The sequence below is a fragment of the Hirsutella rhossiliensis genome (assembly GCF_020360975.1).
Source record: "Hirsutella rhossiliensis strain HR02 chromosome Unknown scaffold00011, whole genome shotgun sequence".
Lineage (NCBI taxonomy): Eukaryota > Fungi > Ascomycota > Sordariomycetes > Hypocreales > Ophiocordycipitaceae > Hirsutella > Hirsutella rhossiliensis.
This window is the reverse complement of record NW_025408677.1, coordinates 2,399,839-2,514,675: the sequence shown is the minus strand read 5'-3', so window position 1 is coordinate 2,514,675 and position 114,837 is coordinate 2,399,839. Positions and strand designations below refer to the sequence as shown.

At 51.7% G+C, this 114,837-nt stretch overlaps 26 protein-coding genes across 26 annotated transcripts; 15 read left to right on the top strand and 11 right to left on the bottom strand.

Moving 5' to 3' along the window:
• Positions 1–954: 954 nt before the first annotated feature.
• Positions 955–2,934, top strand: HRG_09119 (sprT-like family domain-containing protein; the record flags this gene model as incomplete). The annotated part of the gene is made up of 2 exons (XM_044867590.1): positions 955–1,423; positions 1,478–2,934. The coding sequence occupies 2 exons, from the start codon at positions 955–957 to the stop codon at positions 2,932–2,934; spliced, it is 1,926 nt and encodes a 641-aa protein (XP_044717611.1).
• A 368-nt stretch (positions 2,935–3,302) lies between these two features.
• Positions 3,303–4,030, bottom strand: HRG_09118 (ran-interacting mog1 protein; the record flags this gene model as incomplete). The annotated part of the gene is made up of 3 exons (XM_044867589.1): positions 3,303–3,603; positions 3,679–3,894; positions 3,954–4,030. 3 exons carry the CDS (start codon positions 4,028–4,030, stop codon positions 3,303–3,305), a joined length of 594 nt encoding a protein of 197 aa, XP_044717610.1.
• A 1,482-nt stretch (positions 4,031–5,512) lies between these two features.
• HRG_09117 (aconitase family (aconitate hydratase) domain-containing protein) lies at positions 5,513–9,751 on the bottom strand (the record flags this gene model as incomplete). The annotated part of the gene is made up of 6 exons (XM_044867588.1): positions 5,513–5,686; positions 5,760–6,197; positions 6,258–7,123; positions 8,745–8,813; positions 8,914–9,556; positions 9,638–9,751. The coding sequence occupies 6 exons, from the start codon at positions 9,749–9,751 to the stop codon at positions 5,513–5,515; spliced, it is 2,304 nt and encodes a 767-aa protein (XP_044717609.1).
• A 3,718-nt stretch (positions 9,752–13,469) lies between these two features.
• HRG_09116 (transposable element tc1 transposase) lies at positions 13,470–16,665 on the top strand (the record flags this gene model as incomplete). Its single annotated transcript, XM_044867587.1, has 12 exons — positions 13,470–13,706; positions 13,909–14,006; positions 14,081–14,247; positions 14,315–14,404; positions 14,661–14,710; positions 15,043–15,211; positions 15,260–15,280; positions 15,620–15,793; positions 15,851–15,937; positions 16,010–16,205; positions 16,251–16,261; positions 16,406–16,665. The coding sequence occupies 12 exons, from the start codon at positions 13,470–13,472 to the stop codon at positions 16,663–16,665; spliced, it is 1,560 nt and encodes a 519-aa protein (XP_044717608.1).
• A 3,157-nt stretch (positions 16,666–19,822) lies between these two features.
• On the top strand, positions 19,823–20,327 carry HRG_09115 (zinc-finger double-stranded RNA-binding domain-containing protein; the record flags this gene model as incomplete). Its single annotated transcript, XM_044867586.1, has 3 exons — positions 19,823–19,872; positions 19,943–20,122; positions 20,195–20,327. The coding sequence occupies 3 exons, from the start codon at positions 19,823–19,825 to the stop codon at positions 20,325–20,327; spliced, it is 363 nt and encodes a 120-aa protein (XP_044717607.1).
• Positions 20,328–20,481: 154 nt separating this feature from the next.
• HRG_09114 (DASH complex subunit dam1 domain-containing protein) lies at positions 20,482–21,236 on the bottom strand (the record flags this gene model as incomplete). The annotated part of the gene is made up of 3 exons (XM_044867585.1): positions 20,482–20,671; positions 20,733–20,830; positions 20,925–21,236. 3 exons carry the CDS (start codon positions 21,234–21,236, stop codon positions 20,482–20,484), a joined length of 600 nt encoding a protein of 199 aa, XP_044717606.1.
• Positions 21,237–23,124: 1,888 nt separating this feature from the next.
• Positions 23,125–24,660, top strand: HRG_09113 (CRAL/TRIO domain-containing protein; the record flags this gene model as incomplete). The annotated part of the gene is made up of 4 exons (XM_044867584.1): positions 23,125–23,242; positions 23,297–23,892; positions 23,953–24,094; positions 24,149–24,660. 4 exons carry the CDS (start codon positions 23,125–23,127, stop codon positions 24,658–24,660), a joined length of 1,368 nt encoding a protein of 455 aa, XP_044717605.1.
• Positions 24,661–24,866: 206 nt separating this feature from the next.
• Positions 24,867–25,652, bottom strand: HRG_09112 (HIT domain-containing protein; the record flags this gene model as incomplete). Its single annotated transcript, XM_044867583.1, has 6 exons — positions 24,867–24,974; positions 25,036–25,050; positions 25,139–25,231; positions 25,313–25,381; positions 25,460–25,542; positions 25,619–25,652. The coding sequence occupies 6 exons, from the start codon at positions 25,650–25,652 to the stop codon at positions 24,867–24,869; spliced, it is 402 nt and encodes a 133-aa protein (XP_044717604.1).
• A 1,015-nt stretch (positions 25,653–26,667) lies between these two features.
• Positions 26,668–27,728, top strand: HRG_09111 (rhomboid family domain-containing protein; the record flags this gene model as incomplete). The annotated part of the gene is made up of 5 exons (XM_044867582.1): positions 26,668–26,845; positions 26,913–27,050; positions 27,109–27,190; positions 27,258–27,445; positions 27,520–27,728. 5 exons carry the CDS (start codon positions 26,668–26,670, stop codon positions 27,726–27,728), a joined length of 795 nt encoding a protein of 264 aa, XP_044717603.1.
• A 655-nt stretch (positions 27,729–28,383) lies between these two features.
• On the top strand, positions 28,384–30,498 carry HRG_09110 (gaa1-like, GPI transamidase component domain-containing protein; the record flags this gene model as incomplete). The annotated part of the gene is made up of 6 exons (XM_044867581.1): positions 28,384–28,399; positions 28,468–28,717; positions 28,772–29,016; positions 29,086–29,739; positions 29,785–29,948; positions 30,037–30,498. The coding sequence occupies 6 exons, from the start codon at positions 28,384–28,386 to the stop codon at positions 30,496–30,498; spliced, it is 1,791 nt and encodes a 596-aa protein (XP_044717602.1).
• A 1,194-nt stretch (positions 30,499–31,692) lies between these two features.
• HRG_09109 (dioxygenase domain-containing protein) lies at positions 31,693–32,939 on the top strand (the record flags this gene model as incomplete). The annotated part of the gene is made up of 2 exons (XM_044867580.1): positions 31,693–32,065; positions 32,155–32,939. The coding sequence occupies 2 exons, from the start codon at positions 31,693–31,695 to the stop codon at positions 32,937–32,939; spliced, it is 1,158 nt and encodes a 385-aa protein (XP_044717601.1).
• An 894-nt stretch (positions 32,940–33,833) lies between these two features.
• Positions 33,834–35,112, bottom strand: HRG_09108 (PCI domain-containing protein; the record flags this gene model as incomplete). The annotated part of the gene is made up of 3 exons (XM_044867579.1): positions 33,834–34,478; positions 34,546–34,781; positions 34,842–35,112. The coding sequence occupies 3 exons, from the start codon at positions 35,110–35,112 to the stop codon at positions 33,834–33,836; spliced, it is 1,152 nt and encodes a 383-aa protein (XP_044717600.1).
• A 575-nt stretch (positions 35,113–35,687) lies between these two features.
• HRG_09107 (nmrA-like family domain-containing protein) lies at positions 35,688–37,257 on the top strand (the record flags this gene model as incomplete). Its single annotated transcript, XM_044867578.1, has 9 exons — positions 35,688–35,815; positions 35,874–35,887; positions 35,938–36,000; positions 36,057–36,151; positions 36,204–36,295; positions 36,349–36,490; positions 36,550–36,708; positions 36,767–37,102; positions 37,159–37,257. 9 exons carry the CDS (start codon positions 35,688–35,690, stop codon positions 37,255–37,257), a joined length of 1,128 nt encoding a protein of 375 aa, XP_044717599.1.
• A 447-nt stretch (positions 37,258–37,704) lies between these two features.
• HRG_09106 (putative N6-adenine methyltransferase domain-containing protein) lies at positions 37,705–38,909 on the top strand (the record flags this gene model as incomplete). Its single annotated transcript, XM_044867577.1, has 6 exons — positions 37,705–37,730; positions 37,791–37,947; positions 38,103–38,219; positions 38,299–38,413; positions 38,521–38,592; positions 38,677–38,909. The coding sequence occupies 6 exons, from the start codon at positions 37,705–37,707 to the stop codon at positions 38,907–38,909; spliced, it is 720 nt and encodes a 239-aa protein (XP_044717598.1).
• A 364-nt stretch (positions 38,910–39,273) lies between these two features.
• On the bottom strand, positions 39,274–41,174 carry HRG_09105 (ubiquitin carboxyl-terminal hydrolase domain-containing protein; the record flags this gene model as incomplete). Its single annotated transcript, XM_044867576.1, has 6 exons — positions 39,274–39,375; positions 39,457–39,690; positions 39,754–40,535; positions 40,596–40,706; positions 40,788–41,024; positions 41,090–41,174. 6 exons carry the CDS (start codon positions 41,172–41,174, stop codon positions 39,274–39,276), a joined length of 1,551 nt encoding a protein of 516 aa, XP_044717597.1.
• A 795-nt stretch (positions 41,175–41,969) lies between these two features.
• HRG_09104 (type III restriction enzyme, res subunit domain-containing protein) lies at positions 41,970–44,456 on the top strand (the record flags this gene model as incomplete). The annotated part of the gene is made up of 3 exons (XM_044867575.1): positions 41,970–41,980; positions 42,194–43,703; positions 43,767–44,456. 3 exons carry the CDS (start codon positions 41,970–41,972, stop codon positions 44,454–44,456), a joined length of 2,211 nt encoding a protein of 736 aa, XP_044717596.1.
• Positions 44,457–45,333: 877 nt separating this feature from the next.
• HRG_09103 (CFEM domain-containing protein) lies at positions 45,334–45,829 on the bottom strand (the record flags this gene model as incomplete). Its single annotated transcript, XM_044867574.1, has 2 exons — positions 45,334–45,577; positions 45,675–45,829. The coding sequence occupies 2 exons, from the start codon at positions 45,827–45,829 to the stop codon at positions 45,334–45,336; spliced, it is 399 nt and encodes a 132-aa protein (XP_044717595.1).
• A 2,130-nt stretch (positions 45,830–47,959) lies between these two features.
• HRG_09102 (ribosome-assembly protein 3 domain-containing protein) lies at positions 47,960–48,196 on the top strand (the record flags this gene model as incomplete). Its single annotated transcript, XM_044867573.1, has 1 exon — positions 47,960–48,196. The coding sequence occupies one exon, from the start codon at positions 47,960–47,962 to the stop codon at positions 48,194–48,196; it is 237 nt and encodes a 78-aa protein (XP_044717594.1).
• A 769-nt stretch (positions 48,197–48,965) lies between these two features.
• Positions 48,966–50,801, bottom strand: HRG_09101 (uncharacterized protein; the record flags this gene model as incomplete). Its single annotated transcript, XM_044867572.1, has 6 exons — positions 48,966–49,136; positions 49,206–49,589; positions 49,655–49,960; positions 50,045–50,267; positions 50,349–50,688; positions 50,768–50,801. 6 exons carry the CDS (start codon positions 50,799–50,801, stop codon positions 48,966–48,968), a joined length of 1,458 nt encoding a protein of 485 aa, XP_044717593.1.
• Positions 50,802–52,450: 1,649 nt separating this feature from the next.
• On the bottom strand, positions 52,451–53,311 carry HRG_09100 (metallo-beta-lactamase superfamily domain-containing protein; the record flags this gene model as incomplete). The annotated part of the gene is made up of 1 exon (XM_044867571.1): positions 52,451–53,311. One exon carries the CDS (start codon positions 53,309–53,311, stop codon positions 52,451–52,453), a length of 861 nt encoding a protein of 286 aa, XP_044717592.1.
• A 453-nt stretch (positions 53,312–53,764) lies between these two features.
• Positions 53,765–54,604, top strand: HRG_09099 (mitochondrial carrier protein; the record flags this gene model as incomplete). The annotated part of the gene is made up of 2 exons (XM_044867570.1): positions 53,765–53,864; positions 53,937–54,604. The coding sequence occupies 2 exons, from the start codon at positions 53,765–53,767 to the stop codon at positions 54,602–54,604; spliced, it is 768 nt and encodes a 255-aa protein (XP_044717591.1).
• Positions 54,605–55,431: 827 nt separating this feature from the next.
• On the top strand, positions 55,432–56,714 carry HRG_09098 (glycosyltransferase family 25; the record flags this gene model as incomplete). The annotated part of the gene is made up of 2 exons (XM_044867569.1): positions 55,432–55,916; positions 55,979–56,714. The coding sequence occupies 2 exons, from the start codon at positions 55,432–55,434 to the stop codon at positions 56,712–56,714; spliced, it is 1,221 nt and encodes a 406-aa protein (XP_044717590.1).
• A 422-nt stretch (positions 56,715–57,136) lies between these two features.
• On the bottom strand, positions 57,137–60,300 carry HRG_09097 (bromodomain-containing protein; the record flags this gene model as incomplete). Its single annotated transcript, XM_044867568.1, has 8 exons — positions 57,137–57,348; positions 57,439–57,921; positions 57,973–58,120; positions 58,328–58,887; positions 58,957–59,430; positions 59,488–59,863; positions 59,924–60,026; positions 60,083–60,300. 8 exons carry the CDS (start codon positions 60,298–60,300, stop codon positions 57,137–57,139), a joined length of 2,574 nt encoding a protein of 857 aa, XP_044717589.1.
• Positions 60,301–60,692: 392 nt separating this feature from the next.
• On the top strand, positions 60,693–61,926 carry HRG_09096 (OTU-like cysteine protease domain-containing protein; the record flags this gene model as incomplete). The annotated part of the gene is made up of 3 exons (XM_044867567.1): positions 60,693–61,069; positions 61,116–61,386; positions 61,447–61,926. The coding sequence occupies 3 exons, from the start codon at positions 60,693–60,695 to the stop codon at positions 61,924–61,926; spliced, it is 1,128 nt and encodes a 375-aa protein (XP_044717588.1).
• A 511-nt stretch (positions 61,927–62,437) lies between these two features.
• Positions 62,438–63,778, bottom strand: HRG_09095 (etoposide-induced protein 2.4 (EI24) domain-containing protein; the record flags this gene model as incomplete). Its single annotated transcript, XM_044867566.1, has 4 exons — positions 62,438–63,161; positions 63,216–63,388; positions 63,456–63,562; positions 63,625–63,778. The coding sequence occupies 4 exons, from the start codon at positions 63,776–63,778 to the stop codon at positions 62,438–62,440; spliced, it is 1,158 nt and encodes a 385-aa protein (XP_044717587.1).
• Positions 63,779–99,362: 35,584 nt separating this feature from the next.
• Positions 99,363–100,172, top strand: HRG_09094 (der1-like family domain-containing protein; the record flags this gene model as incomplete). Its single annotated transcript, XM_044867565.1, has 2 exons — positions 99,363–99,539; positions 99,600–100,172. The coding sequence occupies 2 exons, from the start codon at positions 99,363–99,365 to the stop codon at positions 100,170–100,172; spliced, it is 750 nt and encodes a 249-aa protein (XP_044717586.1).
• Positions 100,173–114,837: the final 14,665 nt, after the last annotated feature.

Below are 114,837 nucleotides of genomic sequence, written 5' to 3'. Positions count from 1 at the left end.
GATTGGAAACGCCGGGCCTTTGCAGCCAATATCCTCCCTGCCTGGCCTGGTGGGTACCCGCCCGTTGCGAGGTGCGGATCTCAGCTTGGCGGCCGCCCACCGCCCGGGCGCCTACGTGCATTAGTGCATTACTTGAAGCTGTGCAGGATAAATGTTTTCCCTGTCAGCCAGCCTGTGTAGGTAGGTACGTACTGCACTCACTCCGTACCCGTGTCGCCTACCGATATTGTCTCTCGAGCATCTCCCAGTGTGCAATGGCGGCTGCCTTGGAGTCAGTGGTCGTCTGGTTGGGTCCCAGACGGTTGAGTCCCAGATATCTTCAACAATCTGGCACATGTCTGAAATTGCGGGACAGTGAGATATGTATAATTACTGTATGTCCATCCAAGGATATCGCTGGGTCATAATCCACCGCCCTCTCGGCTGACTCGTCATCGCGACCCAGCTCCCTGATTGCGCTCTTCCATGCGTCTCCTAGCAGCCCGCTGGGCCATCACTCCCGGAGCACCTGCGTCCCATCTTCAATCATCCCCAGAGTCCGCTCGAAGCGAAGTCTTTGGATGGACATCAAATGTCTAATGGCAGACAGAAGCAAGCACTACAACCGGGCATTGCTGTGGTCGTTGGCTCGCACTCATCACGTGACCGTCTTCGGGTCAAATCATGACTGTTGCCGTGGAAACCATGGGCCGTTGTATACTCGCATGCCGCGACCGGGCTCCTTTACCTTGCCCGCGATGGACACACGTCGATGAGGAGAGCACGCCTCGTTCATAGCCTCCTCCCGCCGCCCGAGCATCCCTTGTGCAGATTGGGAAAGATCGTCCGTCCTACGTCGCCGTCGTCGACCCACGTCTTCGCCATTGCCTCGGTCTTAACCATCTGCCCTCTTGCTGGCCGCCAAACGACTCGAGGGCACCGCGGGCCACTACGTCGAACTACAACTCCATGGCCATGGCTCGGCTTGTGGACTGCTACCCTGCGAGCGACGACGACCTACCGCGACTTCAAGGTCCCCTTCAACTCGATACCAGCAGATCCAGGCGACCGGCGGCCGAAGCCGCTGACAAAAAAAACCTTGTTCCCAAATCCACAACCACTTCATCGACCCGCAAGGTTCGTCGACTGGGCAGAGGCACCCGGACTGCGACCAACCCTCTCTTCCGGCCATGGAATCCAGATGGCGAGAACAGCTCCCAAGCCTCCTCGCACGTCTTCCTCGGGGGGTCCCCGAAGAAGCGAGAAAAGTCTCAAGAAATGCCTCGGTGCCCTCAATATCCTCCGTCGCAATCCGATCAAGACTCGCCGCCGCCGCCTGCCCGTCCCGGCCGCGTCAGACGGCAGAGAGCCAACCCAGCATTCCACGACGAGTCCGCCGATGCTGGCCTGATCGAGAAACAGCTGAGTCTGCAGGGGAAGACACGTAATTTGGCAACTGCCGGTGGTGAAACTGCCCGTAAGCTCGTCATATTGCCAGTGGACGAGGACGGCAACCTGGCGGAGACACGAAAAGGGGCTCCGATTCGAGAAGCAGTCCCGCAAACTGAGGCAAAGGCACAGGACGCCGTTCTGATTTCCGACAATGAGGAGTCAAGTGTCTACCAAACTGCGGCCGAGGACACTTCTGAGGACAGCGATGGCTCTGCATCGGAATTTGAACTGGACCATTCGTCTGACGAATCATTCAACGGACTTTTACAGCCACGAATGGTCACGGGTAAAGGGCGAGTTGCGGCCCGTGGTTCCTCGGCGAAAATTCCGTCCCTCAGAGAATCCAGTCAGGATAGACAGACCCTGGCACGAGAAACTCTGCACAATTCCAAGCCTCCTAGCGAAGCGGTGGAGCTCAGCAAAGCCCTCGAGAAGCTCCAGATACACGGCGGAGACTTTTCAGGCAAGAACCTTGAGCTGTGCAAAGGAGACAACTTGGTCTTGCCGAGCACGCCGCCCAAAGCGCCTCGTCCGGGCAGCCTTGTGTCGCCCCGCAAGCTGGGCCGCATCCCGCAGACGCCTCACAGGCCAAGCATAGATGCGTTCTGGAGCCAGGACTTGATAGACGACTGGAACGATCGCCACTCTCCAACGAAGCCGATGCTGCTTCCGGTGGTGGAGAGCCCGGTCAAGCGAAGCATGGCCAAGGGCAGCCCGACCAAGGCTACAAAGAAATCGTTTGATGCCAGAAAGCGATTGCTCGCCGAGGAATTCCTTCGCGAACTCGATACCGAGATCACGCACGGCAAGATCGCGGAGCTGGTCGAATCGACGGGCGGCGTGAAGCTCGTCTGGACAAAGACGTTGAATACCACGGCCGGAAGGGCCAACTGGCGGCGCGAGACGACGCGGACCAAGTCGGCTTCGGGCACGCCCATCAGCGTGAGCCACAAGCATCACGCCTCCATCGAGCTTGCCGAGAAGATCATCGACACTGAGGACAGGCTGCTCAACGTAGTAGCCCACGAGTTCTGTCACCTGGCCAACTTTATGGTGAGCGGCATCACCAACAACCCGCACGGAAAGGAGTTCAAGGGTTGGGCGGCCAAGTGCTCTCGCGCCTTTGGCGATTCGCGGGGGATCCAGGTGACGACGAAGCACACGTACGAGATTGACTTCAAGTACGCATGGGCCTGCACGGCGTGCGGATCCGAATACAAACGGCATTCCAAGAGCATCGACCCGCAGCGTCACCGCTGTGGGAGCTGCAAGAGCACTCTCAAACAGACGAAGCCGGTACCCAGAAGCGCGGCCGGCGGAGGGGGCGGCAAGCCGAGCGACTGGCAGGTGTTTGTCAAGGAGCAGATGAAGACTGTGAGACGGGAGAACCCAGGAAGTCCGCAAAAGGAGGTGATGAAGATTGTTGCGGAAAGATGGGCCAAGACCAAAAAGGGACTTGTGGTTGCGGATGATGCACCGTCGAATGTCCCTGACGACGCCTAACGGGATAGAGAGGGAGAAAGATGTGGCGAACACATGTGTGTCTTTGTGGCCGGGAATCTGTATTACCAAGCGGGAAAACATTGTGCACTGAATAAATACATGGCCAGCTCGCGAGTCCCCGAGCCCATGTCATCATCATAATTAATGCACATGCAGGACAGCAGCGAACTCACCGGCTGCGGCTCTGCATGAAACCATAAAGGTGAATGGCCCATCCCTCGGTCGCATGCGGAACAAGCACTCGTCCATGAGTCACGCAAACACCATCGGGCGTCTCAGGATGCCTGCCAGCTTGCTTCGTCAAGCGTGGCCTCGGCGACGCTTGTTGGCTACCTGCATCGCCTTGGGCTCGCGCGCCTACGGGATGCTCAAGGCGCCCCGAAAAGCTCCCAATCCTTGACTTTCAGCGTCTCCCAGATACGGGCGGAATACTCTACGGCGTCGCCTATGAGCTTTCCCTGCTTGCCGAGTTCGAGGTCGACCTCGTCCTGGTCGTACTCGCCCTTGATGTGGGGCACGTTGATGGTGATGAGGATATCCGTCTTGTATCGCTCGAGACGCAGCAGGGTCATGATGATGGCAGTAAAGTCGGGAGCGGAGGTTTGGTCTCGCGACTGCCCGATCTTGGGCGTCTGGGTGGCGATGAGGGTGTAGGCCGGGGGCTTGGATCTGCGCACATTGGTCGTCAGTTGGCGTGTTGTCTGGGGCCGCGCGAAAGATACAAATGTGAAAATTGGGCTTTACTCGAGACGAGTGAACTCGGTCTCGGCCGTGTTCCAGATTCTGACCGTATCGATGTCGGTGCCGACCATGTCCTCAAGGTGCGTCGTCATGGCACGGCCGTCGATCTCGGGGCCATCGCCCGGGCCGCCGACGCGCTCGGTGATGTCGAATATGATGCTAGTGAAGCCGTCTGTGTCGATCCAGACCTCCTGGTTGTCGGGGACTTGCCGCAGCTTACTAGAGCGGCTCGGATTAGCTTTCTGAGGGCCGTGGAAGAGCCGAGACAGCCTCTTTACCTCACATCGGCAAACTTTTTCGGCAGGTCGCAGACGACTGCGCCGCCATAGAGAGGCGTGCTCATATAGTCGGCCATGGTCGCGAGCTTTTTCGAGCCGGAGGCGGCCTTGCTGTCTGATGACGAAGGGCGGGGGTCAGCGCAAGGTGTTGCGACCGGGAAGAAATCTCAAGTCTCGAGTTCTGGAAGATACAAAGGGAGCTCTTTCGTCTTACCACGTGCCACGCGAGGCAGGGCGTCGGGCGTCTCGTTGGTTCGGCTTGGATCGACTTCGGCCTGCCGTCTGAGGCGATGACGCGGGGGAGTGTGGGGTAGGGAGTGGTCTGGTACTTACGGCGTGGTCTGGTAACTCACGGCGTGGTCTGGTACGGCGCTATAACTGTTTCGGCTTCTTGCATGTCTAGTGAGGGCAAAATAATAGAGTACTCATAGAATAAGAGCGTTATAGTGGCATATAGGAGCTATTGGGCTAAAAGATTCATGTAGACGTACGTATACCCCCTATATAGATACCTTAAAAGAGTATACCTAGGTAACTACCTATCAGTTTACTGGGCGAAAAAGTGATTAGCTGGGTGCGGTACTCCGTACGTTGACGAGGCATGAGAAGTATGAAGGGGTTGGTCTATCCGGCCATCTACTCTGCCTTGCCACCTGTAAGTGGGCGGGCTATATAGCGCGCGCACCTAAAAGGAGAAAGGCAACGTGTAAGTTAGCTGGTACTCCGTACTTAACGTCCAAATTACCTAGGTAGGTAGCTACCTGCCTGCCTACCTGGGTACCAATTGAGCGCCTTTGAGTCCAGCACGACTGCATGCTCTAGCTACAGGCTGAAGCAGAGAGTATATGTTATTCCCTTCACTGGGAAGCAGTCTTTACCCTTGCAAATGTCGTCTGTTGTCTGCAAAGGCATTAGGGTGCCGCCGACTGAGACGACATCCAAAGGATAGGTAAAGCTTTTTGTAGCCAGGGCAGCTGGCAGGCTTACTGGAATCTTATTTTCGCCCTCTCCGGAGGGCGGGGGTTTAGCAGCGGCGGGCTCTGACCTGCGACGCTGCTGCTTCCTCTCTGTCTCTGCCTCTTGCGCATCGCAAACGGCTTCACTCGCCGAAGGAAATACATGTCTTGATTCTAATCATCAATTGCCAGACAGGATCCCCTCGACCTGCATTAGCGGCGCGGGTTCCTCCCGTATACATACCGGCCGATGCTGTAGAAGTAGGCACCAAGATAGAAGGAACCAAGACCAAAGGCACCATTTAAAAATTTCATATGCCCGCTACGGATACAACACGTACGCTACGGGCGACGGGAGTCTGTGAATTTAGAGCTTAATGCTATTCATTTGTACAGAGCTAGCAAGACACACAATTCATCGACTCCTACGCGGTAAAGGCGATACCTGGACAATGGCTGCGATCGCCGCCGACCAAACATCTAGGCTGTCGGCTCGCCACGTCTGCCTCCACCTGCAACACCACCCCGTCACAACTTCTGTTGCACACGGATTATACCACATTGTTTCCTATCATTTGCTGCGCGCTTTCTTCTTCCACTCGCTCATCGCTTCGCGGCCTTGGCCATGGTGTTCAACGCGCTTCCGTTCTTGAACCACTCCATCTGCGCCTCGTTGAATGTGTGTTGTAGCTGAACCTCATAAGGCTTGCCGTCCTTGGGGTGGACGACCATTGTGATGGGCTTGCCCACAGCGAGCTGGGTGCACAGAATGTCCACCTAAATATTCAGTCAGTGTCGGTTCACCGGAAAATCTCGCGCCATCGAGGCAGTAATTCGAGGGCACACATACCTTGTCGTCGGGCTTGATCTTGTCGTAGTCGGCAGGGTCAGCGAAAGTCAAGGGTAGCATGCCCTGTTTCTTCAAGTTGGTCTCGTGGATGCGGGCAAAGCTCCGAGTGATGATTGCTAGGCCGCCAAGGTGCCGGGGTTCGAGGGCCGCGTGCTCTCGCGAGCTTCCCTCGCCGTAGTTCCAGTCGCCGACAACCACCCACTTGATTCCCTTCTTCTTGTAGTCACGAGCGACGGCAGGAACGGCATCCCACTCGCCCGTGGTGGAGTTCTTGATCTTATTGGCCTCGCCATTGGCCTCGTTGATGGCGCCTATCAGCATGTTGTTGGAGATGTTGTCAAGATGGCCACGGTATTTGAGCCACGGTCCGGCCATGGAGATGTGGTCCGTCGTGGTCTTCCCATGCGCCTTGATCAGAATTGGGACGTCTTTGGCATCCTTACCGTCCCATGGCTGGAAAGGCTGCAAGATCTGAAGACGGTCCGAGGTGGGGGCAACCTGAACGCTGACGCTGGCGCGCTCCTTGGGGGGGGCTTGGTACGTGTCGTTGCCAGGGTCATAGCCCCTGGCGGGAAGACCATCGCCGGTTGGCGGCTTAAGCATGAACTCGTTTCCATTCTTGTCCTTGAGCTTGTCGGTGAGAGGGTTGAAGTGCAGGGTGCCAGCAACTGTGAGAGCAACGACCAAGTCGGGGGAGGTGACAAAGGCGTGGGTGGCGGGGTTTCCGTCATTCCGGCCCGTGAAATTCCGGTTGTACGACGAGACGATCGAGTTGGCCTCGCCCTTCTTCACGTCACGGCGATCCCACTGACCAATGCAGGGACCGCAGGCGTTGGCAAGGACAATGCCGCCAAACTCCTCAAATGTCTGTAGCTGACCGTCGCGCTCAATGGTGGCGCGGATTTGCTCGGAGCCAGGGGTGACGGTAAAGGTGGTCTGGGCCTTGACGCCGTGATTGAGGGCATCGCGGGCGATGGAGGCCGCGCGAGACATGTCCTCGTACGAAGAGTTGGTGCAGGAACCAATGAGGCCAACCTTGAGCTCATCTGGCCATCCGTTTTCTTTCACGGCCTGGCTGAACTTGGAGATTGGAGTCGCGAGGTCCGGAGTGAAGGGGCCGTTGATGTGAGGCTCGAGCTCAGACAGGTTAATTTCGATCAACTGGTCGTACTCCGCTCCTTCGTCTTCCCGGAGCTCACGGGCATAGAGGCGAGCAAAGTCACCAATGTCCTTACGCTTCGTGGCTGCCAGATAGTCGTACATGCGGTCGTTGAAGGGGAAAACCGAGGTCGTCGCGCCGATCTCTGCTCCCATGTTCGCGCAAGTTGCCATGCCAGTTGCTGAGATGCCATCCACGCCAGGTCCTAAAGTGGAGAAATGTTAGAGCAATAGTACTAATACTGCGTCAAAAAGAGGCTCCGTGGTGAATAGGCTCCTGGTCGCTACTAGCGACCTGAGCAGCAACCTTGGCGGCATGCCTGAGCGTGGCAAGATGTTTCTCCAAATCGCTCGATCATTGGAAGTCGAAGCCACAGACAGCCAAGTGTACTGCGGCTTCCCGGGGGAGCCGCAGTTTGTCGCGGCATAATGCAGCTCCAAATTCGCGTATCTTGCGAAGGTGCAGTTACAAATGGCACAGTAGCGCGGCTTCTCTCCAGGAACCGGAATGACTTTGCCAGCATGGATTGCTGACTTGAGGTGCCTCCGCAAAGTTGCCCAGCATGAAAGTATCCAATCGTAGACAAAACAGTAGTGCTGCTTTATTCCAGTGTCCTCGGTCACCGGAACAAGGTGACACACTGATTTCGATGTCTCGTCAAGGCAGGCGGAATTGGAAACACCTTGTCGCAGACTGAGCAAACGTACTTCTTCTCCTTTAGGGTCTCGTGGGATCGACAATTTGTGGTTCTCATCTGAACAGCCATGATGAGGGCATACTTCTTGGGGTTCTTCTCCCCGGTCTTCTTGGCCCAGTCCCTTGCGTACTGCTGGCGTTTTGCCTCCAGTTCGAGGGCGATGGCCTCCAGTTCTTCAGGATACAGGTCAAAGTTGCCATACGGACCCTTGGTCAAGAGGCTGTGGGAGCAAAGGCCGTCGTAGTCGAAGGATTCTCGAAACCACCAGCACAGGCCAGACATGCCCCAATCCTTGTCCATCTTGCAGCAGATAGCCCAGAAGAAAAGGGTAAACACGATCTCAAATGCAAGGAAGAGGATGCGGACAAATGGTTCCTGGCCCGGAGAAGGCATATCAGTCGAGCATAGGGTTCCTCTGTACCCTTCGTCCCAGGCTGCTTTGACATAGTGGGCCACACCTATGTTGATCTCGTACTGGCGAAGACGCTTTGACACACCCTCTCCCTGGTTTTGGTCCCAGAGCCTATGTAGATTCGAGGTCTATGTCCCGGTTCTTCAAGAACCGGGACGTATACCGCCCAAATCTTCACGCACTCGGTGCTGAGACTCTTGAAGAACTTGATCGGAGGGAGGGTGGGTTGTCGTTGAGAATTTCCAGGAGTCCATCGGCGAAGACCGGAGAAGAAGACCGGAGAAACAGACAAGAGAAGCTCTTCAACGACAGCGCTGGACGGGATGATTTTGAAGATCGGATGCTTTTTAAGGTCCATGGACAGGAAATCCCAGAGAAGGAGGGCAAACCAAGCCAGAATCGTTACCGTAGTGTCGGCTATCTTAACTGAGATGCAGTCTGAACGCGAAGATTTGGTGGCCGACCGAGACGAACATCGAGAAAAATGGCAGCAGACTTGAGCGCTTCCAGATACCCTTGAAGCGGAGAGACATTGGACTCCAGATGGACACGAGAATTCGGTGCGCATTCCAAGGAGGGACAGAAAAGAAGGAGTGGGCGCTTCCAGGTATTCCTAGGGCGGGTAGGGCTTGGACGCAGCGCGACTGCCATGTTTGCTCTCGAGTCTGGACGCGGAAGGAGGAGTCGCACTTGACACTTGAAAAAAAAGACACTCACCATGATACTCGACGATCGAGCCCGTTCCGCCCTTCACAGTTAAAATTCCGGCCAGACGCAGAATCAGGTCTTTAAAGGTGCATCGAGTTAGCAAGCGAGATCAATGAACAGTCCAAGTCCAAAAGATGAATGGACGGGCAGGGCAGACCAGCACGCAGGGAAAGCAGACCTTTGGGAGATGTCCAACCGGACATGGTTCCAGTGAGCTTGACGCCGATAATGTTGGGTGCCTTAAGCTCCCAAGGCAAGTTTGCCATGACATCGACAGCATCAGCCCCACCGACGCCAATGGCGCACATGCCCAGGCCACCGCCGTTGGGAGTGTGAGAGTCGGTACCAATCAAGAGGCCGCCAGGGAACGCGTAGTTTTCAAGGATGATCTGGTGGATGATGCCGGAGCCGGGGCGCCAGAAGCCAATGTTGTACTTGGCGCAGGCGGAGGACAGAAAGTCGTAGACCTCTTTGTTGATGCTGATGGCGCGGTCCAGGTCCTTGGCGCCGCCGACTTGAGCCTCGATCAAGTGGTCACAGTGAACGGTGGTGGGGTTGGCAACCGAGTCCATGCCGGCCGACATGAACTGGAGAATGGCCATCTGAGCGGTGGCATCTTGGCAGGCAACGCGGTCTGGGCGCAGCTTCAGGTAGGACTTGCCGCGCTCAATGTCCTGGCCATGAGGGTCGTCCAAGTGGGAGTAGAGGATCTTCTCGGCATAGGTAAGGGGGCGGTTGAGGCGGCTCCGAACGATGGCGAGGTTCTCGGACATTTTCTTGTAGTTGATGAAGTTTCTATCTTCCCAGTTGTTTTGACGAACCTGGCCGGCAGGGGTCGGTCAGTCCGCGCTCGCCAAGAGGTCCGACCATGCAAGCCCGACTGGACGGATGGTCAAGCTCACCTTGCGGTCGAGGGGGGAGTTAGAGACGGTGGCCAGGCGGCGAACGCCAGAGGCGGCGCAGCCAAGGCCGCGGCCCCGAGCAAGGTTGCCCAGAACCTGTCGGGAGGCGAGCATGGCGGGCGACAAGAGGCGGGCAATTGACGCCGAGGAGGGGAGAGGGTCTGAATGGGTCAAAGGCGGCTGTGCCACTCGCAGAGTTCGTTGCAGCCAGCTTGGTGAGAGAGGGTGTTGGTGATGGAGGATCAAATGGAAGAAGGGAGGGAGGAAGCTCGTGGAGGTGGAGAGGTATGTTTTTGGCCTTTTCCGGCTCGGCCAGCCAGCCCAGAGCCATATGTTACCGAGCACAGAGGAGCAAAAGTGGGGCCGGCGACGCAGCTTGCAGCTACTGGACCGTGGAGAGGTAGCGGATGTCTGGCATCGGTACCTCGGGCTTACTCCGTCCAGCTACTTTACCTGCCTCCCCAGGTACCTGCCTCGGGTGCCCTGGTGACTCGTGACCTGCCTCCCTGCAGCCCTGGCAGCTCTGGAGTTGCGATACGAGCAATGCGATGAAGGGTACTGCCGTCGCAGAGACTTCTACGTTCAGTACAATGCAGGAAGCTGAGGTGTATGTATGTACCCATGTACCTGGGCAGGAGGGGCTTCTGCGGGGAGAGGGAGTTGCGGCTGAGCCAATCAAGGACCGTGAGAAAATAATACACGACGTCGCCGTTTCGTCATGGTCCCGAACCATACACAACGCCGAGAAGCGCCCCTCCAATGCCCAGCCAACGAACCAGGGAGGGCGGGAAAGGAATGACCACCGCTCATATCAAGGGGCGCCGGGCGGGCGGACCGAATGTACACGCACAAGTACAGTCAGTACGCATCCACCAGACCCCTGGATGTTTTCGATGCTGGGTTTTGCCGTCTCTCGCGACTCGAGTTCCGTCCTTTCCGCTCGACTGCTGTGACATTCTTGCCGACAACCACAAGCTTGACCAGCGCCGGGCGGTCAACCCGATGTCGCTGAAGCCATTGCCGTATTCATGCCTGTTGCCCTCCGACTGCACCGACGGCCCCGGCTCGGCCCCGGTCGGCTGTAGGCGGTATGGAACCACAGTGCCGCACCGTGCGATTCTCTAGCAAAAGTCCGAGGCACCGTGCGAGCCTACTCACGGCGAATGCTGCTGGAAAAATCCATGACTCGGGCCCTCTCGGTTGCCGTTCGCTTTTGCGAGTTTTTCGGAGCTCCAAGTTCGGTCGCCGACCGGGGCCACTGGGGTTAGTGCAAGCTACAAGTTGAATGAATACGGCCCCATCGCATTGCCTCACACGCGTAATTTTACACGTCAAGTTCGGTTTTGATCTGGCTTTTGAGCAATACCCAAGCTGATTTCGTCCTAGCCAACACATTCGTATACCGTAGTCATGCGTATCAAAAATGGCATGTTGCGTGGAGCATGGTAAAGCTCCAGGCAACACGCGATCCCGTGAATCTACATACTTTGCCTTCTCGACAAGAGTCTTACTATTTACACAGACATATTTCTCTAGGTGTCTGATCATTTGTACGATAGAGCGCACATCGCAGGAGGGTATCACGTGCGTCAGCAGGGAACAACGTTTACCCGACACGCGCACAACCTATCAAACCTCACAGCATGGTCTAGATAGCGAAGAATAACAAGAACAACACGATCATCGATCAAAGACCCAACTGAGCCTCAGTTAACCTATCCACACTGATCAGTTGTTACCTTGGCTGGTAACCTCAGAGCAGCAAGATAGAAGAGACTTCCTCAACGCATCCTCACGATCTGTGGCGCTCTGCGAAGAAAGAAGTGCTACAACGCGAGACTGACTACGAAGACCCGACCGGCGCCCACTCTATTCAGTCAACCGTGCCTAGTTGTTTGCCTCAGCCGCTGACCTCTTAGGCGTGCCCTATCGCACATACAAATCTCTGGTATCCCGCTTGATTATCAGCTTCATTGATCACTCTCGATCAATTTGACCTCTCTTGACACCTTCTTGCCCTATTCCCTCGCAGATTTTCCTGTCAAGCCCCATCCGACATCATGAGCAGCAGCGCAAGCGGCACCAGCGCGAACGCGAACGCACCGGCGCTCGACATCAACGAATTCCTCGATATTGCTGAATTCAACCGTGGCCTCGCCACAATCTTCAACATGGACCTCTTCAACACCCCAGTCAACGAGACTTCCGATGAGATCCACTATAATACCTTCGTTCTCGCCCGCATCGTTGATTATAAAGTCTCCTCAACATGTCAAGGTCTCGAGCTGCTTGGATCATTCCAAGAAGACTTTGAGGATTGGGAGGAAGACGACTTCAAGAAGGTCGATCCAAGGGTCCGTAAGGTCCTACGGAATACCCTAAGGTTCAGAGGAATCTATACAGGAAAGCTGAACGCAAAGATCACGGCATTCCTAGTAAATCTGAAGAACCGTGACCGACTTCCTGAGTGGGATGAAGACGATCTTCGTGATGCCATCTTATACGAGAAAACGGCCGCCTACCGACGCCAACAAGAACTCCTCAGACGATCGCCATCGCTAGCAACAACCCCAGCACCAACCCCAGCACCAACCCCAGCACCAGTCACTCCCGATCTAAACCTCCCGCAAGACCCCCCCCCAATGACCAATCCCTACCCCTGTCACGATCGAATCAACAGCAGCAGGAACTTATGATCAGACCAGCTATCGACCGCGAAGCTTACCGGACCGTGCCCCCCAGTCCAGGTCCCCAATGAAGACCTCGATCCTGCCATCGCCAACCAGTTTTCTAAGCTATGGGATCGAAAGCTCAACTATTCAGGTGACGCCTACGATATCCTAGATGATAAGATCCGTTACTTTCTCGATGCCTGCCTCACAGCTAGCATCAAACCGTCACAATTCCACGCTTTGTTCTCAAATATCCTCACGAAGAGAGCAAAGAACTTCTTCGTGCATCAAGTCAGCCGCGATTCAACGTTCGCGGAGATGTATCAGAAGATGAAGCAGCACTTTGATACGGAAGTCAATAGGCAACAGTATCACACTGACTGGACCTCGATCAATTTCACACAGCTTCGGAAGGAATCTCGAGAAGCCTCTCTGTGAAATCCTCCAGGCTCTTCTTGACAAATTGCAGCTATGCCAGAGAGCTCTTGGGAATAGCTATGGCGGCGAAGACCAGCTAATTTCAACGACAATTCGAGCATGCCGTGGCGTGCCTGAATTAGAATTCGCCCTCTTCGTGCCGGCTAAGACCTTCGAGGGACTATCTTCACAGCTAAGATCGTCACTCACAACCGTCAGCCAAAGACAGCCCGGACAGCCCAGTCAATATCTTCAAGATCAAGACCAATTCTTTACTGACCGCCGCTATCAGCACCCCGCTGACAAAGGAAGAAGTGGACGAAGCGCTGCTACGTCTGCGGCAAAGAAGGCTGTTTTTCAACGAAGCATCCGGATGACGAGAGAAAGAGGGCCAAGGAAAGATATCTTCGAGAACGAGGATTTCACGGCCAGAAGTCATCTTCCCGTCCATTTACTACGTTCCTTGCCGATTACGAAGGGGACCCAGATGAAGATCAGACCTCTGATTCTGCTGACGATGACTCTGACGATCAAAGCGATAGCTTCTTTGCAGCTGCCTTCCTATCTAATAGAGCTTTTCGCCACCGCATTCACACCGTCGAGGAGAATCGATATGCGAGGAATCACAGCATTTCTTGCTCGATCGCTACAACCGGACCTCTTTCCAAGGGATCCTGCCTGACACGGGTGCAGCGAAGATATCTACAGCTGGGATCGACCAATTCCGCGCGCTCCAACGAGAGATGCCGACGGTCCAGCTACGGAAGAATGCGACGATCGCAACGGTCAGATTCGGTGGAAACGAGCCGACGAACACGATCGGGATCACAACAGTCATTACCCCGATTGGAGAAGTCGTTTTCCACGTTATCAATATGTCAACGCCCTTCTTGCTATGCCTCAAGGATATGGACCGTCTCGGTGCCTATCTCAACAACGTCACGAACGAATTGATCTGCGGCGATAAGAGGATTCCGATCGTACGCAAATGGGGTCATCCGTGGTTCTTCCTACGGAAGGATGAAGCCGCTATTGCCTTCCTATCCGAAGCCGAGCTTCGGCGCCTACACTCGCTTTGGCCACCCGTCAGTACACAAGCTACATAAGCTACTGACAAGCGCTGGGCATGATGTTGAATTCGAAGCAATCGCGATGATTCGAAAATTCTGTCATTTTCGCCAGATCAAGGCAGACGCACCGCGCAGGTTCAAATTCACGTTAAAGGATAACTGCGATTTCAACTACGAATTGATCGTCGATGTAATGCATCTTGACAGCCGGCCAGTCCTTCATGCCGTTGACCTAGCAACCTCTTTCCAAGCCGGACGATTTCTTCAGAATATATCGGCTAAAGAGACGTGGAAGCACTCAAATTGTGTTGGATTGACACATACCTAGGCCCTCCAGATGTTATCACGCACGACGCTGGTACGAATTTTGCCTCCTCTGAGTTCCAAGCAGAAGCGAAGCTGCTAGGAATAACCTGTCACCAAGTGCCCGTCGAAGCCCACTGGTCAATTGGCAAGGTGGAGATATCACGCCCCGATTCGAAGGGCATACGAGATCTTGAAAGCCGAGCTAAAAACAGCATCAGCTGAGTCGTTGCTTCAAATGGCCTTCAAATCCGTCAATGATACCGCCGGACCTGACGGTCTAGTGCCCACACTACTAGTCTTTGGTGCCTACCCTCGGATAACGATGGATTCGCCGCCTTCTGCTTCCGCGATCACGTGCGAAAGCCGTGACGAAAGCTATGGCAGAGCTACGCAAGCTTGTAGCTAAAAGGAAGGTCAATGACGCCCTCAATGCCCGTAATGGGCCCAACACGATTGAGAAGATGCCACTATCATTGCCGCTTGGTAGTGAAGTTCGAGTATTTCGTGAGAAAGGAGGATGGAAAGGCCCATACAAGGTCCTAGCTGTGACAGACACAGAGGTCACAGTTGAGCTAGACAACGGGCCAGCTAAATTTCGCAGCACGGCTGTCCAGCCCTACTTTCGCCACCCGGATTCGCAGCAGCAACGAAGTCACGATGTTCTACAGCAGCCACACGCTGACAATCAGACTGCTGACAATCAGGCTGATAGCATCAACGTTGAGACCGAAGTGCCTAAGCCATTCGAATATCCGAGCCGGAGAGACCACGCAGACGCGGCAGACCAAGAAAAGTCCTCGAGATCAGCAGCAATACGATACCTTCGTTCCTTCTAGTTATTTCCTTAGTCTTAGCCCTTTCGTTACCTCGATCTCAATTTTCACCCGCTAATATGTTTCTATCGCATAAGGAGTGCGCCGCCCTCGACCTTGCCGTAAAGTTACGTGCAGAGAAGAAAATCACTACCGCCGGACGACCGTTTGAAGCCTCTGATGACCTCGAAATCACGAACCTGCTAGGCGCAGGCGTCATCGTGCCCGAACGATACGATATGAATAAGCATGGAAAACACAGGCTATTCAAGTCACGAATGGTCCGGGAGGTCAAAGGCAAGAACACTGCTACACCGTACGAGAAGTCTCGTCTTGTGGTACAAGGATATGGTGACGACGAGAAGCGTGAGATCCTCACGCAGGCTCCAACAATCTCCCGTCCTGCCCAGCGGGTAGTACTCGCTCTTTCCCTTTCCTTTGCTCTTTGAAGATGTCTCTTGCTATCCGAGACATTACGATGGCCTATACGCAGGCATCGACCACTTTGAATCGCACTATCCTCATCTCTTTGCCACACGAATTAAAGAGAGATACCCAGGGGAACCATCCTTCGTGTGGTCAAGCCATTGTACGGAATCGCTGAAGCAGGCGCTCATTGGTTCAATACGTATCATGAGCATCACCGCATCAAGCTACAGATGGAGCCGTCAACGTTTGATCCATGTTTAATGATAACGACCGCAGAGATCAACGTCACGACCGCAGAGACCAACGCGGATACCGCACTTCAGGTTAATGCCTTCGGCGTTGCCGCGCTTCAGACTGATGATACGTTATTGGTAGGCACAACAACATTCCTGCAACGTGAAGACCGCGAGCTATGCTTCCAAGCCAAGCCAAAGAAGACCCTACGAGAAGGCGATACCTGTGATTTCAACGGCAGCCTCATTGCTCTAGAGAAGGGCTATCTTCTAGTCATGCAGAAAGGTCAGGTCAACAACCTCAAAATTATCGATCTATCCACGGAAGATCGGGCCCAACGATACGTGGAACAACGTGCCCGTGGCGCCTATATAGCCTCAATTTGTCAACCAGAGGCTAGCTTCGATTATTCAATCGCGGCACAATCACAAGATCCAACCGCGGAGGATTTTCAGGCGTTGAATAAACGGATCCAATGGCAGATCGACAATCCACAAAGAGGCCTTCGATTCGTCCCAATAGGTCTAGAAGCAGCAAAGGTCTTCGTCTTCACAGACGGATCATTCGCCAACAACAAGGACTTAAGCTCTCAGATCGGATTCGTTATAATCATTGCAACCGAGACTAAGTCAGATGAGTCATTCACGATCCACGGAAACCTGATCCATTGGAGCTCGACGAAGTGCAAGAGAGTCACCCGCAGCGTCTTGGCTTCTGAGATATATGGATTAGCTTCAGGCTTCGATTTGGCATATGTGGTTGCAGGGACGATCAACCAGATTACAAGCCGCCTTGGATTACCGCAAATCCCGCTCGTTGTGTGTACAGATTCGTACAGCCTGTACGAGTGCCTAGTGAAGCTTGGCACCACCACGGAGAAACGTCTGATGATCGATATCATGGCGTTGAGACAGGCCTACGAACAACGCGAAATCACCAACATCCGCTGGATCAACGGAGCGGATAACCCGGCCGATGCAATGACGAAGCTATCTCCAAACGGGGCCTTAACCCGATTCGTTAACGACAACGAGATCACGATCCGGCTCGAAGGCTGGGTTCAAAGGAAGGAAGATATGACCGCATGATTGACGATTTTGATTTAAGCTTGCTATCGATTGTTCCTTTGTGTTGAGATACCCGTTTTTACATGTTGTTTGGGTGTTACGTTTAGTGCGTTTTGTTCGATTCTTAAAGAGATGCCAGTGTCTGATCATTTGTACGATAGAGCGCACATCGCAGGAGGGTATCACGTGCGTCAGCAGGGAACAACGTTTACCCGACACGCGCACAACCTATCAAACCTCACAGCATGGTCTAGATAGCGAAGAATAACAAGAACAACACGATCATCGATCAAAGACCCAACTGAGCCTCAGTTAACCTATCCACACTAGGAGTATTACTATTTGCCCCGGAGCAAATCTCTATTCGGCCCGGATTCTCTAGAAATCCTCTTTTTTAATTGGATAATATATATCTTAGTCATCATTGCGATATCTTAAGTATTTTCAAGTCTCGTCTTGTACGTCGCGCTCACCTCGCGCGGGGGATAAACCCCCACAGTAGGGCCCTTCCCCAAGGGAGACCCCTCCTCCCCTACTGGCTCGGGCGTTCGAGTACGCTTTTCCGAAGTTAGAGCTCTCTAGAAATTTCTAAGGATTTTCTATTAAGAGATAGCCAATATAAAATACTAGCTAGTAACATCTAGGTACTTTCACTTTAGCGGGTTAGGCCGAATAGAGATTTGCTCCGGGGCAAATAGTAAGTCAGCACCCCTAGCTTCCGGCACCCCCTACTTCCGGCACCTCCCCACATCACCATCGCGTTGACTACCCACTACATCGTGACCGCGTTTTCTCGTGCATCTCTTATTCAATAATTATAAAATAAATATCATTCGAATCAGTGATGCCTCGTCTTTCTAAATATACCGAAAACCAGCTCTAAGAAGCGCTCGAAGCTATTAATAATAGCATACCTTAGCTCTAAGCTAGTCGTAAGTAGGGTATTCTAAGAACAACCCTTTAGACGCGTCTTAAAGGAGCCCTACCTATAAAGGAGGTAAAAGAGGCATCTTAAAGGCTTAGTCGAGAGCAGGAAAAACACCTCTATGAATGGGTTCTTGCCTAAGCGGCCCTTGGGCTGCCTCCAACGCATTATCAACTCAGGGAATTCGCCGGCCGCATCATCGTGGCAGTGGAGACCCCGCCCGCTTAGAAAACACTAGGTTTCGAGCTTTTGCGAAACCTAGAGATTAGCACGATTAAAGGTAAATCTCTTAATTCTACCCGTATTAACGGCGCCTCTATTAGCGGGATCAAGGAATAGTTCCAATTGCTTAAGCTGCCGGCTATATAGGCAATCCCACCGGAATCACGCTTTAATATAGACGAAACAGGCATCCTCGAGGGCCTTAGCTGTAACGGGCTAGTGCTAGGGAGCTTAGAGAAGAAGGAGGCTATTAAGAAGCGGCTTAGATCGCGTTATTAGACTATAATCGTCGAATGCGTCTCTACAACGGGCTAGGCCTTGACCCCCCTTGTGATCTTTAAGGGCTAGGACCTCTAATAGCAATGGTTCCCTAACGAACTCGATTTTCTAAAGGATTGGGACTTCGTCACTTCCCTAAAGGGCTAGACAAGCGATTCTATCGCCATTTAATGGCTTAAGCAGGTGTTTATCCCCTAAACAAGGCGCCACCTATAGGGGAACGTTCTCCTTATCGTTAATGGCCACGGGAGCTATTAGACCGACGATTTTATATATAAATGCTTTAAGAATCGCATTTATCTTCTTTTTCTACTAGCACACTCCTCCTACGTCCTCTAACCTCTTAATATCTCGGTTTTCTCGCCGATCAAGGCTACCTACCGACGTTAACTCGAAAAAATCGTATCTTTCGACGATATAGCGCCAATTAGCAAGGCTACCTTCCTCCAAGCATATTATCAGGCCCGGCAGGCCGGTCTAACCGAAAAGAATATCAAGGGCGGGTAGCGTGGGTCAGGACTATGGCCAGTTAATATGGCAAAGCCCTTGCTAAGCCGGTTCGTCTTACCGCAGCCGTTAACGCCGTTAACGCCGTTAAAAAGAAAGAATTCTGGTACCCTAGCTATTTACAATGCCCTTAAAACGCCTAAACGATCACAAGAAGTCCGTCGCCTTATTGTGGGGCTAGAAAACCGTGGTCAAGTTGACCGTACGATCCGACTACTCTGGCAAGGTTGGCGCTTGATGAGCAAAATTGGCAGCTTGCAGCCTCCCAACTTCGAATACAGCAGCTAGAGCATCAATTACATCGTCTACGGCCTTAAAAACAGAAAAAGGTCCCTTAGGACCCTAATAGGCGGTTCGTATAGATTGAATAAGTTATAAAGACGAAGAAATAGCTCGAGCGCACGCTTGAGCCGGCTGCCGCCGCCATAGCCAATTAGAACGCAGGATTTAAAGCTCTTTGCAATAGCTGGCAGCTAGAGTAGCCAGAAACACCAAATTTAATTATCGTGATGTTAAAATGCGGCTTCAATTGCGTTTAGAATGTGCCTGCCTTGGTGCTGCGAAGGGTGCCGGAAGTGGGGGGTGCCGGAAGCTAGGGGTGCTGACTTAATACTCTTCTCTATTTACATAGAATTTCTTTAAAATCCTCTCTTTTAATTGGTGGCTTTATCCGCTTAGTAATTAGTACTCCACCTCGTATATTTTTTAAGCCCCTCAAAAGTCGCGATCTTGCACGTCGCACTCACCTCGCGCGGGGGATAAACCCCCACAGTAGGGCCCTTCCCTAAGGGGGACCCCTCCCTACTGGCTCGGGTGCTCGGGTGCGCTTGTTCGTAATCGCGGCCTTCTTAGTAGGTACCTAGGTAAGGCAGCTAGGGGAAAGGCAGTACCTTAAAGTGACTTTAAGGTACTTTAAGTTTAGGTGCTCTATATAACTCTGTGTAAATAGAGAATTTTGTCTGTGCAAATAGTAAGACTCCTCGATAAAAGGCTTGTGTCTATTACGAACTGTGGGATTCTCCAATCTACCTCAACTTTATGGTGCGCCACGGGCAAAGCAGAATCTCGCTGAAGTAATCATGGCGATTATTATCGGTCGAATATCAGCTTAGTCATGTGCATTGTCCGCCATTGTCCGTCTCCACAAACATTTTCTATCTCTCATCGTCGTCACTTCTCTTGCAACGGGCGCGGTGGATTATACCATCACGTCAAGAATTTTCGCCAGCCAACGCCGCTAACAAAATGGGCGTCGGAAACAAGCGCACAATCACCAAAACGAGGCGGAAGACGAGGTGGGAGCAGGCTGATCCTTGAGCTTTGATCAAATACTCATCGTAGAGTCCTGCTGACTGGAACCCCCAGGGATGTCGACCAAATCAAAGCCGACCTACTCTCCACGAGGCATCTCAGCCAGTTCAAGGACACCAAAGCCGCCGAGGATCTCCCCGGCCTTGGCCGAAATTATTGCATCGAATGCGCCAAGTGGTTCGACACCGAGTCGACATTGAATGCCCACCGCCACGGCAAGCCTCACAAGCGCAGGTTCGTGTCCACCGTGGGGATAGGTGCAGACGCATCTTGGAGGGAGGGCCCAGTATTCTGACATCCGCAAAGAGTCAAGCAGCTGCGCGAAGAGCCGGACCCTGACCCCCGGACAGTTCCAGGGGGGTCAGTCAACCCACGTACGAACAATGCCGAAGAAGAGGGCGGTGGCGTAGCAGCCGTCGACGTCAACATGGCGACTTGAGTTGACATACAATTCGCTGTCCTCTTTCCAAATATCGAGCGAAGAAAGGGCAGCACCTCAGTGTGTCTGGGACTCGAAAATAGTCGGAGCCAGTCCACACAACGACTTTAGGGGCTATGGCGGCCCGATGCCGACTGGGCGCACCATCCGGAGCTCACCTTATGCCACGGCCGCGAGCTCTCGTCATCCCACTGGGCCGGTTTCGGCCATGGGTGGTTTGTCTGCCTCTTGATGATGAGCCTCGCGCGTAAGGTAGACGCGATTGACGGGTCTCGGGAGTCGCAATCCTAGAGTTTGATTTGGCCGACGGGGCCGGGTTCTCAACGAAGGACGTATCGGTGGTCCTGTCCGCTGGTTAGGATTTATCGAAAGGAGCTGTTTCGCGTTGCAAATGGCTGGACCTACATGAAAGTCGTCTCTGCGTCATTGTCCGGTCGTGCAGTGCCGCCGCCCGGAGCTTCGTGCTGGTGCCGGGCTCTGCGAAAAGACTCGGGAATGGGACCCTACCAGCCGGGAAGTCTTTAGCGCTGATCTTGACCCGGTGTGTAGGGTGTTCTTTGTTGTATATTAGAAGACAGCTTAAGCGGCAACGCGTACCTCGGGGAAATCAACACAAAAGGCATTCATGTTGAGTCCGTAGAGGAAGCTAGCAAAGGACTCGCTGAACCTAGCCAGGCTTTCGTGCATGAGCTGAAAGTGCATCATGTTGGCTTCCAGGTCCGCCATGGCGTCGGAGAGCTCAGCAAAGGCCGGCTCAAAGGTGTTGAGCGGAAAGGGCGCATCTGGCCCGCCGGCACTGCGGGCAGAGTCGCGGAACGAAGAGCGGGACGACGGTCGCAAAGGCGTGGTGGGACGCGTACGCGAGTTGGAGCGCTTGCCGCTGGAGGGCTCATGGGCTTCGGTGGGCATTTTCCTTTGGCGGGCTACGTCCCAAGGCGGAGAGGGGCTTCTTCTCCTCTGCGTTTCAGCCGGCAGCTAGGTCGCGTGTCCGATGGGCGCCGACTCGGCGGCGTCGTCGAGGATTGGAAACGGAGGCGGATGAATGCTCGGCGTTGTTGCCTCCGCGTTGGCTTCCCCTGTTGTTTGTACGGATCCTCAGCGATAAGCTGATAAGGCAGCTGAGATATCCAGTCACGGTCAAATACCGCTGGGGAGCACGTGCCTGCGCGGCCGGGGAGCCTCGGTCGGCGGAGGGCCATCCAGGCCTTGCGCTGTTCCAAAGAATGCCACGCTTGCGATTGGCACGCCACCATCGCGCGAAGCCAGCCGCTTCCGTAGTAAGTTACTGCGTAATACTAATTAGACCGATGTGTCCAGGTGCGGCTTAGGGGTCCTGGGACACCTGCGTCTGGTGCGATATTTCAGTCATTTCAGTCATTTCAACAACTCGTCTATCTGCCATGGCGATTGTGAGACGTATATGGACTCTATGGTGCGCCTGCCTAGGTACCTATGTAATTTCTTCGTTACAATACCGGTACACCTTGAATCAGTCGGGCGAAAGCCACGAGCATCTGTTTCTAAGCGGCGGTTGGTCGGCCCAACCCTCTCTGGTACCTGGGCAGAACGCATGCAGGCTGCAGCCATACTGTACAGCAACCCTGCCCTGTGCCTGCTGCAATCATGTATGTACAGTACATACGACGACGCGGCTCTTTTCCTTGCAGGTGCCTAGGGGAAGCCGCAAGGTCGACGGCTCCAGGGTATGGCAGACTGGTGGCTGTCACGGCACTTGATGAAGTTGATGCAAGTCGTTTACGCACTGACTCTCAGGAGCGGGGATGATTGATTCAGCAAGTACGCGGGCATGATTTCACCATCCTCCCGATCCGAGCACTCTGCTGGCGTAATGTCTGCCGTGGCGTTGGTGAGGCCCGGGCCACGTCCCCGCAACGCCGCTCGCGCACCCTTCCATGCGGGCATGCCGATGCATGAATCGACATTGGAAAGGCAGTTTCTACAAGGGCGGACGGACCGAGTGGGTAGTGCCGTGCCCTGTCTGTCTCATTTAGCGTTGTGTCTACCGCTTTACGGCCATGTACGGGGCGACTGCGAGCAATTAAGTTAATTGTTTTATATTATTGGGCACAGGCTTATTATTACATGTACTGGCGCGTGTTGCGGCGCCGAACGCCCGGCATGCGCACGTTCTCTCCCCTCTCATCACCAAGCCTTTGCGCCGAACAACAGATCAAGCAGGTCTGCCCGGTCGCAGGATAGCTCAGTCTATCCATAGACTCTCTAGCGGGTGCCTGGGTGCTGACTCCCACCCCATCAGCTTCTGCCACTCCCCCCCCCCCCTTCCCGCCGCCTTGTGTCGGGACATCCTCCCCTCCGGCAAGGCAGCCTGTGCTCGTCGTCCATGACTCTTTGGGCCGTCCGTCCAGCCCTCCCGCTCGTCAGGTTCCCCGTCTCGGCCTCCGCATTGCGTCTAGCTCCCGCCGGGATCCGCCAATCGCGCCGTGCGATCGTCTCCGATCGCGAAAAGTCGCTTCTGCCCTCGAAACCATCCGCCAACCCTGATTCCGCCCCTTCCATCTCGGGTCCCGGCCTTACCACTACTCCTCCCCTGGAGACCCGGATCGTCCTCGACGGATCATCTCTCTGTCAAACGCGACTTTACTCCACTGGGCCGCGGTTCTTACCAGCAAGCGCTGGCCACCCTTCCCAACACAACCTTAAAAGCACCCTCAGCCCCCCCTGCTCTGCAGCCGTTGTCGTCTTTCTTATTCTCGCCACCTGGGTCACTGCAGATCTCTACACGCTCACTGCCTCTGACCGCCCCTCTCAAGAAACCATGCCTCCCACTACCGCGGCCCCGGGACACATTGGCAATCTAACTGTCGAGCAGCAAGAGAAGCTCCGCCAACTATGGAACGAGATCTTCAAGCTCTGTGGCGTCGCAGACCCCGAAGGTAACGGCTCCAATGCCGCTGAGGCGGCGCCGGCCAAGCCCGATCCCGCTCCAGAGGATCCCGAGTCGCCCCAGAAGAAGCGGTTCAGCCTGTTCCGGCGCAAGAATGCTGAGAGCAGTCCGACGTCCAATGGCTCCGCACCCGAGGCCAAGGACGGAACGGACAGCAACGACAAGCACGGCCAGACAAAGCAGTTCCAAAAGACGCTCGAGAGCCAGACTCCTGAGTCGATCCGCGAGACTATTTGGTCCATGGTCAAGCAGGACAACCCCGATGCACTCGTGCTGCGATTTCTCCGAGCTCGCAAGTGGGATGTGCAACAGGCGCTTGTTATGCTTGTGTCCGCCATGCACTGGAGGCACACTGAGATGCATGTCGACTCAGACATCATGAAGAACGGCGAGGCCGGTGCCGTGCAGGACGAGCAAACCGGCAGCGCCGAGGCTAAAAAGCTCGCCAGCGACTTCATGGCCCAGTCCCGCCAAGGCAAGAGCTTTCTGCACGGGTTAGACAAGGAGGGGCGCCCCATCTGCGTGGTTCGGGCTCGACTGCACAAGCCCAGCGCCCAGTCTGCCGAGAGCTTGGAGCGGTACACGGTCTTCATCATCGAAACGGCTCGCCTGGCCCTCGAGCCCCCCGTCGACACAGCGGTTAGTACACCCCAGAAGGTGCCGTGTCAAGGGCCTTGGTCGCCTAACAGCTTCGCTTAGACAATCATCTTCGACATGACTGGCTTCTCATTGGCCAACATGGACTACCATCCCGTAAAGTTCATGATCCAGTGCTTCGAGGCCAACTACCCCGAGTCCCTAGGTGCGATTCTCGTCCACAATGCGCCGTGGGTATTTCAAGGTACGTGCGGCCCCCACGCATGGCCGAGGACGGTGGAAGCTAAGAATCCAACAGGAATCTGGAGGATAATCCGTGGCTGGCTTGACCCTGTTGTGGCCGCCAAGGTCCACTTCACCAATTACAAGGCCGGACTAGAAGAGTTTATCGAACCGAGCCGCATCATCAAGGAACTCGAGGGCGAAGAGGACTGGGAGTACAAGTACGAGGAGCCCGTTGAGGGTGAAAATGACATGATGAAGGACACAGAGACGAGGGACCGACTACTCGGGGCGAGGGCGGAGCTGTACAAGCAGTTCGAGGCCGAGACCCGGACGTGGATCCGTGCTGCCGACTCGGAGGAGGGCAAGCAGGCCAAGGCGCAGAGGGACAAGATCGCGGAACAGATGCGCGTGGGCTACTGGGAGCTTGACCCTTACCTGCGCTCCCGGTCTCTTTACGACAGACAAGGCATCATTCTGCCGGGAGGCAGAGTCAACTGGTACAAATGGGGAGACAGGAAGGAAACGGCGCCGCAGACCAACGGCACCGCAGGCGATGCATCGGCCTCGATGGAGAGGGAGGCATGACGGATACACTGTGCCGTGAGTGGGTTGAGCTAGTGGCATCACCACGGCAAAGCCTTTGGCTCTGTCGCGGCTAAGAGGAGGAGCAGGAGATGAATATCTGGGATACTATTTTAGAGAGCCGAGCTCGAATGCTGTGCCCGCAATCTTTGTCTGGCACAAGGCGCGGTCCTCGAAGGACGAGCCAGTGGAGCAGATGAGGCACAAGCCTACATCTTGGACTTGATATCTTCGCAGAGTGCCTTGAGCTCGTTCATGTCGCCAGTCGTGGCAGGCCATTGAATGCCCAAGCCCTCTGTCTCGTTTGGCTTGGGGATCTGACGGAGGCACCTCGCGTGAGAAATGAGAGTTGGCAGCTCGGAAACGGGACAAGCTTACCATGTGAAAGTGCACCTGAGGCGGAGGCAAGGAGGGGAGAGGGGAGGGAATCTCAGTCAGGCTTTGTTGACAAGGGACGACAAGTTTGCATTGGGCCACTCACATGGTGAACTTGCTGGTGGGCTATAGTGCCGTTATTCTGCAGGATGTTGTACTCGGAGGCGCCGGTGGCCGTGACGAGCTTCTTGAGAGTGGGCTGGACCAGAGGAAAAGATGGGCAGGTGTAAGCGGCGACAGCGGTCAGGGCCCGGAGTTGGGATCAAGAGGGCTCTCGTACCAGAATCTCGGACAAGTGATCGTCGGGGATATCGGTCAGCTTGGCGCCGTGGTGCTTGGGGATGACGAGCTGTATGCGGGAACGATGGTGAGCAAGCATTGTGCGCGTACACTCTGGCGGATGAGGCTTGGACGTTAGGAAACGCACAGCGTGGCCCTTGCTGAGGGGGCCAATGTCAAGGAAAGCGAGCGTCTTGTCGCTCTCGAAGAGCTTCATGCAGGGGATATCGCCTGCAAGAGGAGGGATGAGAGGACGGGGTCAGCAGCAACGGACACTCGGCGGGAAGACACGGCGACGTGGGCTTACCCTTGATGATGCGACAGAAGATGCAGGCCGCCATGGTCGCGCAGCTAGATGGATGCTTGTCAAGCGCACTCCGCGAAGACTTGCTCGAGGGTAGATGTGAGGATGTCCGGGTTGCGGCAAATGGGTGGGGAAGAGCCGCGGAACGTTGACAGCCGGCGCCGAGGGGTACCGTAAAGAGGGGCAGGTACGGACGGATACAGGCCTCTAAACTTCTAAAGACTCAAGAGAGTCCCCATGAACTACGGAGTACAGCAGATAAGTGTATTCGACACATACAACAGCCCACGGACGTCTCTCAATACGCATCTCAAGCACAGGCATCTCAGCATCGCGACTGCGCGCCATTTGCTGGCGTGTAGCACTTGGCAATCAGATTGCATTGCGAGCCACTCATTGCATGCATTATGAGTTGCAAAGTGACCTTCGCGTGCGCGAGGGGATTTAAAGAACGGGGTTGCGTGACTGTTTGCATAAATAAATTGGTGCTTATGGCTTGCCGTGTTGGCTGCTACTGGTGTCAATGCCTACTGATAAAGTCTTGAAGCATCACTCTTTCTTTTTAGCCCGTAACACTCAGTGACGTGGGAAGTAGTGACTGCCTGCCCGACTGCCTGCTCCATTAACTAACTGTCTGCCGGCCACACACCCGACTGCTTGTCCTTGCCTCATCTAGTTTGTATGCGAATTGCGAAATAATTACTCCATACCTGGTTCGTGCACCCGCGCTCTGAGCAAATGTAGTGGGGCGACGCACGAGCTGCGGCGTGGCTACGGGCTGGATATACGTACAATCCTGGGTCACGTGCCGATAGCGGCGTCTCGGGGGCCGGCAGGTCTATCTGGCTAGTTCCAGCCGCTGAGTCCGCCGGGCCCGTGAACGATCCCCTGGCATAACACGCCCATCAGGATGCGCAGCGTTCACCAGCCGCGACAGGGCGAAGCGAGGCCTGGTTGAGGAGCTTCCGCACAGGTTCAAGCAGGCTTCACTACCAGAAATCTCATCTTCCGGGGCGTCCCCCGAGGTTTCGCACAGTGTCACGCAAGCCGCGATGCGCGGTGTCCGGGGATTCAGCACCCTTCGAGCTCGATCCTACATTTTCCGACTGCCGCTCTTCACTCGAGCAATCATACTCGTCATTATCATCTTCTGGGCCGTGAGCCTGCCGTCGATCTGGGACATCAAGGGCTGGGGCGCCTTGATTCCCGACAAAGTCTCTTTTACCACGGGTAAGCACGTAGAAATAACCATTGCCACGTACTCGGCATCGAGGCCGCGCTGACAAACTTGGCTCAGCATACCGACTTTCGACCTTTCCCCTAGTTCACCTGAATCTCATCCATGCTGCTCTCAATGTGGTCGCACTGACGCCTTTGATGGAGAGGTTCGAGAGCGAACACGGAACACTGCCTACGCTTTCCCTGTTCTTTGGGCGTAAGGATGACACCGGCCGGCCCTTCCTTGTCCCACAGCTCGCTGACTTGACTGCCAGCTTTGACGACACTTCCTGCGATTCTATACCTCGTCATCGAACGTGGTATCCTCCGCAGCAATAATGCAGTCGTCGGAGCAAGGTGAGGCGTGCCCTGTCGAGCGCGCTGTTGGCATGGACGTCGGGACTGATGTTCAATACCTCTGCAGCGTTTGGGTATTCCTTTTACTGGGAATGGAGGCGATTCGAACGTACAGATCGAACCCCCACCTGGTTATTGCCACGTACCACATCCCGACTTGGACAACACCGCTACTCATGATCATTGTGGTGGCCGCCTTGGTACCAAACACGAGCCTACTTGGGCATTTATGCGGTGCAGCCGTCGGGTACATATGTACGTCCTTCGCCGCTGCCCCATCCCCCTGATACATCCTGTTCGAAGCAACCACTTACCGGTCTCGGTAACAGGTGGACTTGGCTATGTCAAGTTCCTTGCACCCCCAGAATGGGCTCTGCGCTGGGTCGAGACGCGCCTTAACCTGCTGGTAATTCTGCCGCACTACGTTAGCATCGATCAGAAGACGTACGGCCGGTTTGGGGTGTTGCCTTCTAGCAATCGTACGGGAGGCAGTGTGGCAACAGAACTCGTGGGGGGGTCCCAGCGTCTCGGACCCTGAGCGGTCGCCGCTACTGCTGTGTGGATTTACGTCTCGTTATTTGTGTGTGATTACAGTCTGTAGGCATGCTGTGTAACAACGGCGGCTGCTGCATTAGATGTGAAGCGCCCAGGTGCAATGTATTGGATGGCGGTAAGGCTGGGCGATGTCTGCCGAGGCAATTTACTTTTTTGGGCCCTTTCTCTCGACAGTTCACTCCTTGGACCGCTCGGGTATGCCCCCCTCCGATGTAGTTTCAGCCTGGGGTATCGTCAAAGCCGTCCATGACAGCGTTCAGTTTAGTTGTCTAGCCGTCGGCAGTGGTAGTAGGGTAAGTAACACTCGGCCCAGTATGCTCTCCAGTGCCACTATAATATTAATTTACTGCCTACCGGGTAAAATAGTAGCCGCTGTAAACGTTTCTGATGTTAATATAGGGGAGATGGCGCCCAGCCAAACCACGACGCTGACGCCATTGATTGATGCCTTACTTTTCAACGTCACCCTATAGGGTAGGTAGGACGGACCCCAGTGGGTCTGGCAATCACGCTGTCGAGCTCCAGGGAGTGCCATAACCGTACTCCCTCCCTTTAAGTCCCCCAGGATCCATGTATGTTTGTATTGCGTTGCGACACTTCCACCATCGACGCGCATTTCGTTGCGCCAGCCAGCCGCCATGTCGCGACTGCTATGTACGCCCCTGGCTCTCATCACTATTCCATGCCGTCCAGATCTACTGCTAACGTGTACCTTTCTCTAGCCTCGGCGCTCTCTTTGCGGCGCGATCCCCGGATCCTCAAGCTCCCCCCCTACCTATCCCTGATGTGCATCGCCGTTGGCGTCATCTGGCTTCTGCTGCTGCCACTGGACGAATACTCACGGCGCACGTACATTTCGGAGAATGCGCTTCTGCCCGGTCAGGTACACACATACTTCGGAGGAAGCGAGCAGAACGTCTTTCGAGCCTATCGCCACGAAGTGGACAACTTGGCAAGCCAGAGCAATTACGCGTGAGTATCGGAACCAGCCCCACGACCGCTGGGTACCCTATGCTAACGGAGAAGCCACAGAATCAACGATAAGCTAGAGACTGTCATGAAGGGCGTGGGCATCAAGGTCGGACGACAGAACTACACCTATCACTCCGCGGGGGAAGAGTTCACCGGCGAAAACGTATACGGAATACTGCAAGCCCCACGTGGGGATGCCACCGAGGCGATTGTTCTCGTCGCAGCGTGGACGAGCATCGAGGGGGCGCTGAATCGCAATGGCTTGGCCTTGGCCTTGACGCTGGCCCGTTACTTCAAGCGTAAGTTGGATTCGGCGTCTTGCATGGCACCCACCCCATCGTCTGCAGAGTGCTGATAAGCCTGGACAGGCTGGTCTCTTTGGTCCAAGGACATTATCCTCTTGGTGCCCCCAGACAGCAGGACTGGCACACAAGCCTGGGTCGATGCGTACCACGATGCTCACGATCCGAGCACCGTTGCTTCGCTCCCGTTAAAGTCCGGAGCACTACAGGGCGCCGTTGCCATCGATTATCCCTTGGAGCAGCCATTCGACGGCATCCATATCGTGTACGACGGTACAAACGGGCAACTGCCTAATCTTGACCTCATTAACTCCATTGTCAATATTGCCGGGGGCCAGATGGGCATCCAGACGGCCATCCAGGACATGAAGCATCATGCAGGGGGGTACCTGGACCGGCTGAAGACGATGCTCAGAGGTATGCTAAACCAGGGGCTCGGCAATTCAGCAGGTCCGCATAGCAGCTTCATCCCGTACCATGTCGACTCGGTGACGCTGCAGCCCTACGGCCAAGGCTGGCACGACGAGATGGCCATGGGCAGAGTGGTCGAAGGGACCTTTAGGAGCCTGAACAACCTGCTGGAACATCTGCACCAGAGCTTCTTCTTTTACCTGCTGATGCAGAGAGACCGATTTGTTAGCATCGGCACCTACTTGCCCAGCGCCATGCTGCTCTCGGCCAACTTCACCATCATGGCCATCTTTCTCTGGGTCAAAAGTGGTCAGTCCGCGGCACAAGAGCCCCAGCAAAACCAGGCTGCCCCAGCCAAATCGAAGGGAGACTCATACAAAACAGCGGGACAAGGCGAAGCCACGCGTCCACCGCCATCGACCGTTGAGCGGGACCTTGCCCTCCCGCTTGGCGTCGTGGCCGGGTGCCAAGCCGTCTCGATTGTGCTCCTTTTCGTCTTCAACAGACTGCCCGCCAGTGTAAGTCGCCCTGTAGTGTTTGCATCTGGGCAGGGGCATCTTCCCAGTGTCTCGGTTCTTGACTGTGCTTACGATATCTTCTTGATAGATGCTCTCTCCCGCATTCACCGTTTTCTCAATAGCCTCGGCTGCCTTACCACCCGTTGCCTCGCAGCTAATCGCAGCCGTTTCTGCACCAACAGCACAGCACTTTCAACTCACCAAATCCTTCTCATTGCTCATCCTGGGCATAACACTAGCCACACTCGCCACGCTCAACTTTTCGCTGGCGTTTCTCATCGGACTGCTGGCCTCACCCTTGACCTTTGTCCAACCGACGCGCAGCATCGCTGCCAGGTATTGCCTGGCAGGGCTACTGAGCGCCGTGGCACCCCCCGTCGTCGTATACACGGCGGCGCAGCTCTGGGGCGTGCGCGTCGCGGATGTACTGAGCGGAGCGAGCTTTGGGTGGAACGTATGGGGGATGCATACGGCCGTGGTCGTCTGGTGCCTGTGGTGGCCTGCCTGGCTCGTAGGCATGATCAATGTCCTGGGGACTGTCTCCAAGTAGGGGAACAGGGAAGAGGAGAAGAAGAAGAAGAAGAAGATGGCTGGCTCAGTGCGAGAAGAGGAGACGAGCAACGGTCTTCGGTCAAGGAACGGCCGCCTGCAGTAGAGAGGGAGGGTGGAGTGACTGGTACGATTTCGTTGTTCCATCTCCTTTGCCGGCTCAGCTCCTGGCCAGCAAGGCCATTGTCTGTACACATCGCAGTGAGCTTCTGGCCTCTCGTCCCGCTGAATGCCGTCTGCTAGGCAGGCCCCAGACGAGGGTAGTGGTGGCTACTGCTCATTGCAGAACGACGTTCTCTCTATTTCTTCGCCGTGCCTGTTGACGCCTTAGCTCGGTATGTCCTCGGTAGTGGCGTCTCGGCCAAGAGCGTCACGCTTGGTCGCCTTGGCATGATGGGCTGACGTCGACAACCACGCGTTGTCCGTAACGGGACTAGACGTGTCCAATCGGGTGCAATGGCACTCGATCAGCCTTGGTTTTCCATTTCCAGCACATGCATGCCGTTGGCCGCCTTTGGATGCTAGTGGATCAAGCTACCTATCGACCGATGAGGACAGGAGCCCATCATCTACGTACTCCGGGCTTTGCGTCTGATCGGCCGGCCCCGGCATGTGGGGGTGGGAGAAGCCGAAGCCCCAAGCGACTCCATCAACTCCCCAGCGCGGGGGCACTTACCTCGTAGGAAGGACGTAGGCGAGAGGCTGCGCGTCTTCCATTGCCCCATGTCTTTTACCGCCGCCGTCTCGTTCTCTTCGTCTGCGGGCAGGAAAGCATGGGTATCGATTATACACCAAGCCAAACACAGTGAACACTGAACAGCCACCCTCAGCCCCGAGCCCGCCCTGCCCAGGTCCCAGCTCCTCCGTCCGGCCTGTGATGGGATGCTGACGAATCAAAGATTCTCGGCGACTGTGCCTCTGCCAAGGACTGGGACAGGATGACGAGGCCTCACGGGTCCTCCCGCACGCCTGGCGTCTGGGGGCCTGAAGCACCACCATGGCCCATCCCAAAGCGTCGGAGCAGACGGGATAGATAATGAAGCCTTGAGCCGACCCGACGACCACATTTGCATCCTGGCCTAGACAGGGGCCTTGAACGCCTCTCCTATTATCCGATACTCTTGTTCACCATCTCCGTCACACAGTTGCAGCTCGGAAAGCACTCAAGGACCCTCGCGGCACTCGCTTCGACAAGATGGTTGCGTCCACAACTTGGAGCGTAGCGCTGCTCCTAAGCGCTGTCGTGGCGCATCCAAATCACGATGCTAGCCAGGAAATGGCAGAGCGCCGCTCCTTTCTCAACTCGGTCCGAAGCACCTCTCTTGCTCATTGCGCCGAGTCGCTCAGAGCTCGCGGCGTCGATGCCAGGAATGCCGCTCGGCGATCAAGCCTGGCGCAAGAGGCCCGCTTCAAACGAGGCTTGCTCGACAAGCGGGATGCCGAGACTGTCCTTGGAAAATCGCACAACCAAACCGAGCTTGGCTACTCACAGAACACGGACTTGGCCACCCTCTTCTCCGGCAATAACTCTTGCGTCCTGGCTCCCGAGGTAACCGAGGGCCCTTACTGTAAGTTGAAAGCCTTCAAAGCCCTCGTCTCTTCCAAGGCCGTCCTGTCCGTCTCTACTCTCCATCTGACTAGGTGTCGGTTCGTCTAGACGTCTCGGGAGAGCATGTGCGTCGCAACGTCGTCGACGGGCAAAAAGGCATCGACATCGTCTTGGATTACCAGGTCATCGACGTGGACACGTGCAAGCCCGTTCCCAACGTCTACGTCGAGATCTGGCACTGCAACTCGACCGGTGTCTACTCTGGCGTCGTGGCCAACGGCAACGGCAACGCGGCCGACCAGCCCAACCTCAGCGCAACCTTTCTCCGCGGCATCCAGGAAACCAACTCGGAGGGAGTAGTCTCCTTTGAGTCGCTGTTTCCAGGCCATTACGGTGGACGCACGACGCACATCCACGTCATGGTCCATGCCAACGCGACCCTGTATCAAAACCAGACTCTGGGCTACGAGACGTACGCCAGCCACGTCGGCCAGGCCTTCTTCGACCAGAGCCTCATCTCCGGCGTGGAGCTGCTTGAGCCCTATCGCAGCAACGAGCAAGCCCTCACCACCAATGCCGAGGACATGATTCTCAGCCAGGAAGCCGACGCGGACGGCGTGGATCCTCTCATGCAGTACGCTCTCCTGGGCGACAGCGTAAGCGACGGGCTCCTTGCTTGGATTGCCTTTGGCATCAACACGTCTTTTGCCAGTGAGGTCACCGCGGCTTCCTTCCTCTACGACTCGGGAGGAGTCGAAAACCCAAACTCGGGCAATGGCGGCCGGGCGTCGAGCTCTGCATCCGCGTCCGCTTCCGAGGCTCTTGGACCTACCAAGTATGCGTCAGACCTGGCAGCCATGGCCTGCTTTCTCGGGCTGGCAGTCTTCTTCTAGGGGACAAAGGTACATCATGCCCGGCATCGCACGCTGAGAGGAGGCGGTGACGGGACCAAATGGGGCCGGCGACGAGGATATGCTTGGGCTTGGCAGCATACCTGCTTGGAGTTTGACGATGCTATACAACGAGCCACGCCTTTTCTTGTACATATCCTTTTCACGAGACGGGCCAAGCTTATGAGTATTACTAGGTAGGTAGGTCTTTGCTCGAGTACAAATCCCCATCCAGCTACATTACTTAGCGCACCAACGCCTCGCCTCGTAATCGCCCTTGAGCCGGGTACGATAATAAGAAGGCGGTTACGACATAAACTACCTACCTAGTAGAGGGGCGGAGGCAGCAGCCGGGCAAGTAACCAATGGAGGCCGTAAGTGGGCGTGCCGGCAGACGGTCGGGCAGTCCATTAAGCAGGCAGTCGAGCAGGCAGGCAGGCAAGCATGTAGCTCGTGGTTATTGTAATGCAATTAATCGCCGTAAAAGTTGCGATTCTATCGTCTTGAGCAAACGGTAATATTCACCTTTATACTGCTGTCCTTTGGAGTCGTGTTCACTTGCACGCCTGTACGGCCACATCCACATTTACTTAAGTGGGCCGTTCGCCATCTCGTAGGACCTCCTATTTCCCCGATTCACTCCATTGCCTCGCCTTTCTCCTCCCGGGAAGCCAGTCGTGGGTGTGTGTCTCTGTCACTGGACCGACCAGAGTTCTGTCACAAAAAGCCGGTCAAATAATGGCCGGACCTCGTTGTGAAAGGTAACCCTGTTCATCCATGAACGCATCCATATCAACGTAGCGTCGCCTGTCTATACATGCCTCGCAAGCTTGTCCTCCAATCCCATGTCCGCAGCAACATTGACCGTCCGGTCCACCCGGTCCACCAGCCGCCGTCTCATGCCGCCCATACGTCCTTGCCGGCAGCCTCGATCCAGTTGCCGAGCTGGTTGACATTCGAATCCCAGTCGAGTAGCCGTTGTCGCATATTGCCAATCTGCTTCATGTCCAGTACCTTTGGCTGCACCCACGTAATGCGCGCAATCTCGTCTACCTGGTCGATTGTCCCACGCAAGAGGCCCAGACTCAGGGCCTTCATGATGAGATGCTCAATCTCTTCAGCCCGAACTTTGGTTTCCTGCGCAATAGTCGCAAATGTCATGGTTCGGTCATGTGGTGGCCGGCGGAAGACGGCTTCTGTGAGGGCGGCAAGGTAGATCTTTTGCCGGAGATGAGTAGAGTGCTCGTTGAGGAGCTTGTTGGAGGAGATGTTTTCGGAGAGCACGTCGTAGGCAGCGAGGTCGCCACGGTTGTAGGCAAACAGCAGCTCTCGAAGCCAAGCATCCTCGTTGCTCTGAGCCAGGGCATCGAGAATGGGATGCAGGAGCAACTCGCCAAAGTTGTAGATGCTGTTCGATACCAGAGCGGCCACGCTCAGATAGTAGGCTCTTCGGTGGCGCTCTTCGGCGGAGAGGGACGTCAAATCGATGCAAGCGAGGTATAGCAGAGCAGTGCGATAGTAGTTTGCAAAGTCCATCTTGCGCTAGGAGTCGAGAGTTAGGCCCGTACCAACTCTCGAAAGGAAGAGGAAGAAGAAAGGTAGGGCAAACCTGATAGTAGCTTGCATTGGCATCATAAAAGGCCGCATGGACAATCGTCTCGACAGAGTCAAAAGAGTCGAGTATCCGCTCGGCTGCGTCGAGATCCTTCCTGGCATCGTCGAGCTCGTTCAAGTTCAGCTTGACCCGCGCCACAGCCACCGAGGCGAACACAAGGGCATCCTGGGAGTTCTCTTTGTCGACCTTCTTCACCACCGATTGCAAGAAGGCCAAGCGCTCTTGATCGTCTTGGGGACGCCTTAGCATCGTCCATGGGCAGTGTTACGGAAGCCGCTTCAGGGCCATACCTTTACACTGAGTGGCAGCCTTCAATGCCAGATCCACCAGCTTCAATTGATTGATTTTGTCGGCGAACTTGAGAATGAAGACCTTGTAGAAGGACAAGCGCTGGGGGGCGCTGTCAGGGTGACTGAAGAACTGAACCAAGGCATCCGTGAGCTGATGCCAAAGCTTGCGCTCCCAGAAATTCTCAAAGTCAAGGAAGAGGGGCTGGAGCTCTTCCGGGGCCTGGTCCCGCTGCTCTGCCAGGAAATCGGAAATCGAATCGACGTTCATCATGGTGAGGTCCCGGCAAATAGAAGGCTAGGAAACTCGGGGATTTCTGCCGTGCGCGACCGGGAGAGGCTCCTTTTGGAGTGCGCGGGGGTCACCTCAACTGGCCCTTGGTCGAACGCGAGTTCAAGGGGCTGTGAGGCTCGTCGTTGGGTTGCGGGGTGAGCTGGAGAATGCCGTGGCTGTGATGGAGTATGGAGGAAGCTGGAGCAAAGGGCTGTCCGAACTCGTTGACGCAGGTGTCTAGCAGCCTGCTGGCGCGGTAGCAATTACCTACCTTAGGTACCTAGGTACTGAGGTAAGAAGTACATATACCTGCCGTAGCTCCTTCCGCCGTGACGGATGAGTTCACGGGCTCCATTACATAAGGAGCCTAGGCCAACTTCATAAAGTGTGCAGCTCACCCAATGAAGCACGTGACTTGAAGCGCTAGCCGCCGAGCTGTGCGCGCCTTCGTACAACCGACGCTCATCCGAGGGGCCAAGCTGAACCACGGAGCCTCTAGAGACGGCATAATCAAAGAGCCCCCATTCGGGTGGGATTCGAACCAGCTTGCGCAACTCTGACTTCCAGCTGCAAAGATGGCTTCCCTCCTAGCTGCTGCGCGGTCCGCCCGCACTGTCGCCTTCAACGCCGTGGCCAAACGCCAGCTGTCCGACATATCTATTACTAGGACGGGCAAGCCCATCATTCGTGTTGAGGGCGGCCGGTAAGTCTGCACGCCCAACTGATCACCAAGCTTGTTGCTGATGTCTGTCCCTGTTCAGGTCATCTCTCGGAGGTGCGACCGCCGATTAGAGCACAGCCAACCGACGCTGACGGGATTCGCAGGCCACACGGTAACAGTATTCGGCGCGACGGGCCAGTTAGGCCGGTACATCGTCAATCGGTTGGGTATGTCCTGCGTCTGCACACGAGGTCATCTTTGTAGACTGACGCGACTTTGGTAGCTCGTCAGGGATGCACCGTGGTTGTTCCGTTCCGCGAGGAGATGGCCAAGCGTCACCTGAAAGTTACTGGAGACCTCGGTCGCGTCGTCTTCGTGGTACGAAAGTCGGAACGTTAGGAGCAGAGCGAGTTCAATAACATGGGTACAGGAATTCGATCTACGCAATACCCCTTCCATCGAGGCAAGCGTTCGGCACTCAGACGCCGTCTACAACTTGATTGGACGAGAGTACCCTACCAAGTACGGTCGTGCGGCGCCTTTGACCACCGAGAGGCAATACTAAACTCGACCAGGAACTTTTCTCTCGAGGAAGTGCATGTTGAGGGAACAGAGCGGGTCGTCGAGGCTGTCGCAAAGTACGACGTCGACCGATATATACACGTCTCTTCACACAGTGCCAATCCCGATTCCAAATCCGAGTTCTACGCCACCAAGGTACATCTGGCCGCCTTCAGATGTATCACACCTCGTCTAATCATTCTCGTATCTTTTAGGGCCGAGGCGAGCAAGTTGCTCGACGCATCTACCCCGAAACAACTCTGGTCCGGCCGGCGCCAATGTTTGGATTCGAGGATAATCTGCTGCTTAAACTAGCATCCGTACTGAATCTGTTTACGGCAAACAACATGCAGGAAAAATTTTGGCCCGTACACGTGAGACAACTGGCCCAGCCCGGCGCGCGGCTCTAGCTGATAATTTTAATCACTGCAGTCCATTGACGTGGGTGCGGCTCTGGAGAAGATGCTATACGATGAGTCCACCGTGGGCCAGACATTTGAGCTATACGGGCCCAAGGAGTATAGCATGGCGCAGATCGCTGCCATGGTAGACAAGGAGATCTTCAAGAAGCGACGGCATCTGAATGTGCCCAAGACGCTTCTCAAGCCAATAGCCGGGCTCCTCAATCGCGTGCTGTGGTGGCACACGCTGTCCGCGGATGAGGTTGAGCGGGAGTTTATGGACCAGGTCATTGATCGGGACGCCAAGACGCTCAAGGACTTGGGCATTGAGCCTGGTGATATCGCTCAGTTTACCTACCACTACTTGGTAAGTAGTAACGGAGCGAAAGCGAACTGGGGCATGTTTGCTGACCATGACCATAGCAAGGATTCCGCAGCTCAAACTACTACGACCTACCGCCGGCAACGGAGAAGGAAAAGAGGGAGGACAAGAAGTATATCCATGTGCTGGACGAGCTGTAGGATGACAGCCGGACTCGGGCCAGGCGTCGATGCAGGGAGTGTCCGTGGCTATGACAGGCGGACCTGCGGACTATGTACAGTAGTCGATGAAAGGGGGACTTCCATGTTGAAGCGAGGCCCTAGATTAGATTTGCGAATCACAACAGCAGCCAACCAATTGCTCTTTTGCCTCATATCCCGCAAACAGAAGGAATTTATGATATGTCCTCTCGTGAGTAGGCCTTTGGCAGGATGCCCAATGAACCCCAGGGGGCTTGAGCATGTTTGTCGTCTCGTTGGAGGGGGCGTAATTCTCCGTGCCGCCCGATTTTGGTCCGGTAATTGATCCACCCGGTGCTAAAAGACAACAGCCAACCCACGGTCCAAGGTCCAACCTTTCCACGTGAGAACCTCAGGCAGCGCTGCAAGGAATTGCAGAGAAACCACAGAGAAAGACATATTGTCATCATGGTCGACAGCGACGACGAGCCAATGTCAGATATCTGGACCTCCGCTCCATTCTTCCAGATTGACTGATGAATGAGACCTGGCAGAACCCTCTCATCTCACGCCCTGGCCGCATTGACCGAGTTTAACGCTGAAAAGGATGCGCATCGGGCCAGGTTTGAAAAGCTGCAGGCCAAGGCTGAGGCTCAAGGGCCCCTGTCGATGGAGGCTTTCACCGAGGACTGGAATGAGTCCCAGTTTTGGGTAAGCCAGCGCTCAGCAGGTTTTGCGTCAGGAGCAGTGCCTCGAGGCCTCTAGGCGCCAGGACACACCCCCTACGCGAGAGTCCCATTGCTTGTGGCGAGCCGGTTTAGGTGCTGACTCGGGACTCTCGACGCCTGCCCCGATGGTCGGAACAGTACTCGGATGAGGTGGCGCACGTCTTGGGCACCCAGTTGCTGCACGGCTCGACAAGCAGGACGGTGATTGGGGTCGTTTCGGCCCCGAGTGTCTTCGTGGCGCTCCGCAACATCTTGGTGAGCCAGCCTCCCATGAACCCCAAATCTTAGCAAGAATATCCTTCAACTTACCTAAGCCACGTTTCCCGATACACAGCGGACATGCCAGGAGAGCGAACGGCCACGCCTAGTCCTTCTGGAGCACGACCAGCGGTTCAACGTCTTTCCCGAGTTTGTCTTTTACGACTATAAGCAACCCTTGAAGCTGCCGGGTGAGCAACCGCATCCTCTTTGTTCTCGCATCACCCCCTCGACAGCAGACACTGCTGGCTTCCGAACCGAGTGGCCAAGTACTAATTACAACCTGGTGTACACGCAGACGAGCTCAAGGGCATTCTGGATCGGGTGATATGCGACCCTCCTTTCTTAAGTCAAGACTGCCAGACAAAAGGTGCCTCGTCGAACCTTCCCACCGCTTGAAGTAATGCTCTTCTTCCTCGGATTCGAAGACTGACACAGTGGTCATCTTCAACAGCGGCGATGACAGTCCGGTGGCTCCTAAAGGCAGAAAGCAGCGAGCTTCCCCGTCCGCGCGTCATTGTGTGCACGGGCGAGAGGATGGAGCACCTCGTTACCAAACTCTACCAGCCCCTTGGCGTCCAGACCACCACGTTCGAGCCCAAGCACGCAAGAGGGCTCAGCAACGAGTTTTATTGTTACGCCAACTTTGAAAGCTCATCATGGGCGTGGCGGCAGGAGCGCTTCTGAGGCCGAGGCGGGGGGCCAAATCGAGTGCCACGTGGTAAGGCAAGTCCCAAGGAAACCAGACAAAGGAAGCCCAAAGAAAGCCCAAAGCTCAAGTACCCCCCTTCTGGGGCCGCAGGATGGCCGCAGGCGTCTACAAGGAAGGAAAACTTTGACGGTTACGGCCCACGAACAAGCGACGCGGCAAGAGCTTTTGTTTAACTTGAGAATCGGTTCCAACGATTCGTTATTTAGGCTCCGTGACGCCGGACGCAACCCGTTGCCTGACCCTGAATGCATTCCTTCGCTCTTTGACGCCTTTTGAATGCTTCATGCACGCCTTCCCACCCGATCGCTTTTAAACCCTCTGTTCAAGAAAAGACTGACCCTAAGCCAGGGACCGGATGATGTAGAACAGCAAATAGGCTTGGGCGCCAAGCACCTCTGATACACTCGCCAATTCGACCTTGTGATCGTTGAACTTGAACCACTGCAAGAGACACACATTGTTAGTAAGGGAGCTGCCAGGAGCATCTTCAAGTTCAGGTGCTCGAGCAACTTCAACGCTTACCTGATCGCCAACGCGACAGTATGACACGTAATGCCCCGTTTCAATCTCTCCAACGTGGACCACCACGCTTAGCAGATCGTACGTGCAGGACCTTTCCAGCTCCAGGTTCTCGCGGCTGTCGCGACTACGAACGCGGTTTGTGTAAGGAAGCATGTTGAGCTGGAGAGGAAATTGGACCACATTGTCGATTTTTGACGCTGCTCGGTCGTGTCTTCCCTGCTTGTACTCAAAGCGCTGCCAAAGCCATGTTAGTGCATGGGACGATGAAAGTCTGGAGATAGTGAGGAAAGTTATTACCTTGAGCTGTATGGACAAGACGTTGGGCAAACGCTTGATGCTGGTGTACCTCTTCGCTTGTTGCGCCGAGGCACAAGCGTGGCAGCGGTACTCGCACTTGTCAAACCTAACGTATTCCTCGTCCAGACAGTCGGTCAGCGTCAGGGCCGGCCTCTTCTGGCCTGTCTTCTTGGCTCGCTTCTGCGCCAGGTTGTCCAAGCCAAGGCTAAGGTCCAGAAAAGACTGGACCGCATGCGTCGTGCCCTTGCAGTTCTGGCACGTCGTCGTGGTTTGCATTTTGCCATAAAATGTTTGGTGGATAATGCAGTTGCAGCTGTGCTCGCTGCCAATCTCGGGTCTTTTGCCGTCGCCATTGCGCTCGTGGAGTTCCTCGGCCAAGAACTGGAAGAACTCGTGCGCATCCTGTTCCTTTGTCGTGACTAGGTTCTCAAAGGCCTTCTTCTCCGATATCCAAAAGCCAGAGAGAATGTTGGCTGCCGTGTAACCGTTGGTATTCTCCAAGGCATAAAAGTCTTGGAACATGTCATCCATGGCACAGCTGAGGCAGTGCTGAACGCTGCATTCGTTACTTTGATGCCCATCGCTGAGGTAGAAGTTACGGAGTAGAGGGTTGTGCAGGAAGCTCTGGAGAACAACGTTCTGATAGCAAGTTGCTCCTGCGTTGTAGATGCCCCGCAGGCCATTTGTTGCCCGGCACGAGGCTGCTGTGGTGTTGGAGCTGATGTAGCGGGGATCGTCTTTGATCGAGTCCGTGAAGAGCTCGTCGTGTTTCCTCTTGCGACCTGCAATCAAGTCACTGTCAGTGGCTTGGGTTCGAAGGGTATGGGGCCAGCTGTGCAAACCTGAAAACGATCCGGTCCCTATCTTGCGCACTCTAAGCTCCTCGAGAGTCGGGTCCCATACCAAGTCATCACAGATTTGACAATAGAGGGAGCCGCTTCGAGAATCCACGTCTGCAAATGCGTCAGCGAGACAGCCTTCTCCTCCTGGTAATTGTATTGCCCGAGGGGGGCTGGCGTTATTGCACGACATACAGAAGCGGTGCGATTTCTTCGTCCCGTGCCTCAAGCGATCCTCTTCCGAAACCGTGGTCGGACATTGAAGGCAAAGATAGTTGCTCGTCAAGGACGTGACGGGCCGCCCCTCCTGATTCGTCGACGTCTGGGGCACGATGGGAGTCGCATCAAAGATGCCTCGTAGTATCATCTTGTAGTGAGCTATCGAGCTGTTCATGACTTCTTGCCCTTGTGAAAGTAGGAGCTGTACATGCTCTAGAGCGCAGTCCATTAATCAGAGGAGGACATGAACATGAGTTGGGAAGTATGGGGGCACATACCGCAGCCGAACATTGGGGTCCCCGGAGACGGCGACTTGACCTTGACGTTCCTAGGGGACGCCGGAGTTGCCGGGCGGGCAGACATCGTGACAGCGCTCAACCAGGCAGGCTTCGAGCGTCGCAAAGGCGCCAGGTGGGATCGAGCAAAGCTAGGATGGCGGCGGCGGCGACTCGTCGTGCGTTTGGTCGGTCGATCGGTGGCATCAACGTTGACAAATGCAGTGCTGAGCCGAAGATAATTAGCAAAGCGAAGCGAACTGAACCTCGCAATAGAACGGTTTTCAAGGGAATGCTTGAAACTCCCCCGCAAAAAAGAGGTTGGAGCAATAGGAATGAGAGATCGTATCGCACCCTTTCAGCCTGCAGACTGCGAAAAGATGTCGGGGGAGACGCGGCGCAAGAGAGACCGCCCAGCGCCGACAAGACGGGAAGAAAATACGGGAAGAAAAGACGCGATGGCTTCTTCACTTGACGAGAGCACTTCGCGATCGAATGACGACGTAGCGCTGCATTATGTTTAACAGGTTATTACCACATCAGCGCGCCTGCCGGAGCGCTTGATAGGAACTGATAAAGCAGGGCGGCCTGACAACACAGCTCGGCTGGGGAAAGGGGTGGACATTACGCACCCCCTCCCCTTGCTTACTGTAGAGGGGTGAATATAGAGAGACATTGCTTGTACAAGGTTTATCCATTGGTCACGTGCTCTCGCGATATGCATCGCGTGTCAAGACGCGGAGGGCTGGTCGACCAAACAAAGTAGCCATCGCCACTCGTGCACATCCCAACTTCACTGCGATCCCGGCCCCGTCCGCCAGTCAATCCTTGGTCCCGCTCTTGAGGCTGCTACGGAGACTCAATAACCATCTGAAAATCCCTCATGTTGCCATCGTGAGTCGAAGCTCGGAAACTCACCCGATTCTGCGTCCTTTCAAAACTGATAGCCGCTCATTCTAGCCGTTCCTCTACGTCGACTCCCGGCGCTAGTAGAGCAAATAGACCAGGCCGTCGCACGCAAATTCCCGAGTCGATCAGTCGACTTCACAGACCATTCAAATGTCCAGGAGCCGCTTCTCATACTCCCGCTACAGATCGACCAGCCAGAAAGCGGAGAAGGGTTGACTACAAAGGCGCGGATGTCGACGCTGATGCAGACAAGGCATACTCCAACGAGGACCGCTTGGCGCTCGCCACACGTGATGCCAACAGGTTTCCTGTGTTTAGTGTCAAGGACAAGGCCACTGTTTTTAGAAAGGCCTTTTCTGTGCCGCTCAAGGACAAGAGCACCTCCATCTACGACCCGAGTCGCCCGCCTCCAACGCTCGGCCTCAGAAGAGGGGCCGTCTTCGCACCCAGGCCCTTGCACGACCCGAGTGGCGAATTTGCAATTGTCCTCTACGACCCAACTATCGATGAGAAGCGCAAGGAATCAGCGCAGGTACAGGCCGAGCAAGGCACCGACGCCGGGCCTCTCCAGAAGATCGACGCACCACTCGTCCACAAAAGTCTGGCTGAGATTCTTGGTATCAAGAAAACTGTCAGTGAGGATCATCCCCGGGTGCCTGTTGTCCTCGATCCCAAGCTGGCAAAAACCCTGCGCCCACATCAAGTAGAGGGTGTCAAGTTCATGTACCGCTGCGTCACCGGCCTGATTGAAGAAAAGGCCAACGGATGCATCATGGCCGACGAGATGGGCCTAGGCAAGACACTGCAGTGCATCACTCTCATGTGGACCTTGCTCAAACAATCTCCCGATGCCGGCAAGCCGACCATACAAAAGGCCATCGTGGTGTGTCCGGCCAGTTTGGTCAAGAACTGGGCCAACGAACTTATCAAATGGCTTGGTGCTAACGCCATCACGCCATTCACCATCGACGGAAAGGCCTCCAAAGAGGATTTGACGCGACAGCTTCGCCAATGGGCAATTGCGTCTGGCCGAGCCGTCACACGGCCCGTCATCATCGTTTCTTACGAGACGCTACGTCTCAACGTGGAAGAACTCAAGCACACAAAAATCGGACTCTTATTCTGTGACGAGGGTCACCGTCTTAAAAACTCGGACAGCAACACGTTCAGCGCCCTCAACGGTCTTAACGTGTCGAGGCGGGTCATCCTCACGGGAACGCCCATTCAGAACGACTTGACCGAATACTTCTCGCTAACTAGCTTCGCCAACCCAGACCTCCTAGGATCACGGCTCGAGTTCCGCAAGCGGTTTGAAATCCCCATACTGCGCGGACGTGACGCAGATGCTTCCGAGGCGGATCGCAAGCGGGGAGACGAATGCACTGCAGAGCTCCTCGGCGTTGTCAACAAGTTCCTCATTCGACGGACCAACGACATTCTATCCAAGTACCTGCCTGTCAAGTACGAGCACGTTGTCTTCTGCAGTCTCGCACCCTTCCAGCTGGGCCTGTATAATTACTTCATCACCAGCCCAGATATCCAAGCACTGCTCCGCGGCAAGGGCAGTCAGCCTTTGAAAGCAATCAACCTTCTAAAAAAGCTTTGCAATCACCCCGATCTTTTGACTCTCACCGATGACCTTCCCGGCTCGGAAGGTTGCTACCCTCCCCAGTACGTCCCCAAGGAGGCAAGGGGACGGGATCGCGAGGTAAACCCCGAGTATTCGGGCAAGATGCGAGTCCTAGACCGCATGCTCGTGCGAATCCATCAGGACACCAACGACAAGATTGTTCTCATCAGCAACTATACGTCAACGCTAGATCTTTTCGAGCGCCTGTGCAGGTCTCGCCAGTACGGCTGCCTTAGGCTCGACGGTACCATGAACGTGAACAAGCGACAGAAGCTTGTTGATCGGTTCAACGATCCCGACGGTGACGAGTTTGTCTTCCTACTCAGCAGCAAAGCTGGTGGCTGTGGCATCAACCTCATTGGGGCCAACCGACTGGTTCTCTTTGACCCGGACTGGAACCCGGCCGCTGATCAGCAAGCCTTGGCTCGGGTGTGGCGAGACGGCCAGAAGAAGGACTGCTTCGTCTACCGCTTTATCGCGACGGGAACAATAGAGGAGAAGATATTCCAACGTCAGTCCCACAAGCAGAGCCTGTCGTCTTGCGTGGTCGATTCTGCCGAGGATGTCGAGCGTCACTTCTCATTGGACAGCCTGCGCGAGCTCTTTCAGTATCGACCCGACACCAGAAGCGATACGCACGAGACCTTCAAGTGCAAGAGGTGTAAGCCTGACGGAAGGCAGGTACTCAAGGCGCCGGCCATGCTTTATGGAGATACCAGCACATGGAATCATTTTGCCAACAACGGGCTGCAGCCTATTCAGGATTTACTGCTGAGGCAAGAGTTTGGTCTGCCCGAGGTCTCAGCAGTGTTCCAATACGTATCTCACTAAACGAGTGTGGCAAGATTCAGGGGAGCTGATTGTCAATATATGTACTGTTGCTGTTGTTGTTTCCGCTATTGGCCATGCCTAGTGAGACGAAAGAGAGGGATGGTGCAATTTGCCTTTGTTTCTTGCGAGCGTGTCCAGAGCTGAGACGTCGAAACGAACTGGCTTCTGCAGGAGAGAAGGGGTGGAGGGGCTAGAAGCGTTTGGCGTTGTCTCACAATAGCTGTCAGTTCTTGACGGATAGATCTTTGTGAGGTTAACACATCTTGACTCAACATCGCATTGCGCCCACGGGTGCCTTGTCGTAGTATTTTGAAAAATATTTCAGTCGGTGCCAACGACAGCACTTTGCATGTGAGAAGCGAATGCCACCCAGTACTCGGTCGATGATTGATGATGTGTCAGTGACAACTACGACCGCAAGTATAGCTAGGTAATAAGAGTATCTGGGGTATATGTACTGTGTGAGCTTTCTCTACGTGTCGTCGTGCCTGGGTCTCATCTGGTGTAGGAGCTGTGGATGGCCTTCCGGCCAGCCAGTCGATGGTCCGTGAATACAATGGGAGATGATGACGGAACGATGACGGACCACGCGAAAGTACCACTGGAGAGAGCTCGGACACATGTTGCCCAGGCTGCTTGATCAAGCAGCGACATGGCCTAGGTCAAATGCCAAGAAGGGCAAAACGAGCAGCAGAAGTAGTGACGCATGATGCTAAGTTCCATGGAACCCCCTGCTATAGATGCTCCTGTTCGTTGACCGACCAGAAGTAGGAGACGACTAGATAGGCTATTTGCGGAAAGCGTTACCCTAGATATTTGTGGCTGGGGTTCAACGACAGTCTACAACGACAGTCGTTACACTCGTCACCGGCCTGAGCTAGAGGGGATAGCCGGCGGCGCTGCACTTCCCAATCGCCCACTGTTGGGATTTGGTGCTGTTTCCCGTCTGATCAGTGACTGTGGACTTCAGGGAGGGCCTCGGCCGCGTTCGTCTGATTCCTCCTCGAATACGGTGGATGAGGAGGTCAACGGGAACGCGGCAGCAGGTAACGTACATGTCATCGCCCTCGCATGCTCGGAGGACACAGGCCATGATGGATCGAGTGAAGGAGGTCTTGGCCCTGCGGCGCTATGTCAGCACAGGCATAGACAGCCGCCGGGGCAAAAGACGTGAAGGCTACTGGGGATGTGAGATGGGGACGAGGGGCGACGGGCTACCCGTACTGGCACAGGCAGGCAAAGTCGTTCCTGTCCGCACAGCCTGAGTTGCCAAAGTTTCTCTGGAAGCAGGCCGCCGAGCAGGCAGGGAGGCCAGACAGGTCCTGTGCCGCGACGGCGACGGCAAAGTTGATGAGAAGGGCCTTGAACTGCATGTCGAACAGTCTGTAGGTAGTGATGTTCTTGTTGTTGAATTGAAGAGGAAAGGAATGGCGGGTGTCTGCTGGGAACCGTGGAGGAGAGCATAGAAGGGAGGGAGGGTTGTAGGCAGCCTCTTATATACCCCAAGCTCAACACGCAACGACGAAACGGCCTGCAACAAGTCATGGCTTTTTCCCAGTAGGCATGAGGCAGCCGAGTGAACTGCCGGTCGAAGGGGGCAACTCCTCCTCCCTGTCCCTGGTGAATCGGTCTCCACCGCCAGTTCGGTTGTTATCGAGCCATCATAGCCACCGCCCCTCTCTCCTCCTGTAACCCCAAGCCTCTGAGCTGGAGCCATCACGACGTTTAGCCGCGATTGTTGTCGATATTCCGCCAGGGCTCATCACACGTCTCATGACGAGCTTGAGACTCGGGACTGCCTTTACGGCTGCGCCTCTCTCCTTCGAGGCGGCAGCGTTAGCAATTGCACAAAGCCCGGGCAGCTGGAGTCGGTGCTCAGTCTCAGGACCACACGTCTCTTGGATGTTGCACTGGGGTGCATGTTGGGTTTCGAGTGGATCGGCACTTGCGCTGGCCTCAACCCTGCTGGTCTCTCCGATGTTCAGTGGCTTGCCGTCGACGCAGCCGGAGGGGCCAGAAACGTCGTCGACTGTCGACTATGACATGGACTGTGACGCTGCTTTACGACGTAAGACGGTCGACCCGTCCGCTTGTCAATGGGCCGACGACGCATTTACGGTTTCCAACACGCGTACTGTACTGTCGTCGCTGCCTCGGCTTTGTCCCGATAGAGCGTGATGAATAGCACGGGGACGAAGGCGGTGGGTGGCAGTTGCGCTCATGATGCTTGGGGACAGCACCTGGCTGCTGAATGAAGGTTAGCTCCAGAGAAGCGAAGAGCGACACAGGTCTCTGAGATGAGCGCGCCGTGCGCGTATGTACATGCAGCGACGCCGCCGAGGTCTGTCCAGAGTGATGATGCTACGTGCGCCATCGAGAAGCGGGTTTCCACCCAGCGAGCGATTTGGGTTTCGGGGCTTGCCGCCTGTCAAGACGATTCCGTGCTCGTCGCACACAACTTGGCCGAGGTTTTGGTTTCAAGGCAGGGTGGCAAGACATTGTCATGTTAAGATCTGGTACGTACACGTTGTCGATGGAATTTGGTTCAGGATATAAACGCACGTGCCTCTTGAAATCATCGTTAAATACCTAGGCCGAGTCTTGGCGATCGACAAGGGCGGGGACATCCAACGAGGGTTTTCATGGGAGGACGGATGGTGTTTAGACCCACTAATTCATGGGGCTCCCCACCGCCAAGGCCTGGCCTATTTAACGAGTTTCTACAGTAATGTACAGTATCGTATACGTATATGGTAAATATATCATATATATACTGTAATTACATGCCTACTGCAAGTTGGGATGTGCCTGGAGCACTTGCCTACTTGCCTACCTGCCTACCTGCCTACCTGCCTACCTGTGCCTACCTGCCTACCTATAGGTACAGTACCTTCGCATAGAGGTCTCGCCTGCATAAACTTCTTCTGGACCGTTTCTAAACAGCCGTACAAGACGCGTGTCTGCCGACGGGCCACCCTCAGTGCCTTTTGAAATGGAAAGTTTTTGCTTAGAAAAAATAGAGCTGGAAAACCTCGCTTCTGCTGTGTGACTTGTAGCACAACGCAATGCCCTCGCCTCCAGATTGGCAGTCCGGCCAAGGTTCAGCCACGCCGCCGGCCACTTGCTTTGCGTGTAACCTTGATAGATACCCGCGATGAAGATGGACAGTTGGCTAGGTTCAAGCTCTCTCTACTGCATCTCCCAAAATTGCACAAACCATCCAGCTCAATGCGCCCTACGGAGTAGACACGACGCCAAGTTGTTGTGGTTGGGAAACTGCTACGGCGATCAAGTAAGTACCTCAAGACTAGGTCCAAGTCTAAGAGAAAATTGTCGGTTTTTTTTAATTACATAAGCGGAGTAGAGGAAGAAGAAAGCTGGGCGCAGTCCCAGTCCGTGCAGTGTACAGAAGACACCATTGCTCGGCCAAGTGTCCGGGGAAAATACAGCAGGGGAGACAAAACAAGAACAACCCCCCCCCCTTCCAACGTCACATCATAGCCATGCCTTCGGCATCCGGCCGCGACGATGGCGCCGAGGCGGACTTTTCGTCCTACTACCTGGAGCGAGCCACGCACGAGCTTTCCGAAGACCTCGACAAGGTTCGCAATGCCGAAGACTTCAAGCTCGATTCCGTCTCCTTCCTGGTCCATTCTCTCCGCCAGGGTGCCGCTCAATTCTCAACCCAAGACCAGAAGAGAGTCGTCGCGCACCTTGCGCAGAGCAAAAGTAGCACTTGACCCACGGCCAGCAATCCACGGATGCGCGCTTTGCGCGCTGGCCCGCCAAAATTCCACCATTCCTACCGCAAATCATCAATCGACAAACCCTGCGGAGGCTGCCAGGAAAGAGATGGGGCTCTAGCAACTCCGGTTCTCGCCGCGCTGTTACCCGGCCCGCACTCGCCCGCACGTGCGGCGGGCTGTGGATGGGAGACACAGGCTACTCCAGACACAACCATCTGACATTCTGCTTAGCTCAGGCCAGCGAAGATGTGGTAAGGAGAGAGTAGGAGTCACAGCAACAAGGACGGAAACCAGTTGTTACAACATCCCAGCCAGACTGTTGCGGTCAAACCTGCAAGTGGCTGCCACTTGTGGCTCACTAGCATCTGGGCTAGCAGCCTGCTCTTGAGCTTTGCGTGGCTGCAAGCTTCGATGCGCATCAATTCCATTAGCTTGTCATTCCCCTATTGTTTTGTTCGCCTCCGGCCTAGTCTATCTTAAAACTATCTGCCACTGCTGGATGCTACTCCACAGCTTCCTCGCTCGAATAAAAGCTTGTGTAATTGCGCGTCATACCAGGCACAAATTTCTTTCCGCGAAGGGTATCCTGAAAGAAAGAAAAGAAACATTGGAGCTGGGAGCAAAGACAAATTTGGGCAGGACCATCCGCACAGCCCAAGGTGCAGCAGCATCAAAGCATTGGGGAGGCCCGGCAGCTCCAGCTGTGAACGCCTTGCTGTCAGCACTCACCGATTCCGGATCGTCATATGCCCGGCAACGCCCCTTACGAGAGGGCTCGGTATCTAACACGCCATTCCCTGCGAGTGGCCCACCCTTTGATGGCAAGCACGATGACCTCCCATGCCATCAACGTGCCTACCAGGCCCATGGTAATAATTAAGATGAACATGGCATCTAGCTCGTAGTGGATCATTCCAGCGACGGTGTCGGAGCTCTGCGGTTCATTAGAAGCTGCTTGGGCACGAGGGAGACGCAGGGATCGCGTGTGGCTGGTCATGCTTACACTGGCCATGAATACGATGCCGCCGGCGATGAGCCCAAACGAGGCCAGAAGCTCAGTCGGCGGCCGGGACGGCAGAGCGGACTTTGGGGGGCGCAAGAACATGAGCACGTAGGTCAGGCCTCGGGCCAAGGAAGCGCCCAATAGGAGATTCCCCCACTGCTTGTGGACCATGGTCGAGATCATGGTCGACTGCTGGTGAGAACCCATCATGATGCCCAACAAGAGGATGACGAGAGCGGGAATCGGGTTCAGAGACAGCTCGTACGTTGCGGGGGCATTCTGTCGCTGCCGCTCCTCGTCGGACAATGCGTTTTCGGGCGTGGCGTCGGACACGGCGGTGTTGAGCAGATGACGGATTCTGGTCGACTCGACGAGCATGCCGCACTGCATTGCTCCCAGTCAGCACGCGGCCGTTGATGCTTTACTTTACCTGTTCAGCTGGTGCTCACCAAACCACCGCCGATGAACAAGACGGTAATGGCGGCGTGCTCAAGATCCTGGGAGCTCCACGCGCCACCCCAGTTGCCGAGATGCTCGAGAAAGATGTTTGTGGAGCCGTAAACGAAGATGAGGGCGCTCTCGACCAACTCGGCCGAAGGGCGCCACATCCGCTGGCTCGGCCGCGGTCGCAGGTTCCAGGCCCAACCAAGCTCACCAAAGCTTCCGGTCCAGCGACCCAGAGTGAAGAGACCCAGCCAGAAAAACACGCCGCCTTTGATCCAATGCGCCAGTCCGCTGAATATCGCCTGGCCCTCCTATCAACAAGGCAAGGTTACAGGTTAGCCAGACCGTCCGTCACCTGAACCGCCCAGCAAAGCGGACGGGGACTCGGAACTCACAAACAGTCGACCAAACGTGGCAACGCCAGTAGTCAGAGCGACAAACCCAAGGGGGAGAATGAGGCGATCGATGACTTGGTAACAGAGGTCGAGATATCTCCACGCTCTCGTAGAGATCAACTTGGCCGCCCTGGCAGACAGGGAGGTCGCCGAGCCGGAAAACGATAGGGGGCCCGTCGCCGGCTCGTCATCGTCATCGTCTCGGCTATACTCCTTGTCAAGACTACTCAGGGGCGGGCATTCGTTGTCGTCGTCATCTTCAAAGCCGTTGCCCAGAGTGGAAACTGATTGACTGCGCAGCGACTCTGTATGGGGCTCGGTGCCCTGGCCGCTGTTGTCGGACAATCGGTGACGGGTGTCGACAGGGTCTGGAGATGCGGGAATGAAGGCCAGCGTCTCGCTCAACGACCTGGAGGGGCGATTTGCAACAGCGCTGGAAGCCCGGCTCACCAAGTTCACCAGAGCTTGGGCGGAGACGGCCCAAGTGACAACCCAGCCGATCTTGCCGTGGGCGCTATTCGGGTACAGGTCGGGAGTCCTGGCGTCATAGACGATCCCCAGCACAAGCCCCAGAGCGTTGACTGCCAGAAAGCAGAGCCGCGACACAAGGGTGTAACGAGACTTTGCCAGCGACAACATGGCAACTGAGGGAGGCAGGTTCATGAGCATATCGAGGACGACGTTGGTGTGGCCCGGTTTGCAGGGGCGAGGTTGCACACGTACCGGCGGGGAGAATCAAGACCCAGGCGAGCAGCATGAAGAAGATGTGGGCGTATATGAGGCGAACATGGTGTGGATGAGCAAAGTAGGTTGGCGGGTGATGACTTTTGTCGGCGACAAGGGCGGTACCGTTGGCGCTGCCAGTGTCGTGTCCATCTCCATGTGCGAGAGAAGACTGCACCAGGAGAGGAAGCAGTGCAACGACCGCGTGACGGGGCTGCCGAGGTCGGGCGGCCTTCATGGAGTGGGAGATTTTCTCTATTTGATTGGAGGGTACGAGGCTGTTGGTGAGTCGGTCTGAGCTTGGGGAGCTGAGCCTGTACGGATAGGCTAGAGGAACCAACAAGAGCGCGAATGGAAGGGCCGAGGCGTGAGTATGGATTCACGTCAGACAAACGCCAGCTACAGCGCCGAGGCCGTCGCGAGCGTGGCAAGTTCTACTGGATACGCCGAGTGAAGATAGGATGGGATGAATGTCTGAGCAGTTGGAAACGCAACAGCCGGCCGGGGGTCTTGGTATACGGCCTGTGCTGGGCATGACAGGCGGGTACAGGATTATAGGAAGGCGAGATTTGGTCGAGGACGCACACGTGGTGGTGATTAAGGGAAGAGGGTCAGGACTCAGGAGGGGGGAGAAGGGGCGGGTGGAGGGTGTTCTGGTTCGAAACCGAGAGGCGAGGTTGCGGTGAGGCGAGAGGGCAATAGAATGTAATCGAACGACTGGTAAGCTATGGCTCGAGACGAGGCCGAGTGGAGATGGTGTAATCATGCTCCATGCTCGTCTCGGTATGGCGCCGACGGTGGTCGATTCCGCACGTGTGTAGGACTGTAGGTGAGCGGCGGCGTGAGCAAGGTAAGGTGGCAAAGCGCAGAAACGAGGTACTCGTCAAGTCCGTTCGGCGTTAGGGCCCATCCTGTTCCCCGGCCTTGGTCAAAGTCGGCAGCCCGGTCGCCGAGAGGCCGGGACTGCCGGGAGCAGGCTTTAGCGCCGCCATGCATCACGCCAGCTCGCATCATGTAGGGAGCCGGCGACCCAAGGTTAGATGATGAAGTGTGTAACGTGTAACGGGGAGTGGGTGGGTGCGTGGGTTTCTGGCTGCGACTCGCACCATGATCAAGCCTCGGTCCAGTGGCGCAGGACCGGTCACGGCTTCGCCGGAATCGCCGGGCTGCCGAGCGAGACTGCGGCACTAGACGAGCTCTCGGTCTGAGCTCTGCATCGACTGCGTAGCGGCTGCAGGGCGTCATAATGCATAATGCCGGGCGAAACACTGTGGGGACTTGTCCGTGGCACGAACGAGCACTTGGTCTAGTACAAGCAACAAGCAGATCGTTTTGCAACGCTTTGTTTGAGGCTCAACGGTAACGACGAGAAAGCCGGCATCCCTTCCCTCTCCCCATTTCTCCAGGTTGATTGGCCCATCGGACAGTCCAACGGCGCACGCCGATCCGATGATTCCGGATGGCGCGCATGACCTGCAGCGACACGCACGCACGCACGGCTGGGCAGCGTCGAGCCTGCGACGACTGCTCAGCTTCTGATGACAAAGACGCCTGTGCCGCCGTGTCCGGAACTGATTGGTCTCCGGCGCAGATGTGACAATGGCACAGGCTGGCCTTTTGTATGCATCGTGCGCAAACCGGGCCTCGGTCCATGGGCTCCATGCCTCCCGGATTGCCTGAAAGTCAAGACGTCGCATCGTGTCTCAACAGCCGCCATTCATCTTGGCACTCTCGCGTCACCCGTCCTTCGCGTTCAAGCTTGACGAGGATCTGCATTACGCCTCCGCGTGCCGCCTCGTGCAACTCGTCGGGCACGTCGCTGTAGATGGACTTGACCAAATCCATGGCTCTCCAGGCCGTTTTCGTCTCGGCCTCTGGGTTGTAACTGGCCCCCATCGTATGCAGCACCTGCTCTTCCCGCTGTCTCCTGTGAGCAATGTAGTCGACAATCTTGCCGGGGCCGTCTTCCACCACGGGCCCGTGGCCGGGATAGGCGCGCCCGCCGAAGAGGCCGCTCATCTTGTCCAGGCTTTCGAGGTAGGCAGCCAGGTCCTCGAAGACGGCGGTACCGTGGCCCAAGACGTTATCGGCCGTCAACATGGCGTCCTCCTCGTGCAGGACGAAGACGGTGTGGTCTCGTGTGTGGCCAGGCGTGTGTGTCGCCGTTAGGGTAACGCCTTCGGCATAGAACTTTTGGCCGTCGTGGATGGGCGACTGGCCCGGGCCGGGGTCGTTCTTGTAGACGACGGCTTCGGGGGCGATGCGAAGCAGATGATCAATGCCGCCTGTGTGGTCGCGGTGCCAGTGAGAGATGAGGGCGGCCTTGATCCCTGCCTTCTCCTCCCGCAGCGTCTCCTGGAGCGAGGCGACCCAGGCCGGGCGGCCTTCACCAGTGTCGATGAGGATGCGCTGCCTGCCCGTGCCGAGGAGATAGGTGTTGGTGCCCTGGAGCGTGAACTTGCCCGGGTTGCCGCCCAGGATGCGAATGCACGCCGGACTCAGGCGTTCTACGGCCGCCAACGGTGCAAGTCGAGGGGCGGTCATTTGGGACCCACTCACGATGGGCCGACGGCAAAGGAAAGTCGCCTTGACGCTCGCATCAGCTGTGGCTCCTGGGGCACCACGACGTCTTGTCAGGCGTGAGCGTGCGGGAGCGCAGGGCAGGCGCATAAGCCGTCGTATGAAGCTGAGGTGTTTTGTCTGTCGTCGGCAAAAAGCATGCCCCCTCCGTACTTGCCTCGGCATTGGTGGCCCCGCTTCTGTGATGCCGGATGGCGGGTATAGCTCGGGAACCCACCTGAAGCTGGTTCTCGAGCTGGATGCCCACCAAATCCACCGGAGCTTCTGTCAAATGCTCGGTAATTGGCGCTCCCAGCACGTTCCAGCTGACGTGGCCATCGGAAAGCCTCGTTTCGCCCTTTTCATCATCGCCGTTTGCTTCCGGCCCCGGCCCCGGCCCCGGCCTAGACTCTTCGGGCCGTTCCCGGCGCCCGGCACATGTCGGCCGAATTCTGGGCCGGCTACCTCAGCGGTGCTGTGGGCATCGTCATCGGCAATCCGCTCGACATGGTCAAGGTGCGGCTGCAGGTGGCTCGAGGTCAGGCGGTGGCGGTGGCGGGCGTCGACTACCGCCCGCACGCCCGCCCGCTCTCGGCCCTGACGACTGGAGCCGCTGCCCCGGTCCTCGGGTACGGCGCCTTGAATGGCCTCCTCTTCGTCTCCTACCAGCGCACCGAGGCTGCTCTGGGCCAGGCGCACGGCGACAGCCTCTGGACCACTTGGCTGGCCGGCGCCGTCGGCGGCCTCTGCACCTGGGTCGTCAGCACTCCCACCGAGCTGGTCAAATGTCGAGCCCAGGTGTCGGAGCCTGTCGTGTCGAGCTGGACAGTGGCGCGGCACATGTGGAGAGCCGGCGGCATTCGAGCCCTCTACTTTGGTGGCTCCGTTACCGCTCTGCGCGACAGCGTTGGCTACGGCTTCTACTTTTGGTCCTACAGACTGGCCAATAGTTGGTGGCCGTTGCCGTCGTCGCCATCTCTGCGCCACAAGGCCCCGAGGATCCTGCTGTGCGGCGGCTTGGCAGGCATCGTCACCTGGGCCAGCGTCTTCCCCCTCGACGTCGTCAAGTCTCGTGTCCAGGCCCGACCGTGGCAAGCGGCCCGACAGTGCTCGGGGGCCCTGCAGGTGGCGAGGGAGATGTTTAGGGACGAGGGCGCGCGGGCCTTCTTCCGTGGCCTGACTGTCTGCAGCATCAGGGCCTTCATAGTCAATGCGGTTCAGTGGGCCGTCTATGAGAGCATCGTGCACGACCTGTGCAACATGCCCGACGCTCGATGACGCTCGATGACGCTCCTCCCTGGCCTGCCGGGTGATTGTCAGACGGCTCCCTGCCGCCGGCACCGAGTACAGTACTCCGTACAGGTTTTCCACGTTTGCTCCCTTGCCAATCTTGAATTCGGAGGTTGTTTCATATGGATTCCTCCAAGGCAAAGGCATTTTAGCCAGGCCCGGTTGTTGCCCGCTTGCTTTGGTTGGAGCCGAGAGCGGGGCTTACCTGCTCGTGCTCGGCAGGTAATTTAGCCCAGGTGGCAGGTGCCAACAGCATCTCACCAATGGCACAGACTTCACCAGTCACGTGCTGTCGCAATGCTGCATTTTGGACGGCTGCATGGCCTTCCAAGCACCCATGCGGCGCGACTCCTTCAACAGGGACGGCCATTGCGGCCAATACTGTCTTTCAATTGTCGGTTTCTCAGACACCATGATTGAACGGAACTAACATTCGATAGGTTTGTTCTTCATCAGGGAGCCGTGATGGAGGGCACCTCCTCCCGTCGGCGCCGCACAACAACGCTCCCGTCCATCTAGTAGTACCAGCAGACTTCTGGCGACGACGCTACTGGATTGCAAGCCGCGTAACGTCGATGAGACACGGGCAACCACTGCAAAGGGCGTTGGTCGCGTCGTGCTGGCAACCATTCCAAGGCTCATACGTCTTTTGGACCGCCCCTTTGTCGCGTGCCAGCCCTCCAACACCGCTCCCTGTCGAATCCCGAGTCTTGATATCGACGCTGGCGTTTGCCTTGATATAATCCTTTCATGCCTTCATCATACGTCTTCGCCGCCTTTTCCATCCATATGGTTGCCTCTTCAAGTGCAGCAACATGAAGTCCTCTAGCCTCGGGTGGTCTTCCCCGCGCAGCGCCCGACTGGCCATGGCGCTCATCTCGATAGTTGTCGTCTACAGCATCGTCTTCTCTTGGACGAGCCGTGGCGCTTTCTCATCGCATGCAGCGACCAGCAGAATAACTTGGTCCGGCACAGAGGACGTGGACGAGGAACTCTCCGGACTGGGCGAGAACGCGGTGCACCAAGTTACTGAGTCGAAATCAACGGCTGCCGACTTCGGTCGCGTCTCCAACCGGACTCTCGGGTTCGAAAAGGTCATCGCGATCGGTCTTTCCGAGAGGTCGGATAAGCGAGACGCACTGGACCTCATGGCCGCTCTAAGCGGATTCGATCTCGACTGGGTCGACGGCGTCAAGGCATCTTCAATCTCGGACAAAGCTGTGCCATTTGGCATTCAACTCGACCAAGTACGTGATAATTTCCTCGGCAGTTGGAGAGGTCACATGAATGCCATCCGCCGGTAAGTCTTGCTTGCCTTCCGAGCAACAAGTTGAATTGTGCATCAAGGCTGACAACTGGAAGGATTGTGGATACCGGCATCTCTTCAGCCCTCATCATGGAGGACGACGTGGATTGGGACGTTCACCTCAAGCTCCAGCTGAATGACATTGCGCATGGCGCTCGCCAGATACTAGGCGAGTCGTCGCCTCTTCCCAACTCGCCATACGGCGACGCATGGGATGTCCTATGGCTTGGCCATTGCGGAGAGCCCTTCCCTGAAACCCTCGAGGAAAACGCCGGGCTAGAAGGAGACTTGAAAGCAAAAATGTCCACCAAGTACACCATCAAGGATGACGACACCGTACCGCCGTACAGCCAGGTTTCGCATCTTGTGGACTGGTCTGCCTACCCAGCGCACACAAGACTTGTCCACATGACGGCGGCGCCGATTTGCTCGTTTGCCTATGCCATCTCGCAAAGCGCGGCCCGAAAACTCCTTTATGCGCTGAGCGTTGATGGTCTTCACATGGCTTTTGACAACTCCTTGGCCCAGTTGTGCCGCGACGCTATCTACGACTTGGGCAGGCAGAGGGAAGGGGGTTACCGTCTCAAGTGCCTCAGCGTGAATCCCACCATCATGTTTCACCACAAAGCCAAGGGGCGCCTTGCCGCGGACAGTGACATTCAGAGTTACGGGCAGGGCGGGGGCGTCAGGGAGAAGGGCATCTCGGAGTCAATCAAATGGAGCATGAGACTAAATCTGAAGAATATCTTGACAGGTCACGCCTTGGAGCCTCAGTTCGAAGACGAAAGTTGACAAGTTTTCACTAGATGTAGGATTTTTTCTTCTTTTTTTTTGGTTTGCGCCCTGCGGGAGGATTAACTGCTTGGCGCGTCGCACATATTCTCGAATTATACATCTCCCTAGAATAACAAGGTCGCTTCCACCATGGCACGTTGAACATTGATTACAGTCGCTTTTTGACAAGGGTTTGTAGTTGCGGACTGGCAGCTTAGTGGAGACACAGAGATAGCTCAAGCCTTCTTATCTATCCATCGGAACTGTCTGCATGAGGACGATCATCTAGTAAAACACGACACAGAACTAGTAGATCTGCCACTGTACGGAATCTCAACAACTCCAGGGCTTTCATCGTTAACCAAGCGTACGCTATAAAACTTGTGAGATTCTACAGCACCTAGCACCCTCTCATGCCTGGCTCGGGACGAGATTGGCAGTTATGCCACGTTGCTCCATCCCTCCAAGCCGGCATTTCTTCGCCATTCGTGGGTCTCGTGATCAAGCTGGCGAAACCACTCATTCATGGCGTTCGTTGCTTCCCCCACAACAGGATCCGCTGCCTCTGTGACAGCGGCCTCGTCCGTGGCCATACGTTTCTGAGAGACCTCTGGCTTTCTCGCGGCTTCGTCTCGGCATTTGCGCTTCTTGTCTCGTTCAGCAAGCCACGCGGTGCGTCCGGCAAGATACCTAACGCTGTGACCGAGGCCTGCGCTTCCCGACGACAGCCCCTTGTGACAACGATCAAGTGGCGGCGCGGTAAAGAACAAAACCCTCCCGGCGTCATCGTGCTGAAAGCCTTGGCGGAGCGCCGTAGGCAACGCATCATTGGCACCGTCGGTGAGGGTATATACCTCAGGGGGGCGAGGCGGGTTGTACACGGTGGCGTGCTGGGTGGTACTCCCAGTGACGGGTGCAAGGGCTGCTCGAGCGGACTGAGGTAGTTGTACTTGGCTGCTGTTGCCAGCTGCCAGCGGGGTGCCCATGGGCTGCTGATGGGCTGCGGCAGCAGCCGAGTAGTTGTGCACGTAGCCAGCCTGGGGCTGTTGTTGCTGGAGCTGGTGCTGGGGGTGTTGAAGGTGCTGGTGCGGATGCGGATGCGGATGCGGATGCGGGTGCTGGTAGTGCATGGGCCGGATGGGCATATGCGGCGGGGCGGGCGCGGCGTGATGGGGCGGGTGAGGGATAGGCACGGGCGTCTGGTGCATAGGGGACACTCCTGATGCTGGGGTCGCGGGTCGGAAGTGAGGCGTCATCTGAGCATTACTGTAGTGACCGGGGGGTGATGCGGGTCCCGGCCCATGAAACGGACCTCTCACAGTTGCCTCCGCTGGCCCGTCTCGGACCACCGAAAACATCGACGAGCGCACGTCGGCTGCCGCGGGGACTGGTGGCGGCGGGGTAGGCTCAGGCGGCGGTGATTCCTAGGCCATGCCAAGTTAGAAATTTATCTGGGTCGGGAAAGGACGCTGAGACAAGGGGTGGAAGCCTCAGGCACGAATCACTAGGTAGGCTAGAGAGTCGGCTGGGGCGACTTGTGGGGTGGCCGCCGCCGCCAGCAACGTCTCCTTCTGGGCCTGCCGATCAAGTGCGCGTCGCCGCGGAATCGGGATTGACACCAGAAGACTCACATTAGGCTCTGGTAGGCGCCGGTGTACGGCGCCGATGATTGGAGGAGCATTGGGGCTTCCCCAGATCGGTCGCGGAAGCTCGTCTGTCTCCTTGGCGTCCTCTCGCAGTAAATGCTTGATCGGACTAGGTATCTTTCTCATGCGGCTGGGCGCGTCGAATAGGTCCATCTCGTAGTCCTTTTCTCTGACTTCGTCGGGTACGCAGCTCGCCCAGGTCTTGATCTTGTTGAATCGGAATTTCTCTTCGTTGTACCGTGACTCGCACACGTACACATCTTTGTCTGGTGGAAAGCCTCGCGGCCGGCCCTTGTTGAAGCGCGTGACGAACATGACGAAGCAGCGATCCAAGACGTCACCGATCTGGTGGTCGCGATATTGCCCCGTCTTGACCACTTCGCGTTCGAAAAAGTGCTTCTCATGCCGATGAACCGTCTGTTCTGGCCGGTAGTACCAGCAGGCATTGATCCACTTCTGCCCAGCACGGTCTTGCCAGGTCCTGAATATCTGTGCGACGATGGGCTTGGCCAAGTCGTTGGGGTTGCGAATGTGGACCCAGTCGCCTTGGGCGCAGCGTGGTTAGCTTCCGAATTCCATCACCCATTCGCTGGCAGACGGTGGACAACACTTACCGATCTTCCACGCCTGTCCATTGTGCTGAGCCTCGGCCAAGGGCAATTTTCCATCCTCATCTCTGAAGTCGTCGTCGGGCCTGCCCTTCTCCTGCTCGGCTAACAAGCGCGCCTGCCGTTGGAGCTCCACCGCAGCTTGGAATACCTCGCTGTCGTCCTCATTATAGAGCTTTGCGTTCTCAAACATGAGCTCGATGTCCGCGAGGACTTGATCAACGTCGTGGTACTTCTTTCGTTTGGCCTTTCTTTTGATGTTGTCCAGAGCAATGGGGTTGGTGATCGTTTGGTAGTAATCGGCAACCGATGCTTTGTCGGGCAGTTTTTCGAATGCTAGGATAAGAAGGCCTCCCTCGTGATCCTTGAATTTCCTCAGTCCCTTAAGAATAGAGGAAATGCGAGCCTCCATCGGCGTGAGCACCATCGGTGGCCGGCCCCTTTTCTTGTGCGTGTATTCGTACTTGTCATGGTCACGGTCTTTGCGGCCAGACAGAGCCTGCCGTCTGCCGCTGAGGCGCTGCCGTTGCCGTCGACCTCTGGGCCCCCCTTCATCATCGGATTCCTCTTCCTCTTCATCGTCGTCGTCTTCTTCTTCTTCTCCTTCTTCGTCATCGTCGTCCTCGTCCTCGTCTTCTTCTTCGCCATCGACGTCTCCTGCTTCAGATCCCCGAGAGGACGATTCTTCCGCCGGAGGAAGCTCTCCTAGGTCCGGAATCGTTGCGTCACTGGCCGAAATGTCACCATTGTTTACGAGCTTCTTGAGCTCGCCGCGGAAGACCTCGCGAAGTCGCACGGCAGCGCCAAATATCGGTGCCGAGGGGCGATTATAGACCTGGGCATTGTGGCAAATTTGCGCGACATCTTTGACGAATTCTGCAAAGGAAGTGTACTGTTTCCTTTGTACTTTGCCCTATACCAAAGTTAGTGCTCATCAGCCCACGCGACAAGCCTGTGTTTACCGCCAACCTACTCGGACAGTACTGAAGGCGACAGGATCAGATATGATTTCAAAATAGTCGGGCAGCACACGGCGGTTGGGGATACGCTGGAAGCCCGCTGCTAGCTCTTCGCCACTGTCATATCGCAATTGGTCAGAGTTTGGATCAGGCCGTTTGCTTAGTTGACTCACTTCTCCTTCACAGAACAGAGAAATGTCGACACCGTCTGGATGAGCTGGAGCATGTCGCGCTTCTGATCATCTCCTTCGGCTCCTTCCTGGTCCTCTCGACCCGCTTCACGCCTAGAATCGCTGCTCACTCCGTCTGCGTCATCTCCCATCTCAGTGTTGACCTCTCTCACTTCGATCGATCTACGCCGTTCGGACGCGGCCGCTCGCCTTGCCGACATGATGATGTTGTTACAGCTGGTGAAGCTCGTGGCTTACACAAGACTGAAATGGTAGAAGACGCGATTTCGAGGCCAGTGTTGATGAACGATTGGCTGTAGCTGGAGGCGAGCTGCGAAGCTCGAATCGAGTCGTGCGTGGGTGTGCAGCGACAGGCGCTCCATATGCTACCTACCTAAATGTGAACGCGACTTTGCGAGGGTGTACAGTACAATACGAAGTAGACTACCTAGGCTTCTCGGGGCAACGTCGGTAGTGGCTACGACGGGACCCTGTACTCAAGTACTCTGGTGGTACCCGTTGACTGGGCTCTTATAAGGGACAGGTCCTTGAATGGGTCTTCCAGCGTCCTAGGGCCTATATCCCCCCTCTTTGGCTCACGTCATTCCGCGAAATGAGAGCGCGCTTCAGGGGCCCGTCAGGCACTGGACTCCTCGATGTCGCCGACGATGCCACAGTTGAGGTCGTATTCGATGAGATCAGGGCCAAAGCCGGCATCGACCGTTTTACCATCAAATATGGCCCTCCGATGGCTATGAAGACGCTCAACCGCAGTCACAATGACCAGCTTGCCAGGTCTCTGGGTCTCAACGGGGAGACACTGACCATCGTCCCAGACGAGCCAAGGGGCTTATCCTCGACACGTTCAACACCCGGTGGAACAGGGGCGATCTCCCAAGGCGATGCTCAAACCCTGCGTAGACCGCGTCCCGATGAGATTCCAGACGACATCACTATGCCTTGGCCAGAGCGCGATGGCACTTTGGGCAAGTATCTACGTCTGGGGCAAACAAGTCGTCAACTTTCGCTAACGTAGCCAAGTGCTCCGTGTCATGCCCAGCGACAATAGCTGCCTTTTTACTGCGTTCGGTGGGGCCTTGCCGGAGCAGATTGTAGCCCAAAAGCTGCGTCACATGATGGCAGACTATATCATGCAACATCCCGAAGTCTACACCGAAGCAGTCCTGGGATGCTCGCCTGAATCGTACTGTCAAGGCATTCAAGACCCGGGGCACTGGGGCGGTGGCATTGAACTGAGTATTCTCTCTGCCGTTTTCGATCTTCAAATCTGCACCTACGACGTCCAGGTGAGGCTGCATGGAGCGTCCACGTTGTGTCCGGTTCGCATGCTCACAGGGCGCACAAAGACGCAAAGGTTGATCACGTTTGGTGAATTGAAGCAGCATCGCTGTATTCTGGTCTACTCAGGGATCCATTATGACCGGGTTGCCTTTTCCTACTCGGAGTTCCCACACAACGTTGCCACGCTGCCGCCGGAAGTGGATCGCACCGTTTGGTCCACGAGCGATGCCGATGTTCTTCTCAAGGCGCAGCAACTTGTGCAAAAGCTGCATGTAGCGCATTACTACACCGACACCAACGGTCTCATCCTCAAATGCGACGTTGCTGGTTGTGACTGGATAGGAAATGGGCAGCTGGAGGGAAGAAAGCACGCAGAACTGACTGGCCATATCGAGTTGAGTGAGATTACCGAGCCTGATGGGGACAATAAACTTCGGAGGTGTGAGGCATCAGGTTGTGACTTCATGGGCCTGGAGGACTGGGCGATTCAGCAGCACCGCGATAGCACCGGCCACGAGCGGTACTCGGACATTGCAGACTGCTAGACGTGGTGGTGGTTTTGACGCTGCCATAGAACTTTTTTCTGTATGAGACAAAGCATTGACACTCTGGGCAAACTGTTTGGGCCTGTTACCTTGGACACGAAATTGGACGACGGGCCAGCCTCAAAGCTGATGGATCAATATGCTTCGGCAAGCTGGGCCGAAGACGCCTTCTTCCATGCAATTTACCCGAGGATATGTCTGCTATTACGGCTCCACAAGTACTTAACACCCGATTACTCCGAGCCTCTCAGGGAGCAACAGTGTGGATGGCAGGAGTTTTTTATCACATTGGCAACTCCGTCCTGCCAAATTAACAGCATTGGCGGCTGACCGCTAGCGATCCACTCTAGTCATGTCAGGCCTGTGGCGAGCTTCCCTAGATGCATCGCAATGCCGCAACGAGCCTTGGCGAAACAGCGCCTCGGTCTGGTCGAAACTAAGTGTAGTTCGGCGGAGCAATTCCCGAGGGGGAAGGCAACAAGTCTCATCTGTCGAACTTCGAAGAACCCAGCTAGCCTGTGTTTGGGGTCGGGGCGTTGCTCCTGGTGTTGTCGAGATTTGCCAGGGAGAGGCTGAGAAATTCGTGCCTGTTCCTCCAGGTCTGCTGACTTGCAGCGTATTCTCTCCTTTCAGCGGGAGGGGGCGGAGGGTCGGTGATCTTGGTGATGAGGTACGCCGTGGAAGCTTCAGCGATGCCGTAGATAAGAACGCCAAGAAGCGGCACCTTCATCAGAGCATAGAATCCGAGACCAAATCCGAACAAAACACCCTCGCGGCTCCTGAACCAGTTCCGCTTCTCTGTCTTCGTGAAACGAACGCGAACAAAGTACGGCTCCAGAAGCTCGCGCGTCAGGCTTCGGGATGCAAAATAAGTCTGCAAAAATACGACGAGGCATCTCCGGGGTAGGAAGATGCCCGTTCCGAATATGATGCCAGCTAGCCCTAGGCCAGCGGCCTTGTTGAAGGTGTAGAAGCTAGCAACAGGAAGCACCAGTTTGCCGACCACTGGAAGGTAAGAAAGGGCAAAGATGGCGGTCGAAATACATCCTTTGCGGGCAAACCTGTACAAAAACGCTGACAGGGCATGAGCAGCGCTCTCGGGGCCAGTGGAGTCGTCGACAACTCGACTGTACTGCGCGAGGTTCGGATAATACATATCTCGCAGATCGTCCTGGCTGTCATTGGAGTGTTTTTGGACATAGGTTTTGTCCACCCAGTGCAGTGACTGCATAAATCTAGGAGGGTTAGCAATGGGCGGAACAGGGAGATGCTCGCCGGGGGCCACCCACAGGGAATCCAGCGTGGGCACGACATAACGCATAAGGGCCATGAGAAAGAGAGGAAGCTGGAGGACGTATTCTCCAATGAAATTGAGACCGTCGATGAGAGAATCATCCCATGAGACCGTGTCTAGGGGGAAGAACATTGAGACAACCCAAAGGAGGACCCTGATGCCAGTGATCTACGCGGCGTCCACCGTGGCCCAGTGTTAGTTGGAGTTTGCTCGAGCGGACGCTGAGGCTACTGACCGGTACCGCGACGATTAGGCGAATGAATACTCCCATCACGACAGCCAATGCAGCCTGGCGGTAATGGTCGCTCGTGAACATTGCGGGATTCTGCAAAGCTCTGTGGGCTTTTGTAATGGTCAGTGCCTGCTGGCTGGCCTGGTTGGGCAGAGAGGCCCCGGTAACTCGCCTCCGACAAGGGTGAGCTGGACTCCGCGCAGGATCGCATTGGGCCCAAAATGGGAGATATCTAGTCTTTCTCTGACAGCTTTCGAGTCGAGATTTTGATCAACCCTTTTCTTGAGCCGGGCCACGTCGCCGTGGAGCTTGTCCATGTTGGCCATGGCGGTATATACCAGGCAATATTAACGTCGCAAAATCGTAAAAAGACGTGCGTTTCCAAAATGCAGCCCAGTGTCCCATGTTACTGGATCAGAGGTGCTGTCATGCGATTATAAGCGGAGCCCGAGACTGGTAGGCGAAATTCCCTAAAAAAATCATATTATTGCTCGCATGCAGCCTCTAGGGCTATAGCGAGGCTAATAGGGGCCTAGGCCCCTATTAGTAGTCCTAGCTAGCTATAGAGCCGGGGGGCTTATAACTAATTAGGGAAAGGGTAGCTATAAAGGCAAAGATAAAGGAAAGGTTAGTTTAGTTCCTCCCGCGCGGTGATTTTCCCCCTTAAGGGCCCTAGGGCCCCTAGGTTACTCTTTTTTAAGCTACTTAGCTATCCCTATCTCTATTTTATCTAAGAAGGTTAGAAGGGCTTCCTTTCCTTCCTTAGAGCTATAGAGAATAGGTAGGCTAAGGGCCCCCTCTTATATCTTAGAGGTCTAGTAAAGGACCTCTCTTTCCCTCCTATAGTTTAGGCACCTTAAGATAAGGTACCTAGCTATATACCTTTCTTAGCTATAGCGGTAGTCGTCTTAGTCTACCTTATTAGTTATTTTTAAGAAGGAAAATAAGAAGCTAGCCTTAAAGAGGAGCTAGTAAAAGGCTAAGAAGGTTAGCTTAGGCCTCTTTATAAGGTCCTTTTCTAGGCTAAGGGCTAAGTAAGGGGTCTTTTAAATAAATATATAGTATTTTTTCCTTTTAAAGGCTTTTTAAGGCCCTTAAGTTATTATTTTTAAGCAATTTTTTTTATATTATTACTCGTATATAGCCTCTAGGGCTATAGCGAGGCTAATAGGGGCCTAGGCCCCTATTAGTAGCCCTAGCTAGCTATAGAGCCCGGGGGCTTATAACTAATTAGGGAAAGGGTAGCTATAAAGGCAGAGATAAAGGAAAGGTTAATCTAGTTCTTCCTACGCGGTGTTTTTCCCCCCTAAGGGCCCTAGGGCCCCTAGGTTACTCTTTTTTAAGCTACTTAGCCGTTCCTATCTCTATTTTAGCTAAGAATGTTAAAAGGGCTTCCCTTCCTTCCTTAGTACTATAGAGAAAAGGTAGGCTAAGGGCCTCCTTCTATCTTTTCGAGGCCTAGTATAGGACCTCTCTTTCCTTCCTATAGTTTAGGCACCTTAGGATAAGGTGCCTAGCTATATACCTTCCTTAGCTATAGTAGTAGTCGTCTCGGCCTACCTTTTTTTTTTTTATATATTATTACTCGTATATAGCCTCTAGGGCTATAGCGAGGCTAATAGGGGCCTAGGCCCTTATTAGTAGTCCTAGCTAGCTATAGAGCCTAGGGGCTTATAACTAATTAGGGAAAGGGTAGCTATAAAGGCAAAGATAAAGGAAAGGTTAATCTAGTTCCTCCTATACGGTGTTTTTCCCCCCTAAGGGCCTTAGGGCCCCTAGGTTACTCTTTTTTAAGCTACTTAGCCGTTCCTATCTCTGTTTTAGCTAAGAAGGTTAGAAGGGCTTCCCTTCCTTCCTTATTACTATAGAGAAAAGGTAGGCTAAGGGCCTCCTTCTATCCCTTCGAGGCCCGGTAAAGGACCTCTCTTTCCCTCCTATAGTTCGGGCACCTTAGGATAAGGTGCCTAGCTATATGCCTTCCTTAGCCGTAGCGGCAGTCGTCTCGGCTTACCTTATTAACCCTCTTTAAGAAGGATAATAGGAAGCCGGCCCTAAGGAGAAGTTAGTAGTAGGCTAAAAGGGTCGGCCTAAGCCTTTATATAAGGTCCTTTTCTAGGCTAAAGGCTAAGCGGGGGGTCTTTCGAATAGACGTATAGTGCTTACCTAAGCCTTTAGCCTTAGGGCCTTTAGCTGCCTCGGCAGCCTAGAGGCCCTTCTAGTAGTCCTTAGCCGCTTATCGGACCTTTCTTCGTAAGTAGCTAATAGAGACTATAGGGGTCCCTTACGTTAGGGCCCCTAGGCCTCTCTTAGCTAGCTAGTCGGCTAGCTCGTTACCGAAGATCCCTAGGTAGCTAGGGCACTAGTATAGCCGTATATTATAGAAGGCCTCTAGGCTCGTTAAGAGCCTCCTAATATATATAGCGAGGTCTAAGTAGCCCTTAACCTTTCGTATAGCGGCTTAGCTATCTATAAAGATATAAGCCTCTATAGGGGGGTTAAGGGGGCTAGACCTTAGAGGCCGAGGCCTCTTAGCTAGGTCCTCTAGGACCCTTAGTATCGCGAATAGCTCTACGTCGGCTACTTCGATAGAGGGCCTTAGGTTCTCGTAGTACGCCTTACTAGGCCTATTTTCTAGGCCTATCTTATAGAAGGAGCAGGCGTTAGTCTCTATAGGGGACCCCTTAGGGCACCCCTTAGAGCCGTTAGTATAGAAGACTAAGGGCCGTAGCCCGAAGTCTTCTAGGCTAGCTAGGTTAGCTAAGAGGCGTTGGTGCTGCTTCTTAGCTAGAGGCTTAGGGCCTCTATTATCGTAATAGAGGCCTTAGGCTCTAGAGCCTACGGGGGCTCCTAGCTAGCTTTCCTTCTTTCTAAGCTATAGTTAGGCCCTATAATAGCTACTAGGCCTTTAAGGAGGCGGAAGAGTTACGTATAGGGCCTAATATAGCTTAGGGCTCCTAGGTTAGAGCCCGAGTCGGCGAGGTTATCCCGTATAGCTAGGTTATAAGCCTGCCTTATAGGGTGATTTAGTAGGAGGTATAGGGTTCGAAGGGCATAGGAGAGGCATGCCTTTTTAAACCGTACCTCTAGTAGTAGGAGGGCTGCTTCGGCTTCTAGGGCCCTAATAGGGGATCCTTTAAAGGCCCCTAGGACTTTTAGAAGGGCCTGGTTCTAAAGCCTTTAAAAAGGCTTTATTAGGCTCCTAGGGGTCTTAGGCCCCCTATATTAAAGCTAGGCCCCGTAGTCTACTATCGAGGTTACGTAGGCTTAGTAGAGCTACCTCGAAGCTCTAAACGATAGGCCTCTTTATATAGAGACTAAGCGGGATAGCCCTTCGAAGGCAGCTTATATAGAGGCTACCTTCTTTTTAATATATTGTTTAAATAGGAGCCTAGAGTCGAAGAAGACCCCTAGCTACTATACTAAGGGCTTCGCTTCGAAAAATAGGCCTCCTACCCTTATACCCTCTAAAATAGGCTGCCTTTACCTACTAAAGTAGATAAGTTCCGTCTTAGAGGGGTCGAAATAGACCCCTTAGTCCTTAGCTTATTCGAATAGGTTAGCAGCTATAGCTTCTAGCTGCCGGACGTTCTTCTTAGCCGAGGTCGACGTTATAGAGATACTAAAATCGTCTATATAGGATAGCTAGTACCCCTTAGCCGCTAGTATCCCCCTTATATATAAGAGGAATAGTATAGGGCTAATAGGGGACCCTTAGGGTACCCCTATTACTAGGTCCGTTAGGGGCTAGGTTTGCCCTTTAAAGGCTAGCTAGATCTTCCTTTCGGTAAGGAAGTGGTCTACCTAGCTTATAAGGGCCTTAGGGAGGTTTAATTCCCTTAGGACCCTTATAAGCTATTCCTTCGATACGAAGTCGAAGGCGCCTTTTATATCTAATAAGAGGGTGCTAGTAATAGCCTTCTTATTAGACTCCTGCTTCTTTTAAACGTGGTATAGAAGGAGGAAGGCCGTGTTAATAGCTAACCGTTATTTTCGTCCCCCTAGCTACGTAGGGTTTAGAAGCCCGGCTATATTAGCTAAGTAGCTTAGCTAGGTAGCGTATAGCTTTTCGAGGACCTTCCTTAAGCAGTTAAGTAGACTTATAACCCTATAGGCTTTAGGGATAGTATAGTTTAGCTTATTTTACTTAAGGAGTATAATTCCTATAGCTTCCTTCCACGCCTTAGGGTGGTATCCTTAGTTAAATAGGGCTTTATAGGCCCTATTAAAGACCGTGGGAATAACCTTATACGCGTGTTAGATAGGAAGGAAGCTAAGGGAGTCCGGGCCGGGGGCTTTCTTATTAGAAGAGCTAATAATAGCCCTTCTAATCTCGGGGTCCTTTAGCTCTTGCCAGTCCTACTTAGCCGTGCCCTTACTGCCTATAGGGCCCGGGGGCTCTTCTTTTTCTAGGCTCTAGGGGGGGCTAGGGGGGCTAGGGCTAGGGTCCGGGGTCGGAAAAAGGGTCGTTAGGAAGGCCTCGCATTTTTCCGTAAAGGTATTAGCTTTTACCTCTATCCCTTCTTTTATATACGAGATACTCGGAAGGGTAGGGTTACCTTTAGCCTTAGTATAGGAAAAGGCCGTAAAGACGTCCTTTCCTACTGCTTCTGCTAGGAAGCTCTCCTAGTATTGCTTTTTAGCAGCCCTAATAGCGTACTTAAAGCTATTTCGGGCCTCTATAAAGCTCTTCTGGTTCTCCTCGTCCTGGGCTAGCCTATAAGCCCGTTGGGCTAGGCTTAGGGCTTTCCGAAGGAGGTTAGCTCGTCGGTCCACCAGGTTTAGATCCCTATAGGGCCTCTTTTTCGGTATCGCTGCGTTAGAGGCCTCTATAAGGGTTCTTATTAAAAGGAGGCTATCCTCTAAGTCGTCTCGTTTTATAGCCCTCTCTATAGCTATAAGGAGGTCCTGTTCCTTCTTAGCTAGGTGTTCCGAGAAGGCCTTCTAGTCTGCTTTCCTATAGTTATAGGTAGCAGGCCTAGCTAATAGGGGCCTATTAGGGCCCTTAAGCTAGCTTCGAAGGCTATAGGCTTATAGTCTGAGCCTGTAGCCTCTAAGAAGCGGAAGTTAGCCTAGGTTAGTTGCTTAAAGGGGCTATAGAAAGCAAGGTCTATAACCGAGGTCCCTTTTAAGCCTTCCCTCTAGTAGGTGCCTTCTATAGCTACCGTAAGGTCCGTTAGCAAGGAGGCCTTATAGCGGTCGAGCTAGCTAATAAGGGCTTCTGCCTTACGGGCCTTAGAGGATTCCGTAGACAGGTTCCACCGGGGGTGGTGTAGGTTAAAGTCCCCTGCTAGTAGAAAGGGCTGCTGTGGGAGCTGGGCTGTTAGTAGCAGCCTTTCTATCGTAAGGGGCCCTTGCCGGCCTTGGCTAGCTAGGGCCCCTTTAGCCTCTTTTTCGTTATATAGGTTAATAAGGGTAAACGGCTCGGCGCCTTCTACCCTTATAGCCTGTATATCGGGATCGCAAAAGAGGTCGAAGCTAGGGCTAGCTTCTATCCGGGCTTCCTTCCTCTTATAAGCTATAACCCTAGGTCTCCTATCGAGCTTAGGAAAGTCGGTAGAGGGGATAGGGGTTATAATATTATAGGCCGGATGCTATATAGGGATATAGCTATTATCGATCTTATAGAGGTAAGGCTCTTGCAATAAGATAAGGTCCGCTCTTATTTCTAGGGCCTGCTCTAGGATCGATAGGTTCGCTGTTTCCTGCCTCTTAGTATTATGCTATATAATACTAATAGGGTCGTAGTTAGGCCTAGGGGGCCTAGGGGGCTTTGGGGCCCTATAGGCGTAAGGGCTAAGGCTATTAGGTATTAGTTATTCCCTTATAGACTCCGTATTATACCTTATTAGTTATAAAGTGTTCTCCCTTATAGTTATAGTATTAGACCTTAAAGTAAGAGCACCCTTAGCTAGCCTTATAGCTAGGGCAGCTATAGTCCTTAGTTAGGTGCTTTTCCGGGTAAAAGGTATATTCTTAGCGACTATAGCCGAACTAAGGGCGGACTTACCCGATGCGCCCTTACCCTTAGTAGCAGGGGCCTTCCGACTAGCGCGAATACGAGTTTCTAGAGTAGTACGATAAAGGCGCTCCTATACTAAACCCTTAATAAGGGAAGGGCTATCGACCTTAGACTATACTTAGTAGAGGGCACTAGCGGCCTCCTCGCCTTTAAAGGTAATCTAGAACTTAGATTAGCACTAAACTCGGATAATACTATAGCGGGAAGGGGTTACTTACTTAATAATAAGACTAGTTAAAGTCGGCGTAAGTAATATATACTTTAGCCTTTATAGCTATTAAAGTTAGTAAAAACACTAAGGGTAAGACCGACCTAGGATAAAGCTAGGATTAATACGTATAAGACTAGTTCTAATAGCCGGCGAAGGACTTATAGGTAGGCTTACTAGTAAGACGCCCGATATACGTAAAATATAGGATAGAGCGCTCTAATCCCGCTACTATAGCGACTTTCTTACGAGGAGGGTTTTAGAGGAGGTAAGCCGCTACTACTTAAGTCGGCTTCCTAGTTAGATATTACGACGCGACGATAAGCGAACTAGATATAGTATTAAGGAGACCTAGAGTTATAGAAATAAGGCGGGCGAGGTAGTAGTTAGGCCTACGAAAGAGATAGATAATAAAGAGATAGGAGGAGGCACGTATAGAACTAGGGGAAGGGCAGGTATATAGGCGCGAGCCGCGCGTAATTAGTAACTACGAGATAGAAGGTAAATACGGGCCGCCGCGCCCTTAATCGGGAAGTCGCGTAGCTAGACGGGAACCGATTTACGATTAGAGGAGCTAGCTAACTAAATTTCGATTAGCCGGCCCTACCTAGGAGCGACCTATACTAGCGCCCGGCCCGGCAACCGGATATTACCTGCCCTACTAACTAACGGACTAATAAGCCGACGTAACCGCGGCTACGCGGCTACGATACGGGAGCTAGGGTAAATAGAGGCGCCCGCGAGTCGGGCCCCCGGAGAGAGACTACTACCTATAACCCTAGGCCCGGGCTAGCGAGCCTAGGCCGCGGCCGCTCGGGATAGTAGCGGCTACGGCCCGAGAGGGCCCGCGCCGAGACGCGATTTTGCGGGAGGAGCCCGCGGTAGCCGGCGTAAATTTCCTATATACTACTACCACGACCTCGTTTAAGGCGGACCCGTACTAAAACTAGGCACTTTAGTTTTTCCTCCTATTTAATATTAAAGTTCTAGATACCTCTAGCTAGGTCCCTAGCGTAATCTTAATAATAATTATTATATCCTTTAGCTAACTTTTCGAAACTAAGCCTAAAATATAAAAAGTATACGCTTAGAACCCTTATAAATAGTATATTACGCCCTTAAGTATAGCCTCGTAGCTACTAGCGGGTACGTAATATACTACTAAAGATAGCGAGCTAGGCTAGGTTTTCCCTTATAAGGGTAGAAAACCCTTCCCTGCCCTCGCTAACTAATATATACCCCCTATAAATATAACTAAGCCCGGACCTAACCTAGGACCCCGGCCTAGGCCCTAGGTAGGCTCCTTCGACCCCCTTTAATATAAGGGACGAAATAAGTACCCTAGAGGCTAGGCCGCTTAAAGAAGCCTTAAAGGCTAACGCCCTTTAAGGACCCTAGAAGGAAGCTTAAAGCCTAAGACTAAAACTAAGGCTAAGAGGATATTAAGATAGAAGATAATAAAATAAGCTTAGTACCTACCTAGGCTACTAGCCCGATCTAGCCTAGCGGGCCTAGCGGACCTAAGATTAGTATCTTTAGGCCTAGCTTATCCCTGCCTTAGGCTACCTACTTCTAGCTAAACCAGCCCCTTAAGTAAGTAAAGGGACGAAAGAAGGCTACTCTAATAGCCCTATTAGCCCTACGCCTACCTAGCTTATACTTTAACGCCTATAGTAATAGTAGCCCTAGCCCTAGCCTAGCACCCCTTCCTAAGGGACCGGGCCTAGGGCTTCCTTTAATAGGCCCTCTAGGCCCTTAAGGAAGCTTAAAATCGAACCTTTTATAAGACCCTTATAAAGGGCTCGAAAGGCAGCTATAGGGACCATAGACCGCTAATAGCCCCTATAATAGCCCCCGTACCAGCCTAAGGCCGCTTAGTAGCCTAAGGCTACGAAAGGAAATCTTAAAGCTAGCTTATAGGCTAAGGTCGCCGTAAAGAAGGCGCCTAAGGCCCTAGCAAAGGCGCTTAAAGCCCTAGCTAATTCCTATATTATTACGTCTTTTTAGCTAACTTTTCGAAACTAAGCCTAAAATACGAAAAAAGTATATGCCTAGAACCCTCGCGAATAGCGTATTACGCCCCCTTAAGTATAGCCTCGCGTAGCTACTAGCGGGTGCGTAATATACTACCGAAGATAGCGAGCTAGGCTAGGTTTTCCCCTATATAGAGCTAGGCTAGGTTTTCCCCTATATAGGTAGAAAACCCTTCCCCGCCCTCGCTAACTAATATATACCCCCCGTAAACGTAACTAAGCCCGGACCCGACCTAGGACCCCGGCCTAGGCCCTAAGTAGGCCCCCTTAACCCCTTTAATATAGGGGACGAAATAAGTACCCTAGAGGCTAGGGCCCGCTTAGAAGAAGCCTTAGAAGGCTAACGCCCTCTAAGAACCCTAGAAGGGAAGCCTAAAGCCTAAGACTAAGACTAAGGCTAAGAGGATATCGAGATAAAAGATAACGAAATAAGCCTAGTACCTACCTAGGCTACTAGCCCGATCTAGCCTAGCGGGCCTAGCGGGCCTAAGATTAGTATCTTTAGGCCTAGCCTACCCCTGCTTTAGGCTAGCTACTTCTAGCTAAACTAGCCCCTTAAGTAAGTAAAGGGACGAAAGAGGGCTGCTCTTAGTAGCCCTATTAGCCCTACGCTTACCCGGCTTATACTCTAACGCCTATAGTAATAATAGCCTAGCCCTAGCCTAGTACCCCTTGCTAAGGGACCGGGCCTAGGGCTTCCTTTAATAGGCCCTATAGGCCCTTAGGAAGCCTAAAAATCGAACCCTTTTATAAGACCCTTATAGAAGGGCTCGAAAAGGTAGCTATAGGGACCCTAGACCGCTAACAGCCCTTATAACAGCCCCGCACCAGCCTAAGGCTACCTAGCAGCCTAAGGCTATAAAAGGAAATCTTAAAGCTAGCTCGTAGGCTAAGGTCGCCGTAAAGAAGGCGCCTAAGGCCCCGGCTAAGGCCTAGCTAAGGCCCGGCTAAGGCCCCGGCTAGGGCCCGGCTAAGAGGAATATAAAGAAGACTTCTAGCTTATCCTAAAGCTAAAGAAGGGATCGCTAACGCCGACTATTAGCCCTATTACTCTTCATAACGAGCTTAATAAGGCTATGGGAACTAGCTATATTAGCTCTATCGACTTCGAATAGAGGTAATATAGTTATAACGATAAAAGCCCCTTATATAGTAAAGAAACTTCTAAAGTAGTAGAATAAGTAGTCCCTATACCTTAAGGGACTGCCTATTAAATCGGCCGACCTCTCTACTAGCTAGACTAAGCTAGTAGCCCGGAGCGTCCCTAACCTCCTAGAAACCCCTATCCTCGATATCTTCGCTATAGAGGCTAAGACCTTTAGCGGGATCGATATCGTAGGGCAGCTTAGGTAGCTAGGCACCCTAGGCCTAATATAAAAGGCAGGGTCCGTTATCTTCGTAGTCCCGTCGGAGGCTATAGGGGCCGAATACCGGAAAAAAGGCCTCTATATAGCAGGCCTATAGCTTTAAGTCGAGGCCTATAAGGAATATACTATACGCACGTAGTGCTATAAATACCTTTCCTTTAGCTATAACCCCCGGACTTACCGGCAGCCTATTAGGTATAGAGACGCTCGCGTTAGCCTTTACCCGTTTTATAGACGATACCTACTATATATATAAGTCCCTAGAGAAGTACCTAGGTAAGTTTAGCGACGCTATTAAGACCTTAGCCTAGGTCGGGCCTAAGTCGCTCTTAGTCGCCTAGAAGACTCTTACGGCGGTTAAAGATCTCGCTAACTATTTCTATCCTATTATTAGTAATAGCCTAACGTAGAGGATAGCGGCTTTAATCTTACTAGTCTTACTAAGCCTATTCTAGCCTAATCCTATTAATAAGGGAAGGGTAAGGGTAAGGCGGTAGCCGCGTCTAAGGCCCTATCTAAGGCTAAGGCTAAGGTATCTATACCCGCGGCCGTTACGGAGCCGGCTTAGGAGCTAACCGCGTCTCCCTCTAACGCCGAGCTATAGCCCGGTAGTTCTCCTAGCGCCGAGCCCGCCCTAAAGCGTCCCTATCTTACGTCGCCTACCGATCTTACTAACGCTCCCGACTTCGTCTAGTAGCGTCTTTATAGCTATCGCGGTTTAGTCCCGGCTAAGATTATTACTAGTCTTAACCTCGATTAGATCTATAGTTATAGTATAGGCTATAGCGAACGCCTCTATACCGCCGCCGGTATAGGTCCTGCCCTAGTAAAGACCCCGGTTATTACTCTATCTCGTAAGCTAGCCGTCTAAGCTAGCTCCGGTTCGGGTTTAGGGTTAGGTCTATTCGGTTATCGTTAGGGTTCTTATAGCGGTAGTAGTCCCTATACTCCTCGTAAGCCTTAGGTTACTCCCTCCTATACTCCGCGTACTACCTTAGGGGGGTCTTATTATTCCCGCCGCGATAATAAGGCGGACGTTACTACCGACGAGCTAGGCTAAGGTCGTAGTTTAAGGGGGGCTAGTTATCGGCTCTATCTTAGTTCGGTTCTAGGTCGGGTCTTATTCGGTTACGGTCTTTCGGTAATAGGTCTTATTCTATAACTATTAAGGTTAGTTTAGTTAGGTTATATTAGTTCTATTCGGTCTATAGTTTAATCGGCGAGGTTTATGCTTAGTCTAGGTCTAGTTCGGTCGAAGCTATAGTCTTATAATCGTAAGTCCTCTCCTTTCTAGGTCGCCTTAGTAAGGAGGTAGTTAGCTAGGGTAGTCCTAGTCGGGGCCGCTCTATCCCTAGCGCGGCCCTAGTTCTATTATCCGGTATATCTACGTATAGCCTCCGAGCTAGGTCGAACTAGCGGAGCCTGCCTAAGCGGAGGAACTATTACGCTAGCGGCGCCGTAGTCCTTTTCCTTAGAGGCCCGCTCTTACGTTACCTACGTCCTAGGCCCGTATTAAGAGGGACTCCCTCGCCTCTACTATTAGTAGATAGTCGATTATTATATAGTAGATAGTATCCTATCTTTATCCGTAAGTATATATTAGCGAAACTACGCTAAGGACCTATTAGTTAAAGAGGAAGTTATTAAGCCCGATCTTTCTTATATATATCTAGGTAATTGCCGTACTAATATACTTAGGGAGGCCCTCGTAATAGTCTAGCGTTATTACCTTATCGAACTAAGGCGGGAAGTTAGCGGGGTAGAGGGTAGTTTAGTATTATCGGATCGCGTCTTCCTTAGCGTTCTATTAAGCGGCCTATTCCTCGTTTAGCCTTTCGAGCGACTTAGCTTTATCCGGGAGGTCGTCTATTCCTATCTAGCTCTAGACCCCCCTTATCTCCTCCGTAAGGGGGGGTCTGCCCGGAGGTAGTGCCGCCGGGGGTCTACCCTCTCTCTAGTATCGCCTCCTTTTAAGTATACCCGCGACCGCGTTAAACGCGCGTTAGATTTAGCCTAGGAGCCCTAAGTCTTCTAGCCTCTAAAGGGTATCCGTTATTCTTTAGTTTAGGTAGAGGTCGATTAGGGGCACCTATACCTCCGCTTCGACTTAGTAGACTAGGGTCGCGCGGTAGGTACCTATTACTACCTAAAGGTAGGCTAACTAGTCCCGGGTAAGGTCCGCGTAATTCTACGTAGTTTCCTCTTATAGGCGTTATCTTATAAAATATAACTATAGCGTAGGAGATTAGGGACCGGATTACCTTACTATAGACTTCCTAGCGCATAGTAGGGTATAGCCCTACGTAGACGCCGCGAGCCTAGTTAAGGCTATAGTCTAGCGCTTTAACTTTACTTAGAGTTATTTTAGGTGCGCCTTCTAGTATAGTTTCCGGTATACCTAAACCCCTAGTAGGCGGGCCTCTTAGACCGGGGTTACTACGTCGGCCTTAAGGCGTACCGGCGTTATTATCGCTTATCTCCTTTATATAAAGTATATTAATTCGCTCTTCGACGGTTTAAAAGTAACCGCGAACTTAGTCGCCTATTCCGCGTATACCCTCTAAGCTTCCTCTAAGCGTGCTACTATAGTAGCCTTATTAGGTCCGATACTAACTATATTTATATTATCGGCAAAGCCGATAGTATAAATACTATATATTATACTAAGCCTTTCGTATAGGGGGGTTATATAGTATAGAAATAGGATCGGGGATAGGGGGGAGCCCTAGGGGACTCCCGTTAGCACTTAAGTTAGCTCTAAGGTCCTCCTATCGAAATAAAGGGTCGATATCCTATCGCTTATAAAGCTCTATATTAAGCTCGTAAGCTACCTAAGGTATCCCTTAAGCTTTAGTTCCCTTATAAGCTTATTATAGTTAACTATATCGAATACGCCCTTAATATCTAGCTATAGGAATAATACGATGCCCTTCTAGGCCTACGTCGCGCGTATTAGTTCCGTTATTAGTAGGATCGCCGCCTTTATAGAGCGTTCCCTCCTATTCCTTATTTATCCGTCTAGTAGGATGCCGTTCGCCTCCGCTACTCCCGCGATCCTCTAAGCTAGTATCTACTTAAGTACTTTTCCTACTATAGGTAGGAGGGAGATTAGTCTCTAACCCCCTACTATACGGTAGGCGTCTAGCCTCTTACCTAGCTTCCGGATAACTACTATATTCGCGCTATAGAACCGACCTAGGAAATATAAGAGTCGGGTATAGGCGTTAAAGATCGTAGCTAGTCGCTAGACTAGGGCTAGGCCGCACTTCTTAATAAACCCTAAACGCTATCTAGACCCGCCGCTTTCTAGCTTACTATCTTACCTAGCGCCCCTACGACGTCGGCTAGCCGGATCTATTAGTTAACTATAAGGGTCGCCTCGGCTATAGGCCGGGGTAGCCCTTAGGTCGTGCCGGCCTCTAGTAGGAAGAACTTAGCGGCTAGTAGCTAGGCCTTCCTTTTAAAGGTTTCCGTTAGTTAGTCCTTACCTTCTTTAATTAGCGGTAGGATATAGGTCGGTTCCGGTAGTAGCCTACTATAGAGTCTTACTTACCTCTCTACGTTCTAGAGCTTAGTATTATCGGCGCTAAATTCCTCTAAGAACTCGCGCTAGTAGGCCCTCCTCGCCTTACGAACGGTCCGCTTCTAAGCTATAGACGCCTCGTATAGGTCTTCCTAGTTCGCCTCGTTCCTTTCCCGCCTATACTTCCTCCTTGCCCTCTTAGCCTCCCTTATCGCCTTCCCTACCTCTAAGGTAAACTATACGTTGCCCTTAGGTAATACTCGCCCTTAACGCGGAACTATAGCTATCGCGATCTACGCTAAAGTAGCGAAGACGTAGTCTAGGTCCTTATCGATATCCTTAGGCGTCTAGAGTATTAGCTAGTATAGTCCTAGCCGGGACGTAGTCTTAGCTTTAACTAGCTTTACTTTCGCTTCTTTCTACCTTACGGCCGGTTTAGGTACCTAGGCCTAGGTATCGACCTATAGTATAATAGTTTAAGGGATATAGTTTAACCCGGTTAGGTCTAGGTCGGGCCTAGTATACTATATTCTAGTCTCTAGCGTTGCTTAAGCTAGGTCGATAGTACTATCCTTTTAGCTATAGAAGAATCTTATATACCCCTTAGGGTAGCGAGTTTAAGTCGTAGCCTTATCGCCTCCTATATAAGTTATATCGCGCTATCCGAGGTTCTATTATATCCGTCCTAGAGCGGGTAATAGATATTAAAGTCCCTTACTATTACTATAGGGTACTCTAGTTCGATTACGCTTAGGTCGCGTAGCGCTCTTACCCTCGCGGCCCCCGGTAGTAAGTAAATCGCCTATAGTCTAGTGCTATCCCCGAAAATTACCTCGCTCTAGTCTAGTCCGGACTAGGGCGACTAAGTCCCTAGCCTAAGCCTTTTATATATATATAGCGCGTACCTCCCCTCCCTATAGACTAAGCTATAGGGCGCCGCTCTAGGGGCCGCCTCTTAGTATAGCTTCTACTTCCTATAATACTATTAAGTTAAAGCCGGCCTAGTAGTAAAGCGCTAACCGAGCTAGCTCGTATTTCTTTTATATATTCTAGAATAGTACTTTTAGTTATATATAGGTAGGGTTAGGGTAAAAGGGGTCGTCTATATAGGGAGGGAGGCGCTCTATTTCCTAGCGCTTCTCTATCTACTATACCTACGAATATCGTTCGTACTCGGTTTAGCCTCCCTAGCCCTACTAGCCGGCGGGTATCTTAAGCTCGACCTCTTATCCTAGCGCGGTCTACCTAGTCCCCGCTTCCGGACTACGGTCGATTTAGGAAAGCCCTAGGTTTCGATAGTAGGGAGCACCCGTTACTCGGCGTATATCTAGGTATTCGTAAACCGTTAGGGTTATCGCGGGTAGTTTTCCCTCGCCTTTTCTTAGGCTTTATTCGCTACGGGGTAGGTCTAGGTCTACGATAGGTAGTCTCCTTAGTATAAGATATAGTTATAAGGGATTTCGCCCTTCTTAGCCCTATATTCGTCCTCGCCTCTATTATATACTATACTCCCGTATTAGCTATAGAGTTATATCGATATATATCGCCTAATAATATAGCTATATCTATAGTAATTATAGTACCTCTATAGTCGGACCGACTTATTATAAGGTTCGTATTAGAAGATCTATACTTCGAGGACTAGGCCTAGGTCGTAGAGCCTATTAGCCTCCTCTAGGCTACCGACCCTAATAAGTATAGTCGTCGCCGTCGATATCTTTTTTTTTTTTTATTATTACTCGCATACAGCCTCTAGGGCCATGGCGAGGCTAATAGGGGCCTAGGCCCCTATTAGCAGTCCTAGCTAGCTATAGAGCCCGGGGCTTTATACCTAATTGGGAAAGGGTAGCTATAAAGGGAAAGAAAAAGGAAAGGTTAATCTAGTTCCTCCTACGCGGTGTTTTTCCCCCCTAAGGGCCTAAGGGCCCCTAGGTTACTCTTTTTCGAGCCACTTAGCCGTTCCTATCTCTGTTTTAGCTAAGAAGGTTAGAAGGGCTTCCCTTCCTTCCTTAGTGCTATAGAGAAGAGGTAGGCTAAGGGCCTTCTTCCGTCCCTTCGAGGCCCGGTAAAGGACCTCTCTTTCCCTCCTATAGTTCGGGCACCTTAGGATAAGGTGCCTAGCCGTGTGCCTTCCTTAGCCGCAGCGGCAGTCGTCTCGGCCTACCTTATTAACCCTCTTTAAGAAGGATAATAGGAAGCCGGCCCCGAGGAGAAGTTAGTAGTAGGCCGAAAGGGTCGGCCTAGGCCTTCCTATAAGGTCCTTTTCCTAAAGGCTAAGCGGGGTCTTTCGAATAGACGTATAGTGCTTGCCTAAGCCTTTAGCCTTAGGGCCTTTAGCTGCCTCGGCAGCCCAGAGGCCCTTCTAGTAGTCCTTAGCCGCTTGTCGGACCTTTCTTCGTAAGTAGCTAATAGAGACTATAGGGGTCCCTTGCGTAGGGGCCCCTAGGCCTCTCTTAGCTAGCTAGTCGGCTAGCTCGTTACCGAAGATCCCTAGGTGGCTAGGGCACCAGTGTAGCCGTATATTATAGAAGGCCTCTAGGCTGGTTAAGAGCCTTCTAATACGTATAGCGAGGTCCGAGTAGCCCTTAACCTTTCGTATAGCGGCTTAGCTATCTATAAAGATATAAGCCTTTATAGGGGGGTTAAGGGGGCTAGACCTTAGAGGCCGAGGCCTCTTAGCTAGGTCCTCTAGGACCCTTAGTATCGCGAATAGCTCTGCGTCGGCTACTTCGATAGAGGGCCCTAGGTTCTCGTAGTACGCCTTACTAGGCCTATTTTCTAGGCCTATCTCGTAGAAGGAGCAGGCGTTGGTCTCTATTTAAGGAGGCGGAAGAGTTGCGTATAGGGCCTAATATAGCTTAGGGCTCCTAGGTCGGAGCCCGAGTCGGCGAGGTCGTCCCGTACGGCTAGGTTATAAGCCTGCCTTATAGGGTGATTCGGTAGGAGGTATAGGGTTCGAAGGGCATAGGAGAGGCATGCCTTTTTAAACCGTACCTCTAGTAGTAGGAGGGCTGCTTCGGCTTCTAGGGCCCTAATAGGGGATCCTTTAAAGGCCCCTAGGACTTTTAGAAGGGCCTAGTTCTAAAAAAGCCTTTAGAAAGGCTTTATTAGGCTCTTAGGGGTCTTAGGCCCCCTATACTAAAGCTGGGCCCCGTAGTCTGCTATCGAGGTCACGCAGGCCTGGTAGAGCTGCCTCGAAGCTCTAAACGATAGGCCTCTTTGCATAGAGACTAGGCGGGATAGCCCTTCGAAGGCAGCTTATGCGGAGGCTACCTTCTTTTCGATATGTTATTTAAATAAGAGCTTAGAGTTAAAGAAGACCCCTAGCTACCGTACTAAGGGCTTCGCTTCGAAAAATAGGCCTCCTACCTTTATACCCTCTAAAATAGGCTGCCTTTGCCTACTAAAGTAGATAAGTTCCGTCTTAGAGCGGTCGAAACAGACCCCTTGGTCCTTAGCTTGTTTAAATAGGTTAGCAGCTATAGCTTCTAGCTGCCGGACGTTCTTCTTAGCCGAGGTCGACGTTATAGAGATGCTAAAATCGTCTATATAGGATAGCTAGTACCCTTAGCCGCTAGTATCCCCTTACGTATAAGAGGAATAGTATGGGGCTAATAGGGGACCCTTAGGTACCCCTATTACTAGGTCCGTTAGGGCTGGGTTTGCCCTTCGAAGGCTAGCTGGATCTTCCTTTCGGTAAGGAAGTGGTCTACCTAGCTTATAAGGGCCTTAGGAGGTTTAATTCCTTAGGACCCTTATAAGCTATTCCTTCGATACGAAGTCGAAGGCGCCTTTATATCTAATAAGAGGGTGCTAGTAATAGCCTTCTTATTAGACTCCTGCTTCTTTTAAACGTGGTATAGAAGGAGGAAGGCCGTGTTAATAGCTAACCGTTATTTTCGTCCCCCTAGCTACGTAGGGTTTAGAAGCCCGGCTATATTAGCTAAGTAGCTTAGCTAGGTAGCGTATAGCTTTTCGAGGACCTTTTAAGCAGTTAAGTAGACTTATAACCCTATAGGCTTTAGGGATAGTATAGTTTAGCTTATTTTACTTAGGAGTATAATTCCTATAGCTTCCTTCCACGCCTTAGGGTGGTATCCTTAGTTAAATAGGGCTTTATAGGCCCTATTAAAGACCGTGGGAATAACCTTATACGCGTGTTAGATAGGAAGGAAGCTAAGGGAGTCCGGGCCGGGGGCTTTCTTATTAGAAGAGCTAATAATAGCCCTTCTAATCTCGGGGTCCTTTAGCTCTTGCCAGTCCTACTTAGCCGTGCCCTTACTGCCTATAGGGCCCGGGGGCTCTTCTTTTTCTAGGCTCTAGGGGGGGCTAGGGGGGCTAGGGCTAGGGTCCGGGGTCGGAAAAGGGTCGTTAGGAAGGCCTCGCATTTTTCCGTAAAGGTATTAGCTTTACCTCTATCCCTTCTTTTATATACGAGATACTCGGAAGGGTAGGGTTACCTTTAGCCTTAGTATAGGAAAAGGCCGTAAAGACGTCCTTTCTACTGCTTCTGCTAGGAAGCTCTCCTAGTATTGCTTTTTAGCAGCCCTAATAGCGTACTTAAAGCTATTTCGGGCCTCTATAAAGCTCTTCTGGTTCTCCTCGTCCTGGGCTAGCCTATAAGCCCGTTGGGCTAGGCTTAGGGCTTTCCGAAGGGAGGTTAGCTCGTCGGTCCACCAGGGTTTAGATCCCTTATAGGGCCTCTTTTTCGGTATCGCTGCGTTAGAGGCCTCTATAAGGGTTCTTATTAAAAGGGAGGCTATCCCCTCTAAGTCGTCTCGTTTTATAGCCCTCTCTATAGCTATAAGGAGGTCCTGTTCCTTCTTAGCTAGGTGTTCCGAGAAGGCCTTCTAGTCTGCTTTCCTATAGTTATAGGTAGCAGGCCTAGCTAATAGGGGCCTATTAGGGCCCCTTAAGCTAGCTTCGAAGGCTATAGGCTTATAGTCTGAGCCCGTAGCCTCTAAGAAGCGGAAGTTAGCCTAGGTTAGTTGCTTAAAGGGGCTATAGAAAGCAAGGTCTATAACCGAGGTCCCTTTTAAGCCTTCCCTCTAGTAGGTGCCTTCTATAGCTACCGTAAGGTCCGTTAGCAAGGAGGCCTTATAGCGGTCGAGCCAGCTAATAAGGGCTTCTGCCTTACGGGCCTTAGAGGATTCCGTAGACAGGTTCCACCGGGGTGGTGTAGGTTAAAGTCCCTGCTAGTAGAAAGGGCTGCTGTGGGAGCTGGGCTGTTAGTAGCAGCCTTTCTATCGTAAGGGGCCCTTGCCGGCCTTGGCTGGCTAGGGCCCCTTTAGCCTCTTTTTCGTTATATAGGTTAATAAGGGTAAACGGCTCGGCGCCTTCTACCCTTATAGCCTGTATATCGGGATCGCAAAAGAGGTCGAAGCTAGGGCTAGCTTCTATCCGGGCTTCCTTCCTCTTATAAGCTATAACCCTAGGTCTCCTATCGAGCTTAGGAAAGTCGGTAGAGGGATAGGGGTTATAATATTATAGGCCGGATGCTATATAGGATATAGCTATTATCGATCTTATAGAGGTAAGGCTCTTGCAATAAGATAAGGTCCGCTCTTATTTCTAGGGCCTGCTCTAGGATCGATAGGTTCGTTGTTTCCTGCCTCTTAGTATTATGCTATATAATACTAATAGGGTCGTAGTTAGCCTAGGGGCCTAGGGGCTTTGGGGCCCTATAGGCGTAAGGGGCTAAGGCTATTAGGTATTAGTTATTCCTTATAGACCTGTATTATACCTTATTAGTTATAAAGTGTTCTCCCTTATAGTTATAGTATTAGACCTTAAAGTAAGAGCACCCTTAGCTAGCCTTATAGCTAGGGCAGCTATAGTCCTTAGTTAGGTGCTTTTCCGGGTAAAAGGTATATTCTTAGCGACTATAGCCGAACTAAGGGCGGACTTACCCGATGCGCCCTTACCCTTAGTAGCAGGGGCCTTCCGACTAGCGCGAATACGAGTTTCTAGAGTAGTACGATAAAGGCGCTCCTATACTAAACCCTTAATAAGGGAAGGGCTATCGACCTTAGACTATACTTAGTAGAGGGCACTAGCGGCCTCCTCGCCTTTAAAGGTAATCTAGAACTTAGATTAGCACTAAACTCGGATAATACTATAGCGGGAAGGGGTTACTTACTTAATAATAAGACTAGTTAAAGTCGGCGTAAGTAATATATACTTTAGCCTTTATAGCTATTAAAGTTAGTAAAAACACTAAGGGTAAGACCGACCTAGGATAAAGCTAGGATTAATACGTATAAGACTAGTTCTAATAGCCGGCGAAGGACTTATAGGTAGGCTTACTAGTAAGACGCCCGATATACGTAAAATATAGGATAGAGCGCTCTAATCCCGCTACTATAGCGACTTTCTTACGAGGAGGGGGTTTTAGAGGAGGTAAGCCGCTACTACTTAAGTCGGCTTCCTAGTTAGATATTACGACGCGACGATAAGCGAACTAGATATAGTATTAAGGAGACCTAGAGTTATAGAAATAAGGCGGGCGAGGTAGTAGTTAGGCCTACGAAAGAGATAGATAATAAAGAGATAGGAGGAGGCACGTATAGAACTAGGGGGGAAGGGCAGGTATATATAGGCGCGAGCCGGGCGCGCGTAATTAGTAACTACGAGATAGAAGGTAAATATAGGCCGCCGCGCCCTTAATCGGGAAGTCGCGTAGCTAGACGGGAACCGATTTACGATTAGAGGAGCTAGCTAACTAAATTTCGATTAGCCGGCCCTACCTAGGAGCGACCTATACTAGCGCCCGGCCCGGCAACCGGATATTACCTGCCCTACTAACTAACGGACTAATAAGCCGACGTAACCGCGGCTACGCGGCTAGATACGGAGCTAGGGTAAATAGAGGCGCCCGCGAGTCGGGCCCCGGAGAGACTACTACCTATAACCCTAGGCCCGGGCTAGCGAGCCTAGGCCGCGGCCGCTCGGGATAGTAGCGGCTACGGCCCGAGAGGGCCCGCGCCGAGACGCGATTTCGCGGGAGGAGCCCGCGGTAGCCGGCGTAAATTTCCTATATACTACTACCACGACCTCGTTTAAGGCGGACCCGTACTAAAAGAGGGGAGGGTTTTCCCCTAGGCACTTTAGTTTTTCCCTCCTATTTAATATTAAAGTTCTAGATACCTCTAGCTAGGTCCCTAGCGTAATCTTAATAATAATTATTATATCCTTTTAGCTAACTTTTCGAAACTAAGCCTAAAATATAAAAAAAGTATACGCTTAGAACCCTTATAAATAGTATATTACGCCCCCTTAAGTATAGCCTCGCGTAGCTACTAGCGGGTACGTAATATACTACTAAAGATAGCGAGCTAGGCTAGGTTTTCCCTTATAAGGGTAGAAAACCCTTCCCTGCCCTCGCTAACTAATATATACCCCCTATAAATATAACTAAGCCCGGACCTAACCTAGGACCCCGGCCTAGCCCTAGGTAGGCTCCTTCGACCCCCTTTAATATAAGGGACGAAATAAGTACCCTAGAGGCTAGGGCCCGCTTAAAAGAAGCCTTAAAAGGCTAACGCCCTTTAAGGACCCTAGAAGGGAAGCTTAAAGCCTAAGACTAAAACTAAGGCTAAGAGGATATTAAGATAGAAGATAATAAAATAAGCTTAGTACCTACCTAGGCTACTAGCCCGATCTAGCCTAGCGGGCCTAGCGGACCTAAGATTAGTATCTTTAGGCCTAGCTTATCCCTGCCTTAGGCTACCTACTTCTAGCTAAACCAGCCCCTTAAGTAAGTAAAGGGACGAAAGAAGGCTACTCTTAATAGCCCTATTAGCCCTACGCCTACCTAGCTTATACTTTAACGCCTATAGTAATAGTAGCCCTAGCCCTAGCCCTAGCACCCCTTCCTAAGGGACCGGGCCTAGGGCTTCCTTTAATAGGCCCTCTAGGCCCTTAAGGAAGCCTAAAAATCGAACCCTTTTATAAGACCCTTATAAAAGGGCTCGAAAAGGCAGCTATAGGGACCATAGACCGCTAATAGCCCCTATAATAGCCCCCGTACCAGCCTAAGGCCGCTTAGTAGCCTAAGGCTACGAAAGGAAATCTTAAAGCTAGCTTATAGGCTAAGGTCGCCGTAAAGAAGGCGCCTAAGGCCCTAGCAAAGGCGCTTAAAGCCCTAGCTAATTCCTATATTATTACGTCTTTTTAGCTAACTTTTCGAAACTAAGCCTAAAATACGAAAAAGTATATGCCTAGAACCCTCGCGAATAGCGTATTGCCTTAAGTATAGCCTCGCGTAGCTACTAGCGGGTGCGTAATATACTACCGAAGATAGCGAGCTAGGCTAGGTTTTCCCTATATAGAGCTAGGCTAGGTTTTCCCTATAGGTAGAAAACCCTTCCCGCCCTCGCTAACTAATATATACCCCCGTAAACGTAACTAAGCCGGACCCGACCTAGGACCCCGGCCTAGGCCCTAAGTAGGCCCTTAACCCCTTTAATATAGGGGACGAAATAAGTACCCTAGAGGCTAGGGCCCGCTTAGAAGAAGCCTTAGAAGGCTAACGCCCTCTAAGAACCCTAGAAGGGAAGCCTAAAGCCTAAGACTAAGACTAAGGCTAAGAGGATATCGAGATAAAGATAACGAAATAAGCCTAGTACCTACCTAGGCTACTAGCCCGATCTAGCCTGGCAGCCTGCGGGCCTAAGATTAGTATCTTTAGGCCTAGCCTACCCTGCTTTAGGCTAGCTACTTCTAGCTAAACTAGCCCCTTAAGTAAGTAAAGGGACGAAAGAGGGCTGCTCTTAGTAGCCCTATTAGCCCTACGCTTACCCGGCTTATACTCTAACGCCTATAGTAATAATAGCCCTAGCCCTAGCCCTAGTACCCCTTGCTAAGGGACCGGGCCTAGGGCTTCCTTTAATAGGCCCTATAGGCCCTTAAGGAAGCCTAAAAAATCGAACCCTTTTATAAGACCCTTATAGAAGGGCTCGAAAAGGTAGCTATAGGGACCCTAGACCGCTAACAGCCCTTATAACAGCCCCCGCACCAGCCTAAGGCTACCTAGCAGCCTAAGGCTATAAAAGGAAATCTTAAAGCTAGCTCGTAGGCTAAGGTCGCCGTAAAGAAGGCGCCTAAGGCCCCGGCTAAGGCCCTAGCTAAGGCCCCGGCTAAGGCCCCGGCTAGGGCCCCGGCTAAGAGGAATATAAAAGAAGACTTCTAGCTTATCCTAAAGCTAAAGAAGGGATCGCTAACGCCGACTATTAGCCCTATTACTCTTCGCAACGAGCTTAATAAGGCTATAGGGGAACTAGCTATATTAGCTCTATCGACTTCGAATAGAGGTAATATAGTTATAACGATAAAAGCCCCTTATATAGTAAAGAAACTTCTAAAGTAGTAGAATAAGTAGTCCCTATACCTTAAGGGACTGCCTATTAAATCGGCCGACCTCTCTACTAGCTAGACTAAGCTAGTAGCCCGGAGCGTCCCTAACCTCCTAGAAACCCCTATCCTCGATATCTTCGCTATAGAGGCTAAGACCTTTAGCGGGATCGATATCGTAGGGCAGCTTAGGTAGCTAGGCACCCTAGGCCTAATATAAAGGCAGGGTCCGTTATCTTCGTAGTCCCGTCGGAGGCTATAGGGCCGAATACCGGAAAAAGGCCTCTATATAGCAGGCCTATAGCTTTAAGTCGAGGCCTATAAGGAATATACTATACGCACGTAGTGCTATAAATACCTTTCCTTTAGCTATAACCACGGACTTACCGGCAGCCTATTAGGTATAGAGACGCTCGCGTTAGCCTTTACCCGTTTTATAGACGATACCTACTATATATATAAGTCCCTAGAGAAGTACCTAGGTAAGTTTAGCGACGCTATTAAGACCTTAGCCTAGGTCGGGCCTAAGTCGCTCTTAGTCGCCTAGAAGACTCTTACGGCGGTTAACGATCTCGCTAACTATTTCTATCCTATTATTAGTAATAGCCCTAACGTAGAGGATAGCGGCTTTAATCTTACTAGTCTTACTAAGCCTATTCTAGCCCTAATCCCTATTAATAAGGGGAAGGGCAAAGGTAAGGGTAAGGCGGTAGCCGCGTCTAAGGCCCTATCTAAGGCTAAGGCTAAGGTATCTATACCCGCGGCCGTTACGGAGCCGGCTTAGGAGCTAACCGCGTCTCCCTCTAACGCCGAGCTATAGCCCGGTAGTTCTCCTAGCGCCGAGCCCGCCCTAAAGCGTCCCTATCTTACGTCGCCTACCGATCTTACTAACGCTCCCGACTTCGTCTAGTAGCGTCTTTATAGCTATCGCGGTTTAGTCCCGGCTAAGATTATTACTAGTCTTAACCTCGATTAGATCTATAGTTATAGTATAGGCTATAGCGAACGCCTCTATACCGCCGCCGGTATAGGTCCTGCCCTAGTAAAGACCCCGGTTATTACTCTATCTCGTAAGCTAGCCGTCTAAGCTAGCTCCGGTTCGGGTTTAGGGTTAGGTCTATTCGGTTATCGTTAGGGTTCTTATAGCGGTAGTAGTCCCTATACTCCTCGTAAGCCTTAGGTTACTCCCTCCTATACTCCGCGTACTACCTTAGGGTTCTTATTATTCCCGCCGCGATAATAAGGCGGACGTTACTACCGACGAGCTAGGCTAAGGTCGTAGTTTAAGGGGCTAGTTATCGGCTCTATCTTAGTTCGGTTCTAGGTCGGGTCTTATTCGGTTACGGTCTTTCGGTAATAGGTCTTATTCTATAACTATTAAGGTTAGTTTAGTTAGGTTATATTAGTTCTATTCGGTCTATAGTTTAATCGGCGAGGTTTATGCTTAGTCTAGGTCTAGTTCGGTCGAAGCTATAGTCTTATAATCGTAAGTCCTCTCCCTTTCTAGGTCGCCTTAGTAAGGGAGGTAGTTAGCTAGGGTAGTCCTAGTCGGGGCCGCTCTATCCCTAGCGCGGCCCTAGTTCTATTATCCGGTATATCTACGTATAGCCTCCGAGCTAGGTCGAACTAGCGGAGCCTGCCTAAGCGGAGGAACTATTACGCTAGCGGCGCCGTAGTCCTTTTCCCTTAGAGGCCCGCTCTTACGTTACCTACGTCCTAGGCCCGTATTAAGAGGGACTCCCTCGCCTCTACTATTAGTAGATAGTCGATTATTATATAGTAGATAGTATCCTATCTTTATCCGTAAGTATATATTAGCGAAACTACGCTAAGGACCTATTAGTTAAAGAGGAAGTTATTAAGCCCGATCTTTCTTATATATATCTAGGTAATTGCCGTACTAATATACTTAGGAGGCCCTCGTAATAGTCTAGCGTTATTACCTTATCGAACTAAGGCGGGAAGTTAGCGGGGTAGAGGTAGTTTAGTATTATCGGATCGCGTCTTCCTTAGCGTTCTATTAAGCGGCCTATTCCTCGTTTAGCCTTTCGAGCGACTTAGCTTTATCCGGGAGGTCGTCTATTCCTATCTAGCTCTAGACCCCCCTTATCTCCTCCGTAAGGGGGTCTGCCCGGAGGTAGTGCCGCCGGGGTCTACCCTCTCTAGTATCGCCTCCTTTTAAGTATACCGCGACCGCGTTAAACGCGCGTTAGATTTAGCCTAGGAGCCCTAAGTCTTCTAGCCTCTAAAGGGTATCCGTTATTCTTTAGTTTAGGTAGAGGTCGATTAGGGGCACCTATACCTCCGCTTCGACTTAGTAGACTAGGGTCGCGCGGTAGGTACCTATTACTACCTAAAGGTAGGCTAACTAGTCCTAGGTAAGGTCCCGCGTAATTCTACGTAGTTTCCCTCTTATAGGCGTTATCTTATAAAATATAACTATAGCGTAGGAGATTAGGGACCGGATTACCTTACTATAGACTTCCCTAGCGCATAGTAGGGTATAGCCCTACGTAGACGCCGCGAGCCTAGTTAAGGCTATAGTCTAGCGCTTTAACTTTACTTAGAGTTATTTTAGGTGCGCCTTCTAGTATAGTTTCCGGTATACCTAAACCCCTAGTAGGCGGGCCTCTTAGACCGGGGTTACTACGTCGGCCTTAAGGCGTACCGGCGTTATTATCGCTTATCTCCTTTATATAAAGTATATTAATTCGCTCTTCGACGGTTTAAAAGTAACCGCGAACTTAGTCGCCTATTCCGCGTATACCTCTAAGCTTCCTCTAAGCGTGCTACTATAGTAGCCTTATTAGGTCCGATACTAACTATATTTATATTATCGGCAAAGCCGATAGTATAAATACTATATATTATACTAAGCCTTTCGTATAGGGGTTATATAGTATAGAAATAGGATCGGGGATAGGGGAGCCCTAGGGGACTCCGTTAGCATAAGTTAGCTCTAAGGTCCTCCTATCGAAATAAAGGGTCGATATCCTATCGCTTATAAAGCTCTATATTAAGCTCGTAAGCTACCTAAGGTATCCCTTAAGCTTTAGTTCCCTTATAAGCTTATTATAGTTAACTATATCGAATACGCCCTTAATATCTAGCTATAGGAATAATACGATGCCCTTCTAGGCCTACGTCGCGCGTATTAGTTCCGTTATTAGTAGGATCGCCGCCTTTATAGAGCGTTCCCTCCTATTCCCTATTTATCCGTCCGGTAGGATGCCGTTCGCCTCCGCTACTCCCGCGATCCTCTAAGCTAGTATCTACTTAAGTACTTTTCTTACTATAGGTAGGAGGGAGATTAGTCTTTAACCCCTTACTATATAGTAGGCGTCCGGCCTCTTACCTAGCTTCCGGATAACTACTATATTCGCGCTATAGAACCGACCTAGGAAATATAAGAGTCGGGTATAGGCGTTAAAGATCGTAGCTAGTCGCTAGACTAGGGCTAGGCCGCACTTCTTAATAAACCCTAAACGCTATCTAGACCCGCCGCTTTCTAGCTTACTATCTTACCTAGCGCCCCTACGACGTCGGCTAGCCGGATCTATTAGTTAACTATAAGGGTCGCCTCGGCTATAGGCCGGGGTAGCCCTTAGGTCGTGCCGGCCTCCGGTAGGAAGAACTTAGCGGCTAGTAGCTAGGCCTTCCCTTCGAAGGTTTCCGTTAGTTAGTCCTTGCCTTCCTTAATTAGCGGTAGGATATAGGTCGGTTCCGGTAGTAGCCTACTATAGAGTCTTACTTACCTCTCTACGTTCTAGAGCTTAGTATTATCGGCGCTAAATTCCTCTAAGAACTCGCGCTAGTAGGCCCTCCTCGCCTTACGAACGGTCCGCTTCTAAGCTATAGACGCCTCGTATAGGTCTTCTTAGTTCGCCTCGTTCCTTTCCGCCTATACTTCCTCCTTGCCCTCTTAGCCTCCCTTATCGCCTTCCCTACCTCTAAGGTAAACTATACGTTGCCCTTAGGTAATACTCGCCCTTAACGCGGAACTATAGCTATCGCGATCTACGCTAAAGTAGCGAAGACGTAGTCTAGGTCCTTATCGATATCCTTAGGCGTCTAGAGTATTAGCTAGTATAGTCCTAGCCGGGACGTAGTCTTAGCTTTAACTAGCTTTACTTTCGCTTCTTTCTACCTTACGGCCGGTTTAGGTACCTAGGCCTAGGTATCGACCTATAGTATAATAGTTTAAGGGATATAGTTTAACCCGGTTAGGTCTAGGTCGGGCCTAGTATACTATATTCTAGTCTCTAGCGTTGCTTAAGCTAGGTCGATAGTACTATCCTTTTAGCTATAGAAGAATCTTATATACTCCCCTCTTAGGGTAGCGAGTTTAAGTCGTAGCCTTATCGCCTCCTATATAAGTTATATCGCGCTATCCGAGGTTCTATTATATCCGTCCTAGAGCGGGTAATAGATATTAAAGTCCCTTACTATTACTATAGGGTACTCTAGTTCGATTACGCTTAGGTCGCGTAGCGCTCTTACCCTCGCGGCCCCCGGTAGTAAGTAAATCGCCTATAGTCTAGTACTATCCCCGAAAATTACCTCGCTCTAGTCTAGTCCGGACTAGGGCGACTAAGTCCTAGCCTAAGCCTTTTATATATATATAGCGTACCTCCCTCCCTATAGACTAAGCTATAGGGCGCCGCTCTAGGGGCCGCTCTTAGTATAGCTTCTACTTCCTATAATACTATTAAGTTAAAGCCGGCCTAGTAGTAAAGCGCTAACCGAGCTAGCTCGTATTTCTTTATATATTCTAGAATAGTACTTTTAGTTATATATAGGTAGGGTTAGGGTAAAGGGTCGTCTATATAGGGAGGAGGCGCTTTATTTCCTAGTACTTCTCTATCTACTATACCTACGAATACCGTTCGTACTCGGTTTAGCCTCCCTAGCCCTACTAGCCGGCGGGTATCTTAAGCTCGACCTCTTATCCTAGCGCGGTCTACCTAGTCCCCGCTTCCGGACTACGGTCGATTTAGGAAAGCCCTAGGTTTCGATAGTAGGGAGCACCCGTTACTCGGCGTATATCTAGGTATTCGTAAACCGTTAGGGTTATCGCGGGTAGTTTTCCTCGCCTTTTCTTAGGCTTTATTCGCTACGGGTAGGTCTAGGTCTACGATAGGTAGTCTCCTTAGTATAAGATATAGTTATAAGGATTTCGCCCTTCTTAGCCCTATATTCGTCCTCGCCTCTATTATATACTATACTCCCGTATTAGCTATAGAGTTATATCGATATATATCGCCTAATAATATAGCTATATCTATAGTAATTATAGTACCTCTATAGTCGGACCGACTTATTATAAGGTTCGTATTAGAAGATCTATACTTCGAGGACTAGGCCTAGGTCGTAGAGCCTATTAGCCTCCTCTAGGCTACCGACCTAATAAGTATAGTCGTCGCCGTCGATATCTTTTTTTTTTTTTATTATTACTCGCATACAGCCTCTAGGGCCATGGCGAGGCTAATAGGGGCCTAGGCCCCTATTAGCAGTCCTAGCTAGCTATAGAGCCCGGGGGCTTATACCTAATTAGGGAAAGGGTAGCTATAAAGGCAAAGACAAAGGAAAGGTTAATCTAGTTCCTCCTACGCGGTGTTTTTCCCCCCTAAGGGCCTAAGGGCCCCTAGGTTACTCTTTTTCGAGCCACTTAGCCGTTCCTATCTCTGTTTTAGCTAAGAAGGTTAGAAGGGCTTCCCTTCCTTCCTTAGTGCTATAGAGAAGAGGTAGGCTAAGGGCCTTCTTCCGTCCCTTCGAGGCCCGGTAAAGCGCCCCTCTTTCCCTCCTATAGTTCGGGCACCTTAGGATAAGGTGCCTAGCCGTGTGCCTTCCTTAGCCGCAGCGGCAGTCGTCTCGGCCTACCTTATTAACCCTCTTTAAGAAGGATAATAGGAAGCCGGCCCCGAGGAGAAGTTAGTAGTAGGCCGAAAGGGTCGGCCTAGGCCTTCCTATAAGGTCCTTTTCCGGGCTAAAGGCTAAGCGGGGGGTCTTTCGAATAGACGTATAGTGCTTGCCTAAGCCTTTAGCCTTAGGGCCTTTAGCTGCCTCGGCAGCCCAGAGGCCCTTCTAGTAGTCCTTAGCCGCTTATCGGACCTTTCTTCGTAAGTAGCTAATAGAGACTATAGGGTCCCTTGCGTAGGGCCCTAGGCCTCTCTTAGCTAGCTAGTCGGCTAGCTCGTTACCGAAGATCCCTAGGTGGCTAGGGCACCAGTGTAGCCGTATATTATAGAAGGCCTCTAGGCTGGTTAAGAGCCTTCTAATACGTATAGCGAGGTCCGAGTAGCCCTTAACCTTTCGTATAGCGGCAGCTATCTATAAAGATATAAGCCTTTATAGGGGTTAAGGGGCTAGACCTAGAGGCCGAGGCCTCTTAGCTAGGTCCTCTAGGACCCTTAGTATCGCGAATAGCTCTGCGTCGGCTACTTCGATAGAGGCCCTAGGTTCTCGTAGTGCGCCTTACTAGGCCTATTTTCAGGCCTATCTCGTAGAAGGAGCAGGCGTTGGTCTCTATAGGGGACCCCTTAGGGCACCCCTTAGAGCCGTCGGTATAGAAGACTAGGGCCAGCCCGAAGTCTTCTAGGCTAGCTAGGTTAGCTAAGAGGCGTTGGTGCTGCTTCTTAGCTAGAGGCTTAGGGCCTCTATTATCGTAATAGAGGCCTTAGGCTCTAGAGCCACGGGGCTCCCAGCTAGCTTTCCTTCTTTCTAAGCTATAGTTAGGCCTATAATAGCTACTAGGCCTTTAAGGAGGCGGAAGAGTTGCGTATAGGGCCTAATATAGCTTAGGGCTCCTAGGTCGGAGCCCGAGTCGGCGAGGTCGTCCCGTACGGCTAGGTTATAAGCCTGCCTTATAGGGTGATTCGGTAGGAGGTATAGGGTTCGAAGGGCATAGGAGAGGCATGCCTTTTAAACCGTACCTCTAGTAGTAGGAGGCTGCTTCGGCTTCTAGGGCCCTAATAGGGGATCCTTTAAAGGCCCCTAGGACTTTTAGAAGGGCCTAGTTCTAAAAAAGCCTTTAGAAAGGCTTTATTAGGCTCTTAGGGGTCTTAGGCCCCCTATACTAAAGCTGGGCCCCGTAGTCTGCTATCGAGGTCACGCAGGCCTGGTAGAGCTGCCTCGAAGCTCTAAACGATAGCCTCTTTGCATAGAGACTAGGCGGATAGCCCTTCGAAGGCAGCTTATGCGGAGGCTACCTTCTTTTCGATATGTTATTTAAATAAGAGCTTAGAGTTAAAGAAGACCCCTAGCTACCGTACTAAGGGCTTCGCTTCGAAAAATAGGCCTCCTACCTTATACCCTCTAAAATAGGCTGCCTTTGCCTACTAAAGTAGATAAGTTCCGTCTTAGAGCGGTCGAAACAGACCCCTTGGTCCTTAGCTTGTTTAAATAGGTTAGCAGCTATAGCTTCTAGCTGCCGGACGTTCTTCTTAGCCGAGGTCGACGTTATAGAGATGCTAAAATCGTCTATATAGGATAGCTAGTACCCCTTAGCCGCTAGTATCCCCCTTACGTATAAGAGGAATAGTATGGGGCTAATAGGGGACCCTTAGGGTACCCCTATTACTAGGTCCGTTAGGGGCTGGGTTTGCCCTTCGAAGGCTAGCTGGATCTTCCTTTCGGTAAGGAAGTGGTCTACCTAGCTTATAAGGGCCTTAGGGAGGTTTAATTCCCTTAGGACCCTTATAAGCTATTCCTTCGATACGAAGTCGAAGGCGCCTTTTATATCTAATAAGAGGGTGCTAGTAATAGCCTTCTTATTAGACTCCTGCTTCTTTTAGACGTAGTATATAGGCTTATAGTCTAAGCCCGTAGCCTCTAGGAAGCGGAAGTTAGCCTAGGTTAGTTGCTTAAAGGGGCTATAGAAAGTAAGGTCTATAACCGAGGTCCCTTTTAAGCCTTCCCTTTAATAGGTGCCTTCTATAGCTACCGTAAGGTCCGTTAGCAAGGAGGCCTTATAGCGGTCGAGCTAGCTAATAAGGGCTTCTACCTTGCGGGCCTTAGAGGATTCCGTAGACGGGTTCTACCGGGGGTAGTATAGGTTAAAGTCCCCTGCTAATAGAAAGGGCTGCTATAGGAGCTGGGCTGTTAGTAGCAGCCTTTCTATCGTAAGGGGCCTTTGCCGGCCTTAGCTAGCTAGGGCCCCTTTAGCCTCTTTTTCGTTATATAGGTTAATAAGGGTAAACGGCTCGGCGCCTTCTACCCTTATAGCCTATATATTTTTCCTGCCTCTTAGTATTATGCTATATAATACTAATAGGGTCGTAGTTAGGCCTAGGGGGCCTAGGGGGCTTCGGGGGCCCTATAGGCGTAAGGGGGCTAAGGCTATTAGGCATTAGTTATTCCCTTATAGACTCCGTATTATACCTTATTAGTTATAAGGTGTTCTCCCTTATAGTTATAGCATTAGGCCTTAAAGTAAGAGTACCCTTAGCGGTAGAAGGCGCCGAGCCGTTTACCCTTATTAACCTATATAACGAAAAAGAGGCTAAAGGGGCCCTAGCTAGCTAAGGCCGGCAAAGGCCCCTTACGATAGAAAGGCTGCTACTAACAGCCCAGCTCCTATAGCAGCCCTTTCTATTAGCAGGACTTTAACCTATACTACCCCGGTAGAACCTGTCTACGGAATCCTCTAAGGCCCAAGGTAGAAGCCCTTATTAGCTAGCTCGACCGCTATAAGGCCTCCTTGCTAACGGACCTTACGGTAGCTATAGAAGGCACCTATTAAAGGGAAGGCTTAAAAGGGACCTCGGTTATAGACCTTACTTTCTATAGCCCCTTTAAGCAACTAACCTAGGCTAACTTCCGCTTCCTAGAGGCTACGGGCTTAGACTATAAGCCTATAGCCTTCGAAGCTAGCTTAAGGGGCCCTAATAGGCCCCTACTAGCTAGGCCTACTACCTATAACTATAGGAAAGCAGACTAAAAGGCCTTCTCGGAACACCTAGCTAAGAAGGAATAAGACCTCCTTATAGCTATAGAGAGGGCTATAAAACGAGACGACTTAAAGGGGATAGCCTCCCTTTTAAAAAGAACCCTTATAGAGGCCTTTAACGTAGCGATACCGAAAAAGAGGCCCTATAAGGGATCTAAACCCTGGTAGACCGACGAGCTAACCTCCCTTCGGAAAGCCCTAAGCCTAGCCTAACGGGCTTATAGGCTAGCCTAGGACGAGGAGAGCTAGAAGAGCTTTATAGAGGCCCGAAATAGCTTTAAGTACGCTATTAGGGCTACTAAAAAGCAATACTAGGAGAGCTTCCTAGCAGAAGTAGTAGGAAAGGACGTCTTTACGGCCTTTTCCTATACTAAGCCTAAAGCTAACCCTACCCTTCCGAGTATCTCGTATATAAAAGAAGGGATAAAGGTAAAAGCTAATACCTTTACGGAAAAATGCGAGGCCTTCCTAACGACCCTTTTTCCGACCCCGGACCCTAGCCCTAGCCCCCCTAGCCCCCCCTAGAGCCTAGAAAAAGAAGAGCCCCCGGGCCCTATAGGTAGTAAGGGCACGGCTAAGTAAGACTAGTAAGAGCTAAAGGACCCCGAGATTAAAAGGGCTATCGTTAGCTCTTCTAATAAGAAAGCCCCTAGCCCGGACTCCCTTAGCTTCCTTCCTATCTAACACGCGTATAAGGTTATTCCCACGGTCTTTAATAGGGCCTATAAAGCCCTATTTAACTAAGGATACTACCTTAAGGCGTAGAAGGAAGCTATAGGAATTATACTCCTTAAGTAAAATAAGCTAGACTATACTATCCCTAAAGCCTATAGGGTTATAAGTCTACTTAACTACTTAGGAAAGGTCCTCGAAAAGCTATACGCTACCCAGCTAAGCTACTTAGCTAATACGGCCGGGCTTCTAAACCCTACGTAGCTAGGGGGACGAAAACAGCGGTTAGCGATCGACACGGCCTTCCTCCTTCTATACTACGCCTAAAAGAAGCAGGAGTCTAATAAGAAGGCTATTATAAGCACCCTCTTATTAGATATAAAAGGCGCCTTCGACTTCGTATTAAAGGAATAGCTTATAAGGGTCCTAAGGGAATTAAACCTCCCTAAGGCCCTTATAAGCTAGGTAGACGACTTCCTTACTAAAAGGAAGATCTAGCTAGCCTTTAAGGGGCAAACCTAGCCCTTAATAGACCTAGTAATAGGGGTACCTTAAGGGTCCCCTATTAGCCCTATCCTATTCCTCTTATACGTAAGGGGGATACTAGCGGCTAAGGGGTACTAGCTATCCTATATAGACGATTTTAGTATCTCTATAACGTCGACCTCGGCTAAGAAGAACGTCCGGTAGCTAGAAGCTATAGCTGCTAACCTATTCGAATAAGCTAAGGACTAAGGGGTCTATTTCGACCCCTAGGTAAAGGCAGCCTATTTTAGAGGGTATAAGGGTAGGAGGCCTATTTTTCGAAGCGAAGCCCTTAGTACGGTAGCTAGGGGTCTTCTTCGACTCTAGGCTCCTATTTAAATAATATATCGATAAGAAGGTAGCCTCCGTATAAGCTGCCTTTAAAGGGCTATCCCGCCTAGTCTCTATATAAAGAGGCCTATCGTTTAGAGCTTCGAGGCAGCTCTACTAGGCCTACGTAACCTCGATAATAGACTACGGGGCCTAGCTTTAGTATAGGGGGCCTAAGACCCCTAGGAGCCTAATAAAGCCTTTCTAAAGGCTTTAGAACTAGGCCCTTTTAAAAGTCCTAGGGGCCTTTAAAGGATCCCTTATTAGGGCCCTAGAAGCCGAAGTAGCCCTCTTACTACTAAAGGTACGGTTTAAAAAGGCATGCCTCTCCTATGCCCTTCGAACCCTATACCTCTTACTAAATCACCCTATAAGGCAGGCTTATAACCTAGCCGTACGGGATAACCTCGCCGACTCGGGCTCCGACCTAGGAGCCCTAAGCTATATTAGGCCCTATACGTAACTCTTCCGCCTCCTTAAAGGCCTAGTAGCTATTATAGGGCCTAACTATAGCTTAGAAAGAAGGAAAGCTAGCTAGGAGCCCCTATAGGCTTTAGAGCCTAAGGCCTCTATTACGATAATAGAGGCCCCTAAGCCCCTAGCTAAGAAGCAGCACTAACGCCTCTTAGCTAACCTAGCTAGCCTAGAAGACTTTAGGCTACGGCCCTTAGTCTTCTATACTAACGGCTCTAAGGGGTGCCTTAAGGGGTCCCCTATAAAGACTAACGCCTACTCCTTCTACTAGATAGGCCTAGAAAATAGGCCTAGTAAGGCGTACTATAAGAACCTAGGGCCCTCTATTAAAGTAGCCGACGTAGAGCTATTCGCAATACTAAGGGTCCTAGAGGACCTAGCTAAGAGGCCTCGGCCTCTAAGGTCTAGCCCCCTTAACCCCCCTATAGAGGCTTATATCTTTATAGATAGCTAAGCCGCTATATAAAAGGCTAAAGGCTACTCGGACCTAGCTATACGTATTAGAAGGCTCTTAACGAACCTAGAGGCCTTCTATAATATATAGCTATACTAGTGCCCTAGCTACCTAAGGATCTTCGGTAACGAGCTAGCCGACTAGCTAGCTAAGAGAGGCCTAGGGGCCCCTATATAAGGGACCCCTATAGTCTCTATTAGCTACTTATAAAGAAAGGTCCGATAAGCTACTAATAACTACTAGAAGGGCCTCTAGGCTACCGAGGCAGCTAAAGGCCCTAAGGCTAAAGGCTTAGGCAAGCACTATACGTCTATTTAAAAGACCCCCCGCCTAGCCTTTAGCCCGGAAAAGGACCTTATAGGAAGGCCTAGGCCGACCCTTTTAGCCTACTACTAACTTCTCCTCGGGGCCGGCTTCCTATTATCCTTCTTAAAGAGGGTTAATAAGGTAGGCCGAGACGACTACCGCTACGGCTAAGGAAGGCATACGGCTAGGCACCTTATCCTAAGGTGCCCGAACTATAGGAGGGAAAGAGAGGTCCTTTACCGGGCCTCGAAGGGACTGAAGGAGGCCCTTAGCCTACCTCTTCTCTATAGCACTAAGGAAGGAAGGGAAGCCCTTTTAACCTTCTTAGCTAAAATAGAGATAGGAACGGCTAAGTAGCTCGAAAAAGAGTAACCTAGGGGCCTTAGGGCCCTTAGGGGGGAAAAACACCGCGTAGGAGGAACTAGATTAACCTTTCCTTTGTCTTTACCTTTATAGCTACCCTTTCCCTAATTAATTATAAGCCCCTAGGCTCTATAGCTAGCTAGGGCTACTAATAGGGGCCTAGGCCCTTATTAGCCTCGCTATAGCCCTAGAGGCTATATACGAGTAATAATATAAAAAAAAAAGGGCCTATTAAGGCCCTTTAAGCTAGCTTTAAAGGCTAAACGCTTATAGTTTAAGCCTATAGCCTTTAAAAATTAAAAGTTAGTTTAAGTTAGTAACTTAAAGGGGCTATAAAATATAAGGTTTATAACTAAGGTCTCTTTTAAGCCTTCCTTTTAATATATACCTTTTATAGCTACTATAAGGTTAAGAGGTATTATAGCGTTATAGCTATAGTATCTTATTATTATATAGCCTAAGGGCCGTTTCTACCCTATTATAAGCGGGGACTATTAATACTAGCTAGTTAGGGCTAGCGGTAAAGTAGCTAGATAAGCTAGGAGGGGGGGGCGGGATTTAAACTTACGACCTCGTAGAAGAAGTAGGTCTTTTAAGCGCTTTTACTACTACGCTATCCCCTTAGAAAACCGCGGTTAAGTTAACTATATAATCTAACTACTCTTTAGTAAGGTTAGCCGTAGTCTTAATAAGTAAAATTAGTAGCTTATAGCCTCCTAGCCTTAAATATAATAGCTAGAGTATTAATTATATTATATTTAGCCTTAAAAATAAAAAAAGGTCCCTTAAGACCTTAATAAGCGGTTTATATAGATTAAATAAGTTATAAAGATAAAGAAATAGCTCGAGCGTATACTTAAGCCGGCTACCGCGGCTATAGCTAATTAGAACGTAGGATTTAAATCTCTTTATAATAGCTAGCAGCTAGAGTAGATAGAAACACTAAATTTAATTATCGTGATATTAAAATACGGCTTTAATTGCGTTTAGAATGTGCCTGCCTTGGTGCTGCGAAGGGTGCCGGAAGTAGGGGGTGCCAGAAGCTAGGTATGCTAACTTAACTACCGCTTAAGCTACGCTCTTTACGCAACTCATTACTAGGCTACCCATCTCGTTGTACATGGTCTTAGTGTAAGAGGCACCTTATCTCTATTGGCTGTGACGCTATAGAGCCCGTTCCCTCCTCTCTTAGCTGCGAGAGCTTGAGTGCTGTGCTTTTCGCCTCCGTTTGGACACGTTTCGAATCATTCCTCCAACCTGCCACAGCTCCCACCAGCGCTCCCGACGCCCAGCGGCTCGCTCGACTGTGCGCCTGCCCTCAGACAATCAAAAGCCCCAATGGACCAAGTCGTGGACGGCGGTCGTCTGCCACTGGAGGCGTGGTTCTGGGAGATGCCCATGTGCACCCGCTGGTGGACTGCTGCCACGGTCCTGACCAGCGCTCTCGTCCAGTGTCGCATAGTGACCCCCTTCCAACTCTTCTACAGTTTTCGCGCCGTCTTCGTCAAGTCCCAGGTCAGTCCACTCCTCAATGCCGCTGTCTTCCTGCAGGCAGACATTAATAGTTTACCACAGTATTGGCGGCTTGTGACAACTTTCCTCTACTTCGGTCCTTTCTCGCTTGACCTTCTTTTTCATATATACTTTCTTCAACGTTATGCACGCCTCCTCGAAGAATCCTCGGGTCGATCGCCGGCGCACTTCTCGTGGCTGCTGCTTTATGCAATGGCTAGCCTCATCGCCTTGTCGCCGCTCGTCTCTATGCCCTTTCTGGGTCACCCACTTTCCTCGACACTTGTTTACATCTGGTCGCGACGCAATCCTGATACCAGGCTAAGCTTCCTCGGCCTGGTCGTCTTCACCGCCCCCTACCTGCCCTGGGTTCTCATGGCGTTCAGCCTCTTCATGAACGGGTCCGTTCCCAGAGACGAGATTATGGGAGTCGTCATCGGCCACGTCTGGTACTTCTTCGCAGACGTATATCCGCCGCTGCATGACGGCTCAAGGCCGCTCGACCCTCCAGGGTGGTGGATCCGAATCTTTGAAGGAGGGGCCCCCGGGGATTCTGGCCGTGGCATTAACAACGATGTCGTGGCCGGCGGCGGCAGAGACGCAGCTGCCCCAGCGGTCGCTGCCCAGCTACCATAGGGCGACTCCATCAGCTTCCGAAAATTTGTGCCTAGTCGGGCAGAGTTATCCCTGTTTTTTATTGGACTCACATAGACTCACAGCACAGGGGCGCTTCTGGTTTCCCTCTTTTTCTGGTAGCGATCCCGGGCTTTTGGCACAAGCAGCCTTCAGCAGCAGTGATTCATCAGGTGCGAGCGACCGAGTGTTTGTTGTATCGAGCGCACTCACCCTGACACAAACGGTACGCAACTTGACAGCGATAATATTCTGGAGCTGAAGCGCCACGTCCCTCCTTCCATCTCAGCGATTGCTGGACGCAGCTCATCACCATCGCCGGGCGCCGACAAATGCGAGTGGAAAGAGTGTCATATTAATTGATTATACCACCATCGTGATTCAATCCATCGTCGGCGGCTATGGAATGGTTTCCTCTCCTAGACTTGCAGTGCAATCGATTCGATCCACGGCGCACGAGATACTGGACTCGATGGTAGTGTCTTCCTCGATCAGTTCAGGCTGGCTTCGCATAGCCGAACACGCGAGGCGCGCTCTCTGGAATGTGCCCATCTTCTCAAACACTGGATTCGACCCGGAATCTGAGCGGGCATTATTCGTCCCCGTCGTCTTGCCCGTGTGGAAATTTATCGCAGGCCGCATACGTACTAAGTGAGTGTCAAGGCACCCGCTTAGCTTCTAGACCACCAACTCTTAAAAACCTCGCGTCTGCGCACTTGACGCGAATTCCCCGGGATTTCTGACATCTCTAGACCGTCATGCAACCACAGCATCTGGCAACAGTTCAACATCCGATACACATCCTGCCCTTAAAAAGTGAAAGGGATGTTGAGAGGACTCAACAAAAGGCGTCCACAGCATTTTGAGAAGACTACGCGATAAGTGGTGATGGGATGACTGAAGCAGGGACGCTCCCAACCACACTACCCCATAGGGAGACGAACTTGGTGTTCATTGGGGCCATCTGCGACGCCTGCTTTGAGCAATGGGATAGATTGGCAGCGGGGAGAAGTGGCTTGAATCGGTGCTAAGGGCCAGATGTATATGCGCTGATAGCTGGTCCAGAGCAGCACCTTAAAGAACCAGATAGAAGTCATAGCGCAAGAGCCGACTTAAGCGCCCGGATCCTTTGCTACGCGTTACGAAGAGCAATAGGGCTAATAGTCGGCGTTAGCGATCCCTTCTTTAGCTTTAGGATAAGCTAGAAGTCCTCTTTTACGTTCCTCTTAGCCGGGGCCCTAGCCGAAGCTTTAGCCGGGGCCTTAGGCGCCTTCTTTACGGCGACCTTAGCCTACGAGCTAGCTTCGAGGTTTCCTTAGGTAGCTTTAGGCTACTAGGCGGCCTTAGTTTAGTACGGGGGCTGTTATAGGGGCTATTAGTAGTCTAGGGTCCCTATAGCTGCCTTTTCGAGCCCTTTTATAAGGGTCTTATAAAAGGGTTTAATTTTTTAGGCTTCCTTAAGGGCTTTTAAGGCTTACTAAAGGAAGCCCTAAGCTTAGTCCTTTAAAAAGAAGTACTAAGGCTAGGGCTAGGGTTGCTATTACTATAAGCGTTAGAATATAAGTTAGGTAAGTATAAGGCTAATAAAGCTATTAAGAGTAGCTTTCTTTTATCTCTTTACTTACTTAAGGGGCTAGTTTAGCTAAAAGTAGCTAGCTTAAGGTAGGGATAAGCTAGGCTTAAAGATACTAAGTCTTAGGCCCGCTAGGCTTACTAAGCTAGATCGGACTAGTAGTTTAAGTAGGTACTAAGCTTATTTTATTATCTTTTATCTTAATATCCTCTTAGCCTTAGTCTTAGTTTTAAGCTTTAAGCTTTCCTTCTAAGGTCTTTAAAAGGTATTAGCCTTCTAAGTATAAAAGTCTTTAACTATTATAAGTTATAAGCTTAGGCTATAGCTTAAGCTATATAGTTATATATAAAAGGCTAGATCCTATATATATATATATATATAAGCTAGCTATATATAAAAGAGGTTTATATAGCTTATTAATATTATCTTATAAATAGTACTTATATATATACCTTTACTTAGTCTATAATAGTATAAGCTATTAATTAAGAGATCTAATAAATATCTCTTTAAAAAAGGTATTACTTCTTTAAAGGAGTACCTTATTACCTTTTAAGTAAAAAGAAAGTATTATAGCTATCTTAAAAGCGATTAAAAGTATAATAGCTAGTAAGAAAAATAAGGTTCTTACTATACTAAGGGAGCCGTCTATAAGACTAGCGTTAACCTTTATAACCTTTAGTTATAGTAGTAGTACTATTAATATAAAAGCTACTTCTTTAGCTAACTTAAGATAGTAAGCTTAAGTCCTTTTACTTTTTCTTTAGCTAGGTATAAATAAATTTTATAATAAATAAGAAAAAGGGTTTTTTTTTATATTATTACTTATATATAGCCTCTAAGGCTATAGCGAGGCTAATAAGGGCCTAGGCCCTTATTAGTAGTCTTAGCTAGCTATAGAGCCTAGGGGCTTATAACTAATTAGGGAAAGGGTAGCTATAAAGGTAAAGATAAAGGAAAGGTTAATTTAGTTCTTCCTATATAGTATTTTTCCCCCTTAATAGCCTTAGGGCCCCTAGGTTACTCTTTTTCGACCTACTTAGCTATTCCTATCTTTATTTTAGCTAAGAAGGTTAAAAGGGCTTTCCTTCCTTCCTTAGTACTATAAAGAAAAGGTAAGCTAAGGGCCTCCTTCTATCCTTTTAAGGCCTAGTAAAGGACCTCTCTTTCCCTCTTATAGTTTAGGCACCTTAGGATAAGGTGCTTAGCTATATACCTTCCTTAGCTATAGTAGTAGTCGTCTTAGCCTACCTTATTAACCCTCCTTAGGAAGGATAATAAGAAGCTAGCTTTAAGGAGAAGTTAGTAGTAGGCTAAAAGGGTCGGCCTAGGCCTTCCTATAAAGTCCTTTTCTAGGCTAAAAGCTAAGTAAGGGGTCTTTTAAATAAATATATAGTACTTACTTAAGCCTTTTAGCCTTAGGGCCTTTAGCTGCCTCGGTAGCCTAGAGGCCCTTTTAATAGTCCTTAGTAGCTTATTAGACTATTCTTTATAAGTAGCTAATAAAGACTATAGGGGTCCTTTATATAAGGGCCCCTAGGCCTCTCTTAGCTAGCTAGTCGGCTAGCTTATTACTAAAGATCCCTAGGTAGCTAGGGTACTAATATAGCTATATATTATAGAAGGCCTCTAAGCTAGTTAAGAGCCTTTTAATATATATAGCTAGGTCTAGGTAGCCCTTAACCTTTTATATAGCGGCTTAGCTATCTATAAAGATATAAGCCTTTATAAGGGGGTTAAGGGGGCTAGACCTTAGAGGCTAAGGCCTCTTAGCTAGGTCTTCTAGGACCCTTAGTATCGCGAATAGCTCTATATTAGCTACTTCGATAAAGGGCCCTAAGTTCCTATAGTACGCCTTACTAGGCCTATTTTCTAGGCCTATCTTATAAAAGGAGTAAGCGTTAGTCTTTATAAGGGACCTATTAAGGTACCCTTTAAAGCTATTAATATAGAAAACTAAGGGCTATATCCTAAAGTCTTTTAGGCTAGCTAGGTTAGCTAAGAAGCGTTAGTGCTACTTCTTAGCTAGGGGCTTAAGGGCCTCTATTATTATAATAAAGGCCTTAGGCTCTAGAGCCTATAAGGGCTCCTAGCTAGCTTTCCTTCTTTCTAAGCTATAGTTAGGCCCTATAATAGCTACTAGGCCTTTAAGGAGGTAGCTTAGGGCTCCTAGGTCGGAGCCTAAGTTAGCAAGGTTATCTTATATAGCTAGGTTATAAGCTTGCCTTATAGGGTAATTTAGTAGGAGGTATAAGGTTTAAAGGGTATAAGAAAGGTATACCTTTTTAAACCGTACCTTTAGTAGTAGGAGGGCTGCTTTAGCTTCTAGGGCCCTAATAAGGGATCCTTTAAAGGCCCTAAGGACTTTTAAAAGAGCCTAGTTATAGTATAATACTAATAGGTAGGAAATAGCTAACCTATCGATCCTAAAGTAGGCCCTAGAAATAAGAGCGGACCTTATCTTATTATAAGAGCCTTACTTCTATAAGATTAATAATAGCTATATCCCTATATAGTATTTAGCCTATAACGTTATAACCCCTATCCCTTTAACTAACTTTCCTAAGCTTAATAGGAGGCCTAGGGTTATAGCTTATAAGAGGAAGGAAGCTTAGATAGAAGCTAGCCCTAGCTTCGACCTCTTTTATAATTCTAATATATAGGCTATAAAGGTAAAAAGCGCTAAGCCGTTTACCCTTATTAACTTATATAATAAAAAAGAGGCTAAAGGGGCCCTAGCTAGCTAAGGCTAGTAAGGGCCCCTTATAATAGAAAGGCTACTATTAATAGCCTAGCTCCTATAGCAGCCCTTTTTATTAATAAGAGACTTTAACCTATACTACCCTTAGTAAAACCTATTTATAGAATCCTTTAAGGCCTATAAGGTAGAAGCCCTTATTAGCTAGCTCGACCGCTATAAGGCCTCCTTATTAATAGACCTTATAGTAGCTATAGAAGGTACCTATTAAAAGGAAGGCTTAAAAGGGACCTTAGTTATAGACCTTACTTTTTATAGCCCTTTTAAGTAACTAACCTAAGCTAACTTTTATAGTATACGGCGCGTATATATCGAATAGTGCTTACACGTCTTTTTAGCTAACTTTTCGAAACCAAGCCTAAAAAATAAAAAAAAGCATATGCCTAGAACCCTCGCGAATAGTATATTACGCCCCCCTAAGTACAGCCTCGCGTAGCTACTAGCGGGTGCGTAATATACTGCCGAAGATAGCGAGCTAGGCTAGGTTTTCCCCCGTATAGGTAGAAAACCCTTCCCCGCCCTCGCTAACTAATACGTACCCCCGTAAACGCAACTAAGCCCGGACCTGACCTAGGACCCCGGCCTAGGCTAGGCCCCTTCGACCCCTTTAATATAAGGGACGAAATAAGCACCCTAGAGGCTAGGGCCCGCTTAGAAGAAGCCTTAGAAGGCTAACGCCCTTTAAGGACCCTAGAAGGGAAGCCTAAAGCCTAAGACTAAGACTAAGGCTAAGAGGATATCTAGATAGAAGATAACGAAATAAGCCTAGTACCTACCTAGGTTACTAGCCCGATCTAACCTAGCGGGCCTAGCGGGCCTAAGATTAGTATCTTTAGACCTAGCCTATCCCTGCCTCGGGCTAGCTACTTCTAGCTAAACCAGCCCCTTAAGTAGGTAAAGGGACGAAAGAGGGCTACTTTTAGTAGCCCTATTAGCCCTACGCCTACCCGGCTTATACTCTAACGCCTATAGCAATAGCAGCCCCAGCCCTAGCCCTAGCACCCCTTCCTAAGGGACCGGGCCTAGGGCTTCCTTTAATAGGCCCTCTAGGCCCTTAAGGAAGCCTAAAAAATCGAACCCTTTTATAAGACCCTTATAAAAGGGCTCGAAAAGGCAGCTATAGGGACCCCGGACCGCTAACAGCCCCCGCAATAGCCCCCGCAACAGCCCCCGTACCAGCCTAAGGCCGCCTAGCAGCTTAAGGCCACGAAAGGAAATCTTAAAGCTAGCTCGTGGGCTAAGGTCGCCGTAAAGAAGGCGCCTAAGGCCCCGGCTAAGACCCCGGCTAAGGCCCCGGCTAGGGCCCCGGCTAAGGCTCCGGCTAGGGCCCTAGCTAAGAGGAACGTAAAAGAGGACTTCTAGCTTATCCTAAAGCTAAAAAAGGGATCGCTAACGCCGACTATTAACCCTATTACTCTTTATAACGAGCTTAATAAGGCTATAAGGGAACTAGCTATATTAGCTCTATCGACTTCGAATAGAGGTAATATAGTTATAACGATAAAAGCCCCTTATATAGCGAAGAACCTTCTAGAGTAGCGGAATAAGTAGTCCCTATACTTTAAGGGACTGCCTATCGAATCGGCCGACCTTCCTACTAGCTAGACTAAGCTAGTAGCCCGGAGCGTCCCTAACCTCCTAGAGACCCCTATCCTCGATATCTTTGCCGTAGAGGCTAAGACCTTTAGCGGGATTAATATCCTAAAGCAGCCTAAGTAGCTAGGCACCCTAGGCCTAACGTAAAAGACGGGGTCCGTCGTCTTCATAGTCCCTTTAAAGGCTATAAGGGCCGAATACCGGAAAAAAGGCCTTTATATAGCAGGCCTATAGCTTTAAGTTAAGGCCTATAAGGAATATACTATACGCACGTAGTACTATAGATGCCTTTCCTTCGGCTATAACCCCCGGACCTACCGGCAGCTTATTAGGTATGCCTTTTACCTAGAAAAGCACCTAACTAGGGATTATAGCTGCCCTAGCTATAAGGCTAGCTAAGGGTGCTCTTACTTTAAGGCCTAATACTATAACTATAAGGGAGAACACCTTACGACTAATAAGGTATAATACGGAGTCTATAAGGGAATAACTAATGCCTAATAGCCTTAGCCCCCTTATGCCTATAGGGCCCCCGCAGCCCCCTAGGCCCCCTAGGCCTAACTACGACCCTATTAGTATTATATAGTATAATACTAATAGGCAGGAAATAGTGAACCTATCGATCCTAGAGCAAGCCCTAGAAATAAGAGCGGACCTTATCTTATTATAAGAGCCTTACCTTTATAAGATCGATAATAGCTATATCCCTATATAGCATCCGGCCTATAACGTTATAACCCCTATCCCCTCTACCGACTTTCCTAAGCTCGATAGGAGGCCTAGGGTTATAGCTTATAAGAGGAAGGAAGCCCGGATAGAAGCTAGCCCTAGCTTCGACCTCTTTTACGATCCCAATATATAGGCTATAAGGGTAGAAGGCGCCGAGCCGTTTACCCTTATTAACCTATATAACGAAAAAGAGGCTAAAGGGGCCCTAGCTAGCTAAGGCCAGTAAGGGCCCCTTACGATAGAAAGGCTGCTACTAATAGCCTAGCTCCTATAGCAGCCCTTTCTATTAGTAGGGGACTTTAACCTATACTACCCCCGGTAGAACCTATCTACGGAATCCTCTAAGGCCCGTAAGGTAGAAGCCCTTATTAGCTAGCTCGACCGCTATAAGGCCTCCTTACTAACGGACCTTACGGTAGATATAGAAGGCACCTACTAAAGGGAAGGCTTAAAAGGGACCTTAGTTATAGACCTTGCTTTTTATAGCCCCTTTAAGTAACTAACCTAGGCTAACTTCCGCTTCTTAGAGGCTACGGGCTTAGACTATAAGCCTATAGCCTTCGAAGCTAGCTTAAAGGGCCCTAATAGACCCCTATTAGCTAGGCCTACTACCTATAACTATAGGAAAGTAGACTAGAAGGCCTTCTCGGAACACCTAGCTAAGAAGGAATAGGACCTCCTTATAGCTATAGAGAGGGCTATAAAACGAGACGACTTAGAGGGGATAGCCTCCCTTTTAATAAGAACACTTATAGAGGCCTCTAACGTAGCGATACCGAAAAAGAGGCCCTATAAGGGATCTAAACCCTAGTAGACCGACGAGCTAACCTCCTTTTAGAAAGCCCTAAGCCTAGCCTAACGGGCTTATAGGCTAGCCTAGGACGAGGAGAACTAGAAGAGCTTTATAAAGGCCCGAAATAGCTTTAAGTACGCTATTAAGGCTACTAAAAAGCAATACTAGGAGAGCTTCCTAGTAGAAGTAGTAGGAAAGGATGTCTTTATAGCCTTTTCCTATAATAAGGCTAAAGCTAACCCTACCCTTCCGAGTATCTTATATATAAAAGAAGGGATAGAGGTAAAAGCTAATACCTTTATAGAAAAATGCGAGGCCTTCCTAACGACCCTTTTTCCGACCCCGGACCCTAGCCCTAGCCCCCCTAGCCCCCCCTAGAGCCTAGAAAAAGAAGAGCCCCCGGTCCTTATAGGCAGTAAGGGCACGGCTAAGTAGGACTAGTAAGAGCTAAAAGACCCTGAGATTAGAAGGGCTATCGTTAGCTCTTCTAATAAGAAAGCCCCCGGCCCGGACTCCCTTAGCTTCCTTCCTATCTAACACGCGTATAAGGTTATTCCCACGGTCTTTAATAGGGCCTATAAAGCCCTATTTAACTAAGGATACTACCCTAAGGTATAGAAGGAAGCTATAGGAATTATACTCCCTAAGTAAAATAAGCTAGACTATACTATCCCTAAAGCCTATAGGGTTATAAGTCTACTTAACTACTTAGGGAAGGTCCTCGAAAAGCTATACGCTACCCGGCTAAGCTACTTAGCTAATACGGCCGGGCTTCTAAACCCTACGTAGCTAGGGGGACGAAAACAGCGGTTAGCGATCGACATGGCCTTCCTCCTTCTATACTACGTCTAAAAGAAGCAGGAGTCTAATAAGAAGGCTATTACTAGCACCCTCTTATTAGATATAAAAGGCGCCTTCGACTTTATATCGAAGGAACAGCTTATAAGGGTCCTAAGGGAATTAAACCTCCCTAAGGCCCTTATAAGCTAGGTAGACTACTTCCTTACCGAAAGGAAGATCTAGCTAGCCTTCGAAGGGCAAACCTAGCCCCTAACGGACCTAGTAATAGGGGTACCCTAAGGGTCCCCTATTAGCCCTATACTATTCCTTTTATACGTAAGGGGGATACTAGCGGCTAAGGGGTACCAGCTATCCTATATAGACAATTTTAGTATCTCTATAACGTCGACCTCGGCTAAGAAGAACGTCCGGTAGCTAGAAGCTATAGCTGCTAACCTATTCGAATAAGCTAAGGACTAAGGGGTCTATTTCGACCCCTCTAAGACGGAACTTATCTACTTTAGTAAGTAAAGGCACCTTATTTTAGAGGGTATAAAGGTAGGAGGCTTATTTTTCGAAGCGAAGCCCTTAGTACGGTAGCTAAGAGTCTTCTTTAACTCTAAGCTCCTATTTAAATAATATATCGAAAAGAAGGTAGCCTCCGTATAAGCTGCCTTCGAAGGGCTATCCCGCCTAGTCTCTATATAAAGAGGCCTATCGTTTAGAGCTTCGAGGCAGCTCTACTAGGCCTGCGTGACCTCGATAGTAGACTACGGGGCCTAGCTTTAGTATAGGGGGCCTAAGACCCCTAAGAGCCTAATAAAGCCTTTCTAAAGGCTTTAGAACTAGGCCCTTTTAAAAGTCCTAGGGGCCTTTAAATGATCCCCTAGTAGGGCCCTAGAAGCCGAAGCAGCCCTCCTACTACTTACTAGAGGTACGGTTTAAAAAGGCATGCCTCTCCTATGCCCTTCGAACCCTATACCTCCTACCGAATCACCCTATAAGGCAGGCTTATAACCTAGCCGTACGGGACGACCTCGCCGACTCGGGCTCCGACCTAGGAGCCCTAAGCTATATTAGGCCCTATACGTAACTCTTCCGCCTCCTTAAAGGCCTAGTAGCTATTATAGGGCCTAACTATAGCTTAGAAAGAAGGAAAGCTAGCTAGGAGCCCCCGTAGGCTCTAGAGCCTAAGGCCCCTATTACGATAATAGAGGCCCCTAAGCCTCTAGCTAAGAAGTAGCACCAACGCCTCTTAGCTAACCTAGCTAGCCTAGAAGACTTCGGGCTATAGCCCTTAGTCTTCTATACCGATAGCTCTAAGGGGTGCCCTAAGGGGTCCCCTATAGAGACTAACGCCTGCTCCTTCTATGAGATAGGCCTAGAAAATAGGCCTAGTAAGGCGTACTACGAGAACCTAGGGCCCTCTATCGAAGTAGCCGACGTAGAGCTATTCGCGATACTAAGGGTCTTAGAGGACCTAGCTAAGAGGCCTCGGCCTCTAAGGTCTAGCCCCCTTAACCCCCCTATAGAGGCTTATATCTTTATAGATAGCTAAGCCGCTATACGAAAGGTTAAGGGCTACTTAGACCTCGCTATACGTATTAGAAGGCTCTTAACTAGCCTAGATGCCTTCTATAATATACGGCTATACTAGTGCCCTAGCTACCTAGGGATCTTCGGTAACGAGCTAGCCGACTAGCTAGCTAAGAGAGGCCTAGGGGCCCCTATATAAGGGACCCCTATAGTCTCTATTAGCTATTTATAAAGAAAGGTCCGATAAGCGGCTAAGGACTACTAGAAGGGCCTCTAGGCTACCGAGGCAGCTAAAGGCCCTAAGGCTAAAGGCTTAGGCAAGCACTATACGTTTATTCGAAAGACCCCCCGCTTAGCCTTTAGCCCGGAAAAGGACCTTATAAGAAGGCCTAGGCCGGCCCTTTCGGCCTACTACTAACTTCTCCTCGGGGCCGGCTTCCTATTATCCTTCTTAAAGAGGGTTAATAAGGTAGGCCGAGACGACTACCGCTACGGCTAAGGAAGGCACACGGCTAGGCACCTTATCCTAAGGTGCCCGAACTATAGGAGGGAAAGAGAGGTCCTTTACCGGGCCTCGAAGGGATAGAAGGAGGCCCTTAGCCTACCTCTTCTCTATAGCACTAAGGAAGGAAGGGAAGCCCTTCTAACCTTCTTAGCTAAAATAGAGATAGGAACGGCTAAGTAGCTCGAAAAATAGTAACCTAGGGGCCCTAGGGCCCTTAGGGGGGAAAAACACCGCGTAGGAGGAACTAAATTAACCTTTCCTTTATCTTTGCTTTTATAGCTACCCTCTCCTTAATTAGTTATAAGCCCCCGGGCTCTATAGCTAGCTAGGACTACTAATAGGGGCCTAGCCCCCTATTAGCCTCGCTATAGCCCTAGAGGCTATATACGAGTAATAATAATAAAAAAAAGTACTACTTATAGCGTATTAAGGAAACCCTTAAGAAAATATAGTTAATTAAGAGCACCTTAATAGGTTTAAGCTTAGTTATACTATACTCCTTAATAACTATCTTAAAATAATATATATACTAAAGCTTATAAGGGATAACCTTATAGGCCCTAACTAAGCGGGCTTTAGCCTTAGATTAAGTATGCTTTTTTATAAGAGCGCGACCGCTTTATACCGCCGCTTAGGTGCCCTTATCTCTAGCGCTACTATTCTTAGGTTTATTAATAAGAGGAGTTAGATCGCGGCCGTCTTTATTATTACTATTATCGTTATCTTAGCCCTTATTTAGCTAAGTATTAAGATTATTTTAGCCCTTATTTAGCTAGGCCTTATCGTTAATATTAGCCTACTTATTCTAAGTGTCACGGAGTAGGCAGAGGCGTGCGCGTAGGTGCCGTCCGTAGGATAATGTTAATAAGCTATATAGAGCTCTTCTATGCGCGGCTAGCCCGCCCCTATACTTACGGGATCCGGCCCTCCGCACGTGACTACACGGCTTAGGCCGCGGCCTAAGCCTATTACCTATAATAGTCAAAGACTCTTATATAATGCCCTCCCTCGAGCGCGGCGCAGCGCTGCCCTATTAACGGCTCCCGTATAATTAGGCCCGTGCCGCGGGCTCTTCCCTGCCCTTTCCCGTTAATAGGGCCGGCCCTACTAGCCCTATTATCCCCGCGCCCGTTAGCCCGGGTAGCCGGGACCCGGCTCTATACTCGTCGGCCGGCTAGCCGTTTAAATAAGGGCGTAACCTATTATATACGCCCCTAGGTAGCCGGCGGCTAGTCCGGACCTACGTAAGCCTTAGGTTGCCCGTCCCCTCTACCTTAGGCAGCATCCTCTACTAAGGGGTATATAAGGCGGCATCCCCCCCTTCCCCCTTCCCTTCCTTCTCTCCCTTCTTTAACTATAGTAGCAGCATTAATAGGTAAGTTCCGCTTTACCTAGGGCGTTAGTCCGTTCCTAGCTATACGGGCCGCTCTATTAACGTGTGCTTATAGTAGTAGCGGTAGTAGCAATAATAGCCCTAATAATAATAATAACTCTAACTAGTAAGTTCTGCGCCTTATAGAGCGGGAGGCCGTATTCCGTCGTGCTAACTTCCGCGATAGATATATCCGCCTCTCCCTCTCCTACCTCCTCCTTCTTGGAGCGTGCGGAGTCGTTCGTCGACGCCGTGCTAGCCGCGGCCGACGACGACTCCGCCGCTGCCGCCGCTCCTGCCCGCGCCGCTGCCACCGCTCCCACCGCCGCCGCCGCCGCCTCTACTGCGCTATTCGCTCTCACGTCGCCCCTTAGGGTAACGACGCCGTCCCCGCCGCCACCCGTAACGCCCGGCCCCTCGGCCCCCGCCTCCGTCTCCGCTACCCCCGTAAGTCCGTAGTTAGGCAAGCGTAATAGACGTTATCCGCTAACCTCCTATAGCATAAGCGCTAAGTATAGGCCGGCGCCGCCCGCTCGGCCCCCTATATGCGTTATGCGTCGTAGGAGCTCGACTGCTCCGACTAGGCCGGGCGCCGCCGCGGCGGCAGCTGCTACTAGTGCGCGCGAGCCGGCCGCGCCTATAAGGCGGCGCCTCCCGTCCTGCTCGCCGCGGCGTCGGCTTAGAAGGCCGGCTCGCACGGGCAGGCGCGGGGGGCTGCTAAGAAGCGCCTTACCGCCGCCGCCGCCGCCTACCGCAACCTCCGCGCCCTCGAGCGATGGGGCCTTATGCCTAAGTAAGTCCTACTCCTCCGCTCCCCTATTTCCGCCTCTAACGCACCCGGCGCTAGGGACACTGCCTCCGTTGCCCTATCGGCGGTCCCCTTAGCCGTGCCCGCCTCCGCTACCGCCGCTGCCCCTGCCGCCGCCGCTGGCCGCCGCCCCTCTGCCCCCGGAGCCGCCGCCGCCGCCGACTAGCTTACGGGCTTAGAGGGCCGCCTTAGCGCCCTAGAGACTGCCGCCGCCGCTAATAAGAAGGAGGAGGCCGACGAGGACGACGATAATAAAGATAATAATAATAATAACGATAAGGAATAGGCCCGGGTAGTCTAAGGGCTCCGCCCCGTAATAAACGCTGTTTTTATCTCCGCTTATACTATTGCGCTTATATTGCCTATATTGCCGTGACTGCCCCCTCTGCTATGCCTACTTCGTGGTCCTAGCCCGGGCTACTATCGGTGGTCTGCTAGTCCGTCGTTCTCGTCTACCGTTCCGAATAAGGCTTCGAACTTATCGAGGGCTATAGTTCCCGTAAACTTACGTATAGGTTCCTACGTAGGGTCGAGATACCCGCGCTACTTAACGAGGACCTCCCGGCGTTTCCCCCTACCGACCTTTTTCTAGCGCGCGGCCTATATCTCTTTGACCTCGAACTCGTCCTCTCCCTCTACCTCGATTATAGGCGGTTAGGCGTCCGCTACTTCTTATCCGGGCAGCGGGTTAGAGGAGGCTCTATAAAGGAGGTCTACGTTAATCTTATTATAGACCCCCGTTAGGAGACTATCGAGCTCTATAACCTACGGGCTAATAACCCTCCGTACTATAAACTTCGCGTATAGCTAGTTAAGCTTCTTCTTTAGTCGTGCCGACCTATAGTTACGGAGGTCTAGCTATACCTTATCTCCTGCCGCGAACCTATTTACTAGGGCCCTAGTCTTATTGGCGTGCCGCTCCTAATCTTACGCCGCGGCGGCTATCGCGGATTAGTAATAATCCGTGGTCTCCTATAGCTTTCGTACGAACGCGGAGGCGCGGCCCTCTAGTAACGAATTACTATACTGCTCCGCTACCACGTCTACGGCAAAGGGAACTAGTAAGGGTAGTTCGAAGCTATGCGTTATAAAGAAAGGGGCTATCTTAATAGAGGTATAGGTAGAAGGCGCCGAGCCGTTTACCCTTATTAACCTATATAATAAAAAAGAGGCTAAAGGGGCCCTAGCTAGCTAAGGCTAGTAAGGGCCCTTTATAATAGAAAGGCTACTACTAATAGCCTAGCTCCTATAGCAGCCCTTTCTATTAGTAGGGGACTTTAACTTATATTACCCTTAGTAGAACCCGTCTACGGAATCCTCTAAGGCCTATAAGGTAGAAGCCCTTATTAGCTAGCTCGACCGCTATAAGGCCTCCTTACTAACGGACCTTATAGTAGCTATAAAAGGCACCTACTAAAGGGAAGGCTTAAAAGGGACCTTAGTTATAGACCTTACTTTCTATAGCCCCTTTAAGTAACTAACCTAGGCTAACTTCCGCTTCTTAGAGGCTACGGGCTTAGACTATAAGCCTATAGCCTTTAAAGCTAGCTTAAGGGGCCCTAATAGGCCCTTTCTAGCTAGGCTTACTACCTATAACTATAGGAAAGTAGACTAAAAGGCCTTCTTAGAATACTTAGCTAAGAAGGAATAGGACCTCCTTATAGCTATAAAGAGGGCTATAAAACGAGACGACTTAAAAGGGATAGCCTCCCTTCTAATAAGAACCCTTATAGAGGCCTCTAACGTAGCGATACCGAAAAAGAGGCCTTATAAGGAAGGGATCTAAACCCTAGTAGACCGATAAGCTAACCTCCTTTTAGAAAGCCCTAAGCCTAGCCTAACGGGCTTATAGGCTAGCCTAGGATAAGGAGAACTAAAAGAGCTTTATAGAGGCCCGAAATAGCTTTAAGTATACTATTAGGGCTACTAAAAAGCAATACTAAGAGAGCTTCCTAGTAAAAGTAGTAGGAAAGGACGTCTTTATAGCCTTTTCCTATACTAAGGCTAAAGCTAACCCTACCCTTCTAAGTATCTTATATATAAAAGAAGGGATAAAGGTAAAAGCTAATACCTTTACGGAAAAATACGAGGCCTTCCTAACAACCCTTTTTCTAACCCTAGACCCTAGCCCTAGCCCCCCTAGCCCCCCCTAGAGCCTAGAAAAAGAAGAGCCCCCGGGCCCTATAGGTAGTAAGGGCACGGCTAAGTAGGACTAGTA